Here is a 114864-nt window from a genome sequence, read left to right as displayed (position 1 = left end):
TGTACCTTCACAGACCGGAAAACAGTGGCAAGAAAGTTTCGCTTGAAATGTACCCAGAGCACACAAAGAGATGAATTGTCTCTAAGGCCAATCTGCACAAATTCCTCTTTATTTACAAGTTACTGTTTCTATATTCACTTCCCCTTTGTTACAATGGGATGGGCAGCAATCAGAGATGAGGTTGATGAGCCGATGTTGGAAGGGAAGAAAAGGCTACACAGTATGGTTGTGGGAAAGAACGGTTGTTTAACCAGCAGCAGCAAAAACGGTGGGCTTAGGACCTGTTGGTGTCTGATGCCTCCCTCACTATTTCCTTCCATCTTTCCCTATCTGGTGGAAGTGGCTTAGTTTCAGTGGACTAGCTCTGCACCAATCTACTGTATCATCTGCCCATTCTCTGTGGGGTTTGCCTCTCCTATTTGAACAGTCCATTATGCCGAATAACAGGGTCTTGATTTTTCATTCATTGTTCATTCTGCAGATATGCTGGAATAACTGTAACTTGCATTATATAACCTTCTACAGTAGGTGCTCTTTCAGTTGTAGCTTCCTATATAATTCCTCATTGGTGACCTTCTGAATCCATCCTATTCTCGGGATCTTTCTATAAAAACTCCTCTTGAATGCCAATATTCTTCTCGTTGAATCTGTCCTTATCACCCATGCCTCACATCCATACAACATGCTGCTGAATAAACATTTTCAAGATGCTCAGCTTCATTCCTAAGGTAATCACTTTGCTTTTCCAGATCTTACCCATCACCTCCAAACTCACTCTTGCTTTCACTATTCTAGTTGCTATTTCCTTCTTGTAGTCTAGATCATACATTATGTTGCTCCCCAGATACCTGAATGTCTCTGTATTCTCTAGTTTGATCCCCTCTACACCGATCTTCCTTCCTATTTCCTTATCTCCAAATACCATTAATTTTATCAATGTTCATAATCAGTCTGTACCACTCCCCTTCCTCGTTTAGCACCTGCACCGTTTTCACTAGCTTCTCTTTATCTTCCTCATTAATAGCTATATCATCCACGAACCTCAAATTGTTGATTCTCATCCCATGCACAGATATCCCTTCTACCTCCTCCTTGATCTTGTCCATCGCTCTTTCTAGGTGTGTGATGAAGATACTTGGGAATATTGGATCTCCTTTTCTCGTACCTCTACTTGTTCTATCTAAACCAACTTCCTAACTTTCCACACATTCTTACTGCTGCCTCCACATTGTGATTGATATCTTTCAACATCCATCTCAGTCTGCTATCCACTCTGTACGCCTCCAACACTGATCAAGTCAATTTCTAATCTATACTGTCAAATGCCTTCTGAAAATTGATGAAGCAATTGTAGACTTTTTTGTTGAGCTTTCTCCACTATCAATCTTAGTGCCAATATCTGCTATATAGTATGTCTATCTTTCCCGAATCCCACTTGCTTGTCCACTTGATGTTTTTGTTATTCATCAGCAAGTGAAGAACAGGCTGGGCCAGCTCTAAATACAATCAGCTTCCATGGGCTCTGGGAATATTTGCAAACTTATCTAACAAAGCTCACTGTGAAACCAAAAGTTGTAAAATTATTACCCATAATCAGAACCTCCTACACTTACCATATGGGATAGATTCCAAAGGCTCACAGGCAAATTTTACTGAGCCAAATATCTCATGGACTTGTTCCTATGGATTTGTACTCCTATACACAATATGCTGTGAGGGATGCAGGCCCAGGGATTCAGACACCTTACATAAGATAAGTGGACAAGTTGCTAGCCAATTGAACACTTTCCTTTCAAAGTGCGTTAGGGTCTGGATCCTACAGGTGGACTCCTCCATCCATGCAGAGTCTCACAGAAACCAAGAGGCACAAAGATCAGTCCACAGGGGATCAAATTATAGGATCAGGGTTACAGTTTAAGGTTGATGGTGTGAAAGCTTCTTGGGGATCCCTGGACATGGTCTGGCTCACCTGTCACCTCCACACAGAAGAGGTGAACCCAACAAGAAACGCTAAAAGAAATGGCTGTGCTCCAAGCATCACTCCTTCCTCAAACACAGGCAGCTGAGCCGAAGTCCTTGAAAAACAGGTGGAAGGTGTGGTTAATGTTTATATCACTTCCCAGGGACTCAGCACTGGCTTTGCAGAACAGACAATGATTACAGTTATAGCACTTGGGGATTCTGGTCTCCCTTACATCCATGGCTTTAGCCATTGTTATTATAGATTGTGGCTGGTTTTCTTAGACAAGTGAGAAGCACATCTAGTTTTGCAATTACCATTATTGTTTTTAACCACTTGATGACAGCTTGCAAAACTTCCTGCAGAATTCAGAAGAGAAATCTTCCCCTCCAATAGCTCATTTGAGATGCCAGCTGGAAAGCCACCAACAGAAAGGCTAGGGTGGGAACACATGGTATATTATTGATGTTTATGTAGCACCACATGTGCCTGGGTGGCATTTAACAGACAGCATGCTGGCAGATTTTTTCTTTTAGGAGTGTACAGTTATGTTGGACATACTCCTGCATGTGAGGATGAGCAGGGAAGAGGGAGCCAAGGATGAGAAGAGCAGTAATATCAGAAAGTATGACATGATTTTATTGCTATGTCTGGGTCTGTTATGTCACAACCAATAGCAGGGGTCAACAGTGAAGACTAAGCCTGGGACCTCCAACTGTAAAAGCAGCTCTGCCATTTCAGCTACAATCTTAATTCCTCCTGCAGATAGTGAGAGCACACACATCTGTAGACCAGTCACTAGAAGACCACAGACACTTCAGCCATTTGTTTGTTAGTGTAATATATTAAAATAGTGTCCTGTGTCGAGAATAAAGGACAGGATAGAGATTGGTGTAAGGAGAGTTACTCCATTCCTCACTCAGGAACCTTATGTTGAAACAACAACATGTATCTTTGTTCTTCCCAGAAGATAATTACATTTTACACACACACCACCACCACCACCCCTTGGCTGTGTCTATGCTACCTGGCTACTTCGAAGTAGCCAGCACAATGTCGAAATAGCACGTGTCATGTCTACATGCACCGTGTGCTATTTTGATGTTGAAATCGATATTAAGTGGCGAGACGTTGAAATCGCTATTCCCATCAGCTATTCCCATCAGAAGATGGGAGACATTGAAGATGGAGAGACATTGAAAAGAGAAGTTACTCACCATAGTAACGATGGTTCTTCAAGATGTGTCCCCGTGAGTGCTCCACAATAGGTGTCGGGCTTGCCCCGGCGCCGCAGGTCAGATCTTTTCAGCAGTTTCTGCCAGACCGCGCATGAACCAGCGTGCGCTGCGCCCTTGCGCGCTCCCGGCTGCATGCGCAATCAGGTCCCCGCCAGTTCCTTGACCAACCGCCTTGGATGCTCCTGAAAAATACTAAACAGAGATCCAAAGCGGGGAGGATGGGCGGGTGGTGGAGCACCCACAGGGACACATCTCGAAGAACCATCGTTACTACGGTGAGTAACTTCTCTTTCTTCCTTGAGTGTCCCCGTGGGTGCTCCATGATAGGTGACTACCCAGCAGTAACCCAAGATAGGAGGTGGGTAATCGGTTTATGTGCAGCTTGTCCCCGAGAGGACCGCTGTCGAGAGACGGGTATCCTCTTGGAATACCCTGTGAAGGGCATAATGCTTGGCGAAGGTGTCATAGGATGACCAGGTCGCCGCTCTGCAAATGTCTTTTAGCTCAATGCCCTTGAAAAAGGCTGTTGATGCCGCCACCGCCCTAGTGGAGTGAGCCCTAGGCAAGGCCAGTAAAGGAGTCTTTCTAAGTTCGTAGCACATTTTTATGCAGGATACAATGTGCTTCGAGATTCTGTACGAAGAGAGACCTTCTCCTTTTGATTTGGGAGCAAGAGAGACTAGGAGTCTATCCGTTTTCTGGAAGGACTTAGTCCTGTCTATATAGAAAGCCAGCGCCCTCCTCATGTCCAGGAGGTGTAGGCGCGCCTCTTTGTTGGAGTTATGAGGCTTTGGATAAACGAGGGTAAAACTATAGGTTCGTTAATATGAAACTCTAAAAAAACTTTGGGAACAAAGGCTGGATGCAGCCGTAAGGTTACCGCCTCCTTGGAAATTACTGTGCAGGGTGGCGTTGCCATAACTGCCGCAAGCTCGCTCACCCTGCGAACTGACGTGATTGCAAGAAGGAAGGTCGTCTTTATCGTAAGGAGACGGAGGGAAACCATAGCTAAGGGTTCAAACGGTGGTCCCGTTAGCGCATTAAGCACCAGGTCCAAGCTCCACGAAGGTGGAAGCGGTTTCTGAGGGGGGTATAGGTTTACCAGCCCTTTGAGGAACCTGGTAACCATGGGATGGGCAAACACCGTGTGCCCTTCCTCTTCATGTCTGGAAGTCGATATAGCAGCAAGGTGGACCTTCAACGAGGATAGGGAGAGTCCGCCTCTCTTGGGGTCCAGTAAATACTCTAGTATTACAGGTATAGGCACAGCAAGGGGGACTAATTGCTTGGTAGAACACCATGCAGTGAATCGAGTCCATTTTTGCTTATAGGGCTTCCTGGTGGAAGTCCTCCTGCTACTTTCTAGGACTTGTTGCACTCCCTCCGTACACGTGCTCTCTAGGGAGCTGAGCCATGGACTAACCATGCTTGCAGTCTCAGGCCTCGGGGGTGTGAATGCACTATGGACCCCTGGGCTTGCGTGAGCAGATCCGGCGCCACCAGGAGGGGCATCGGTGGACGGTCCGACATGTGCAGGAGTAAGGGGAACCATTGCTGTCGATCCCACCTTGGGACTACTGGGATCATTCGGGCTTTCTCTCTCCTGGCTTTCTGCAAGACTTTGTGGATAAGCACTGTGGCAGTAAAGGCGTAGAGCAGGGGGCCCCTCCACGAGATCGTGAATGCGTCCCCCAGGGACCTCCATCCCAGTCCTGCCCTGGAGCAGTATTGTGGGCACTTCTTGTTGTGTTGAGTGGCAAACAGGTCTACCTGGGGAAATCCCCATGCATGAAAAATCGGTCGTAGCAGATCGGAACAGATCTGCCACTCGTGTGTGAGTGCGAAGCGCCTGCTCAGCTGGTCTGCCTTCACATTGTGAGCGCCTGGTAAATACGAGGCTTTCAAGGTTATATTGTTGGCGATGCACCAGTTCCACAATCGGACTGCTTCCACACATAAGGCACGGGACCGAGCTCCTCCTTGCCAATTTATATAAAACATGGTGGAGGTATTGTCTGTACTGATCCCGACTACTTGCCTTGTATATGGTCTCGAAAGTGTTTGCAGGTGTTGAACACCGCTCTGAGCTCCGGTATATTTATGTGCAGTGGCTGTTCCGTGGAGGACCACAGTCCTTGCGTCACCTTTTCGCCCATGTGTGCTCCCCACCCTATGTGGGAGGCGTCGGTAGTGAGAAAAAACAGATATGTGTGGTTGGTGAAAGGGCACCCCTGTTAGCATGTTCTTGGGGTTCACCCACCATTGCAGGGATCTGCGCACCTCTGTCGTGGGCGACACCACCCTGTGGATGGTGTGTGCTGCCGGTTTGTAGACGCTCGCCAGCCAGTGCTGCATGCTGCTCATATGCAATCTGGCGTTCTGTACCACAAACGTTGCTGCTGCCATGTGGCCCAGCAGGTGTAAGCACGTCAGAACCGGCACCGTAGGGCTGAAGGTGATGACTTGCACGAGGGAACCAATGGCGCGAAAGCGGGCATCTGGTAGATAAACCCTTGCTGTGATGGAATTTATACGTGCCCCTATGAACTCTATGTCCTGTGCGGGGTCTATCTTTGATTTGACAGATTGATGACCAGGCCCAGCAAAGAGAACGTGTCTGCTGTGACGCGTATCATGCGAAGTACCTCCTCCTTCGAGGCCCCTTTCAATAGGCAGTCGTTTTTTTTTGTTTTTTTTTTTCAGATATGGGAATATAAACACCCCCTGTCTGAGCAGGTAGGCTGACACCACTGCCAAGGTCTTGGTGAAGACTCTGGGGGCCGAGGAGAGGCCGAACGGCAGAACCTTGTACTGAAAATGTTCTTTGCCTACCATAAACCGGAGAAAACGCCTGTGAGCCGGGTGAATAGTTGTGTGGAAATATGTGTCTTGTAAGTCGAGGGCTGCGAACCAATCTCCATCGTCCAGTGCCGTAAGTATAGAGGCGACTGTGATCATCCGAAAGCGTTGCTTGCGCAAGTACCGGTTGAGGCCTCGAAGATCTAGGATGGGCCTCCAGCCTCCTGTCTTTTTCTCTGTGAGGAAGTATCTTGAGTAGAACCCTTTCCCTCGGAGTTGCTCCGGCACTCTTTCCACTGCCCCTATAAGCATAAGATGGTCTACCTCCCGCTTGAGTCTCGCTTCGTGGGAGGCGTCCTTTAGGTGGGCTTTGGGTGGAGGTTGTGGGAGCGACTGGAAGGGAATCGCGTAACCTGTGGTTATGATCTCCAGTACCCATTTGTCTGTGGTGATCTTTTGCCACTGGTCGTAGAATGGTCGGAGGCGATGGTGGAATAGTAGCTTCGGATGACATTGCGCGATGGTAGTGATAGTGCAGCCCTCGATCTGTGTGTCAAACTTGTGGCCTTTGGCCCTGCCCCGAGGACGCATGGCTCTGTTGAGAACGTCGCCTGGGAGTTCTGTACTGTTGGTGCTGTTGATGTCGCCCTTGCTTGTAGCCCCTGTGGTACTGGGGATGCTGTGGTTGCTACTGCAAACAGCTTCTGCGTGTCGAAGGGGAGATCAACGATCTTCGCCTGCAGATCCCTCGGGATACCCGATGTCTGGAGCTAGGACTCCCTGCGCATGACCACTGCCGTAGCTGTTGAGCATGCTGCCATATCCGCTATGTCTAGGGCAATCTGAACTCCTCTCCTCGAGGCTGCATAGCCTTCCTGCACGATGGCCTTGACCACCGGCTTCATGTCCTCTGGAAGCGAGTCCATGAGGGAAGTCAGCCTGGAGTAGTTGTCGAAATTATGGTTCGCTAGATGCGCTGCGTAATTCGCCATTCTCAACAGTAGGGTAGAGGAAGAGTAGATCTTTCTGCCGAACAACTCTAGTTTCTTGGCATCTTGTCCGTTCCCCCTGTCTTGTACTGAGAAGTTTTTGACCTCTGTTGAGACGATTCCACCACCAGAGAATTTGGTTGCAGGTGGCTGAACAGGAACTCCATGCCCTTCGTCAGGACGAAGTACTTCTTATCTGCTCTCTTGTTTATAGGCGGAGGGGACGCAGGGGTCTGCCATATTGTGGTGGCGGACTCCATGATTGCTTCATCAGCGGAATAGCTATTTTGGAAGAGGCCGGAGGCATTTCTCCTGCACCTCTGCTGTTTGGATGCCTTGCATGAAGGCCACCCTTTTAAACAGCTCTGGGAACTGTTTGAGATCGTCCGGAGGATGTACGTCCCCTGGGGCCATGGCCTCGTCAGGGGAAGATAGCGAGGAACCGCTAGGGTAAACCTCTCTGGACCCCTCTGGGTCCTGTTGACGGTGATACATCCTCTCGCTAGATACTTGAGAGGGAAAATCTCGGGGTTCCAGAATCAACTCCCCCTGAGATAGCTGCGTTTCTGTCCCCGTCCGCGATTGCCCTCGGGGATATTGAACCATCTGGGGGGATCTGTCCCTGGGAGTATGCCAATGGTGTCTATGCCCCACGTGATAGGGGTGACCATGGCAACACGGGCACTGTTCTGGAGATGGAGACCTGGACCACTCTAGAGGCGCATACCCCCTGCGTCTGGGGGAGCGAGATCGTCTGGGTGATTGAGATAATGGAGAGACTGATTTGTGGCAGTACTCCAGGGGTTCAAAGCCCAGGAAGGGCGATGGTGGTCCGAGCCATGGTGATGCTGGCTGTAGGAATGGGGATGGGGGCTCAGCGTATACTGGAGGTGACCCCTGCCGCCTCGTTGGAGTCCGCAGCATAAGAGGAGGGCTTAGAGCGAGTAGCCCTGCAGCCCTGTCTGGAGAAGGGCTGCGGTGCCGGGTTTTCTGTGCTGCCTTTCCCCTCCCCTGTGGGGCTGGCTCTGCCCCTTTCCGCATCAGGGATCTCGGCCCCGCTGTCTGCGCCGTGCTCAGCACGCTCCGCTGCTGTGCCGCGCAGGTGGTCTCCCCCGGTGCCTGCAGGCCGCGTGCCTGCAAGCTCTGCACCGCCGGTTCCCCGGGGGTCGATGCTGCTAGCTGCGGTGCCGCCGGTTGCGGTGCTTGCCTGGCCGCCGCCCTGCCCTCGGTGCGGGGCGGCTGTTTGATTATCGGAGGCTCAGCCTCTGCCACATGCGTCTCCGCGCTGCCGCTGCTCAGCTGTGACTGCGGCTGGGAGCTATGCGCTCCACCTGTCCCACTCCCTGTGGCTGCTGGCAGGGATCGGGTCAGTGGAAGCTTCCTCCGTTTTTGCGCTGAGGGGGTTAGGGAAGCAGCTTTCCTTTTATGGGCCCCTGCGGGTCCCTCCTGCTGAGGCCGCTCCGGCGCGTCTGGCTGGAGGGTCTTGTCAAAGAGCAGCATTTTCAGCCGCATCTCCCTGTCCTTCCTTGCTCTGGCTGTGAGCTTTGCGCAGAAGGAGCATTTCTGTGCCCATCGGAGGCTAGCATCTCTTTGTGGCATGGCTCACACTTTTTGAATCCTGAAGAGGACATTGTGGTGAGTCTTTGAGTTGTTAATAGGGTACTTAGCACCTTCTCTGTGCCTGTTCCCCTCTTGGACTCAGCCTGCCATGGCAGGAGGCCTAATGGCCTTATGTCCCCGGGCCTCCACTGCTCCGCTTGCTACTAAAGCTGTAAAACTTTACTTTTTACTCTCTTTTCTTTTTTTTTTTTTTTGAAAACAATAACAAGCTAACTTAAGCTAAAGACTGAAAAAGAAGCTCTAAACACTTTAAAAACATTGAATACGCTAACTCTGGCCGTAGCCTGAGCGGATTCTGTCTGCAGCCGATGGCAGTTAAAGGGGAACTGGCGGGGACCGGATTGCGCACGCGGCCGGGAGCGCGCAAGGGAGTGGCGCGCGCCGGTGCATGCGTGGTCCGGCAGAAACTGCTGAAAAGATCCGACCTGCGGTGCCGGGGCAAGCCCAACATCTATCGTGGAGCACCCACGGGGACACTCGAGGAAGAATCACTATTCCCATAGCTATTCCCATCAGAAGACGGGAATAGCACCCTACTTCGACGTTGAACGTTGAAGTAGGGTGTGTGTAGACGATCCGTGTCCCACTACTTTGAAATAGCAGGGTCCGCCATGGCAGCAATCAGCTGAGGGGTTAAGACGTGCTGGCCAGCCCCTGTGGGGCTCTATGATCTCTGCGCCCAGCGGTTCTTAAAGCCACATGGACCTGGAAACCCCTTAGCAGGAAGCTGACAGCGTGCACGCAGCAGCCGTGCCACGAGGTGCCCCTGCACAGCCCAGAGGGACACCATGGCAGCCAGCCAGCCTCCTGAGCGCCCCAGAGCTCCCCCTCCAGGCCATCCCAGGGATCCTAGGCCTCCAGCCGGTGGGGTAGGAAGCGGGGCCCCTCCTGGACTGGCCCTGAGCTCCGTGACCTGCTGGGGCTCTGGGGTGAGGAGGAGGTGCTGCACATCATGGGGAGCAAGCGGCGGAATGCGGAGGTGTTCGCCTGGCTGACCAAGGGCCTGGCTGCCTGGGGTCACCCTGCCCTCACTCCTGACCATGTCAGGAGTAAGGCCAAGGAGTTGCAGCAGGGTTACGCCTGGGCCCGGGACTCAGCCATCCAGTCTGGGGCTGCCCCCGCCACTTATCCCTATTACTGGGAGCTCAGGGCTATCCTGGGCCCCCGGGGCACCTCCTCTATGCCAGCCACCCTTGACACCACAGCTGATGAGCCCCAGCCGGCCTCGGAGCCAGGGTCAGGTCCGGAGGCCAGCCCCGCCTCCCCCGGGGTAGAGCTGAGACCCTCCACCCCAGCCACCGAGTGGTCAAGCGAGGAGGGGGAGCTCATGCTGGACATCCCATCCTGCGGCTCCAGCTGGGTGTCCGCTAGATGGGCCTCTCCTGATCCCAGCAGTGCACCATCGGGTATGTACACCACAGGGCACAGACCCCCTGAGCATGGGGCAGGGGCACCACTTGACTGGGGGCCCCACACACCCCAGCCTGCCATGGCGCGGGCACACCACGGCACAGGAATGGTGCCACAGCCACCAGTGCCCAGCAGCACCTCCACCCATGGACAGTGCCGTGCCCCACCCCCGGTGGGAGGGGAGAACCACTGGAAGGGGCCACCCACAGGATCACTGCATGCACCAATGGGGGATGGATGGGGGGGACACAGGCCCTTGGGGGGATGTGGGGTGGGCCACGGGTCAAAGCTGGGTACTTACGGCCTCCCTTCCCCCTTTTCCCCTATCTCTGCAGCTGCACCATCTGTGGTGCCAGACAGCCCTCCGAGACCACTGGAACACCAACGCCCAGGGTCACAGCCTGCCCCAGGACTGGTCCCCCACTGCCAGGGCCACTGCCGCACCACATATGACCCCGAGGTGGCTGCGGCTCTCCAGCACCAGGTGGACCTCATGGAGCGGAGGCTTTAATTCGAGGAGTGGGAGGCCGCCTGGCGCCGGGAGGCCTGGCGGGAGTTTATGGCCACCTTCAGGAAAGATAGTAAATATGGGCAAAGACCGCCTTGGCTTAACAAGGAGATCCTGCATGATCTCAAACTAAAAAAGGAATCCTATAAAAAATGGAAACTGGGACAAATTACAAAGAATGAACACAGGCAAATAACACAGGAATGCAGGAGTAAAATTAGAAGGGCTAAGGCACAAAATGAGCTCCAACTAGCTACAGGCATAAAGGGTAACAAGAAATCCTTTTACAAATATATTAGAAACAAGAGGAAGACCAAGGACAGGGTAGCGCCATTGCTCAGTGAGGAGGGAGAAACAGTAATGGGGAACTTGGAAATGGCAGAGATGCTTAATGACTTCTTTGTTTCGGTCTTCACAGAGAAATCTGAAGGAATGCCTGACATAGTGAATGCTGGTGGAAAAGGGGTAGAGTTAGTTTTTGAAATAAAAAAGAACAAGTTAAAAACCATTTGGAAAAATTAGATGTCTGCAAGTCACCAGGGCCTGATGAAATGTATCCTGGAATCCTCAAGGAGCTGATAGAAGAGGTAGCTGAGCCGTTAGCTCTCATTTTTGGAAAGTCATGGGAGACAGGAGAGATTCCAGAAGACTGGAAGAGGGCAAATATAGTGCCCATCTACAAAAAGGGGAATAAGAACAACCCAGGAAATTACAGGCCAGTAAGCTTAGCTTCTGTGCCAGGAAAGATAATGGAGCAGGTAGTTAAGGAAGTCATCTGCAAGCACTTGGAAGGTAGTAAAGTGATAGGGAACAGCCAGCATGGTTTTGTAAAAAACAAATCTTGTCAAACCAACCTGATAGCTTTTTTTGACATGATAACGAGACTCGTAGATAAGGGAGAAGCAGTGGATGTGGTATACCTAGACTTTAGTAAAGCATTTGATACGGTCTCGCATAATATTCTTATCGACAAACTAGGCAAGTCCAACTTAAATCGCGCTGCAATAAGGTGGGTGCATAACTGGCTGGCTAATCGTACCCACAGAGTAGTTGTTAATGGTGCTTAATCCAGCTGGAAAAGCATAACAAGTGGGGTTCCGCAGGGGTCTGTTTTGGGACCAGTTCTGTTCAATATCTTCATTAATGATTTGGATATTGGCATAGAAAGTACGCTTATTAAGTTTGCAGATGATACCAAGCTGGGAGGGGTTGCAACTACCTTGGAGGATAGGGTCATAATTCAGAATGATCTAGATAAATTAGAGAAATGGTCTGAAGTAAACAGGATGAAGTTTAATAAAGATAAATGTAAGGTGCTGCACTTAGGAAGGAATAATCTGTTTCACACATACAGAATGGGAAAAGACTGTCTAGGAAGGAGTACAGCAGAAAGGGACCTAGGGGTTCTAGTAGATCACAAGTTAAATATGAGTCAACAGTGTGATGCTGTTGCAAAAAAAGCAAACATGATTCTGGGATGCATTAGCAGGTGTGTTGTGAACAAGACACAAGAAATCATTCTACCACTCTACTCTGCGCTGGTTAGACCTCAGCTGGAATATTGTGTCCAGTTCTGGGCACCCCAATTCAAGAAAGATGTGGAGAAATTAGAGAAGGTCCAGAGAAGAGCAACTAGAATGATAAAAGGTCTGGAGAACATGACTTATGAAGAAAGGCTGAAAGAATTGGGCTTGTTTAGCTTGGAAAAAAGAAGATTGAGGGGGGACATGATAGCGGTTTTCAGATATCTTAAAGGGTGTCATAAGGAGGAGGGAGAAAACTTGTTCTTCTTGGCCTCTGAGGAGAGAACAAGAGGCAATGGACTTAAACTGCAGCAAGGGAAGTTTAGGTTGGACATTAGGAAAAAGTTCCTAACTGTCAGGGTGGTCAAGTACTGGAATAAGTTGCCAAGGGAGGTTGTGGAATCTCCCTCGCTGGAGATATTTAAGAACAGATTAGATAGATGTCTATCAGGGATGGTGTAGATAGTGGTCGGTCCTGCCATCGGGGCAGGGGACTGGACTCGATGGCCTCTCGAGGCCCCTTCCGGTCCTATGATTCTATGATTCTATGATTCAACCAGGTGGCCGACACCTTTGAGGAGCTGGTGGCCTGTCTGCACCCCCCCAATGTCCTCCGTGCTGCCCTCCCCACCGCCCTGCCTGCTGATGTCCTGCCTGCTGCCCCGCCTGATGTCCCGCCTGCTGCCCCACCCACCAGTTCCTCAGGGCAGGAGCCACCCGGGGCCAAGGACCCACCTCGGCCATACCTCCCCATCCTCCTGGCCCCCAGCTGGCCTCGCCGGGGACCCTGGCTGAGAGGGAGACCAGCCAGCCGAACGTGGCGGGGCTCGTGCCCTTCCACCCCCACCCCAGAATGATGGGCTGATGTGTGGCCTGCCCACATTTCCCCCTGTACATAGTTGTCCCCACCCTGTATATAGTTATTTATAGTTGACCTCCACTGTACATAGTTTATTAGAGATGTCCCCACTTGTATATAGTTATTATTTTCATTGAATCTGTTTTATTTGCTAATATTATAAGCTGAAAAGAGGCAACTTTTTGTTACTGTAAATAATAATAGTTTTATTTTTCCAAAAACCTGTGTCCCGTGTGCTTTTGGTGAGGGGGGGTGTGGGTGCTGGGGTGGGGTGCAGGGATGGTCGGGGGGGTCACTCACTGGGCCCCCTGGCCAAAGTACTCCCTTAGGGCCTCCTGGACCCGGAGCCCGTCCTGGTGGGCCTGGCGACTCGGGGCGGCGGCTGGCTGGGGGTAGGCTGTTGTGGCCTCCTGTGCCCAGCCCTGCACGAAGGCCTCCCTCTTGCTTTCCACCAGGTTGTGGAGTGTGCAGCAGGCCCCCACAACCTGATGTTTGGGAGGCCCAGGTCTAGGCGTGCCAGGAGGCAACGCCAGCAGCCTTTCAGGCACCCAAAGGCTTGCTTGACCACTTGTCAGGCATGGTTGAGTCGGCCGTTGTAGTGCTCCTGGCTATCAGTGTGGTGGCCTGTATAGGGCCGCATAAGCCAGAGCTGGAGGGGGTATGCTGCATCCCCCACAAGGCAGAGGGGTACGGTGGTGGTATACCCCAGAGGGATCTCCCTCTGGGAGATGTAGGTCCCCACCTGCAGTCGGCGGCATAGTCTCGCATTCCGGAAAACACGGGCGTCCTGGGTAGAGCTTGGCCAGCCCACGTAGCTGTTCTGGAAGCAGTCACGGCTGTCGACCATGGCCTGCAGGACCACAGAGTGGTAGCCCTTCCTGTTGACGTAGCGGCCACAACTGTGGGCTGGGGCAGACAGGGAGCTGCAGACAGGGGAATTTAAGAGGGAGAGCAAGTGATCCTGCCACTGCAGAAGCTACCAGGTGAGAGCGCTGGCTTTTGGGGAGAGTGAGTGTGCTTAACTGTTTGAATCTGTTTGCATTTGAACTGCCATTTTGATTTCAGGTGGGTCAGTTTCAGTTTCAGTTTCTGTGGCAGCTGGGACTGCCTGCCTGACCTTTGTTCCTCCTGATTGGCCTTCCCCTGTGTGACTCACAGGGCGAGGATCTGACCCAGGCCAGGAGGCTTTAAAAGCCAGAGGCAAGGGCAACCAGGGGAGTGAAGCAGTCAGGGAGCTGAAGCGTATTGGAGTACCGGGGGAGTGGGCAAGTGTAGCCTGCCCACGACTAAAAGGTCCCTCTCACAATGAGGGGGGGCCCACTAAAAAAAGCCTGATCCCAAATTGATGCGGGGGACAACGAAGGAGAAAAACAGGGGCGGGAGTGGGGGTCAAAGGTTTAAAATAAGGGAGCCGGAGGGGGACACTGAGCAGAGGACCCCGGACAGCGCCCACCGCTTCTCAAAGGTGTCCAAGGAGTTGGTGGACGCCGCCCAGAGGAACTCTGCTCAGATTCGTGAATGGAGGGAGGAACGGAAGTAGGCCCCACAGTCGCAGGTCGCCCCCCCGCCAGCCTCCTCTCCCTGGTTTTGTAGATTGCCATTTTGGCCGTGGCCAGGAGGAGGCTGACAAGGAGGTCCCGCGACTTTGTGGGGCCATGGATAGGGTGTGACAGAATGAGGAGGTGTGGGGAAAAGTGCAGCCAGAACCTCAAGAGGAGGTTCTGGAGGAGCCGGAAGAGGGGCTGCAGGGGAGTTTAAGAGGGAGTGTGACAGAGGGAGGCCTACGATGGTTAGGAAGACGTGCAACACCTGTGCCAGCACTACTCCTGTCTCCTCCACCTGTGCCTGTAGCCAGACAGACTGCCTGACTATGGATGCCTCTACCCAGATCCTGGTGTGGCTTTGCAGGGACTGCAGCTTGCAATTCCCACTCACTGATATCCAGGCTGGGGGGACCATCCAGTGTGAAAGGTGCCTGCTGGTGGAATCTCTCGGGCGACAGGTGGAGGAGCTACAGGATGAGGTGGCCAGGTTGAGGAGTATCCAACTCCATGAGCAATTCCTGGACAGTATTTGTGTGGAGACAGCTGAGGTAACTGTCCCAGTATACAGGACAGCTGATAAACCACTGGTAGAGGAGGAGATAGGTCAAGGTGGACACTGGCAGCTTGTTACTTCTGGCAGCAGGCAGTGTTCCACCCCTGCTCAGAACCCTCCCACTGTGGTGCTAGGAAACCATTATGCTGTACTTGATACAGGAGACAAAGAATCGCCCCGTACAGCAGAGGAGAAGCCTCATACCCCCAAGGCTGGGAAGTCTGCTGCCACCACTGCGAGGAGGAAATGTAGAGTAGTGGTGGTCAGGGACTCTCTTCTGAGGGGGATGGAGGTGTCCATCTGTCACCCTGACATTTCATCTCAGGAGGTGTGCTGCATGCCTGGGGCCCATATCAAAGATGTTACGGAGGCATTGTCGAGGATCATCAGGCCCTCTGACTACTATCCCATGCTTTTCATCCATGTGGGCATGAATGATACTGTGAGGTATGATGCTGAGCAGGTCAAGAGTGACTTCAGGGCTCTGGGGGCACGGGTGAAGGAGTTTGGGGTGCAGGTGGTATTCTCCTCAATCCTGCCTGTCAGTGGTAGGGGCCCAGGCAGAGACAGGTGCATCCTAGAGGTGAATGCCTGGCTTCGAAGATGGTGTCGCCAGAAGGGCTTTGGCTTCCTTGACCACGGGATGCTATTCCAGGAAGGACTGCTGGGAAGGGATGGTGTTCACCTTTTGAGGAGGGGAAAGACCCTATTTGGACACAGACTGGCTAACCTAGTGAGGAGGGCTTTAAACTAGGTTCGATGGGGGCAGGGGAGCAAAGCCCACAGGTAAGTGGAGAGCATGGAAACCTGGGTGAAGGGTCAGAGATGGGAGGCAGCATGGGCAACAATGTCAGAGTAAAAAGAGAGTCAGGGCAAAACAGGGAGGCAAGATCAAATCAATATCTTAGATGCCTGTATACAAATGCAAGAAGTATGGGTAATAAGCAGGAAGTACTGGAAGTGCTAATAAATATAACTATGACATCATTGGCATCACAGAAACTTGGTGGGATAATACACATGATTGGAATGTTGGTATTGAAGGGTACAGCCTGCTTAGGAAGGATAGACGGAAGAAAGTGGGAAGGTGTTGCCTTATATATTAAAAATGTACACACTTGGACTGAGGTGGAGATGGATGTAGGAGATGGATGTTTTGAGAGTCTCTGGGTTAGACTAAGAGGGGTAAAAAACAAGGGTGATGTCCTGATAGGCTTCTACTACAGGCTGTCTAGCCAGGTGGAAGAGGTGGATGAGGCTTTTTTTAAACAACTAACAAAGTCAAGCAGGGCCCCAGATTTGGTGGTGATGGGGGACTTCAACTATCCAGATATATGTTGGGGAACTAATACAGCAGGGCACAGACTATCAAGTAAGTTCTTGAATTGTATTGGAGACAACTTTTTATTCCAAAAGGTTGAAAAAGCTACCGGGGGGAAGCTGTTTCAGATTTGATTTTAACAAATAGGGAGGAATTGATAGAGAACTTGAAGGTGGAAGGCAGCTTGGGTGAAAGTGATCATGAAATCATAGAGTTCACAATCCTAAGGAAGGGTAGAACAGAAAACAGCAAAATAGAGATAATGGATTTCAGGAGGGCAGATTTTGGTAAACTCAGAGAGCTGGTAGGTAAGGTCCCATGGGAAGCAAAATTGAGGGGAAAAACAGCTGAGGAGAGTTGGCAGTTTTTCAAAGGGACATTATTAAGGGTCCAAAAGCAAGCTATCCCGCTGTGTAGGAAAGATAGAAAATATGGAAAAAGACCGCGGTGGCTTAACCAGGAGATCTTGCACGATCTCAAAATAAAATAGGAATTGTATAGAAAATGGAAACAGGGAAAAATTACAAAGGATGAATATAGGCAAACAACACAAGAATGCAGGAGAAAGATTAGAAAGGCTAAGGCACAAAAAGACCTTAAACTAGCTACAGGCATAAAGGGAAACAAGAAGGCTTTTTATAAATATATTAGAAACAAGAGGAAGACCAGGGACAGGGTAGGGCTATTGCTCAGTAAGGAGGGAGAAACAGTAACAGGGAACTTGGAAATGGCAGAGATGCTTAATGACTTCTTTGTTTCGGTCTTCACTGAGAAGTCTGATGAAGGAATGCTCAACATAGTGAATGCTAGTGGGAAAGGGGTAGGGTTAGAAGTTGAAATAAAAAAAGAACAAGTTAAAAATCACTTAGGAAAATTAGATGTTTGCAAGTCACCAGGGCTTGATGAAATGCAACCTAGAATACTCGAGGAGAGGATAGAGGAGGTATCTGAGCCTTTATCTATCATCTTTGGAAAATCATGGGAGACAGGAGAGATTCCAGAAGACTGGAAAAGGGCAAATATAGTGCCCATCTATAAAAAGGGGAATAAGAATAACCAAGGAAATTACAGGCCAGTCAACTTAACTTCAGAGTCAGGAAAGATAATGGAGCATGTAATTAAAGAAATCATCTGCAAGCACTTGAAAGGTGGTCAGGTGATAGGAAACAGCCAGCATGGGTTTGTAAAGAATAAATCTTGTCAAACTAATCTGATAGCTTTCTTTGATAGGATAACGAGCCTTGTGTATAGGGGAGAAGCGATAGATGTGGTATACCTAGACTTTAGTAAAGCATTTCATACGGTCTCTCATGATCTTCTTATCAAAAAACTAGGCAAATAAAATTTATATGAGGCAACTATAATATGGGTGCATAACTGGCTGGATAACCATACCCAGACAGTAGTTCTTAATGGTTCTCAATCCTGCTGTAAAACTATAAAAAGTGGGGTTCCACAGGGGTCTGTGTTAGGACTAGTTCTGTTCAATGTCTTCATCAATGATTCAGATATTGGCATAGAAAGTACGCTTATTAAGTTTGCAGATGATACCAAGTTGGGAGGGGTTGCAACTTCTTTGGAGGATAGGGTCATAATTCAAAATGATCTGGATAAATTGGAGAAATGGTCTGAGGTAAACAGGATGAAGTTTAATAAGGACAAATGCAAAGTGCTCCACTTACGAAGGAACAATCAGTTTCACACATACAGAATGGGGAGAGACTGGCTAGGAATGACTACAGCAGAAAGGGATCTAGGGGTTATAGTGGACCACAAGCTAAATATGAGTCAACAGTGTGATGCTGTTGCAAAAAAAGCAAACATGATTCTGGGATGCATGAACAGGTGTGTTGTGAACAAGACACGAGAAGTCATTCTTCTGCTCTACTCTGCGCTGGTTAGGCCTCAGCTGGAGTATCGTGTCCAGTTCTGGGCACCACAGTTCAAAAAAGATGGGGAGAAACTAGAAAGGGTCCAGAGAAGAGTGACAAGAATGATTAATGGTCTCGAGAATGTGACCTATGAAAAAAGGTTGAAAGAATTGGGCTTGTTTAGTTTGGAAAAGAAAAGATTGAGAGGAGACATGATGGCGGTTTTCAGGCATCTAAAAGGGTATCATAAGAAGGAAGGAGAAAACTTGTTCTTCTTGGCCTCTGAAGCCGTGTCTACACGTGCACGCTACTTCGAAGTAGCGGCACTAACTTCGAAATAGCGCCCGTCACGGCTACATGTGTTGGGCGCTATTTCGGCCATCAGCTGAGGGGTTGAGAGACGCTCTCTCCAGCCCTTCAGCTCAATGGTGGCCACGTGGAGCGGCCCCTTAAAAGTTCCCACGCCCTCCCTTTTTCTGCAGGAAGCTGAGAGAGCGTGCAGGCAGCAGCAATAACACGCGGCTCGCCTGCACGCTCATCTTCAGCCACCCAGCCTCCCAAAGGACCTCATGGCCGCCCGGCAGCCCCCCCAGTGTCCTGAGGGAACCCCCCCGAAGGGGAGCCAGGGTAGCCAGGGCAGCCAGGGCAGGAGCCCAGCCAGGAAGCGGCAGCAGGGCCCCTCCTGGACGGAGGCCGAGCTTCGAGACCTACTGGGGCTCTGGAGCGAGGAGGAGGTGCTCCAGGTAATGGGGAGCAAGAGGCGGAACACAGATGCGTTCGCTCGGCTGACCGAGGGCCTGGCCGCCTGGGGTCACCCTGCCCGCACTCTGGACCATGTCCGGAGTAAAGTGAAGGAGCTGCGGCAGGGTTACGCCTGGGCCCGGGATGTGGCCATCCGATCTGGGGCCGCCCCCGTCACTTGCCCCTTTTACAGGGAGCTCAGGGACATCCTGGGCCCCCAGCACACCTCCTCCCCTCCGGCCACGCTTGACACCTTGGCTGAGGAGCCCCAGCAGGCCCCGGAGCCAGAGTCCGCCCCAGAGGCAAGCCTCGCACCCCGGGGGCCCCCCCTGGAGCCCACCCCCGGGGCACCGGAGCAGGAGGAGGAGGAGGAGGGGGACTGCTCCTCCACTGAGACAGGGCTGCAGATCCTCCTCCTGCCATCAAGAAGCAGCAGCCGGGCGTCCGCCCGCCAGGTGTCCCCTGACCGTGGGAGTGGACCTACAGGTATGTACCCCCCCAGTGTACACCTGCGGGGTTGAGGGGCAGGGGTAATAGATATGTGGCCAGGGCCCTCCACATGCCCAGATGACCATGGCCCCAAGGACAGCAGTGGCATGTCCCTCACAGGAGTGCATCAGCCCCTTCCCCCCTCAGCACGACAGTGCCATGCCCCATCCCTGGGGCAGAGGGGAGCGGAACCTCTAGGGTCCCCCGGGAGGAGGGGGTGGGACACCCAGCAGCAGCAGCAGCAGCATGTGATGGAGTGGGGGGAGTGCAAATGCGAGACTCAGGCTAGATATGAGAAACAAGCTGAATAGCTCCCAGGGGCTAAGGATGATCCTGGGGCTACACCTGGCAGGTTACACCTCTGCCCTGAACAAAGAGGAGGGAGGAGCCGAGCTGGGTTTTAATTGGGGGCCGCAGTTAGAGGCTAGGGGAAAGCAGAGCTAGAAGGCAGCCAGCCTGAGGAGGGGGAAAGCTACACCCCAGAGGGGCACCCCTCGGGGTCTTCTCCCCAGGACGGGTTGGAAGGACTGTCTCTGACTGCTGTCCTGTCACTTCTGGGAGAAACTGAGCATCTGTTGCCTAAGAAACCTCTCCTGTCAGACCTGCTGAGTGAAGTGAGAGTCACTCCCGCCAGGGGACGGGGTGCAGTGCAGGGGGACCCTTGAACCCCATCACAGCAGCATCTCCCGGGGACGGGGATGGGGAACCTGCAGCACAGGGGTGGGGGGACAAGGGCCACGGCTCGGGGCCCACACTAATGGCTGTCTCCATTCTTCTTCCCCCCCTCCTGTGTTCCGCAGCTGCACCATCAGAAGGACCGGAGAGTGCCGCCAAGGCGTCAGTGGTCCCGGAATCCCCTCCGGGGCCATCGCTCCAGGCCAGCCCCTCGGTGGAGGACCGACCGGCCCCACGGTGGGCAAGATGGCGGACCCAGCAGCAGCCGCCGGTGATGGACCCCCAGCTGCTGGCCCTCCACCGTCAGCAGGTGGAGGTCGCGGAGCAGCGGCTGTGGGTGGAGCAACGCCGGCTCCACCTGCAGGAGCGGGCGCTGGCCTGGCACCAAGAGGCATGGGGGGCCTACATGGAGACCTTCAACTGCATAGCGGATTACCTGGCCTCCCATGCTGCGCCAGCCGCCGCTGCGCCCGCCCTGCCTGCTCCACCTGCTGTGCCACCCACTGCTCCTGTCACCGCGCCGTCCGCCGTTGCCCCGCCACCCGCCACCGAGGGCCGTTCTGCCGAGGGAGACCTGGGGCCAGCTGACACTCGCCGGCCATATCTACTGTTCCGCCTAGCCCCCAGCCAGCCCCAGACAGGGCTGCGGCCGAGGCGGGGATCCCGGCCGCCCACCCCCAGTGCTGGACTATAGGGGCATGGGGCCCAGGATGTGCCCCCCCCTTGTATATATTCCCCCCACTGTTTTGTTTTCCAGGCTTGTATATAGTTTGTATTTATTTATTTGTGACCCCCGTTTGCACAGTCTGATCCTTCCCCCCCCATGTAAATAGTTCTCCCCTTCCTTGTTATCCCTGTTTTTTTTGTTAATATATACATACATATTTAATATTAAGTTAGTTAGAAGTTCCTATATATAGTTAGTATTAGTTAGAACAGAGTTCCAAGTAAACAAGTTTGATTTCACAAACAAGTGTCTGCTTTTATTTGTCCAGGAAAAGTGTGTGGGGGGTGCTGTTGGGTGCTCCGTGGTGTGGGCGTAGGGGCAGGGAGTGTTGTGGAGGATGCTGGGGGGCAGTGGGGGGCCTGGCAGCGTTCACCCCATGGCCTCATCGAAGTGGGCCTGCAGGGCCTCCTGGACCCGGGTCCCTTCGGAGTCCACCTGGCGACTGGGGGCAGCGGGTGGCTGCACATCGGCCCTGCTGGCCTCCACAGCCCAGCCCTGAAAGAAGGCCTCCCCCTGGCTCTCCACCAGATTGTGTAGGGCGCTGCACGCACCCACAATCTGGGGGATGTTGGTGGGGCCCGCATCCAGTCGGGTGAGGAGACACCTCCAGCGCCCTTTGAGGCGGCCAAATGAGCGCTCCACCACCTGGTGCGCATGGTTCAGGCACAGGTTGAAGCGCTCCTGGCTGGCAGACAGATGGCCTGTGTACGGGTGCATGAGCCAGGGCTGGAGGGGGTATGCCGCATCTGTGATGACGCAGAGGGGCATGGTGGTGTCCCCCACAGGGATCTCCTGCTGGGGGCTGTAGGTCCCCGCCTCCAGCCAGCGGCATAGGCCCAAGTTCTGGAATACCCGGGCATCATGGGTGCTGCCAGGCCAGCCCACATAAATGTCCTGGAAACAGCCCCGGCTGTCCACCAAGGCCTGGAGGACCACTGAGTGTAGCCCTTCCGGTTGATGTACCGTCCTCCACTGTGCTCCGGGGAGTGGATGGGGATGTGAGTCCCATCCAGAGCCCCGAAGCAATTGGGGAAGCCCAGGGTGGCAAAGCCTGTGATGGTGGCATCTGGGTCCCCCAGCCTCACGAGCCTGTGGAGGAGCATGGCGTTGATGGCGCGGACGACCTGCAGGGGAAGCACATGGGAGAGCACCAATGAGTGGTGAGCAGGGTGCGTGTGGCCCTTCCCTGCCAGGGCCCCCCTCCCCTCCCCTCCCCTGCCCTGCCCTGCCAGGGCTGCCTCCCCCCCGCCCCCCGTGGGTCCTCTTACCTCCATGAGGACAGCCCCGATGGTGGCCTTGCCGATGCCAAACTGCTGTCCCACGGATCGGTAGCTGTCTGGAGTGGCCAGCTTCCAGACAGCGATGCCGACCCATTTCTCCACGCTGAGGGCACGCTGCATGGCGGTGTCCTGGTGCCTGAGTGCGGGGGTGAGCCACTGGCATAGCTCCATAAATGTCTGCTGGCTCATCCGAAAGTTCCTGAGCCAGCGGTCGTCGTCCCACTCCCCAAGCACCAGCCGCTCCCACCAGTCAGTGCTGGTGGGTAGCTCCACAGCCGCCGGTGTATGAGGCGGCGGGGGGGTCGGGGTGCTGCAGGGTTGGGGGTTGCGTCCTCCTCCCCTGTGGGCATCTCCTCCTCTGTGGCAAGGAGGTGCTCAGCTGCCTCCTGCATGGCACAGAGCAGGGCGAGCACTGCTCCTGCAGGGGCGGCTGGGTGGACCTCTGGCTGCTGCTGCTGCTGCTGCTGCTGGGGGTGCATGACTGCGTCGCCCGAGGTGTGCGTGCCTATGGCTCTGCAAACTGCATGCTGTGCAGGCTGAGTGTGTCTGGGAGGGGCCCTTTAAGGGAGCGGCTAGCTGTTGCCCCGGAAGTGCTAGTCCGCCCTGTGACCCTGTCTGCAGCTGTGCCTGGCACCCTTATTTCGATGTGTGCTACTTTGGCGTGTAGACGTTCCCTCGCTGCGTCTATTTCGATGTGCTGCTGCGCAATGTCGATGTTGAACATCGACGTTGCCAGCCCTGGAGGACGTGTAGATGTTATTCATCGAAATAGCCTATTTTGATGTCTCCACATCGAAATAGGCTACTTTGATGTAGGCTTCACGTGTAGACGTAGCTTGAGGATGGAACAAGAGCCAATGGACTTAAACTGCAGCAAGTGAGGTTTAGGTTGGATATTAGGAAAAAGTTCCTAACTGTCAGGGTGGTCAAACAGTGGAATAAATTGCCAAGGGAGGTTGTGGAATCTCCATCACTGGAGATATTTAAGAACAGGTTTGATAGATGTCTATCAGGGATGGTTTAGACAGTACTTGGTCCTGCCATTGGGGCAGGGGGCTGGACTCGATGGCCTCTCGAGGTCCCTTCCAGTCCCAGTGTTCTATGATTCTATGTGGGTCCCATCAAGGGTTCCAAAGCAGTTGGGGAATCCCATGGCGGCGAATCCCTTGACAGCAGCGTCCAGGTCCCCAACTTGGACGACCCTCTTCAGCAGCAGGGCATTGAGTGCACGCACCACCTGTGGGGAGGGAACATGGGTACCTGTGAGGGTTTGCAGAGTGTGCCCCCCTCACCCAGGCCCCCCTCTTCCCAGGGGGTTCGGCCCCAGGCCTCCTTACCTCCATGATGACAGCCCCGACTGTGGCCTTTCTCACTCCAAACTGCTGTCCCACGGAACGGGAGCTGTCTGGAGTGGCCAGCTTCCAGAGAGCTATTGCGACCCTCTTCTCAACGGGGAGGACATGCCGCGTCCGGGTGTCATGGTGCCTGAGAGCGGGGGTGAGCCACTGGCAGAGCTCCATGAAGGTCTGCCGGCTCATGCGGAAGTTCCGCAGCCACTGGTCATCATTCCATTCCGCCATAACCAGGTGCTCGCATCACTTGGTGCTGGAGGGGTAGCTCCAGAGTCAGCGGGTCACCGAGTGGAGGGGGAGCAGGAGGGCCCGATGGTCGGGGGTGTCTGCTGGTGCTCCTGGGGAGGGCTCCCATTCCAGAAGCTGCTGGGCAGCTGCCCAGGCAGCATCTAGAAAGGTGCCTGCTCCGCGGGAGGCGGCTTGGAGGGCTTCCAGCTGCTGCTGGATGTCCATGTCTGTGGGCCCGAGGTCTGCGAGGCTTGTATCACCAACACAGGGCTGCTCGTGCGGTGCAGGCCGAGTGTGTCTGGGAGGGGCCCTTTAAGGGAGCGGCTTGCAGCTGCCCCAGAAGGGCTAGTGTGCTCTGTGACCTGGTCTGCGGGCTTTCCTGGCCCCTTATTTCGAAAGAGGGGGCTTGTGTGTGTGGACGCTCCGTGTTTCCTTGTGAAGGCTCTTTTGCCAGCCCTGGAAGACATGTAGAAGATAATCGTCGAAGTAGCCTATTTCGATGTTCTCACTTCAAAATAGGCTGCTTTGACGTCGTGTCCTAGTGTAGATGTAGCCCTTGTGTTGAAACAATGACACTCAGTCACCTTATTCTACCTATCTGTGTCATGGGGAAAGAAAAGACAACATATATAGGGCTTAGGAAAATCCTGGGGCAAAGATACATTTTAGTGAGGTGAGAGGGACTGAAAATGCTTCTATTTTTCTGGAGGGGAGGATGGAGAACAGCCACTGAAATACTCCGCTTCTTTAACAAGCTGGGAAGCGGAGAAGTTGCAGATGCCACATTTTTTTGCAAGGACAGATGGAGAATACATCTCCTAAACAAGGGAGAAAGGGCTCCTCCTTGTTCTCCTGTCTCAGCCTACAATGCTGTTCCTCTGTCTCATTTCGCTCCCTCTCGTATCCCCATCTCCTCAAAAGATTATTCATCTCAGGTATGCCAAAAGCCAATGTCGATGCATGATGAATAGCCCTCTGGGGAGACAGGAGTTCATGGTAACACTTGACAGCCTCCCATATCTCAATCATATTACGTAAATTAGTCTCTCCAATAAACGTTGTTTTTCTAATTCACCACCACATTCTTTAATATTACTGCTCAAAACAAAGGAAGCTCTGAACAATGTTACTTAAGACTTCCCCATAAGTGGTTAGATTTATACTTGGCTTGCTTCCCTTGTTTGGTATGTGCTGTAGAACACTAATTACATTTAAAATCATCAGCTGGTAACTGTGGATGTAGAACTCAAAGCCACAATTAACAAGCTTGTGTTTGTCACCAGGGATTTTGAGAGGAGCAAATGTGCAATGTTCAGCAGCACAGCACTGCGTATTCAGATCAATGGGAAGTGAGGGTACTCATTACCTGAAAGGATTGGGCCAAATATAATCAATTTTTTCTACTAGGTTCCTTGGTGGGTCTGGCCAAAGACAACTTAAATATTTAGATAGTTTCAACACTGATAATTATTAAGACATTGCTTTAATCTGTAACTTAACTCAGCTGTCCATCTTTGCTAATCAATCTGAGATGAACAACAGTTGCACTTCGACAACCATCGCCCTAATACATAGAGCCTGAGAGCATCTTAGAGAGAAATTCACCCGAGTGCAGAAGCCCAGCGAAAGACCTTTAGATTGTACAAGTGAAAGGTAATTAGTGCATAAAAATTACATTAGACCCACATACCAGGGTGAATTTCACCCTTAGGCCTGCATTCTGCAAACAGGTCCAGGTGGATGGATTCCTGCATCCACACAAATCCATTTTCAGGAACTATCCCTTAGAATAGGGGTGAGCAAACTTTTTACGTTGGGCCCCATTTTCATACCTACAATTAGTAGTCCCCCACCTCCAGTCTAATACAATCCAAACCAATGGAAATTTTGGTTATGTTCATATGAAAAAAAAAAAACAAACCCTTTTAGGATGTGTAAGTTAAGTTTGTAGAATGTAAAATCTTTATTGACCGGTATATAAATGGGAATACACATACATAAAAATATTAACATATTTTGACATATTCAGTGAGATGGATGAGTCTGAGACCCAGCAGCTGATTGTGTTGCACCCATCTTACGAAATTTCATGCCATCTTCCATTTTGCTCACCCTTGCCTTCGTAAACTGCCAGGAAAATCCATTTCAGCAGGATCCCTGCCTGGGTAATAAATCTCCCAGTGCTCTTGGTAGTCACGTTTTATAATAAAGACATCATAAATGCTACCGCTGATGTAAAGAAACTCACACACATTAACACAAAAGCTTTGGTAAGCGAGTGCTGATTATTCACCCTCCTTGCCTGGCTTGCTGTAACTAGATGGCTCCATTAAGTGGCACAAGTCAAACACTAAAACCTGCCTCATTTTCTCTTTGTTTATAAATGCCCGATGTTACCCTCATTCTTTCCATTTAGACAGCAGTGCTGGAAAAGCAGGCACAGTGCAGAAAGATATTCAGCATACTCACTACTCTTCCTTTTCCTTACCTTCCCACATCACCACCATCATGCAACAACGTGTGTAAAGGGGCTACCAAACCAAAGGCTGATTCAGGCAGCTAGGTGCCAGTTGGCTGTGAAGGGAAGTGGAGCCATTGCTCTGCCCTTGTGTGTCCAATAATGGTGCCCACACTAGCCTGGAGCAGTCACTGAAGGAAAGCAAGGACAATGTTGTGATTGTCCAGATTCTGTACGGCAATGGCAGCAAGATGGCATTTAGAAGGGGCCAGCTCTTTATATATTCTCCCCCCAAGTTCCCCTGGGAATCTTTGCAGGACTGGACACAATCTGACCTTTTACTTTCTAAAAATTTTGTTCAAGCGTATTGGACAGACCAAGGAGCACGCATTATTTTCTGGTGCTAGCACTGCTGGGGTGGAGCAGGGCAGAGGTCGGGGGACAGGAGGTAAATCCAATGTAGACAAAAAGAATGCTCAGTAAATCACAGCTTTAGGTAAAATTCAAATATAGAAAAATCTGAGAGCCAACTGGATGATATAATGTGTCAGACCTCTTCCATTATTTTTAGCTGCACTACTTGAGGGACTGATTTAAGAGGAAAGATTGAGAGCTAAATATACACAGCAGGGCCAAATAATGACTGGAGGCAGAAACAACTACCTCATAACTGAAGTGAGCAAATATGAAGGAGGGAAAGAAATAATTTATGGTGCACAAGGAATTTGGAGTTGGAGGGGGATGGCATCGTTATACAGTAAACTCTTTCGTATCTGGAAGCCCTGAGACCAGGAGGTTGCCAGATATTGAAATATTCTGGATAATACAGAGGTATAACTAGCAATGCATAACATTAAAGAAAAACAAGATTAGATATTGAGAAACAAAAATGTATGTAAAGTACTTTATTTACCTACAACAGTAGTATAGTACACTGTAAACTTATACTATATTTATTTGCATTTTCTTTCATTATACTGTACTTCCGGAAAATGTATCTAAATTTACTTATGGTTAAAATACCAGTTATTTGAGAGTTCCAGATGATAGAATGCCAGATATGAAAGAGTTTACTGTAGTGATATCTCCTGGAATAGGGAAGAACCTTCATCCAAGAAAACTGCTGGAAGCCTCATTTCTTGGGTTGTTTAAAATTGGCAGATCAAAACACAAGGAACTACATCATACGGAGCAGTCCAAGAGGCAGGCAATGGGTGAGGTGATCTAACTTTGAATTTTTTTTCTCCTTTGATTTGACTTGGCATAGAAACATTGGGTTGGAAGACACCTCAGCAGATCATTAAGTCCAACCCATTGCTAAAAGCAGGACAAATCCCAACTAAATCATCCCAGCCAGAGCTTTGTCAAGCCAGGATTTAAAGATGTGCTCACTAGAGCAGCTGCTGCTGTGTAAGTTGCATGCTAGACTCATAACTATCTATGGCCTTTTTTTGTCTCGAGAGACAGTGGTTAGCAGCGGCGGTGAGGATCTATGGGCAGTGTTTGAGTCTGCAGCTTCTCTCATGGCTTATCTGTCACATATTTGATTTGCATAGTCGATTGTAATAATCGCATGTCAGTCTACTTCCAAATTCTTGAATCTGAGAGTTTTTCCTTCTAAGATGAAGTTCTTTTGCATGGCTTGCACATATACTATTGAAGGATTATGTGTCCTGCCGTAGCAGTCGTCACCAGGTATTTTGATCTGATGATGTAGATTCCCAGGATTTCGAATCGATGTTGAATTTTTTCATGGTGTTTTTGCATGCAACCTTGAATCTTGGCTTTGGTCCTCTTGTTCTCAACCCACATGACAGTTCACCGAAGAGGATTTCTTTGGGAAGATTCTCACGTGACCAAGCTATCATGGTCTTCTGCTGTTGAGGATCGCCCTGAGGATGGATTCATACATGTTTAAATTTGTACTTTCTTCTTCAGATCACATGATTCTTCCTCCTCAAATTTCACAGTGGGCAAGAGTGCCATATTTATAGCAAAACTCAAAAGGAGAGTCTAAGGAAGACACTAATAGTTTGGCCTTTTCAAAGTCATCAGTGTCTCCTTTGCTTCTAACTGCTTGCACATGAGGAATATCTTGAAAAGTGCTGACAAATGCATTTAGGTAGGAATGCCTTTTGCAGAGATAGACAGATCATCATCCTCAGACTGAAACCTATTTTTGCTAGGTCATTTCATGGCTGACATATATTGCTCCCATCTACCTTTTTATTGATAGTCCCTGGGAGCTTGCTCTCTTAATCTTGTTTTTAAATGGCTTCCAGATACTAAGAGAAAAGTAACCTAAATGAGTCACCTGAGCTCTCTGCCCAAAACTCTCCATGATCACTACATTCCCCCATACTATCTATGACACCATTTTAAGAAGACAGTCCCATCAAGTTGTGTGACTCCTTGTGCAACTGTGGACCTCATGGGGCATCTCCTAGACATATTCATGCAACCCTACAAAAAAAACTAGAAAGTTAACTAATATGTTTGAAAATCTTGGAAATGAGGGTGACTGTTCTGTCACCAACAGATTACATGAATTACATTGCACAGCTGTGAGACTAAAACAATTGTGATTTCCACATTTTAACATGATAAGTGGGGAGGAAAGCAAGAGGTAGGGTGTGTGCATGTGTAGCTGTAAAGATGAGGTGGCTATTTGACATTAACTTAGTCTTTTAATTTAATAGTTCACTCCAACAACAATCTCAACTCCACTCTCTCCTAACAGAGTTTCAGAGGAATCATATATGATTAATATGGTTAAAGGTAATGGATGTGAATAAGGGAGACTGACTGGATGGTATTGTTTTCAAAGAACAAGGTTTTTTAACATAATCCCACTCATGTCTGCAAATGCTTTGTTTCTGATGGTTCCACAGCTGTCAGCTCCCAGTCTTTCACTTTTGAGTATGTTGCTGATAAGTTTATGGTACATCCTTCAGAGTCCCGGCTGCAGCCTGCACTGTGAAGGCTGCAATGGAGATCTGCCTCTTTACTTCTTCCCAGGCTTTGCGCTGATCTGCTTTGTTGTCAATGTCAAACATGGCATCATAGATCCCTGGGAATGACTGTCCAGCATACTTGTTGTGGCTGTTAGGAGCAAAAATAATGTGCCTATGGGAAAGAGAAAATATACTGCATATTATGAAAAAAGAACAAATGTTTATTTTCCGAATAAGTGCCCATCCAATGATTATATCAGCTGTCAAACAAAATCCTGGGTATCACAGATGCAAAGAAATGGGATCTTTGTAGCAATGATACCCATACTGTATAGAACAAGAACACAAAAATCTAAAATTCCCATTTCCTCCCTAGATAGCTTCTAAGTACATTTACAAACACATTAAACAGCCCATGTACATGCCAGTGACCTGGAGGAGTAGAGATACAGATTACAAATGATTTTTACTTCCCCAATGTTTTATTAAAGGAAGAAACAAACAAACCACCACAGTTTCTGGCAGCTCCAGGGTACTTTGAGTTAGGAAGGATGATGCGTGAAGTGTCAGTGGACTGGCCTTGACATATATTTATTCAGGATTTGTTACAAAGTACAAGAATAGTAAATCTTAATGTCTGTCCTCTCTTGCCAGACAGCTTTTTTCAGCAAGGTGAATGTTCTGCATCTTTTATCATTTAAAGATGTCAGCTTGGATGTTGCCCAGATAAACAAGATCGGCGACATCAGTTGAGCAATTGGGGTTGGGTCGATAAGTTGGCTACCGAAAGAAAATTGCAACTAACACATATACTATCAGTTGGAATGTGGAATATCCAAACACTGTGGGTGACTGGAAAATTAAAGCTGCTTCCAAGGAGATGAAGAGATATGGATGTGATATACTTGGACTGATGGGGATATGTGGGATGGCATCAGGAGAGATATGCGGCTGCAAAGTCATTTGGTCAAGGAATGAAACGGAGCATGAGGCAGGAGTTGGATTCCTTCTTAGCAAAAGGACTAGAGGAGCACTGTTAGGATACAAACTGGTGAGTACAAGAATGATGGTAGCAAGATTTGAAGCAAAATCGTTCAACATCTCAGTTATTCAGGTGTACACACCCATGTTGGACAGTAAGGAGGAAGAGTCTGAGCTATTCTATAAAGACTTGACAAAGACGCTGGAGGAGATACCGAGGAGAGTGTAACGCAAAGGTCAGAACAGATAATGAAGGTTGGGAGAGAGTCATGAGAAGGTTTGGATATGGAGAAAGAAATGAACAAGGCAAGAAACTACTAGAGTTTGCTACAGAGCATGAGATGGTGATCTGGAACACAAGATTCCAACAACAGGGCTGTAGGAAGTGGACATGGTGAATGAATGACGGAAAGTCCAAGAACACGATAGATATGATCTTGATAAGAAGATGGGTAACATCAGTACTGAATTTTCCAAGGAGTGGATACAGACTTGGACAGCAGTCTAGTGATCGCAAACATCAAGAAGAAACTCAAGAAAAAGTGTAAGACAGTTTAAGAAAAGAAAAGACATGGTGAGGCTAGGCGAGGAAGAAATGGGGAATGCATATAGAGCAGCACTCAAAGAAAAGATCAGAAATGCGGCTGCAGAGAAAGACCTAGATAAGACAGTCAAAGGGATAGCCACGGTGATAGAGGAGGGTAAAGAGGAAGTAGAAAGAGCAGTGAAATGACTAAAGAACAACAAGAGCCCTGGAGATGATAAGATCATGGGAGAAATGATCGAATATGGTGGAGAAAGTATGATTCAGGAAATACACCAACTAATATAGTATGGAAAGAAGGAAAGGCACCTAAGAAATGGACAAGATTCATGCTAGGAAAGGAAGTGCAGTGGAATGATAAAACTACAGAAGGGCTGCCCTAACGAGTCACCTAGGCAACATGCTGATGATGATACTGATGCAGAGACTAAGGTCACAGATAGAAGAACATCTAGCAGATGAGCAAGCGGGGTTCAGGAAAGATAGAAATACCATACAGAAGATATTGGCACTAAGACTGATAGTGGAGAAAGCTCGACAAAAGAACAAAACAGTATACACTTGTTTTGTCGATTTTCAAAAGGCATTTGACAGTATAGATCAGAAAGTGACTTGGGAGGTGTTGGAGTCATATGGAGTGGATACCAGACTGATATGGTTGTTGAAGGATATCAGTGACAATGCAGAGGCAGTGGTGAGAACGTGGAGAGTTGGAAAGTTGGTTTAGAATGAGCAGAGGTGTGAGACAAGGAGATCCGATATCACCAAGTTTTTTCATCACGCATAGAGAGTAATAGAAAAGATCAAGGAAGAGGTAGAAGGGATATCTATGCACGGGATAAGAGTTAACAACTTGAGGTTTGTGAATGATATAGTTATCATTGAAGAAGATGAGGACAAGCTAGCAAAAATGGTGCAGGTGATAAACAAGGAAGAGAAGCACTATGGACTGATTATGAACATCGATAAAACAAAAACAATGGTATTTGGAAATAAGGAAATAGAAAAGAAGATCAGTGTAGATGGGATTGAACTAGAGAACATAGAAGTTCACATATCTGGGGAGCAACATAACATATGATCTAGACTGTAAGAAGGAAATAGCGACTGGAATAATGAAAGCAAGAGCAAGTTTGAAGACGATGGTTATGATTTGAAGGCTAGGACTATAACAGAGTTAAAAAAAGAGCTAGATAAATCCATGGAGATTAGGTCCATAAAAGGCTATTAGCCAGGGGGTAGGAATGGTGTTCCTGGCCTTTGTTTGTCAAAGTCTGGACATGGATGGGAAGAGACAAGTCACTTGATCATTGTCTTTGGTCCACCCACTCTGGGGCATCTGGCACTGGCCACTGTCAGGAGATGGAATTCTGGGCTGGATGGACCTTTGGTGTGACGCAGTAATGGCCATTCTTTTGTCCTTATGTTCTCATCTGGAGAAGCAAAGTGATTAGTTTAGCAGCAAAGCTGAGCATCTTGAAAATGTGTATTCAGCAGCATGTGGTACTGATGTGAGGCATGGGTGATAACGAAAGATTCAAAGAGAAGAATATTGGTGTGCAAGAGAAGTTGTTACAGAAAGATCCTGAGAATAGGATGGATGCAGAAGGTCATCAACGACGAATTATATAGGAAGATACAGCTGAAAGAGAACCTACTGCAGAAGGTTCTACAATGCAAGTTACAGCTATTCTGGCATATTTGCAGAATGAACGACAAACAAAAAATCAAGACCTTGGTGTTCGGCGTAATGGATCGTTCAAACAGGAGAGGCAGACCCCACAGAGAATGGGCAGATGATACAGTAGAGTGGTGCGGAGCTAGTCTACAGAAATTAAGCTACTCTGCACTGGAAAGGGAAAGATAGAATAAAATAGCGAGACAGGAATCAGCTACCAACAGCCGCTGAGCCCATGGTTGTTTATAATGATGATGATGAATGTTCTGCACTCTGCCTGAGCAGGAGAAGGCTATAAAAGGTCAACAAGTCTGTCTACAAAACAAAATGCAGTGGTTATGTTAAAATGTTAGAGATAAGCACAGCTATTTTCCTACTCCTGGGCTACATCTACACGTGAAGCCAACATCGAAATAGCTTATTTCGATGTAGCAACATAGAAGTAGGCTATTTCGATGAGTAACGTCTACATGTCCTCCAGGGATGGCAATGTCGATGTTCAACTTCGACGTTGCGCGGCACCACATCGAAATAGGTGCTGCGAGGGTACGTCTACACGCCAAAGTAGCACACATCGAAATAAGGGTGCCAGGCACAGCTGCAGACAGGGTCACAGGGCGGACTCAACAGCAAGCCGCTCCCTTAAAGGGCCCCTCCCAGACACAGTTGCACTAAACAACACAAGATCCACAGAGCCGACAACTGGTTGCAAACCCTGTGCCTGCAGGGTTGCAGACCCTGTGCCGCAGCAGCAGCCAGAAGCCCTGGGCTAAGGGCTGCTGCCCACAGTGACCATAGAGCCCCACAGGGGCTGGAGAGAGAGCATCTCTCAACCCCCCAGCTGATGGCCGCCATGGAGGACCTGGCAATTTCGACGTTGCGGGACGCGGATCGTCTACATGGTCCCTACTTCGACGTTGAACGTCAAAGTAGGGCGCTATTCCGATCCCCTCATGAGGTTAGCGACTTCGACGTCTCGCCGCCTAACGTCGAAGTTAACTTCGAAATAGCGCCCGACGCATGTAGCCGCGACGGGCGCTATTTCGAAGTTAGTACCGCTACTTCGAAGTAGCGTGCACGTGTAGACACAGCTCTGCAGTGCTGTTCCTTCACTATAGTTTGTACTAATGAGAACTGTTCCAAGTGTTAGTCTCCTCCACCTTTTTATGAGCATGTTAGCACTTAATTCTACATTGCTTTGAAGTTTTGGATTGAACTTTAATGGGAGTGGGATCAAATGCTCAGGACCTCTTCCAAAACCCACTGAATCAGTGCAAGCACTCCTATTAACTTTAATGACCTTTGGGTCAGCCCCTATAAAGTGTGACTAAATTTTATCCTAATATTCAGATTAAATTTTTCCTTTTTTCATATCCTACTATTATTCCCTTTGTTAAATATACTATTCGCCCTTTTCATAGCTCTCATTTCTTGTTCTCTCTCTTTAGATAACTGTAAATCATAAATGTTGACATTTCTCAGAATTCTTATGCAAAAAACAAGTAAAGTTTGTTGTAGATAATGTTTTCCTACCTGTAGAATGGCCTGCCAGGTAAACCAAGAGGATCAATAAAGGCTCTTTCTAAAAACATGAGCTGATCATTCAACAGTCTTACAGTGATTGAGCTGAAAAGAAAGCAACAGACTGTCTTAACTCCCAAATACTTCATATATGCACAGCCTGTACTAAAACTTTCACAGCTTCAGATTTACAATCTACATTTAAGTACAGTTTGTAGACTTTAATGAGTGTTAAAACCTATGAAGTCAATCACAGGCAAGTCAAAGGACTTCCCTCGATTTACCCTGAGGATCTGAAAATAATGTGTAGGTGCTATTAGGCTGTTTTTAGGTGCTAAAGAATGTGTCGTCAGAAGGAACAGATAATGAAACGTTTTCTCTCAAGCTGCCCCTTTCACTTGAAACTCTCTCCCACGATCATGCTAAAGACAACCACACCCTTTCAATACAATTCCTCTTAAAAACTCATTTCTTGCATCAAGCCAGTCAAAATCAAGCAACATTTTTACACCCCCTGCCCCCCCAAACCCCAAACTTCTCAGTTAAAAAAAGCACTTTTCAGCATTATAATAATTTTTGGGTCAGCCCATGGATTGCATTGTCTGCAGTGTTCTGTGCATTTATTTAAAATGTAAGTTCCCTGTAGCAGAGACCAAGGGTATTTGTGTGTTTTTTTCAGCACCAAGCTCTCTACTGATGCTTAACAAACAATAAAAACAGGCTGAACCTCTCTAATCCAGCACCCTTGAGCCCTGACTGGTGTCAGACAAGAGAATTTGCCACACCACAGGAGGCCAATATTGTCTAGCACCATTACTAATACTTCCTTTGCTTACTTGTTTCTTAGAAGACAGTTGGGGTAAATTACAGCTAAACAATAGCACAGAACACTGAACGCCAGGACTGGTGGCTAGAGACAAACTTTCTGGGACCATGGGAAGCTTGGCCACACCCACGATAAGTGGTCATCCAGCTAACTAAAACCATGCTGAATTACAGATGTTGCCAGACGAGAAAGTTCTGGATTAGAGAGGTCAACCTGTAATGTATTTACCAATGGGACTGGAAACCAGTGTGCCATGTGACATACTGCTGAGCTTTGCAGTGGAATCTTTAGGCCAAAATTTCAGTTACATCAACATAAAGCTGGAGTGACCTCACTATAGCCAGCTCCAGATTTATCACTGGTATAACAAAAGCAGAATCTGCTCACTCCTGAAGTTCAATTCAAATTCTGTTAATGTAATTAATTGTTCTCGGACTGCGGTGTTCTATTTGATATGTGTTGCAACACTCAACAATGCACAGCAAACCTTTTGCCATATGGAATGTTTGAGGTTAATAGTTGATATGTTGATCTTAAAAAAAAAAGACACCAAATGCTTTTAAAAAAACCCACCGAAACATAGTTAAATTCCATTTGTTTTTACCACTCTATTTCAGAGGTTCAGGAAAAAAAAATCAAACATCCCGCTAAACACAAACAACCCAGCTCTTTAAAAATGATGATTCGTAAGTATAAGTCTTGTAACTGATAAGCAAAAGTACTTCACGTTCTTAGTGTCAGGAGGAAGTGTTGCAAAAATCAAAATAAATAAGAAAGGAGACAATGAAGGAAACAGCAACACTTATGTGCAAATGGGATATTTAACAAAAAAAAACCCAGCTGATCTAATGCACAGCCATCTTTAATAAATAACAAGCATTCCTGCAGCACCTTAAAGACTAACAAGTTTATTAGTTAATGAGCTTTCATGGGTAAGACCCACTTCTTCAGATTATTGGAGTAGACAGTTAGAATCTAGGATTCACAGGGTGGGGAGTGGGTGGGGAAAGGAAGGAGGAAAAAAGGGGTTATCTATCATTAGTAGGAGCAGTAGATGAAGCAATTTCATCAACGATTTAGATACTGGCATAGAGAGTATGCTTATTAAATCTGCACATGATACCAAGAGACTAGGGATTTCAATTGTATAGGGTCATAATTCAAAATGATCTGGACAAACTGGAGAAACGGTCTGAGGTAAACAGAATGAACTTTAATAAAGACAAATGCAAAGTGCTCCAGTTAGGAAGAAACAATCAATTTCACACATACAGAATGGGAAGCGACTGTCTAGGAAGGAGAACAGCAGAAAGGTATTTAGGGATTATAGTGGACCACAAGCTAACTATGAGTCAACAGTGTGATGCTGTTGCAAAAAAAACCAACATGATTCTGGGATGCATTAATAGGAGTGTTATGAGCAAGACAACTCTACTCTGTGCTGCTTAGGCCTCAATTGTGTCCAGTTTTGGGCACCACATTTCAAGAGGGATGCGAAGAAACTGGAGAAGGTCCACAGAGGAGCAACAAGAATGTTCAAAGGTCTAGAAAACAAGAGCATGAGGGATGACTGAAAGAACTGGGCCTGTTTAGTTTAGAAAAGAGTAGACTGAGAAGAGACATGATAAGTGGTTTACAAGCACTGTGGCTGGGTGAGGCCAGGGGAGGAAAGACAGGAGTAAAAACAGGGCAGATTTGGAGCTGACAGTCAGAGTGGGAGTAGCTGAGGAGTAGGCTACCTTTATAAACCCCTTCCCACACAGGGCAAGGGGGGGGTGTGAGAGGTGATTAAGGAGAGTTTAGGAGGTGAGTGAGGAGAGGGAAGGAGACTCACAGAACAGCAGAGACAGCAGAGGAGGAGAAGAGCCTCAGTAAGTTGGAGCTGGTCTGCACCCAGCCCAGGGGTCCTGGAGGCTCAAACAGAGACTGTGGAGAACTGGTCAGCTGGTGGAGATGATACAGGAGGTGGACTTGCTGTTGCAGCTGCCGCAACCTGAAGGAGGTACCGAGGGGGATTATCTGGGGAAGTGACCAAGGGAGAAGAGCTGCAGGAGCAACGATGAAGGGAGTCAGCCCTTGCCAGTAGCGGCCGTCCAGTGTCCCTGGGCCGCAGCCCGGAACAAGTGGGTGGGGACCCAGTTTCCCCCAGACCACCCCTCTGCCCCAGTAACGGGGCTCCTGTGATGGGGCCAGTAGGCTGAACAGAGGGCCTGGGGCCCAGGAACAAGACTGACCCTGCCACAGTATCTAAAAGACTGCTACAAGGTGGAAGGAGGAAAAATGTTGTCCTTGGCCTCTGGGGATAGGACAAGAAGCAATGGGCTTAAACTCAGCAAGGGACGTTAGGTTGGACATTAGGAAAAACTTCCTACCTGTCAGGGCGGATAAACACTGGACTAAATTGCCTAGGGAGGTTGTGGAATCTCCATCACTTGGGATATTTAAGAGCAGGTTAGAGAGACTTCTATCAGGGAGGGTCTAGAGCAGTGGTTCCCAAACTTTGCACCATCATGCCCCACTTTTGATTTTTGAGAAACCCTCACACCCCCCGACCTCTTCTTTACTGTCATCCAACCCCCCATTAACAAAAAATTCAATTCGTAATTTGAAATACACACAAAAGCTTGATTTAAAAATGTTATTTAAAATTAAAAACAAGCACAAATAATTTTTCTTGGCCCCTTGTGGTTGCCTGGTGCAGCCCCAGCTGACCAGTTGCCTGAGCCCCATGCCAGTCTCTGGAGCTGCCCACACCAGCTACCCACCCGCCTGAGGCCTGCGCTGCCAAAGCCACCCACCCGAGCCCCATGCTGCCGGGGACAGCCACCTGCTTATTTGCCAACTGCTGGGGCCAACTGTCCACCCACCCGCCGCCCGCCCGAGCCCTGTGCTGCCAGGACCAGCCACCCACCCAACAGCCACCTACTCCAGCCACGCAAGCTGCCCACCCAAGCCCCATGCTACCAGTGCCAGCCACCCACCCACCATCCCGAGCCACCTGCGTCCCGTGCTGCTGGGGACAGCCACCTGAGCCCTGTGCTGCTGGGGGCAGCCACCTGCCCACCAGCCCGAGCCACTCAAGCCCACGCTCCTGGGGCCAGCCACCCAAGTCCTGCTCTGCCAGGGCCAGCTGACTGAGCCCTACGCATCCCACAAGCTGGCTGGCTACCCGAGCCCTGCCTCGCAGCTCTCCCACAAAGCCAGGTACCCCCAGACCCACATCAAATCTCATCCTCCTCCTACCCAACCCACACACTCTCATTTGCAGCAGGCAGCCAGCTCTACATGGGTCTCTGCAGGCTGTCTGCTTTTTATAGCAGCTGCACGAGGTCACCCACCTGAAATGGCAGGAGCTGAGAGCCGGAAGCAAAGGCTGGATTTTTCTTCAGGTGGGGGGGATGACGTGGGGGGGGGGCTGGGTTGCCTCGTGCCCCCCTGGAATTTCTTCAAGCCCCCCAGTTTGGGAAACCATGGTTGAGGATGTTTGGTCCTGCTGAGAGGACAGGGGACTGGACTCACTGACCTCGTGAGGTCCCTTCCACTTCTAGTGTTCTGTGGTTCTATGATGACCTAATTATTATAAGCCTTAAAAAGACCCAATTGGTACTACTCTCTCTTCCATTAGTAAGCACTTGTCAATGAGAAAATTCATGTGAAGTGCTCACAGCATGAGTGAGGGCTGCTGGTCTGATGAATTTGTTTGTTTTGATGGCTAAGGAACCTGTAGAACTTACTTATTGATGTCTACTTGCTTCAGTCGCCTATGAAAGTCAGTGGCAGCTTGTGTAAAATTCTTCACAGCAGAAAAGAGAGAGTCTGCAGAGATAGGGAAGGAATAGCTTAATCTTGCGTTCTGTTTATCTTTTGCCAAAGAACCAACATGATCATGGTAATGTTCATAGAACAAAGGGCTAAATAAAGTATGCTTACAGTTCACACACTCCCCTGTCAAATAGCAGAAATGCCCTCACTATTGCGTGATTTAGATCCATGATGACAGCTGTCAGGGCTCATGTGAATATGTGGGACATAGTTTGTATTGTTTTGTTCTAAGTGATGGGTTGTTTGAAGAATTATTTAAATAATGAATAAGACCTAGTCTACACACACATCTTGTACCAGTATAACTATACTAGTACAAGAACTACTGCGGACACAATTGCTGGACCTCAGGGCAGCTGCCCTTTAAGCTCCCTTCCTGTTGGCAGCCCAGCTGGATTCTACTGTCAGGGCTGCTGACAGTGGGGAGCAAAAGGGGCAGCAACATGAAAGTGGTGCTGTGGCAGCGTTTCAATGTCCTCCAGGCATGGGCGAGTAACAGTGGCTGGTTCTTACTGGTATGTTGTAGAGGCCCATCCCAGCCCACTTTCAGCTCTGCATTTATGGAAAATAATGCTGCCCACTTCTTATTTACAAAGTCAACAGAAAGTGAGACCAGGCATTTGCATGGGACTTCTACAGCTGACACTGCAAGGTATTTACTTGCCAGATTTGCTATAAACACTCTCAATCTCCTTTATGCTTTGGCCACCACTCCATCCTTCCATGCTGCTGCTGCTTAAAAATAATGCATTAATTAAACTTGTGACTGTACTCCCTGAGGCAAAATTGAATGTCTCCAGCTTTGTTTGACCCACATTCTACTATATTTTCCATGTTATAGCAGTGTTGGGTGATGACTCAGCACATTTGTTTTAAGAACATTCACTGCAAATTAAACAAAACACAAAGAAGATACCAATGTGAGATTTCTGAAGATAGCAACAGTGCTTGACCCAAGGTTTAAGAATCTGCAGTGTCTTCCAATATTTGAGAAGGACGAGCTGTGGAGTATGCTTTTAGAAGTCTTAAAAGAGCAGTACGTCAATGCAGAAAATACAGAGCCCACACCACCAAAAAAGAAAATCAGCCTCCTACTGGTGGCATTTGGCTCAGATGATGAAAATGCACATGCATAGGTCTGCCTTGCTTGGGATCATAATGAAGCAGAACCTGTTATCCGTATGGATGCATGTCCTCTGGAATGGTGACTGAAACATGAAGGTATATATGAATCTTTAGGGCCTCTGGCAATGAAATACTTTCCAATGCTGGCTACAGAGTTGCCATGCAAACAGCTATTCTCACTTTTAGGAGGCATTATGAAAAGAAGTTGGGGGCAGCATTATCTTCTGCAATTTTAAACAAACTTATTGGTCTTAGTGATAGCCTAAACATGAAAGTTAAGGTTCCCCATTGTTACATAACTACAGCAAATGCAGCTTTGAGAAAAAAAAAACAAATATCATGAGATCTGTGATAAAAATCACAAGAGTTGGAAATCCAACTCTATAATTCATTCTCCCTTGTTTGTTGAGATTAGCCCATGACTGTTCACCTTCTGGGTCACAGTGCAAAGCTCTATTGGGTCTCCGTGGTGCAAGGGAAAGCATGTTGGTCTTCTAAACTGTGGTGTTAATCCCAATCATATGAAGTTTGCAGGTTCATATCTCAGCAGAGTCACTTTCGGGTGAAGGGATAGCTCAGTGGTTTGAGCATGGGCCTGCTAAACCCAGAGTTGTGAGTTCAATCCTTGAGGAGGCCACTTGGGGATCTGGGACAAATAAATCTAAACAAAACACAATGGCTATGTCTACACTAGCACTCTATGTCAAAGTAGCCTATTTCAACGTAAGAACATCAAAATAGGCTACTTCAGCGTGTATCGTCTACACATCTTCCAGGGCTGGTGCCATTGACATTCAGCATCAAAGTAGCGACGGAGAACGTCGAAAGGAGCTGCCCCGGAAGGAAATGTGGAGCGTGCACAAGCACCCCCTGTCAAAATAAGGGGCCAGCAAAGCCCCTAGCTACTCCATTAAAGGCCACCTCCCAGACACACTTGCCCTGCATAGCATGAGATCCCCAGAGCTGACAACCAGTTGCAGACCCCATGCACGCAGCATAGACCCGCAGCAGCAGCCAGAAGCCCTGGGCTAAGGGCTGCTGCATGCAGCGACCATAGAGCCCTGCAGGGGCTGGACAGAGCATCTCTCAACCCCTCAGCTGATGGCCTCCATGGAGGACCCCGCTATTTCAATGTAGCAGGACGCGGATCATCTGCACACACCCTACTTCGACACTGAATGTTGAAGTAGGGCGCTATTCCCATCTTCAGATAGGAATAGCGATTTTGCTGCCTAACGTCGATTTCAACATCGAAATAGCTCACAGCGTGTGTAGACGTGATGTGTACTATTTCAACATTGTGCCAGCTACTTCGAAGTAGCCAGCTAGTGTAGATGCACTCAATGTCAGGGATGGTGCTTGGTCCTGCCAAGAGGGCAGGGACTAGACTTGATGAACTCTGAACGTCCCCTCCAATTCTATGAGATAGGCATATCCCCATATTAAAAAATAAAATCTCTGGACATCTAGCTACAGGTAGTATTCTAGAGAGAATGGTGGCATTTGTTCTGAATGTACAGTTGCGTTTTGCAGTGAGGGCTGGTCATTCTGTATTACAAGAAGTTTGCATTAACTGATATCCAAGGGTTAAGTGCAATTTAGGCTCTTGGTTGCTTTTTTATATCAAACTATAATCATTATTTTAATTAGATTGTAATTTTCTTAGGGGGACAGAGACTGTTTTTGTTCTGTTTGTGTAGCACCTAGTACAGTGATGTCCTGATTCATGACTGGGGTTTCTACATGCAATCACAACGCAAGAAATAGATAATAAGAGAAGGCGTCTGGTGGAAGGTGGTACATACCAAATGATACACTGTACATCATCAGTTCAGTATGATGATTCATCGACAAATTATAGACAACTTCAGCATAGTTCCTTAAAGCCACTGCATAATCTCTGCAGTCAAAGGGAAGGACCACAGAGTTGGCCAGTTCAAACACCAGCCCCCCTCGCACCTGGGCCACTGTCAGGTGATTCTTAAAAGTTGGATCATAAAATTTCTCCACGATCTCATAGGTCTCATAGACACTATGGTAAACTGGGTAGCTACTGTATTTTTCCACTCTCTGGAAAAAAAGAATTAAAAGACTGTATTATTGATTATGCTGATCTGGACAGCTTCACAACATTTCTTCTTGTGCGCCTGGGTTACAGCAATCCCCTTTGTTCATATTTTCAATATTCCTCTTCACCGAGGACAAGCTTGCTTAACAGACTGCAACTTGTTTTATTATTTTGATTGAGCAATTGGACACACAAAGAATCAAAGCAGTTATGGTTGTGAAGAAACATCACCTCAGTATCCAAAGCTCTCTTAGGCCGTGTCTACACTAGCCCCAAACTTCGAAATGGCCACGCAAATGGCCATTTCGAAGTTTGCTAATGAAGCGCTGAAATGCATATTCAGCGCTTCATTAGCATGCGGGCGGCCGCGGCACTTCGAAATTGACGCGCCTTGCCACTGCGCGGCTCGTCAAGACGGGGCTCCTTTTCGAAAGGACCCCGCCTACTTCGAAGTCCCCTTATTCCCATCAGCTGATGGGACTTTGAAGTAGGTGGGGTCCTTTCGAAAAGGAGCGCCGTCGGGACGAGCTGCATGGCGGCGAGGCGCATCAATTTTGAAGTGCTGCAGCTGCCCGCATGCTAATGAAGCGGTGAATATGCATTTCAGCGCTTCATTAGTAAACTTCGAAATGGCCACTTGCGTGGCCATTTCAAAGTTTGGGGCTAGTGTAGACGTAGCCTTAGAGTGATTAGCCATAGAAAATTCTGTATCATTCCCCTGCCATTTATTTTGAACTAAATGCCTTTATGTTTTGGATGGCGGATGGCAAGTTCACAGTTATCAGAGGGGTAGCCGTGATAGTCTGTATCCACAAAAACAATTAATTTGTAACTTTGACATCATCAATCAAGGACTGAACAAAGCCTGGGAATGGCTGGCCAACTACAAAAGCAGTACAAACAAAGAACAGAAAAATAGTGCCCAGTCCAAAAAGCTTCCAGTCTCCATTGTTGACTCATAGCAGAGGGTAATGCAGTGGGTTATGGAGGACAGGGATGAGATGGGGTGATGACACACTTACCCAGTTTTTGCTGTAACGTGCTCTGCCTGAAGCAATGCCAAGCCGCTGAAAAAATACTTCAAAGTCATTGCCAGAACCCAGCTTATTTATTCTTTTGACAAGAAAAAGGAACAGATCTTGAGTAAAATATCTAAATACAATGTTTAGTATCTTTCCAAGCAATGTATTAATGAATTCACCACTCCCGTCTCTCACCTATTTTCTCCACTCCACCCAGCTCCAGAGCATTTCCCAAAACATTCTGCCTCCAAACATCTCCTTAACACAATCTCAGTCCCACCTGAGTCATCTGTCACAGATAATGTGCATCTCCTGTCATCACTGCTGTTCAAAGAGGGTCAGACTCACTGCATGGACCTTTGAGGGGTTAGCACTGGGAAGAATTTGGCTCACTATCCACCTTACTTATTCTTGCTCATTAGAAGCATCTTCAATATGGAATCTCTGCTAAATCCTGATCAAGTCCTACTCATCTGAGGGGAATAAAACAGCACTGGCAGGGCAGACAACTGGGGCAGCGGAGAGGACAAAGGGGGCCAGAGATTCCTTTAGATGCTGGCACGTCTAGGGGAATAGACCCATCTCCCATCACATCTTGGTCATGACTTAACAGGATCAACATTTTATGGTCTGATGGGCAATTTCTGTGGGTCTCAAGGGACACAGTGCTACAAAAAGCAGCCTTGCCCCTTTTTCAACTAGACAAGGCCTCTTCTTTGGGCTGCAGAAGCTAGGGCTTCCCTTATGATTGGAAGAAAGAGTTAGGGGCTGATGTTGTATTGACCAATCCATCTCCCGCTAATGTCTGCTTTTTCCATTTGAGAAAAGATTTCTATACCTACCCACCTAGCTGCAGAGACCTTTAGTGATATAATTATGGGGGACTATAGGGCTTGGGCCTTGTTTTTCAGAGAAGACATGATGAAGTGAGAGACAAGTTGACCAGACTGAAGAAAACAGCTTAAAAAAACCAAAACACGGGCTCCAAAAAATTTTGGCTAGTTTTACTTCCTCCAGGCACTGAATAAAATGCAGACTTCAAGAGCTGCTAAGCTTATAGCATTAAAGGTCACTGTTTCTTTTCTCGCACCAATTATGCTTTCTTGAAATAAGTCTAAAATGACAATAAAACGCTGCTTACTAAGTATAACCATAGAACGGGAAGACTTACGTCTAACCTGAAGCTCAGGTGGACTATGTTGTAATTGACAACAGACTCACAAATGTTTTGGAAGCAGATAATACCTTTTCAGCTGTGGTTTCCTAGGGAGTTATAAAAATCCTTACACCTATAAGGAACTGTGTGGCTAAAGCCCTGCTGTACTGACAATTTACTCTGTCTCCAATGCTGAGTACTGGGAACAGAGCCACAGTTGGTGTAAAAGTGTCATAAATCCATGGTTCTTTGACAATTATGCCAGTTTTGGGGCTCTGTCCCAGTCCTTTTTTTACGAGTTCAGCTTTCCAGGTTGCTATAAATACAAAGACAACCTATTCTGCAATCTGCAGTAACTTCGGCACACATCCTTTGTCACTTACCTGGGGACATCTTTATATTCTGTTGATGGGTTTTTTTCATACCAGCTCTCATAAAGAGATTTGCCTTCAAACCCCTCATCAGGACTTGGTATCTAGAGACATTCATGTAAAAAAAAAATTAAGTGTTATTAAGCAACAAATTCACAATCAGGTATGATTGAAGTCAACTAGTTAGACAATGACTAAGCCACTACTCACGTACCTTAGGGAAATCACACAAATTTGCTGCACTTCATTCTACTGATCTGAAAAATGGGTGTGATAAAAGTTACCTATCTCACAACAGTGCAGTGAGTCTTTACTATTCATGTGGTGATCTACAGTTCTCTGATGAAGGTTGCTACAAACACATATAAATATTAACAATAATTAAGGTCATGTCATGCTCTACTTCTAGTGTGTCTTCTAATTTAGCAGTTTCAATAGCTGGAGGTACAGTAGGGGATCAGCATTCACGAGGGTTCAGTGTAGGGAACCCTCATGAATGCTGAACTTCACAAATAGCACTTTACCTCACGGGGGAGACAGGAATCTTGACCGCTGAGCTGCTCCTTCCCTCCCCCTTGACAAGGGGATCACTTGGCCCTGCCACAGCAGTGGGGCTGGAGTTGATCCACTCCTTCCTCCCCACTTGACAAAGGGATCGCCCAGTTCCAGCAGCACCCCAGGGCTCAGGTGTGCCTGCTGACTGTGAATGAGCCAGCTCAGGAGCCAGGAGGAGGGCAGTGGTTTCCCGAGCCCAATGCACATGTGCAAGCACCCAGCACATGCTCGCTAGAGCCTCCTGGGCTTCTGAGCATGAGCAGAAGCAGGGCGGGTGCCTCAGACATCTTGAGATGCTCTGTGCAGGGAGCCTGAGTGCCAAGGCAGCCTCCCCTGACCCAGTCACCCCCGTCCCCTGGGTGGTGCTGCACCTGTCTGGGGCTGGAGGTTCTGCCACAGAGATGTGCATGCACACATCTTGAGGGTTTGCTGTGTCTGGACCATTCCCAAATTCAGGTGTCCCTAGCTGCTAGCATGTAACCCATAGCATCCTGCCAGACAGCATTCCAGCTCCACAAGACCTTGTCTTGCTGAAAAATGGCTCTCAAAACCTTGTATATGATTGGTGAAGAACCAATATTACCAGCCTGTAATTGCCAGGGTTGTCCCTTTAAAAAATTGGCACAACATTAGCTAACAGTCATCAAGTACACAGGCTGATTTATGTGATAGGTTACATACCACAGTTAGTAGTTGTGCACTTTCATATTTGAATTCCTTCAGAATCTTTGGTGAATACCACTTGGTCCTGATGAATTATTACTGTTTAATTCATCTATTTATTCTATAATCTCCCCTACTGACACCCCAATCTCTGACAGACTAAGATTATCACAGACTGGCCCTATGGATATATTTTATATGCAATCCATTTGCAAATTCGACACCATCAACCAAGGACTGAACAGAGACTGGGAGTGGCTGGCCCATTACAAAAGCAGTTTATACGCTCTTGATGTTCACACCTCCACAGTAGCAACTGACAATGGGCCACATCCCCACTGACTGAACTGACTTGATTTCTCCTCTGTTGAGGTTCACAACTCCACATTAACTGCTCATAATGGGCCACATCCACCCTGACCGAATAGACCTTGTCAGCTCTGGCCCTCCCCTTTACTAAGACTCTCCCTTTAAATCCTCCTCTGAAACCCCCCGACTCATGTATCTGACGAAGCGGGTCTTTGCCCATGAAAGCTTATGCTCCGAAATGTTTGCTGGTCTATAAGATGCCACAGGACTTCTTGTGGTTTTGAAGATACAGATTAATTCGGCTACCTCTCTGACACCATGGATATATGTTAGTTAAAATTAAAACTGGACAAAGACATGTAGGACTGGATGGGACCTCAATAGATCATCTAGCTCAGTCATTTTTGCTCAAGGCAGGATGACATAATAACTAAACTATTCTTGAGAAGTGTTTGTTGAATGTGTTTTTAAAAACCTTCAATGATTGCACAGCCCCAACCCCCATACAATCTGTTCCAGTACTTAACTACAGTGACAGGCAGGATTTTCTTTTAAGCGCCTACCCCTAAACGTCTCCAGTGGCATTTCAAGCCCAATGGTTCTTGTCCTATGCTCAGAAGCTAATGAGACGATTTTCCCCCTCCTCCTCTCAATGACCTTTTATGTACTTGAAAACTGTTATCAAACCCGTTCTCCCCAGTCTTTCCTCCAGACAAAATAACCACACATTTTTCAATCTTTTCCTCACAAATCTTGTTTTCTAGATCTTTACTGTTGGCTATATCTATCACACTGTATTTAATGCAGCAAGCTGGCATTCTATGAATGTCTTGGAAAGCCAGTGCTTAGGAAGAGTGCTAAAATAAACAGATTTCACAGCAGGCCTGGCTGTAAAAAATGATTGCTGCAACTTATCTGGCATGACTTTTTGCGGGGAGAAGAGGAACTTTTATATATATAAATATAGCTCAAAGGTGTATAAAAAACCTCGATTTACTCATTAGAGACTCAAAGGTCATTATACTAGTAGCATGGCACTGAAATCTGGAACTGTGCAGTTACTTCACAGAAGGGAAAACCTGCTCACATTAGCGTTTACTTCTGGAAACCATTCTAATAATTATATATTAGTCTAGGGGCTGAAGCTCTTCTAATAAAATTTCTCACAAAATACTGTGAGCTTGGAATTAAAGTTACCCAAAGGTATTTTTGTTTAATACAGACAATACATTTCAAGCAAATCTCCAATTCAGCCATCACTAACATCCACACCAAGTTTAATTCAAAAGCTTTACCTGTCAAACATCATAGGTCAACACACCCACATCCACAACAAACTCCCTTTTAGTTTTAGCAAATACCACCCAAATGTACACACCCAGTTCTTCACCAGTCACCTACAGGCTGAATTCAGCCAGTGAACTGCAGGACTTGAATCCCATTCTGATAGACTCTTCTGTGGCTGAGTGATCTCTTGGCTTAACTGCTGGCCTTTCAGTCTGTATGGTGGGGTGTAGGAGGACCCCCAGTTTCCCCCTCTACTGGATTCCAGCCCAGGGCTCTGTCTAAATCAACACCTACACATGGGAGATTGGGTCTCTCTCCCAGTGGAAAATCAAGACTCACTTTCCTGGGCTACTTCCTACAAGTCCCTTCATTTTGGGATATGTCCCAATAGTTCAGCTGCTCTGAGTGCTGGGGCTTATTTGCAGCCTCTCCTTGTCAGGAGAGACCTGGCTTAGCACGAGCGGCTGTGTTGGGTGGCAGGACATGGATCCACCCCTTCATGCTGGCAAAGAAAAGAGCTCATGCCAGGCCTGCTGACAGGGTGTGGCATCGGAGGGAAGGTGCACTGGGGTCCGGCATTTCAAAGGGGTTGGAGCTCCAGCTGCTGTTACTGCTAATTCAGCAGTGGTGGCAACCAGGGTTCCAGGCCCCTTTGAATTGCCACAGTAGCACTGCTGTGCATGGCTCAAGGGAGGGCCAGTGCCATAATCTGGACAGTGCTAAGGGTTGACTGTCCTAGGCCCCGCCACTGCCATCCTTGGCCCTTGCCCTTCCAGGGCATGAAGCCAGACCCCTCTCCACCCTGCCCTGGGGACTACTGTGGCCGTTGGCTCCACTGGCTCTGGCCTCCTCACCAGTCAGCCTCTCACCGAGCCAGGCTCTGTTCTTTTCTCTCCCTCCAGGCCTCACATGAGCTGTAGGTCTAGTGGGATTGGGCTACCTGAACACACAGGTTTTCTTTAGTCCCCTCTGTGCTGCATAGTAGTTTTTCTGCTTCCTCACACAAACTCTCAACACAATCTTAACGATAGAGTGACTAATTGATCCCTCCATAATACTACTATGCAAGAAATGTGACTGAACGTGTAACAATATTAAACTGAACACGTGATGGTCAAATCTCGTTACATCCACATAGGTGTTTGTGGTGAGAGTAGAATGTGGTCACTGAGGCCTAACTGTCTGATGATGCCAATGATAGATTTTACTACAGTCAACAGAAGTCCCCACAACAGCGCAGAATTTTGGCCTAACTCTCTTTGTAATAAGAACAGTTTCACATCCAGTATAATAACCAGCTCCTGTGGGCAGTTACTGTTGCTACATTAGTTGGTATTTTAGTGCATCGTTACCTCCTTGGTCAAGTTGTACACCAGGCTGTACATCAGCGGAGTACAATCAATTCTTAGAGTGTAGTTTCCTGAAAGAGAAGGTCCAGGTTTACAACAGAAAACCAAGTCTGTTCTGTGTCTTGGCAGAGGGAGGAGGCATGTCTGCAATGACAGAAGACATCAAGAGGAAAAAAGCAGGATCTCCAAAGTAAATAGGGCTGACAGTTGTAGGCTGCTTAGTACATTCACACTGACATAGGATTTGGGCTGAATTATGTTCCAGCTATCACAACAGGTTGAGATCCTGCCTTGTGCCCCCATGCCAGCTACCCATATCATGGATGGGGAAGATGACTCTACAGAGATGCTGGGTGGGTTGGATCATGGGCAGCTCACTGGTTCTAACCCCCATCTCTCCTTCCTCCCCTCACATCATGTATTATACAGGGTAATTACATGGCCAGCATAGCACACACACTCAGCAAAGTAGGAGAGTAATTGTAACTCTGGGCTACCATCTCCCTCCCAAGTGCTCCTGGGTCAACACAACAATAAAGTTTTCTCAAGGTTCATGGAAAAGCCAACATTGAGCTTCTAGAGCAGCTGTCTCAGTTTTATCAACCTCCCACCTGCCACTGCCACAGAAACACAATTATACACCTTCAACTGAGGAGTCTGCATTGATATACGCCACTGCACGGGTTTGTAACAGTTTAGCATTTTCCTGCAGTCGGAGGAAAAAAAAGTTGATTAACATTTCCCCTCAAAGTAACACAGTACATTTTAGCTAGAATCCTACAGGTTTCAGCGTCCAGTGTATATGGTACGGTTGGGTTCACATGTCAGTCTTGTCTCCCAAAACAAGTGGACTGACAGATACACAAATTGATTTTTTTCAGAGCAAGGTGAATTGCATACAAGAGTTTTTGGATAAGTATTTACAGGTGAGATTTAGGGCCCATTCCATCCAAACACAGGAATTTGTTTAGTAAAATGGAGCAGATTCTCTGAATTTCTATAGGGGGCACTGCATTCCAAACACATTAATGGGTCAAACTTCCTTGTTCAGAACTTCATCATCAACACTGGCCAGTAACAACTGTGTTAGAAAAAAGTGCAAGAAACACTGCAATGGACAGTTATGGGATAACCTGTCACCAAGGGAAATGCCCTACTAATTGCACTAGTCAGAAGTTTACTTATAAATTTGGCAGGAATTTAAATGCCTTTCAAAAATTTTTGTATCTTTAATATTCTTACAGCTCTGCATCTGAACTGCTAAACTTCTGGCCTCAGCACTTTCATGTTGCAATGAGTTCCATAAGTTAACAGTGTGCTGTATGAAAATATATCACTCTATGGCTACGTCTACACGTGCAGCCAACATCGAAATAGTCTATTTCGATGAATAACGTCTACACGTCCTCCAGGGCCGGCAACGTCGATGTTCAACTTCGACGTTGCTCAGCCCAACATTGAAATAGGCGCAGCGAGGGAACGTCTACACGTCAAAGTAGCACACTTCGAAATAGGGATGCCAGGCACAGCTGCAGACAGGGTCACAGGGCGGACTCAACAGCCAGCCGCTCCCTTAAAGGGCCCCTCCCAGACACACTTGCACTAAACAACACAAGATACACAGAGCTGACAACTGGTTGCAGACCCTGTGCCTGCAGCATAGATCCCCAGCTGCCGCAGAAGCAGCCAGAAGCCCTGGGCTAAGGGCTGCTGCCCACGGTGACCATAGAGCCCCGCAGGGGCTGGAGAGAGAGCATCTCTCAACCCCCCAGCTGATGGCCGCCATGGAGGACCCAGCAATTTCGACGTTGCAGGACGCGGATCGTCTACACGGTCCCTACTTCGACGTTGAACATCGAAGTAGGGCGCTATTCCTATCTCCTCATGAGGTTAGCGACTTCGACGTCTCGCCGCCTAACGTCGAAGTTAACTTCGAAATAGTGCCCGACGCATGTAGACGCGACGGGCACTATTTCGAAGTTGGTGCCGCTACTTCGAAGTAGCGTGCACGTGTAGACGCAGCTAATCAGTTTTGAATTTCCCATCTTTCCATTGCACCAAATGTCCCCTTGTTCCTGTGCTATGAAAACAGAAGTTCCCAATCTCCATTTTCTAGCTCAGTTATTATGTGAACTTTTGTGATTTATAATTATCATATCATCCAAGATGGAAGAGGAAGATTTTACAGCAAGCAAAGCTGTGGATGATAAAATAGCAAGCCTGTCATATTTCACAGACTTAAAAGGAGACGCAGGGCAAAATTTATATGCCTTTGAAGTGATTTGAGTTAGAATGGCCTTAGTTTGACCTTGTGGATACTTTTAAAGTCTCCCTCTAAGTGGCTGTGAAGAGACACACCATCCTTGATTCTGAATATTATTAATGCAGATGGATTTAGAACACTGGATATTTCCCTCCTCAGTATAGATCAGAAAGTACAGGGCAGAAGTCATTCTTCACAAGCAGCAATCAAAACAGCAGACCTCATTCTGATTTCGCTTACTGCAGTAAATCCCAAGCAGCTCTATGGAAGTCAGTGGACTTACACTTATTTAAAATTGGTATCACAGGAGAATCAAGCCCAGTACCTCCATGTGGCAGGGTCACTACCTATAGGCTGGTATATTCTCAGACATTTGTTTTGGAATTTAGAACAGTTATTTTGGTCAAACAGTAAATAGGACATGTGGTCTCTTTAGATGAAATTCACACTGAGGTTGCTCATTGCTAAAGCCCAGAATAATGTACTGTGCTCTGGGGAAGGGTTATTACTTGCACGTTGCTGGCAATATAACTTTGGACACTCTCGCTCATGTGTGTGTGTGTGTATATAAACACACTCCACTGGAGCAGGTTCCAAAAAGCAGGGGAAAGATCAGCCATTTTGCAGAACTTTCTGCGATCACTTATTCTTGCTTTACCTCAGCCCACTCTGTAGATCCGAGCAAGCCAAATTCCTCTGCATCCCAGCTTGCAAATACCATTGTTCTTCTAGGCCTCCATCCTACAAGAATATATGATGTAAAGCACCAGGAGAATTACTCCAGAGAAATACACTATGCTTACATACCAAACTAGAAATAAATCTTACAATGTGCAACAACACTTTGGCCTCATTTGCAAGAATGTGTGGTGCAAAAGCACAAGTGGGGAATTTACCAACAAATGCTTTTGTAATTTTACTTCTGGTTTGCAGCATTAAGCCTGATATAGATGTCTGTCTTTGCTGAATATCTGAGGTGATTGACATTTTCCTAAATTCTGCATTTTGGCAGACAACCGAGGAAGAAATTTTGCAGAAGTAGTTTGATTTTTTACAACCAGCTCCACTTCATACAGATATTAAATTATTGTCCTCTTTAATGAGAATGTACATTCCAGTACTTGTTCCATATCCAGTGCCAAAAGTGTCTTCCCCAACCCTTCTCCCAAACACCAACTCTCAAATATTGAGGAATCCCATGTGTGATTTTCATACAGCCACCTCTAAACAAAGCTCCAAAAAGCTTGGTATGTGACCTGGAGCCCTGGTAAACTGGAGCTGGGTATATTGCAATGTGTTTTTAGATGTATCTGCTTTATCAAAGCTCTCCTTCATGTCATTACTATTACTCCCCGTCCTGCTTGGCTTCACTAAACATTGTCTCCTAATATGTTCTGTAACTAGGCAATGAAGGAAACAAAATTAACCTTGAACAGGTTTTAAATGCTGTGGCTGGGCAAAGAAAGCTACAGTACCACAGTGTTCGGGTTATGTCAGGACTTCTGTCTCCAGGATTTCAGATGCAATAAAAGGAGACCCCATTTGTTCTGGTGGCTGACTTTCAATAGTGCTGATGTTCCTCACCATATCTGAGTATAACTAGGAACTTTGTAATTTTAAACTGATCTCCTACTAATTTTATCCCTGTATAAACTTTTAAACTCATCTCCTACTAATTTTATCTCTGTGTATCCCTGTATGTATTCCAGGTCCTATTCACATTGGTTTCACAGTAATGTACATTTAAAAGATTTGGAAGTTATAAACGTTGTCTTCTCACATGCTTGCTCAGTCTGTTATGGCATAATTCTGTAGATTTTTAAAGCCAGAAGATGATCTAATCTGACCTCTTGCGTATCAAAGACCATAGAATTTTAACCAGTTACCCGATAGGTCATATTATGACTACACCTATGCTACGGAGGGAATCAACACTTTGAGATCGATCCAACAGTAATTGGTTTAGAGGGTCTAATGAAGTCCTGCCAAATTGACTGGAGATTGCTCTCTGGTCACCCAGTTACTTTGCAGTGGATGAGAAGAGTAAGGAAAGTCAGTGGAAGAGTTTCTCCTGTCCAGGCCCTTGAGGTGTAGACGCCCGCAGTAACTTAGCCTAAGGTACATTGACTCACGCTATATTATTCACATAGCTGGAGTTGTGTACCTTAGGTTGATTTTCTATGGTAGTGTAGATGTAGCCTTATTTTCCCATATGTCCCACATTGCCTGATTTTCTTCCCCAGATGAAACCTCCCATACCCATCGTAATCTTGGAGACAAAGGGTGCCATAACATCAATGATTTTATTAACTAATTATAGTTAAGTTAATGGAGATTAAAAAGCACTGAAAAGATGAAAACTACTATGTAAAAGTTCAGTCATTTCTATATTTAGATGCTCTAATTCCTCACCAGATCAAATTTACCGCACTATAAAAGAGCAAGGCACATAGGCTAAGGTCCACAAAGAGACTCAGGTATGACAACATAGAGCATGTCTTTTAGCTCAGACTCCTGCACAACTTAGGCAGCTGAATGCCTGACCTCTCTGGTTTGTGACTCATTCTGAGGCTTAGGTAGGAGATAGGGACCCAGGTACAGGCTGCAGCGTGCATGCCAATAAGCAAAAACGTAGGCCCTGAGCAATTTCAGGCACCTACAGAGTAAAGTGGAAGCTGAGAACCAGTTTTGTGGATTGTAATGGGGCTGACATGCTATGGATGATACCTTTGGATACCATAAGGGCCTCTGAAGTATCTGTAATAGATAAGTGAAGAGATGACCACCAATTCCAAATATCAGGAACTAAAACCTTGATTTAGCACAGCACTTAAGCCTGTACTTAACTTTAAGTACAGGCTTAAGTCCCACTAAGACAGTAAGTGCATCTGAGTACAGAAATTTGACCCCTACTTTTAAATAGAATCAGTAAATGGTTTTGTTTGATTTATTCGTTAGTCACGTACCTTCCTTCTTCAATTGCCCATAACTTCGCACAATCTCATGAACCACAGCTGCCCCGCTTTGTGGATCAATTCCACCAAAGACCCAGGAGTCACGGTGGCCTCCCAGGATGACGTATCTGTCTGGAGAAATTAACTGGGGAGGAGTCTATTTAAAGGATCTCTTTCCTGCAGTAATAGTGTCAATGGAGAATAGCTACGAATTCTCTGTAGGTTTCCAGACAATGAACACATACCACTTTAACAGTTTACTTCACATGTGGCGTAATGGAAACAGCCACTATAAATCTCCAGAGAAAAAACCCAAGAGCTGTTTATAACAGATACTATAATTAGCTACAAATTAAGTCTTAAATGTTTTAAACTGTTGCCATTATAAATCCAAGTTTTCTGATGTGCACAGTTTTCCAAAATATTCTTCATTTGGGCTTTTGATTATCTGTGCCCCGTCTTTGCCTGAAGTTTAGTCAAATCACCTGAGCAAACTAACAAGAACTGTACAAACCACCACCATTTAAAATAAAACTGCACAAATTTAAAAGCCGTATCAAAACCCAAAACTTCTGGGTTTCTATTTGTTCTAATTATTCTCTTTCAAATCCCTCCTTAAATCCTTGACTATGAAGTTGTTCCATCATACATCTTATTAGTGTGCGTTTGCTGGTCAGAACTGGCCCAGTATCAGTGGTACAAGTAAACGAGAGCTCTTACCTGCTGGGGAGTAGGGAGGGCACTCTAGCTAAGAGCAGAGGCCACATGACTTCCCCATGGGACTCTGCCCCACCCCAAGGCTGAGACCCCCAAGTTCTCCTCCTTCCCTCCCTCCCTATCCAACTTTACCTGAGGGGAAGCAGGACTGGGTTGACATAGAATCTGGAAGAGCTGCTGGTAGTTCTACTCCTTTCCCCGGTGTCCCTCCTAGCAGGGAAAGGAGAACTCCCCAGCCTCACCTCCTGCCTCTGCACAGAGCTGCCATGTCTCTGTGTACAGGGCTGGGAGTAGGGGTGCAGAGCTGGCAGTTCTCGGCCTTTCCCTGTTAGGAAGGGAAGCAGCGAAGGGAACAGAACTGACAGCCCTGCCCCATGCTCCTCTATAGAACTGTTGTGTCTGTTTACAGGGCTGAGCACTGTGGCTGGTTGTTCTGTTCCTTCCCCTGTTGGGATGGACAGTGGAGAAAGACGCAGAATGCAGGCAGCTCCTCTGGCTGTTGTAGTCCTCCCAGTCCCACCCCACTCCCAGACCTCAGCCCTGGATAAAAGGGTGCAGCAGCTAATGGAGGGGTGGCCAGCACGGAGGCTTCCCAGTACGCCGTATCAAATAAAAATTATTTGCTGGTATGGCGTACCATGCCCTACTGGCCCACTTGCACCACGTTTGCATCATGAGTATTCTTAACTCGTGTTAAAGACAGTGAAGTAATATTTTCTTCCCCTAGGTGATGGTTACTCATTGCAAGGAGTCTAAGTCACTATGGAAGAGGTAGCTCACATGATATGGCATAACAAATATCCTGCTGTCTTTGCTGGATGTTGTTATAATTGTGATTCAGCCCAGAAATGTCTGTACGGTGGTTGCAGATGAAGTGATCTTAATTCCCAATAAATAGTTGTAAAACAGTTTAGGGACTTTCAGATCATGCTGGATAAAAGATGCCACAATATATAACATGTCGGTCATTAGGTGGTGAAGTGATTTCATGGCAAAAGCATGACTGTCTTTTCAGACTCAGAAAGATCAAAGCTACCATTAATTATTTCGCTTCCACAATTCTCCCATTAAAAAAATCCACAGAATGTACCTGCAGTATTCTTTGCCTGGAAGCAAATATTTATGTGTAGGTTATACTCCCTGTGGAAAATCAGTTTTAGACTGAAAGTGCTGACATAAGCTAAACTGTGCTGCTGCAGGGAATCCCCAATGTATATGAACAGGCGTGCTCACCTAGTAGACTATACAGAAAACTGTCTTTTTCATTCTTCCTTTGCAATTACTATGCTTTATGAGGTGCACCTGCAGTTCACTGCACCCACAGGTAATTTATAAGACAAATGGCTTTACCTGGTTCTATTGCTCCTCGGATGGTACCAATCACATTGTAAATTCTTGTCACTTTATTGCTACTATGAATGTGCATTTTCACCTTCCTAATGCATTGAAAAGCAAATTAAAAGAAACAACTCATCAGATTACTTAGTAAAACGTTATATGCTTAAAATTAGATGAGATGTGAAATACATTGTTTACAGCAAGAGGTGAGAGGCTGAATTTTGTTCTTAGTTCAACAAATCTGGAAGGAGTCCAGGGATGTTGCTTCAGATTTATAGTATTGAAATTCAAGACACAGTCTGGATCTAGAAAGTTATCTAATCCCACTGTTTGAGTCCTCTTGGTAACCTGATATTTGTACTGGTTGGCACTATGATCCATACTGGTAATAAATTAAAACGCTCTGAACTTAAAAGGATGTTCTGTTAGCAGGCATTTTAAAAGTTGGAAGGGAAAAAAGGAAAATAATGCGTTTTATAAATACTTTATTAAATACCCAGAGGCTGCAGGGGAACCAAGAGAATTGCCAGGCCCCTGAGCAAGGTATGGGGAACCTGGATCTACATTCGTGGAAGGGACGGGATTCAGGTGGAAGGGGTGAGACCTAGCCCCCACCCCCGCCTGCTCTTCTGCGCTGCCTGGAATGCGCCACATGTGGCTTCACTGTTGATATAAAGGGACCAGGAGCCCAGGCTCTTTTGATCACCAAGACCAGGGCAACTGCCCCCTTTGCTGGCCCTGTCCTGGACGCCCCAGTCCCTGGATCAGGTGACCTGTTGATTTCTCATTTAGCCAGTGTAACTCCAGGGTAACCCCTCTGTGCTCAACTGAACCTCAAAGGCAGGAGGTAGTGGGGCACCAGGTCCCAAAACAACAAGAGACATTTTAACTTATAACACAAAAATGTCTTTTGTTCACTCATTTACCAGGATTCATGTGGATTCTAGCTGTTGGCTGTAATTCACTAGATCACTTGGCCTCAGTCATAGCCATAGTCATGAGTTAATATCTTCCCTATTTTATATGATGCAGTAAGCTGTCCCAAAGCTGAAGACAGTTTAGCTCAAAGTAGACCTGAGTGGAACTTGCCTTGTGAGGACTTTGACTGAGCTTGGATTGATCAAAGAGTTTGCTAAGATCTGGAACCCTTTCAAATGAATTTGGGCCGCAATTTGCTTGGACCTTGAGCAATGTATGGATTTGCATCCAAATCAGGTGATAATCAGCTGATGTTTTGCTTTGAGTTCACTTTAGCCCAGAAACGAGGTCATACAGCTTGAGGCCAAGGAAAAACATGGAGAGCTTGAGTTCAAAGATTTCACCAACTGTTGTCATATTTCCCTAGCTATTAAAACTTGCATTACGTAATGAAAAACTGACCTTGTAGAGTAATTGTTTATGAAACCAGGCCCAATGTTGTAAGACACATTCAGGCTTCCTTTCCAGCTGCTGTCTGGTGGGGCAGTTCCTCCCATGTGACTGTTACAAAAATATTGTTTTTATTGTTTATTATATGCATAAGTGAGAGTGCCCAGGAACTCCAGTGATGAAGCAAGACACTCCTCCCCATCCCCCGATCCCTCACTTTGCCAAGAGTTGTATGAATGCTGGAGAATAAAGCAGCACTTTCTCAAAAACCTTACCAACTAAACTGTATCTGAAAGTGTATTGAATAGGTTTCTAAAATGGAAAGGAACTGAATTGGATGCTCCAAGGGATCTTTACTTGCACCTCTGCCTACAGTTTAGATCCTGTTCTCAGTTACTACTACTACTACTACTACTTATGCCTTGTACTCCAAGTGGAGCATAGGTCAACTACAAGTCTCCTCCTCTTCACTCTGCCTTGGGACAAAACTTCTAGCTGGCTCCAGATGTACCCCGGTTGTTGTCCTTCAATCTCGGTTGGCCTTCTCCATGTTGTCTGAGTTCTTCATTCTTGTTAGTCTTTGAAGTGCTACTGGACTGCTTTTTTGTTTTGTGTTTTCTGTGCAGGTTCCATATGAGAGCTTGACAGACTATGTTGGATGATGGTTTTCTGACAGTGTGGCCTAGCCATCCTTACTTTCTTCTCTTGATTTCAGTGGCAATTGGATCTTGTCCTGCTCTGTTCCAAAGCTCCTCATTTGGGCCAAAGTCTTGCCACTTGGTGTGAAGGATATACCTCAGGCATCACCACTGTAAATACACAGCTCTGTGTATTTGCATCAATGTTGGGTACACAAAGCTGACCCGTCAGCAATACAACTGAAATTTAAACCACATTTCAGTGATTAACACAGACTTGTGACAAATGGTAAGAGGTGGTTTTTTTAAAACTAAAACCTGCTAGGGTCTTGAAAATAAAAAACGTGGACTAATACCCATCATTCTAAATCGTGAACAAACTAAAGCCCTCAATTAAGTCAATAAAAATCAATGCCTGCATAGCAGTCTGTGTGAGAAAATGCCTTTGCAGAATCCAAACCTCATTTTTGTATTACTGGTATATTTTGTTAAGTGCAAATAAGAATTGGGATGATCGTCAGAGTCTATGAATGCCAGAAGGCAGCCCCAATTTTTGCATTCTGGCCCCAAATCAGCATAACACTTAAGTGTGTGCTTTATTGTAAACATCTGTATAAGTTCATCTATATTCAGCAAAGATATTAAGCATATGCTTTATGCCCAAGAGTGTGTTAAATGTGAAAATCTATAGAAAATGTGTTTGTTTTATAAATCAGCAGAACTAGGCATTCTAAACTTTCAAGATTTACATGAAAATAAGAACCAAGTGTCTGTGATGGCATATGTTTCCTTTATGTTTTCAAAACCAACCCTCAAGATATTTACAACTCATCATCATCAACCATGGGCTCAGTGCCGATTGGTGTCGGTTACCTCTCTCACTATTTCCTTCCATCTTTCCCTGCCTAGTGCAGAGTGGCTTAGTTTCTGTAGACCAGCTCCACACCAATCTACTATATTATCTACCAAATCTCTGTGGGGTCTGCCTCTCCTATTCAAACAGTCCATTATGCCGAATACCAGGGTCTTGATTTTCCATTCATCATTCATTCTGAGAATATGTCCAAATAGCTGTAATTTGCATTGTATAACCTTCTGCAGTAAGTTCTCTTTCGGCTGTATCTTCCTATATAATTCCTCGTTGGTGATATTCTGCATCCAACTTATTCTCAGGATCTTTCTCTAACAACTCCCCTCGAACACTAATATTCTTCTCTTTGTATCTTTCTTTATCATCCATGTCTCACATCTGTACAACATGCTGCTGAATACATGCAGTTTCAAAATGCTCAGCTTCATCCCTAAGCTAATCACTTTGCTTTTCCAGATCTTGTCCATCACCTTGAAACTTGCTCTTGCTTTTGCTATTCTAGTCACTATTTCCTTCTTACAGTCTAGATCGTATGTTATGTTGGCCCCCCAGATATGTGAACTTCTCTACGTTCTCTAGTTTGATCCCACCTACAATGATCTTCCTTTCTATTTCCTCATCTCCAAATAGCGTTGTTTTTGTTTTATCAATGTTCATAATCAGTCCATACCACTTCCCTTCTTAGTTTAGAAACTGCACCATTTTCACTAGCTTCTCCTCATTTTCTTCAATGATAACTATATCATCTATGAGTCTCAAGTTGTTAATTCTTATTCCGTGCACAGATATCCCTTCTACCTCTTCCTTGATTTTGTCCATCACTCTTTCTAGAGGCATGCTGAAGATACTGGGTGATATTGGATCTCCTTGTCTCAAACCTCCACTTACTCTACACCCACTTCCAAATTCTCTGCATGTTCTTCTTGCTGCCTCCACATTGTCCTGTCATTCAATCACCATCGCCACTTTCCACAGTCCTTATGTACGACTCAGACACAATTAAAAGCAAATGACTATTTATGTTACATTGGCAACTACTAACTGGGTCATCAATCATAAAAAGAAAGTTTCAAACCCAAATAATTTTTTCATAAACTAGGCATAACATTTTGTGAGAAAGTGATTTGGGAATACAGTATTCCTTAGGAGGTTGGCCTGAAACACATGCTTATACTAGGATCTTTTCAGTAAAAGCTAGGCAGTCTGAGTTCTAACTTCATCCAAAGAGGGCCTAACTGTACCCTCTTAGGCTGACAGACAGCTCCTATTTGCTTCAGAGAAATATATGCACATGTAGCTAGGGGCAGGAAGAATGCCTAAAATAAATGCAAAGACAAGTTATAAACAAATTATATGTAAACCTGAGATTGGCAATATCATGCCCATTACCTGGAATTGCCAAAAATTCTGGATTTTTGTAGCTTTTAACATTGTATAGCAGATGTAAAGATCAAATATGTAGCAGATTCCCTTTCAGGAGCCAGGAACTGTTTTACATGTTACTAGACAAAATAAACTATTATATCAACAAATTGATGTCCACCTGAGGTACAAAGTACAAAAGTGAAAAATAAAAGTGTGGGATTTTCAAAAGCAGTAATGTGACTTTGGAGCCTATATCCCATTGAAAGTCAATGCTCTGTTAGATACTTATTCAACAGAGAAGGCAATAAAAAGAGAAGTTTATGTTCCTGATTCAAAAAGTTTGTTTTTTTTTTAAAATGTGTTTTCATGCTTCCATTATGGTACACCACACACCCAAGGACTAGAGCTAAATGGGGCAGGGTGGGAGGGGAGGAGGAAGGGAGCATGCAACTTTACCTCCAGGGCTCCCTTACACTCTAATTTTTTCAAATACTCTTGCCAAGGTATTTGTCAATGTAATCTTTGACCTTCTTGTTCTCAAGACTGAACACAAGCTTATTCTGGCTTACATAAGGATTTCAGCAAGAAGGGGGAGGGAAGGGAAAGGGTGGAAAAAAACCTTTTGCAGAGCAGGGAAATAGAAGAAAGAAAAGACCAAAGAACTTGTACAAGCACAGAGTGTCCCTTTCGCTGCTGCTCACTTGAATGATCTCTGATGTACAACCATGTTGGAAGCTATTATACTAAAAGGACTGAGACCTACAGCTCACAAATTAATTTTCATAAAACTTGTAGGAAAGACAGGTACTCAGACTTATTATACATACAACATAAGCTCTTTGCAACATGGATTTTGTTGATCTTTATTGCTCTGATCCTAAATATGCTTGCAAATATGAGCCAGTTTATGTGAGTAAACAGGCTTCAACGGGGTTTTTAATGTACATAAAATTACTTGTGTGTGTTTGTGGCTTGGGGCTTGTTAGTACAATACACAGCACTATCAGACTCTGAGCATTATCATCACCAATATTAAATAATGTAACATTAAATAATAATAATACGGCACATCCTACCAAAATCTAAAAGTAAAAGCTGACAGTTAAACTCACCCTGGGACCTGGCCTCAGGGCAAATGAATGAATGTCCTGGAGAATTATTTGAATAAACAAGGAATTCAATTGCCACTAGCTCTGACTGTGTAAGTGCACACAGAGTACGATAGGTTCTGTCTGGAAACTAACAAGAGATGAGTCATTCCTTACAAAAAGGTGAGAATTTTGCTGAATGAAGGAGAAATGCTAGAAGAACACTGGGTTCACATTTTGGCTTGTTAGCACAATTTCATCTTCAGCTGATTTAATGCACTGTACAAGCATGCCTGCACCTAGCAATGTTTGGATGGTGCACAGATGCTTACCCATCCTCCAGACGCAAGTGGTAAATGTTTCAAAGGGAAAAGGTTGACTTAGGGATACCACCTTCCAAAAGCAGGTGACTTGACAGCTCTGCTAATTATTAAACTTTAATTACTTATTAAGGTACCTTTTACAGCTTTGATAAAACATTTATTTATATAGATTTATTTAAAATGCTCTGGGCACATATCCAACATACACTAAAAATCTAATAAAACAAAATAACACAAAATAAAACAAAAAAGCAGTCATGTAGCACTTTAAAGACAAAAAATAATTTATTTGGTGATGAGCTTTTGTGGGACAGACCCATGTCTTCAGATTAGATCAAGGAAGAGGTAGAAGGGATATCTGTGCACGGGAAAAGAATTAACAACTTGAGGTTCGCGGATGATACAGTTATCATTGAGGAAGATGAGGAGAAGCTAGCGAAAATGGTGCAGGTGTTAAACGAAGAAGGGAAGAGGTACGGACTGATTATGAATATCGATAAAACAAAAACAATGGTATTTGGAGATAAGGAAATAGGAAGGAAGATCAGTGTGGATGGTATTCAACTAGAAAATGTAGAGAAGTTCACATATCTGGGGAGCAACATAATGTACGATCTAGACTGTAAGAAGGAAATAGCGACTAGAATAGCAAAAGCAAGAGTGAGTTTGAAGGTGATGGATAAGATCTGGAAAAGCAAAGCAACGAGCTTAAGAACAAAGCTGGGCATCCTGAAAACGTGTGTATTCAGCAGCGTGTTGTACGGATGTGAGATATGGTGATAACGAAAGATTCTAAAAGAAGAATATTGGTGTTCGAAAGGAGTTGTTACAGAAAGATTCTGAGAATAGGATGGATGCAGAAGGTCACCAATGAGGAATTATATAGGAAGATACCGCTGAAAGAGAACCTGCTGCAGAAGGTTATAAAATGGAAGCTACAACTATTTGGACATATTTGCAAAATGAACGATGAATGAAAAATCAAGACCATAGTATTCGGCATAATGGATGGTTCGAATAGGAGAGGCAGACCTCACAGAGAATGGACAGATGATGTAGTAGGTTGGTGCAGAGGTAGTCTACAGAAACTTAGTCACTCCACACTGAACAGGGAAAGATGGAAGGAAATAGTGAGAGAGGCATCAGACACCAACAGGTGATGAGCCCACAGTTATTGATGACGATGAATGGGAATTTAATGGCAAGATGGAAAAAAATGAAATGAAAACTGACAAATCAGCTATGTAGGCCAAAAGGGAGGCTGAAGAGAGGGAAGAGGAAGAAGATTACTTACTGTAAGTGTCTATTAAGTGACGTGCCTGCGATCCCTACGAATATCAAAGATGGGGAAACTGTCCTTGTAATGTGTAAGGTAATTGCTGTCTCTATTGAGACCTAGGCACTAAATAACGACGTTGAGAATAAACTCAAGTTCAGATGTCTACCTTTGTAATCTGGTGTTAGTCTATTTGTTTTAAGATGCAGATTTTCAGGTCTTTAATGCTATGGCCTGCTCCCATGAAATGCTCACTGATGGGTTTCTGTGTATTCAGGTTTCTAATGTCTGATTCGTGTTAATTCATTCTTTGGTGAAGCGATTATGCAATTTGTCCAATATATGTAGCAGAGGGGCACTGATGGCACATGATGGTGTACATAATATTAGTGGATGTACAGGAATATGAGCCCCGATTGTGTAACTGACATGGTTAGGTCCAGTGATGGTGTCTCCAGAGTGCTTTAAGTGCTACAGCACTGCTTTTTCGTTTGTGAAGATACAGACTAACATGGCTACCTCAATGTGACTAATCTAATAAAAGGCTTTCTTATGTTTTTTTCTTTGATATTTCCATAATGTTCAACTCCGTTAGTAAATGTGCCAGAGGAATGGTGTGAATCATTTTATCTTTGTCTTTCAATTACCTCCATAGATTTCACAAGACATTCTAAGAAAGTTTCCCCTGGTCTTCCATTTACTTACCGTAATAATTTTTCAGCATCATTGTAGCCAATGGGATGGACTGGAAGCTTCGGAAGACCTACAGCGCTGGCTTCCTCGTATCGATAGGCATACTCTGGAGGTAGAAGACTGGTGTTTGTTTTTATATGTCTTTTACAACACATAGCACAGCTCTATACTGAAATAAAGAATAATTACTCTGATGTCCTAAAAACGAGGCAGACATTTCCACAAGAACACTGTGCTCCGCATGGAAAAAACACAGTTTCAGAGAGGCCTCAACTCACTCTCCTTGGGTGTCCACAACCTTGCATCCCCAATTTGTTGTGTGTGCAAAATTCCACATTTGTAAACCATTTCTGAACATGGTTCTTTTGTCAGATGGTGGAGAGAAGGATTTCCTTAACATAGGAGTAGGAGGGACCCTTGCCAGGAATAAAAGCAGACAGGGCTTTCATGCAGAAAGTATCATTGGATCTAGTGCTCAGATGGTGGCTAATCACCTACTTTCTCACCACCACTATCCTTTTCTACTGCTCTGAGAGGTGCAACAGTAGGGCCAAGAGGAGAAATGGCAACAAACAGCACTACAGAGTGCTGCACCATCAAAGGGCCCAGTGGCCAAAGGGGAAACAGACCAAGCTTTGCAGAGCTGACCCCCACCCCTATCCACCATGGGGATTATGCAGGTGAGCTAAGGCTGCCCCTAATGTGCAGAAATGAAGGGGAAGAGAGAGAACTTTTAATACATATATCTCTATCAGAGGTGGAAAAAGTACCCCAAAAGTTACTTGAGTAAAAGTACAGCTGCTTTCAGGGGTGGGGTGGGGGTGTACTTAAGTACAAGTCACCAGAGCCCCTCTGGAAAACTGCTAGAGTAAAAGTACACATAGCACATCTTTATTGTACTCAAGTACTCAGAAGTGACGGAAGCTGCACTTTTACTCAAGTAACTTTTGGGGTGCTTTTCCCACCTCTGATCTCTATAAACACATACATCACCCTCATAGAGCATGTGCACATTGCCCTCTGACAGCCAGCCTCAGTGAGCTTGGGGTTGTACCAGTGCACAATATGTCCCCTCCCAGTCCCGTGTCTGGGCCGCTGAACATTTGAGTTGTAGGCTCAGTGTTATCTCCCCACTGCAGACCGTTCTCTCCCAGTGAGACTACTTTGAGCTTCAACTGCACCATGCTGCCCACTCTGAATCCTCTGACATCATCTTGCTCCCTCGTGTGGCACCCATGCAGCTGCACTCTGTGAAGGAGGAGCCAAAAGCTGCTTCCTCCGTGCAATGGCCACAACAGGTGGGTTTGAGTACATCTGCTCCCAAGAAATGAGAAACATGCTGTCACCTTTTCCCACTCCTCCTAAGACCCTTCCCTTTGGGACCACCTGGATCTCATGAGAGCTAGGGACACAACAATGGCTTCTTACCAGTGTCGCTCACCTGTTGCTGGATACCCTGGCGTGAGAGGATCCCCTGCCCCATTCAGATTTAACACATTCCCACGCTGGGCTCCATCTCCAGGAAGGTTCCAGCCATTTGGAAAGGGATCTACTCCAGCGGCGCAGGAGTCAGCAGGGTCTGAATACAGAATTACTCCCTTGGCACCAGCCAGCTCAGCATTCTTCACCTAAAACACATATCCTGTTTCCTTAATTCAGTTCTTGACAGTTTGGTACCAGTGCCTGAATTCTCCAGGCCCCTGTCACAAGTGAGAGGAGATATCAAGCACTTCACAGCATAGACCCTTTGATTCTTTGCATTCAGGGAACTAGTTAAAGCACTGTCCCCTTTCAGACAACTCAACGGAGGGTAGAAAATGGTGACAAGTCCTAGGACCAGAATCTGATGTATTACTACTCAAACACAGTTAAGGGCTCTAAATTATATTAACGCCCACTTTAAGGCTCCTTGACCCCACCTGAGTGGTTTAGGTTTGGTATCCTGCTGAGAAACTGGATACACCATAGCAACAGAGAGAAAGCCCTGCTAGTCTATATACTATCAAAACAAAAAAGCAGTCAAGTAGCACTTTGAAGACTAACAAAATAATTTATTAGGTGGTGAGTTTTTGTGGGACAGACCCACTTCTTCAGACCATAGCCAGACCAGAACAGACTCAATATTTAAGGCACAGAGAAAGAAAAATAGTAATCAAGGTTGACGAATCAGAAAAAAATTATTGAGGTGAGCAAATCAGACAATAGAGGGGCAGAAGGTGGGGGGTGGGGAGTCAAGAATTAGATTAAGCCAAGTATGCAAAAGAGCCCCTATAGTGACCCAGAAAATTCCCATCCCAGTTCAAACCACGTGTTAATGTGTCGAATTTGAATATAAAAGAGAGTTTAGCAGCCTCTCTTTCAAGACTGTTGTGAAAATTCCTCTTCAGTAAGATGCAGACTTTTATGTCATTAACAGAATGGCCCACTCCACTAAAACGCTGGCTGACCAGTTTGTGGATCAGGCGTGTTTTTATGTCTGTTTTGTGCCCATTAACTCTTTGCCTCAGAGAGTGCACCCCACCATCAACTTATGCCTTGATTACTCCACACGAGAAATACATTTCCTGGACACTACAGTACAAATCAAGGATGGCCTGATTGGTACTACCCTCTACCAGAAACCCACTGATCGCTATACTTATCTAGTATCAGAGGGGTAGCCGTGTTAGTCTGGATCTGTAGCAGCAACGAAGGGTCCTGTGGCACCTTATAGACTAACAGAAAAGTTTAGAGCATGAGCTTTCGTGAGTTAACTCACTTCTTCAGATGAAGAAGTGAGTTAACTCACGAAACCTCATGCTCTAAACTTTTCTGTTAGTCTATAAGGTGCCACAGGACCCTTCGTTGCTGCTATACTTATCTACACACTTCTAGCTTCCATCCTGCACACATAACTAGATCCATCATTTGCAGTCAAGCCCTTACATACAATCACATTTGCTCTGATCCTACTCACAGAGACCAAAAACTACAAGATCTTTACCAAATATTCATAAGCCTGAATTACCCACCAGGAGAAATAAAAAAGCAAATTGACAGGGCCAGATGAATACCCAGAGACCAGCTACTCCAAGACAGGCCCAAAAAAGCCAATAACAGAACACCACTGGTCATTACCTACAGCCCCCAAATCAAACCACTGCAACGCATTATTAAAGACCTACAACCCATCCTTAATCCGAATGCCACACTCCAGAAGGCCCTAGGTGACAGACCTGTTCTCTCCTACAGACAACCTCCCAACCTTATTAGGATTCTCACCAACAACCACAGTCTATACCGCAGGAACACCAGTCCTGGAACTTTTCCTTGCAACAAAGCCCGCTGCCCGCTTTGTCAACATATCTATTCTGGAGATACCATCATTGGACCTAACCAGGTTATTCACAGAATCATGGGCACACTCTCACGTTCCTCAACTAACATCATATGTGCCATCATGTGCCAACAATGCCCAGATGCTTTGTATATTGGACAGACTTCAAACTCTCTTAGACAAAGAGTTAATGGGCACAAAACAGACATAAAAACACTTCTGATCCACAAACTGGTCAGCCAGCACTTTAATGGAGTGGGCCATTCTGTTAAAGACCTGAAAGTCTGCATCTTGCTGAAGAGGAATTTTCACACTACTTTGGAAAGAGAGGCTGCTGAACTCTCTTTTATATTCAAATTTGACACATTAACACGTGGTTTGAACCGGGATGGGAATTTTCTGGGTCACTATAGGGGCTCTTTTGCATATTTGGCTTAATCTAATTCTTGACTCCCCACCTCCACCCTTCTGCCCCTCTACTCCCTGATTTGCTCACCTTGATAATTATTTTCTGATTTGTCAACCTTGCTTTCTATTTTTGGTTCTCTGTGCCTTAAATATTGAGTCTGTTCTGGTCTGGCTATGGTCTGAAGAAGTGGGTCTGTCCCACGAAAGCTCACCTAATAAATCATTTTGTTTGTCTTTGAAGTGCTACTTGACTGCTTTCTTGTTTGGATACAGCATGTGCATGTGGGATTTGGTGCTACTTAGAAGCCTATGCAGGAAATACGTGCAATAGCACGGAAACGTTACTCCTGTAGTACTACAATACCAAACATAATTCTAGTTTGTATCCTGTCAGCAAAGCAGCTGATTATTAAACTATTTAGTGCACACTATAAAAGTCTTAGGAGTGTTAACGGAATCTGATATGTTAGCTGCCAAGTGAGAATTTTACACAGAAGATCTCCTGGGCAGGGAGGTCAGAACTGGAAATCATAAGAGAATGTATTACTGAATCTTCCATTTGTTTGAGCATATACATGAAGTCAAAGAACAACTGTTTATTTTAGGCTTATGGGGCAGCAGAAAAGCTCTGTGCTGTTTTGACAAAGGGAAGGATTTTCATGTCTGTGTTTCTGGAAAATAAAATCAGTGTTTAACTGTGGCCGATGGATAGTGCTTTGAAATACAACAGATTTCATTTTGCTGCAGGTAACATAGATCAGTATAGTAAGAGAGTGGCAAATAATCTTCAACTTAAGCTATGTCTACACTGGAGCAATCTTTCGACAGACGTTACTGTCAGAGGATACCTTCCAACAAAACTTCTGTCGACCAAGTGCGGCCAGACACGAAAGACGATTACTCTTTTGATCCACTCTGCTGACAGAGAGTGACCAGACAGCCTGGCTGCTCTCTTGATGGAAGGACCTCCAGAACCCTGCCAGACAGGGTTGCACAGCTGGCAAGCCCTTCTAGGAGCCTTGGCGAGGTGCTCCCTTAAAGGGTCTCTCCCAGACAACCCTTCCCTGCCCATACTGAGGCTTGCCTACCTCCACGAGGGACAGCACAGCTGCTACAGCAGGGCTCACACACTTGCTGAGAGAGATTTTGTGCTTTCGTGTTAGCCAAGGTACCAGAGCAGCCTCCGGGCTTGTGCTGGCCCCACACAGAGGTGCACCTCATCATTGCCATCCTCCTCTTCCTCTGGCAGAGCACGCCTGGCACCGACTTCGAGTGCACGCCCCTGCTGCTGAATGGGCCCAGTTGCTCTCACTTCCCGGGTGCTCAGGTGGGTCTGGAGGCACAGCACAAGTTCCAACTGGTGGGACCGGCTGGTCATGGGGCAGTGGGATGACCAGCAGTGGCTCCAGAACTTCTGCATGTGGAAGGACACCTTTCTGGAGCTCTGTGCCTGGCTCACCCCAACCCTCTGGAGGCAGGACACCTGGCTGCAGCCTGCCAGCCCCCTGGAGAAGCAGGTCATCATCGCTCTATGGAAGCTCGCCACCCCTGAGAGCTACCGCTCCACTGGGAACCAGTTTGGCATGGGGAACTCCACCGTTGGGGCTGTCCTCATGCAGGTAAGGTACTCTTGGGCTGAAGACCCTGAACAGGGGAGAAAGGGAGTTGTCCCATCCAAGGGGGCCTTCAGAAAGTGGGGTCAGCAATATGAGGGATGGTGGGGGAGCCTCGTGCCTGGGGGTCTGTAACTGTCTCATACTCACAAGCCCTGCTGCCATGGGGGCAGCCTCTCGGTGGGGCTCCCGGAGAGCTCGGGGTCGGGGAGAGGAGCGGAAGGAGGCAGGGGAGCCCACTGGGGCCTAGGGGCCCCCTACCTCAGTCCCTGACATCTGTGTTTGGTTTCCTCCCCTTGCAGGTCATGAACGCCATCAATACCATCCTGCTGCAGAGGGTCATCCATCTTGCAGACATGGATGTGGTCGTGGCTGGATTCGACACCCTGGGGTTCCCCAACTGCTTCAGGGCTGTTGACGGGACCCACATTCCCATCCACAGTCTGGACCACAGCACGGCCAGGGTCATCAACCAGAAGGATTATTACTCCATCATGCTGCAGGCCCTGGTCAACAACTGGGGACAGTTCATCTATGTGTATGTTGGGCGGTCAGGCCGAGCACATGACGCATGGGTGTTCCACAACTCTGAGCTGTGCTGGAGGACACAGCTGGGCGCCTTTGTCCCCTGCCGCGAACTGGCAGTTGGGGATGTGAACATACACTCTGCATTGTGGGGGACACCCCTCAGGAAGCCAGGAACTCTTTAATGCCCAGCTCAACTCGGAATGGATGCAGACCAAATGTGCCTTCAGCCCTCTGAAGGCATGCTTCAGGTGCCTCCTCACCTGTCTGGATGTGGGGGAGCCCAATGTCCCCCAAGTAAAGGTGGCATGTTGTGCCCTCCACAACATTGGGGAGGGAAAGTGGGGGCCTTCCTCTGGGGATAGGGTGCAGCCATGAGCTGTGTCTATGAGTGGCTGGACGCAGTTCCGGTCTGCCAAGCCCATAGGGACAGGCTGCAGATCAGGGAGGCCCTGAGGGAGAGCTTCTCCCGTGGCCCCCAATGACCCTCCTCAGGGCACCCCCAGTGGGGGCCTCAGACCTGCAGACCTACCCCATCCCCACCACGACCCGTCCCTTCACCCCATCACTGCTCTCTGAACCCCTCCCCAATGGGGAGGGACAGGGGGTTATGAGATGCCTGAGTCTCTGCCATCTCACTGGAATATGCTGCTAGGAGTGGGTATAGAATCACAGAATTCTAGGGCTGGAAGGGACCTTAGGAGGTCATCAGCCCGCTGCTTAAAGCAGGATCAACCCCAACTAAGTCATCCCAGCCATGACTATGTCAAGCCCAGACTTAAAAGCCTCTAGGGATGGAGATTCCACCACCTCTCTTGGCAACACATTCCAGTGTTTCACCACTCTTCTGGTGAAAGTTTTTCCTAATATCCAACCTATACCTCTCCCTCTGTAACTTCAGACAATTGTTCCTTGTTCTGCCATCTGTCATCACTGAGAACTGCCTCTCTCCATCCTCGTTAGAGCCCCCTTTCAGGAAGTTTGAAGGCTGCTATCAAATTCCCCCTCAGCCTTCTCTGATGCAAACTAAATGAGCCCAAATCTCTCAGCCGCTCCTCATAGGTCATGTGCTCCAGCCCCTTAATCATTTTCGTTGCCCTCTGCTGAACCCACTCCAATGTGTCTACATCCTTTCTACACTGAGGGGCCCAGAACTGGATGCAATACTCCAGATGTGGCCTCACCAGTGCTGAGTAGAGGGGAACAATAACTTCTCTAGATCTGCTGGAAATGCTTTTCCCAGTGCACCTCAATATGCCATTAGCCTTGGCTACAAGGGCACACTGTTGACTCATATCCAGCCTCTCATCCACTGTAATCCCCAGGTCCTTTTCCGCTGCACTGCTACTTAGCCAGTCAGTCCCCAGCTTGTAATAGTGCTTGGGATTCTTCCAGCCAAAGTGTAGGACCCTGCACTTCTCCTTGTTGAAGTGCATCAAATTTCTTTTAACCCAATGCTCTGATGGAGTTGAGCAGACAACATGCTGCTGGGCTGCCTCCATGATCTCAGCTTCCTGCCATGGGTTTTCCGGGGTTCCCTGCACCTTTAAGAATGGCTGGAGGCAGAGATCATAGAACTCTGCTTGCTGTGGACAGGGTGTCCCCCAGGGCAGCCACCCTGCATCATGGAGTATTTTCCTGTCAACAGAAGGCCCCCCAGAATGTCCAGACTGTCCTTCTGTCAATAGAGCTCTATTGAGAGTAGCATTCTGCCTCCTGGGGAAATGGCAGAATGCTGTTGATTTACTGTCAACAGAATGCCTGTGTAATGTGTATGCTTCACCAATTTTGTCATCAAAACTCTCTAGTGTAGACATAGCCTGAGGTTGTAAGGTCCAGACATTTTAGTCAAAATTTACCATAGTCATTCCCAGGACATACAATGATTGCCTTAATCCTATGTCCTAGGCATCTGTGTAAGCAAATTTAGCATAATCTACCAGATCTAGTCATGCAGCATTTCCAAATAGTACAACAAAAATAATTTGTTGTTTCTTTTAGTGAGAATAAGTCAATGTTACTCTCAGGCCTTAGTGGTGCTACATCCCAAAGGGGAATGCTACAAAAGAGGAGAATACTCTCTCATTTTCACGAGCCTTTCCCATCCAGGTGGTTTGTTGATCACTTGGTGTTCCAGAAATAATTCATCAACACTCATTATTACTTATATCTTTCATTTGTGAAAATGATACATATAAGTCAGATGTCACTGCAATGGGCAGAAAATATTCTTCAACAGAATATCACAAATCTAGGTATCTCTATTAAAAGGTTTGGCAAGGTCTAATCCGATTCAAATGGAAGTCTCTTGAATTTTTTAAAAGAAACAGGATCTCAGACATGTCCAGCCTTTCTATGGACCATGGACCTGACTGAGGAAAGAAAGCACTCAAGCATGTAGTTAAAATTAAGCATATGTTTATGTGCTTTCCTGAGTCAGGGTCTAAAGCATCTGAGGAAATCCATACACTTTTTTTTTAATGAAAGAATCCTCTGTTGGGCTAATCCTGGACTAATATGAGGAAATCAAAATGAAGCAACATGTTAGACACAATTTAAAGAACAGCTCACTCTGTAAAGAAGAGTAATTTGAAACAAGTGCACTGAATTATTTACTCTGCCACAGATGTGCTAGCATAGCTCCTACTAATAAAGTATCTTTACGTGTAGTTTGGTAAGCAACTCAATTATGCCAAGTCTGCCAAAAGACTCCCAATATGGCTGTCAGTAATATAGAAGGCCTATCGTAAGCACAAATTGAGACTATATATCAATTACAGAGTAGATGCATTACCTTATTTCCTCTGAAGATTTTCCCATATCTGGCAATGACAATCTTTCCAGTACAGTTAATTCCCATTTCTCTTTCCAGTTTGAAAAAATCTTCAGTACGTCCATAGTTGACATACACCAACTCACCCTAGCAGATGAGAGGCAGAGTGAGAGCAGGGATATCAGTGAACATAGGAAAAGAAATGTGTTCTCTTACTCGGACAACCTGAGAGCAAGGAATTCAAGTTATAATGCTGTTCTGATGGGGATTCCCTCTGTGGCCACAGGCAAGTGGCAGATAACGTTAACCTGTAAGGTTCTGAGCAGCTTCAACTTTCATTCAAGGCAACAGGAGGCACAGGTGCTGAAGCAGCATGCAGATTCAGGCTCCTTATCTTCCTGATCCTGTGCCCAGTGAAACCAATAGCAAAGCTTCCAAAGACGAAGCTTGAAACACCCACATTTCCCCATCTGTTAGGTAGGGACTGTACTAATTAGCTACTTCACAGGGGTGTTGGGAGTCTTAATTAATACGTGAGGACCAAAAAGACAGCATCAGCATTTCTCTGTATGTTTTTTACTAAATGAATTTTTGGTTTTGCTTTGGTAATTAAAACAGACTCTCGCAAAGTCTTTACAAGACCTTAGTGCTCTGGGTGGGTTGATAAAATGTTTGATGTCTTTGTCCCAAAGCTACTGGAACATTTAACCAAGTCCTCCTTGTCACTGAACTCTAGAATAACATAGATCTGACATGGACCTGTTACATAAGAACATAAGATCAGCCATACTGGGTCAGACCAAAGGTCAATCTAGCCCAGAATCTTGTCCTCCAAGAGAGGCCAATGCCTGATGCTCTGGAGGGCAGGAACGGAACAAATAATCACAAAAGTGATCCCTCTCCTGACATCCATTTCCAACCTCTGACGAACAGAGGCAAGGGACGCCATTCCTACCTATCTTGGCTAATAGCCACTGATGGCTTTAACCTCCACGAAAGATTAGGAGCAGATCCATATTATTTTATGCTCACAGTAAATGAGCGGTCGGTGTAAGGCTCTAATAGCTTTGAGGCCATTTCTAAGTGGATTTTTGGCTAAATAGATACAGTATTTTTTTTTCTGAATTGATTGCGAACCTTTACTTTGTCTTTTGGGCTTGGTCTACACTGAAAAGTTGTACAGGCACAGCCGTGTAGATCAGGGGTTGGAAGAAACCTTCCCTTCTAACTCAGGGGTTCTCAACCTTTTTCTCATTGAGCTCCCTCTGCCCCGCAACATGCTATAAAATCCATTGCCACAACTGTTTTTCTTCATATAAAAGCCAGGGCCAATGTCAGGAAGTAATAAGCAGTGCAGTTGCCTACGGCCAAATGCCACAGGATGCTTCGATGAAAGCTCCAGCTCAGGTGACAGACCTTGTGGCCCTGGGTTTCAGCTATGGATGGTGGGATTTTGGCTTTCTGTCCTGGACTCTAGCAAGCATAATGCCAGCCCTGCTGGGGTGGACCCCCTGAAATCTGTATGCATCCCCTCAGGGGCCCTGGACACGTGGTTAAGGATCATTGCTCTAACTAACAGACTCTGAGGCTGCGTCTACACTTGCATGCCTCTTTCGAAAGAGGCATGCAAATGAGGAAAATTGAAAATGCAAATGAGGCACAGATTTACATATCTGGTGCCTCATTTGCATATTCTTCTTTCAAAAGAGCTTCTTTTGAAAGAAGAAAAGCAGTATAGATGCAGCTCTTTCGAAAGTAAACCCCATCTTCGAAAGAACCCTTCTTCCCATTAAAAAGGGAAAGAAGGGCTCTTTCAAAGATGGGGTTTACTTTCAAAAGAGCTGCATTTGCACTGCTTTTCTTCTTTCGAAAGAAAAATATGCAATTGAGGCATCAGATATGTAAATCTGCACCTGAGTTGCTTTTTCAATTGCCCTCATTTGCATGCCTCTTTCAAAAGAGGAATGCAAGTGTAGATGCAGCCTGAGGGGTGGGCACATTAGTCTGTAGCTTCAGAAATAACAAGGGCTCTGTCTACACTGGAGAATTCTGTTGATACAAGTTCAGTGTAAACACTTTTGTCAACAGAGAGGGCTTCCGGTTGCCGGGCAGGCGTTTGCAGAGCTGCCATTCCGATTTCTGTCACCAGAGGGTAGTGCAGTCTGGCAGTAGTCCTCTGTCAACAGAGCAAGTTGTGTGGAGCAATCTGTTGACAAAGGTAACTAATTTCTATCAACAGATGCTTCTAGTGTAGGCATAGCCCAAGCAGTCCTGTAGCACCTTAACGACTAACAAATTTATTGATTAGGTAATGAGCTTTCGTGGGTAAGACCCGCTTCCTCAGATTACTCACAAAAGTTCATTACCTGCTAGCTAACAGAGTTATACTGACGAAACTCGAAAAGTGCAGAAGCAGTTATGGTGCTGAGAGAGAGCTTCTGTCAACGTAGCTAATGTACTTAGGGGAGGGGATATTCCTACACCAACAGCAAAACTCCTTCTGTTGGTGATGGCCGCATTGATGCGAGTGGACTGTACAGGCTCCAAAGTATAGACACTTGCTGAGTCAATTCAAGATTCCCTTTTATATATTCTGAAAAACTGAATAGCACATTAGTTTGCTATTATTATGTTCCAAGGCCCCAGGGTACTGCGCTATACACATGTGTGAGTGTTCACAATGTCTTCTCCAAACTGCTTACAACAAAGTAAGTGTGACAAACAACAGGTGGGAGGAATTAGAGAGGATACAGGTAACTGTTCTATATTACATCTGTAATTTCAATTGTGTGACAGGCATATTCCAGACAAGTAAGACAACACTGGGCTGGATCCTTGGTACATGTACATTGACATAACTCCAGTGAAGTCAGTTGAGCTATGAGTCCCCAGCTAACCACCTACTTCCTGATAACCTCCTGAAACGCATAGCTCAGAGGGACATCACACAAATATGGGAATAAAGAAAAGGAGATACCCCAATGATGGAAGACAGGGCTGCATGGGACACCAGGGTCACTGAGGCCAGGCCCCTTGCTTTCTCAGGCAAACCCATCACATAGTCCCATTCAGAAACTCATCTAGCTTCATCTGAAAGCCAGGTTAGTTTCTTGCCCACGTTACTCCTATTGGGAGGTTACTGCAGAACTTAACTCCTGAGGGTTAGAAACCCCCTTCATTTAAACTAAGATTGCCAACAGATTCTAAATATGGCCATCAGTTACAGAGAAGACATAGATTAAGCACAAACTAAGATCAGTTATAGAGTAAATACATTACCTTATTTCATATGAAGAAACTATCACCCCAAATTTACTCCTGCCAAGTTTATATCTTTGGCTGGGTCTACACTTTGAGATAAATTCGAATGTCAAGGCTTTAGCTCGATATTAAAACATGACTATCTTCACACATAATACTATTAACTCGATTTACTGAACCATAATGCTGATTACAGAATATTGACATTACGGGACATTATGGATATACTGTCTATCTTGAATTTAAAAACTCAAATCAAGGCTAGTGTGGAGGCACCATGTCCTTAATTTGAATTTGTTAGCCTCCAGAAATGTCCTGTATGTATCCCACAAAGCTACGCGGTGAGCCTCCAGGTATGGCTGCTTCGTTGTGCACTGCTGTCAGGTGTGTGGGAAGAAGGTCAAAGTTAGCCTAGGAAGTTTGGATTGAATTTGAATTTGAATTAAAATTTGAAATGGAATTTAGCGGCCCAGCCCTGCAAATAAAAAGGGCGCCCATTATGAAAAAATCCCTTTGCCCATCGCATCGCACCGCATTGGTAGCAATTATCAATAGTCCTGTAATGCAGTCATGAGCACTCAGGGTAGTGATCTGACTAACACTTCTTGGGCTCGCAAGAGAGCCCCAGCTTGGACCCACCAGGAGATTCTGGAGCTCACTGCCATTTGGGGAAACCAATCAGTGGCAAAGAGACTTCACGTGGCCAAAAGAAACATGGCCAACTATGATCAGATGGCGTGCAAGATGGCAGCTTGAGATTACTCCCAGGACTCTATGCAGTGCCAGGTGAAGGTTAAAGAAGTCTGTCAGTCATATCAAAAAGTCCAGGAAGCCAATCAGTGGTCAGGGATGGCTCCACGGACCTGCCACTATTATCAACAGCTCCACATGCTTATGGGGAGTGACCCCACAACGGAGCCTGGACTGAATTACAATACTTGTGGAAGCCCTGGTATGGATTCTAGAGTGAGCACAGAGGAACAGTGTGGCCTGGAGGAAGAAGGCAATGGAAAGGATGAAGGAGCAACGAGCAGGGGACAGAGGAAGTTGTTCCAGACAGCTTGGAGCTATTCATCATAGACCTGGAACTGTCCCCTCCATAGCGGGCCCCCCCCCCAGTGTTCCCCTCCATGCCAGGACCCTCCACAGCAGTCCCCTCCACGGCGGTCACCTCCACGCTGGTGTGTGAGCCCTCTGAAGCAAGTGGTTTGGGTGAGTCTTTATTCTGCATGCTATGTCTACACTAGCCCCCACCTTTCGAAAGGGGGATGCTAATGAGACACTTCGGCAGATGCTAATGAGGTGCATCCATAAATATGTAGAGCCTCATTAGCATAATGCTGGCTGCAGCAATTTAAAAGTGCCGCTTTTGAATCACGCACCGCCTGTGTAGATGGGGGCCTTTTGAAAGGACCCCCCAGTCTTCAAAAGTCCCTTATTCCTAAAACCAAATAGGAAGAAGGGGCTTTCGAAGACTGGGGGTGGGTCCTTTCAAAAGTCCCCCAACTACACGGGCGGAGCACAATTTAAAAGTGGCACTTTCGAATTTCCACAGATGGCATTATGCTAACAAGGTAATGCATATTCATGGCAGCACCTAATTAGCATCTGCTGAAGTATCTCATTAGCATCCCCCTTTCGAAAGTTGGGGGCTAGCGTAGACATAGCCAGAAAGACCCATCCATTGCACTTCAAAGCACATTATGTGAATTGTATCTTAATTTTGACATTCATTTTCTAGACCCAGTGTCCAGCATTGCAAAGAAAACCAGAAGATGCAGGAAATGCAAACAAGATATGATCCTGCAGCACTCATACAGAGCACAAGAATTGACAAAGGGCACTGCTCAGTGGCGTCACAGTACAGCTGAGCAGGGTCAGAGTCAAGTAAACTTAAACAAGAGAATGCTTGACCTGTAGCAGCAGCAATTGTCAAAGACGAATGAGGCTGTGGCAAAGCAGTTTGAGGTCACGGCAAAGCAGATGGAGGTTGCCTCAAAGCTCGTAACGGCTGTTACTGAGCAGACAGAGATCCCGCCCCCATCCTCGCGGCCCCCTGGACAAGTCCCCTTAGAGGAGGTCACCCACCCCCCATCATCGGGGTCCCCATGTGGAGAGGGAGGGCAAGGCCATCCTGCCGCTCCAGCCCCAAGGTCACTGCAAAAGGCTATTCAAGCACCCTTGAGAAGGCTTCTTTTCCTGCCCGCTTAAACCTCTCCTCCCCCGAAAACGAAACCATTCCTTTGAGCTCGGTGTGATTTCTTGTCCTGAAGGAGTTGTGGGGGGAGACACAAATCAAAATGGGCAGGTGGGGTGAGAGGGAGTGCCGCTGAAGGCACAGCTGGGCAGTGAAACTCCCTGGTCTGTAGCAGACGCACGGCTGAGGGAATGGGTGGTTGAAGGGAGGGGCAGTGTCGCTGAGGGCACAGGTGGGCAGTGAAACTCCTCTCTCTGCAGCAGACGTGCGGCTGAGGGAACCGGGTGGGGTGGGGCGGTGCTGAAGGCACAGCTCATTCCATTTACTACGTTAACCCCTCCCACCAAAAAGAGCATTTATTCATTACGGCACAGTTGATTTATTGGCATTATGGCAGAGACATATGTAGGTACTACGTGCATTACAGATCAGTCATAAAGCAGTTTTTTAAAGCATCCCTTATGGCTGCAGCCTGAGCGTGGCTGGTCGATGGCAGCATGGACAGTTGCAAGTAAGCCCTGCCTATTGCCTCCACTTCAGAATTCCAGGCAGACAGGAAAGTCTCCTGCCTTGATTCATGTCTGTTGTGCAAAACAGTGCACACTGTAATAACAGTGGGGACATTAGCTTCAGAAACATCCAAACGGGCCAATAAACATCTGACCCTCACGTTCAAAAGTCCAAAGGTGCATTCCACGATCATTCTGCACCTGCTCAATCTGTAATTAAAGTTTTCCTAGCTAGGGCCCAGGGCTCCTGTGTAGGGTTTCATCAGGCAGGGAAGCAGAGGATAAGTAGGGTCGTCCGATATAACAATGGGCATCTCCACGTCACCAATCTTGATTTTCCCATCAAGGAAAAAAGCCCCATCCAGGAGCTTTCGGTACAGTTCTGAATTTCAGAATATGTGCGCGTCATGAACTCTCCCTGATCAGCCAATGCTGATGTTGGTAAAACAGCCTTTGTGATCTACCAACCCTTGCATGGCCATGGAGAAGTACCCCTTTCGATTAATATGCTCTGAGGCCAAGTGAGATGGGGCCACAGTGGGAATGTGTGTGCCATCTATTGCCCGACCACAGTTAGGAAAGCCATGGGCAACAAAGCCATCCACTATGGCCTGTACCTCTCCTAGGGTCATGGTCTGCTTGAGGAGATGCCTACAGATTGCATGGGCCACCTCCATCACCATGGACCCCACTGTAGATCTGCCCACCCCAAACTGATTTGCCACTGACCAGTAACTGTCAGGGGTTGCAAACTTCCACAGTGCAATTGCCACTCATTTCTCTATCATTAAAGCTGGCCTCATTTTGGTGTTGCTGTGCTTCAGGGTGGGCACCAGCACATCGCAAAGTTCCATAAAGGTGGACTTGGGCATGGGAAAATTCTGCACCCACTGGTAGTCATCCCAGGACTCCAAAACGATGTGATCCAACCAGTGTGTGCTCGTCTCTCAAGTCCAAAAATGCCTCTCCACTGTCATCAATGCATTCATGGCAGCCACCAGCTCTGTGTTCTTGGACTGCAGTTGGCACAATTGCTGTTCCAAAACACCATTCTCATCCTCAGCAGCAGCAGCAGCACCAGGATAGACAAGTGTCATTGAGTTTTGGAACTGAAGGACAAATTGGGTGACAGCCACTTTAGTTGCTGAAACAATCTGTGCTATGAGTTGGAGCATTCGTGGATCCATGCTTGTGCTGGAATGCTGCAGCAGGAAATGGTGCGATCTCCAGTTTTTTTTTCACACGGTTACTGACGCACCGAATTCTAGGACAGTGCTCGGAATTCTGGGATTCCAACGTGAAACACACACAAGCAACCAGGACTAAGGCACTGTGGGATAGGTACCCACAATGCAGCGCATACGCTGTCAAACTTGCACAGGGCAATGGGGATGTGGAGATTTGACACAGAGAAAAGGGGGTTGAATTTCAAGAAGCTTTGTGGACACTATTCAAATTCATAATATCGAGATTAAGTATTCGAATTTACTATATATCGATTTTATCTCGTAGTGTAGACACAGCCTTTATGTTCTTATTCCAACATTGTCCTTTAACTGAAACAATTCCTCTCCCTCTTCGGTGATTAACACCAATATACCAATACCTAACAATTATAGCCCCTCTGAATTTTTGTTTTGCTAGACTAAAGTGTTTCTTTTTTTCAAAAAATAATGAGGATTATGAATACTTCACTGAGGAATGGACCAGAGTTTGCAAGTCTACTGGGAGAGATGAACATATTTAAGGAATGGGGAAGCTCTGAAGACTCTTTGAAGAGGTTCGTTGCATAAGAGGCAGTTGGAGGCAAGAGTGGGAGAACATGAGGGGGATATCAAGTTGGAAGCTTGGTTGGAACAAATTGGGTGGGCCGGGGAATCAAAGGAGGACAGAGTGGACAGGAAATAACCAAAGTGAAATTGGTTATGCAGAGCCTTTACAGCAAGGACATGGTACCCGAATTCTACGTAGAGGGTGAGGAGAAGCCAGTTAAGAGACTGGGTGTTGTTGCAGACATGACTAAGGAAAAGGATTTGTGTGACAACTTTTGGCGTAGACTGAAGGGGACAATCAGGAAGCCCAAAGAGTTGGTCACAGTAACTGAGAACCAAAGTTTACTGCACAAGAGTTTTGCTGATGGGAATAAAGAGGAACAGGTAGATCTGGAGGATGTTGCGCTCTACCTCAGTTGCCTTTTCACCAGGTAAGGACCATTAGACAGGAGAAAAGAAACTCTAAATGAAGCAACAGTAGCAGCTGCAAGAATAGCTGACTGGAATGTTACCAGTTTGTGATGAAAAAAAATTAAACAATCGTACACTCTCTCTCTCTCTCTCTCTCACACACACACACACAAAAGTGGGAGGGTGCTGAACCAGTGAGAAAGCGCGATGCAATTCTTTGATTTTTCTACTAACTTTAACCCTATTTTAAGAAAATGTTCATGATTATTTTGTGTTTGTGATTATTTTTACAATCTTTTCAAACAACATTTACAGATACATCCCACCAATTCAGTTGCTCACAAGCTGGTATCCTACCCTTGGATATAAAAGTAATCTTTTGCATTTACTTTTCTTCCAATACCTAAATCACTTTACTGGATCAGAATCATGTGGGACTTGGTTGAACCCGAAAGTTTGGGAAAAGAGTCTCCTATTTGCTACTCTGTACAGTTGTTTTCAAAGTATGGAATAATGGTACAGGTTGCACCTCCCTCATCCAGCACCCTTGGGACCTGACCAGTCCCAGATGAGAGATTTTGTAGGACCGGGGTGGTCAATGCCCTTGGGACTCCTATCCTGCCCCACCAGCCCCAGCCCCTTTCCAGACTTCACACAGGTTTCTCAGCTCCATGATCCCCAGTCGCTCCCCAGCTTGTGGCTTCGCAGTCCTGCAGCTTCCCACCTGGCTCCCTGCCTCCTCTCCTCACAGTTCCCTGGCAGCTCCTGGCCCTGCAGCTCCCCAGCTCATTCCCTGGCAGCTCCCTGGCTCACAGCTTCCCAGCTCTGCAGCTCCCCAGCTGGTTCTGGGCCCGCGGATCCCTGGCCTGCTTCCTGCTGGATCTCTGGCTTCCCAGCTCCGCTGCTCACCGACCAGTTCCCCAGCCACCGGGGCCCCAGTGCTCATCGCTGGCTTGCAAGTCATTGGGCCTTGGTGGCTTCTGCTCCCCACCTTCCCTCTTCCTCCTTTCGCAAGGGCTTTGTGGGGGGCTCCAGCAGGGGCTCTAACCCCAGCCCCACGCTCCAGAAGGGGCTCTACACCGCTCCCCACTATAGCTGGGACAGTGGGGGCTCCAGCTCTAACCAAGGCCAGGCTGCCGTCCACTGCTATGGATCCAGCCCCAGCTCCACTGATGCAGGTCTGCCCCAGCCCTGGGACCCTCTGGTCCTGCAACATCCGTGATCGTGCCTGACCACTGATGTTGTCAGACATCGGATTTGAGAAGTCGAACCTGTATCTATTTTGAAGCAGTTGCCATCTAAGCAGCAAAAATAAATACACCCACACACAGAATGGCAGATTTTTCTAGTCTTTCACATTCTAAAAGACTCTTGGGTTTTAATTGCACTATTTATGTACTGGAAGAATATACATAATCATCAGTGCAGGAAGCAGAGGTGTGGGAGGTGCTGCAGATAGCGTAAGCCATGAGCACAAGCCACGAGCACAAACCACGTGCACAAGCTATGAGTCCCACAACTCTGCTGCTCAGGGTATCAGCCATGGGTCCTGGTGTGCCACAGGCCCCACACACAGGGGCTCTTTTGCTGGCCTAGGGTCCCACTTAGCACCCAGCCCTGTGGGTTCTATTGCTCTCCCTATTGACCCAGCAGCTGGACACATATGCAGGGTCCCAACTGCTGGCCAGGAGTCCCACCTGGCTGCCAACCTCAAGGTCCCAGCCACTTGGCTCCTGGGGGCTGCCAGTCCCATGTGCAGGGTCCTGGCTGACAACCCACACCCCAGGCTATGCACCTGTGACAACTGGGACAAAACAATTCCTAGGTGCCCCTCTACCCTCTCTTCCTTTTGCCAAAGAAGGCCTAATCACCTGTTCTTAAAGGAGTTCACAGGGCTAGCTGGCTGGTCCCAGGCCTTCTGCCCCTTTGAGTGGCAGATCATCCTGTTACAAATACATTTGGGCTCGTGTTATGGCAGCTGCCACACTCCACAAGCACATGGTTTAAAAGATTTACAAAACAATGACTTCAGTTTCACACCATGAAAAGAATGGACTCTACTTAAGCCAGACATGAGGGGCCTGACTTTCAGCTGGTGTAAACAGGTGGCCCTCCATTTGAGTCAGTGAAGTTGACTTACGTCTGCTTGAGGTTGTGGCCTGGTTTGCTCAGAACAAGCCATATGTCCCAGCTAAGATGATTTTCTGAAACAGCCTGAGTTTCAACAGTTGTAAATGAACAGGAATTCCACTGACTTCAACAGTGTAACACCAGAATCAAACCACTGTACATAAGAGGAGAATCTGGCCCATTCTCTCATCATTATTTCTACTGAATGTGTCAACCAATACAAAAATGCTGACTTGTGTGCACTCCTAATTGGAGTGCCACAATTATAGCAATTAATGGCACCCTGCTGGGCTTCCAGAATCAGAGAAATTGTTCCACAGTGAAAGGAGAAGCCAAACCACCATATGAGTTAAAATGTATTGTAAAAGCCTTTCCATATTTTCTATAGCTTTTCTGAATTCCTTGATTAAGCCGAGGTAGTCACTGCAACATGTAGGCACAATCCCACTTCTTAACAAATATGATCAGGATAATTAAATGTGATAAAAGAGAGTCAAGTATCTGGATGCTCAGGCCTCTCTGATACATTACTCTGATTCTGCCTGCCTTTCCTGAAGGGTATTATTTATATAATATAATATAATTTATATAATATTGTATTACTCAAAGTCTACTTCTAAACTTCAGGCTTCTGTGGCATGACCAGAGGTCTCTCAGCAGAAGTCTGCCACATCGGAGCCTTCTATCGACATCTCTGTGCACCTCGTTCCATGAAGAAGAAGAGATGTCTTGACAAAGGGGGTTTTCCTGACACTTGGGCCTGTACAGATGGACCAAATGTCAGGTAAGCATCTCTGGACACAGCAGTCATCAAGAGATATGCAAATGTGGTGCACATTTCACGTATCTTTTGCCGACAGGTATCGGCAATCTAGACACAGCCAAAGTGAATAGAGGTGGCAGAATTGGACCATCTGTGATGCTGATGGAGGTCCTCTGGATTTACACCCATGTAATTAAGTGCAGAATTTGGCCCAATGGGTCCTCACATCTCTCATTTGACTGTTTCCAGGGCAGTGTCTGGCCACACGATTTCTAATTCAGGATATAAATGTATTCCAAAAGAGAAACAATAGTCTTCCTGTTTGCAAATTCTGACATCCTTTCCTGATCTGGATTGGGATTCCCCCTGCCCCCACACCCCAATAACTGCATCTACATAAAGGCTTTTGCCAGCATAGCTATTTCTGTGAGAGTATAATCTCCTCAGCTTCTCCATCCTCCGCCAACTTCTAATTGCCACAGCTGTGAGGGCAAAACTGTTAAGCATGGACCAATCTTAGCAGTGAATACTGAGGTAGACCCAATTCTGATATCCTGCTGAGGTGGGGCACTACCTTGCTCCATGAATAATCCTACTGATGAAAGATTAATTATTGGTAGCCTCTACTGCCCCAGGGAGAAAAATGACCTATTATAGCATCTAATCATCTCCTGACTAGTATACATCACAGCAGTGGTCCCCAACCATTTTATGCCCACCATCACTTTCTGAATTGAAGGGTAACTTAAGATCAACTCTGCCCTTCCCTGAGGCTCCATCCATCTGTATCTTGGTCACTCAATTTTCTACACCCTCACTTTTTCCAGGCTGGGGCAATGGTTTGAGGTTTCAGACGTGGATTGGGGAGCAGGGGGTCTCAGGGATAGGGCAGAGGGTTCAAGTACAGGAGGAGGTTTGGGCGGGGTGCTGACTTTTGGAGGTGGCTCAGGGCTGGGGATTGGGATGCAGGAGAGGGTATGCGTTGCTAACTCTGATGGGGTGGGGCGCGTGCTTGGGATACAGGAGGGGATTTAGGATGTAGAAGTGGATATGGGGTGCTGGCTCTCAGAGGGAGGTCAGTGCTGTAGCAGGTGTTTGAGGTACACAAGGGGGTCTGGGGTACTGGCTTTGAGAAGCGGATCAGGGGGTTGAAATGCAGGAGGGGGTATGGTGTGCCCGCTCTGAAATGAGGGTCAGGGTAAGGGAGGTGCTTGGGATACAGAATAAGGGTTGGGTGCAAGAAGGGGTGCACAGTGTTGGCTCAGGGAGAGGGGGTGAGAGCTGGCATACAGGTTTGGGATTCATAAGGAGACTGGGGTGCTGGCTCTAAGTTGCGGCTGCATCAGGGGTGCAGCATAGGATATGGGGTGCTGTGATTGATTGTGATCAATCAGTTGGTGACTACCGCTTCACAGCATATTTTTCAGTGTGTTAAATAGCCATTGGAGGTCATTCAGTTTTAAACAGCCACTGGAGATTGTTCCACAATCCCAACTAGATCTGTGTGTTAGGAATTTGTTTCCTGATATTCATGCTCAAGTTATCTTTTCTTAATTTCAACCCATTACTCTTAGTTATTCTGCTTTGTAGCAATCTGCATAACATTGTCCAAGGGGTCAGTTTTACATCCTTTCAAATGTTTGTCAACTATTATCACTTAGGAGATCTTTCAAGGTTTTTCTAATGTGTCTTTCATTGTGGATCTAAGCCTTAGCATTTAGAGCCAGCATGATGTGTTTGCAAACGAAAGGTTCTTCTATGCTGGAAAACTAAGTCATAGTTTAAAATGTGTTAACATGCTCATAGATATATACATTTCAAGGCCAGAAGAGAGCTACCACATCAACTAATTTGACCTGCATGATGCAGCCATGGGATTCACCAAGCCACTTGAACATCAAGTCCACATATTTAATTAGTATTGCCAGTCTGTGTGAATTTTATCTTGGTTCTCGGGATAGCTGGTGTGTTACTTAATGCACCAAGTTATAATTGTGGAGAAAAGCTGATAATGTGACTTAAGTCCATTTAATAAGCTGAGACACCAGAAGCCAAACAAAAATAACCCCAATTAAAAATATTTATGATTTTTAAACCAATCTCAACTTTCTTCTTGGCACCAGACTCTTTTGTTGTTGGTAATTAGAAATGAGTGAATAACTGATCTGGGGGAGGGGGAAAGCTGGTTTGATTTGAGCCAAATGATTTTTTTTTTAAAAATTCATTGAATTGAAACAATTTGAAGTAAAAAAAGAACTGTTCTGAAATATTCAAAATATTTCACTGTTGCTTTTTAGAACACAAGTATGGCCACATTGGGTCTGACCAAAGGTCCATTTACCACCCCCCGCATCATGGAAGGACAGAGTGACCAACACCGCCATCCTCGAGCAAGCTGGAATCCCAACCATGCACACCCTCCTCAGGCAGCGTCAGCTCTGCTGGCTTGGCCACGTCCACAGGATGAATGACGGAAGGATTCCAAAAGACATCCTGTATGGTGAGCTAGCCTCTGGCAAAAGACCTCCCGGACGCCCCCAATTGCACTACAAAGATGTTTGCAAGAGAGACCTCAGAGAGGCAGACATCGAGCTGGACAACTGGGAAGAACTAGCAGACGACCGCAGCAGATGGAGGCAGGGGTTACACAAGGGCCTTCAGAAGGGCGAGATGAGGATCAGACAGCTAGCAGAGGAGAAGCGAGCGCACAGAAAGCACAGTAAGGACTTGCCAGACTTGTCTTCCAACAGTGGCCAGAGCCAGGTGCTCCAGAGGGAAAGAACAGAACAGAGAAAAGACAGGTTACTCACCGTAGTAACGGTGGTTCTTCGAGATGTGTCCCCGTGGGTGCTCCACAATAGGTGACTACCCAGCAGTAACCCAAGATAGGAGGTGGGTAATCGGATTATGTGCAGCTTGTCCCCGAGAGGACCGCTGTCGAGAGACGGGTATCCTCTTGGAATACCCTGTGAAGGGCGTAATGTTTGGCGAAGGTGTCATAGCATGACCAGGTCGCCACTCTGCAAATGTCTTTTAGCGCAACGCCCTTGAAAAAGGCTGTTGATGCCGCCACCGCCCTAGTGGAATGAGCCCTGGGCGTGGCCAGTAAAGGAGTCTTTTTGAGTTCGTAGCACATTTTTATGCAGGATACAATGTGCTTCGAGATTCTCTGCGAAGAGAGACCTTCTCCTTTCGATTTGGGAGCAAGAGAGACTAGGAGTCTATCCGTTTTCCGGAAGGACTTGGTCCTGTCTACATAGAAGGCTAGCGCCCTCCTCACGTCCAGGAGGTGTAGGCGCGCCTCTTTGTTAGAGTTATGAGGCTTTGGATAAAACGAGGGTAAAACAATACGTTCGTTAATGTGAAACTCAGAGGAAACCTTGGGAACAAAGGCTGGATGCAGCCGTATGATTACCGCCTCCTTGGAAAAAACAGTGCAGGGTGGCGTTGCCATAACTGCCGCAAGCTCGCTCACCCTGCGAGCTGACGTAATTGCGAGAAGAAAGGTCGTCTTTATCGTAAGGAGGCGGAGGGAAACCGTGGCCAAGGGCTCGAACGGTGGTCCCGTTAGCCCGTTAAGCACCAGGTCCAAGTTCCACGAAGGTGGAAGCGGTTTCCGAGGGGGGTATAGGTTTACCAACCCTTTGAGGAACCTGGTAACCATGGGATGGGCGAACACCGTGTGCCCTTCCTCCTCGTGTCTGAACGCCGAAATGGCGGCAAGGTGGACCTTTAACGAGGATAGTGAGAGTCCTCCTCTCTTGAGGTCCAGTAAATACTCTAATATTACAGGTATAGGCACCGAAAGGGGGGCCAGCTGTTTGGTAGAACACCATGCCGTGAAGTGAGTCCACTTCTGCTTGTAGGCCTTCCTGGTGGAAGTCCTCCTGCTACTTTCTAGGACTTGCTGCACTTCCTCCGTGCATGTGCTCTCTAGGGAGCTGAGCCATGGATTAACCACACTTGTAGTCGCAGGCCTTGGGGGTGCGGATGCACTATGGACCCCTGGGCTTGCGTGAGCAGATCCGGCGCCACTGGAAGGGGCATCGGTGGACGGTCCGACATGCGCAGGAGTAAGGGGAACCATTGCTGTCGATCCCACGTTGGGACGATCAGGATCATTCGGGCTCCTTCCCTCCTGGCTTTCTGCAAGACTTTGAGAATCAGCACTGTGGGAGGAAAAGTGTAAATCAGGGGGCCCCTCCACGAGATCGCGAATGCGTCCCCCAGGGACCCCCGTCCCAGTCCTGCCCTGGAGCAGAATCGTGGGCACTTCTTGTTGTGTTGAGTGGCAAACAGGTCTATCTGGGGAAAACCCCATGCGTGGAAAATCGGTCGTAGCAGATCGGGACGGATCTGCCACTCGTGCGTGAGTGCAAAACGCCTGCTCAGCTGGTCTGCCTTCACATTGTGAGCGCCTGGTAAGTACGAGGCTTTCAAGATTGTATTGTTGGCGATGCACCAGTTCCATAACCGGACTGCTTCCGCACATAAGGCATGGGACCGAGCTCCTCCTTGCCAGTTTATATAAAACATGGTGGAGGTATTGTCTGTACTGATCCCGACAACTTTGCCTTGTATATGGTCTCGAAAGTGTCTGCAGGCGCTGAACACTGCTCTGAGCTCCAGTATATTTATGTGCAGTGACTGCTCCGTGGAGGACCACAGCCCTTGAGTCACCTCTTCGCCCGTGTGCGCTCCCCACCCTATGAGGGAGGCATCTGTAGTAAGAAAAACCGATATTTGTGGTTGGTGGAAGGGTACCCCTGTTAGCAAGTTCTTGGGGTTTACCCGCCATTGCAGGGATTTGCGCACCTCTGCTGTGGGCGACACCACCCTGTGAACGGTGTGTGCTGCCGGTTTGTATACGCTCGCCAGCCAGTGCTGCATGCTGCGCATGTGTAACCTGGCGTTCTGTACTATGAACGTCACCGCTGCCATGTGGCCCAGCAGCTGTAAGCACGTCAGGACCAGCACCGTAGGGCTGAAGGTGATGACCTGCACGAGGGAGCCGATGGCCCTGAAGCGAGTCTCTGGTAGATATACTCTCGCTGTAATAGAATTTATGCGTGCCCCTATGAAATCTATGTCCTGTGTGGGGTCCATCTTTGATTTTGCCAGATTAATAACCAGGCCGAGCGAAGAGAACGTGCCTGTTGTGATGTGTATCATGCGTAGTACCTTCTCCTTCAAGGCCCCTTTGAGTAGGCAGTCATCTAGATATGGGAATATAAATACCCCCTGTCTGTGCAGGTAGGCTGACACCACTGCCAAGGTCTTGGTGAAGACTCTGGGGGCCGAGGATAGGCCAAACGGTAGGACCTTGTATTGAAAATGTTCTTTGCCTACCATGAACCGGAGGAATCGCCGGTGAGCCGGATGGATAGTTATGTGAAAATATGCGTCTTGCAAATCGAGGGCTGCAAACCAATCTCCATCGTCCAGTGCCGTAAGGATGGAGGCGATTGTGATCATCCGAAAACGTTGCTTGTGCAGGTACCGGTTGAGGCCTTGAAGATCTAAGATGGGCCTCCAGCCTCCTGTCTTTTTCTCCGTGAGGAAGTACCTCGAGTAGAACCCTTTTCCTTGCAGTTGCTCCGGCACTCTTTCCACTGCCCCTATGAGCATGAGATGGTCTACCTCCTGCTTGAGCCTCGCTACGTGGGAGGCCTCCTGGAGGTGGGGCCTGGGTGGAGGTCGTGGCGGTGGGAGCGACTGGAAGGGGATGGCGTACCCCGTGGCTATGATCTCCAACACCCATTTGTCTGTGGTGATCCTTTGCCACTGGTCGAAGAATGGTCGGAGGCGATGGTGGAATAGCCGTTTCGGATGACCTTGTGCGATGGTAGTGATGGCGCAGCCCTGGATCTGTGTGTCAAACTTGTGGCCTTTGGCCCTGCCCCGAGGACGCACGGCTCTGTTGTGAACGTCGCCTGGGAGTTCTGTACTGCTGGTGCTGTTGATGTCACCCTTGCTCGTAACCCCTGTGGTACTGGGGACGCTGTTGCTGGTACTGGTACCGTCTTTGTTGAGGGTAGTACTTTTTCTTTCTGTATGGAGGGGTGTAAATCCCCAGGGTCCTATGTGTGGCTCTTGAATCTTTACTGGAATGAAGGACCGAGTCAGTTGATTCAGCAAACAGCTTCTGCGAGTCGAAGGGAAGATTGACTATCTTTGCCTGCAGATCCCTCGGTATACCCGAAGTCTGGAGCCAGGACTCCCTTCGCATCACCACTGCCGTAGCTGTGGAACGTGCTGCTGTGTCCGCAACGTCCAGGGTGATCTGAACTCCCGTGCTTGAGGCCGCGTAGCCTTCTTGCACGATGGCCTTGAGCACCGGTTTCTTGTCCTCTGGAAGTGAGTCCATGAGGGAGGTTAACCTAGTGTAGTTGTCAAAATTATGGTTCGCTAAATGAGCTGCGTAATTTGCCATTCGCAACAGTAGAGTGGAGGAGGAGTAGACCTTTCTGCCGAACAGCTCTAGCTTCTTGGCATCTTTGTCTGTTCCCCCTGTCTTAAATTGAGATGTCTTTGATCTTTGTTGCGACAACTCCACCACCAAGGAATTTGGTTGTGGGTGGCTGAACAGGAACTCCATGCCCTTCGCCGGCACGAAGTATTTCTTATCCGCTCTCTTGTGGACAGGCGGAATAGTCGCAGGGGTCTGCCATATCGTAGTGGCGGACTCCAAGATTGCTTCATCAAGCGGTATTGCTATTTTGGAGGAGGCCGGAGGTCTCAGATTTTTGAGGAGCTTATGGTGTTTCTCTTGCACCTCTGCTGTCTGGATGCCTTGCATGAAGGCCACCCTCTTAAACAGCTCTTGAAACTGTTTGAGATCGTCCGGAGGATGGACATCCCCCGGGGCCGTAGCCTCGTCCGGGGAGGAGAGCGAGGAACCACTGGGGTACGCCCCTCTGGATCCTTCCGGTTCCTGTTGGTGATGGCACACCCTCTCGCTGGAGGCTTGCGAGGGAAAATCTCGGGGTTCCATAACCAGTCCCCCCTGAGATACTTGAGTCTCTGTCCCCGTTCGCGATTGCCCTCGGGGATACGAGATCGTCTGTGGAGATCTTTCCCTGGTAGATTGCCGGTGGTGTCTATGCCCCGCGTGATAGGGGCGACCATGGCAGTATAGGCACTGTTCTTGGGAAGGTGACCTAGACCACCCCCTTGGTGCATACCCTCTGCGTCTGGGGGAGCGAGATCGTCGAGAGATCTGGGACACTGGAGAGAGCGATTTTGGATAGTATTCCAGCAGCTCAAACCCCAGGAAGGGTGAAGGTGGTCCCAGCCAGGGCGAGGCTGGTTGTAAAAATGGAGACGGGGGCTCCGGGTAGGCTAGGGGGGACCCCTGCCTTCTGGTTGGAGTCTGCAGCATAAGTGGAGGGCTGAAAGAAAGCAACTCCGCAGCCCTGTCTGGAGAGGGGCTGCGGTGCCTCGTTTTGTGTGCAGCCTTCCCCCTCCCTTGAGGAGGTAACTCCGCCCCCTGATGTGTAGGGGATCTCGGCCCCGTCCGCGTCGTGCTCGGCACGCTCATGGGCAGTGCCGCATGGGCGGCGTCCTCCAGTGCCTGCAGGCTGCGTGCCTGCGCGCTCTGCACCGCCGGTTCCCCGGGGGTCGGTGCCGCTGCTTGCGGTGCCGCCGGTACCGGCGCTTGTTTAGCCGCCGCCCTGCCTGCTGTGCAGGGCGGCTGTTTGATTATCGGAGGCTGAGCCGCCTCCACGTGGCTCTCCGTGCCACCGCCGATCAGCTGTTGCTGCGGCTGGGGGCTGCGCGCTCCTCCCGTCCCGCTCGCTGTTGCTGCCGGCAGGGATCGGGCTGGGGAGGCTTTCCTCCGTTTTTGTGCTGATGGGGTGAGGGAGGCGGCTTTCCTTTTATGGGCCCCGGAGGGTCCCTCCTGCTGCGGCCGCTCCAGCACGTCTGGCTGGAGGGCCTTGTCGAAGAGCAGCATGTTAAGCCGCATCTCCCTGTCCTTCCTTGCTCTGGCTGTTAGTTTTGCACAGAAGGAGCATTTCTCCGTGACATGGGACTCCCCCAGGCACCTTATGCAGAGACTGTGCCCATCAGACGCTGGCATTGCCTCTCGGCAGGACTCACATTTCTTAAATCCTGAAGAGGACATTGTTGGTGAGTCTTTCAGTTGTTAATGGGTACTTAGCACCTTCTCTGTGCTGTTTTTCCCCTTCTCCGATAGCCTGCCGCGGCAAGAGGGCTGATGGCCCTAGGCTCCTGGCCTCCAGTGTTCCGCTTGTTACTGGGACTGGACTGAATGCCGTCCCGCTTGTTGTTTTTTTTTTTTTTTTGAAAAATAACAACTGGCTAACTTGCAGTAGCCTAAGAACTTGAAAACTTTAAAGAAAAAACAGTTAAAACCATTGACTACGCTAACTTGGCCTTAGCCTAGTTCGGATTTCGTCTGCAGCCGACGGCGGTTAAGAGGAACTGGAGGGGACCGGATCGCGCACGTGGCCAGGAGCCCGCAAGGGAGCGGCGCGCGCCGGCACATGTGCGGTCCAGCAGAAACTGCTTGGAAGATCCGATCTGCGGCGCCAGGCGAGCCCGACACCTATTGTGGAGCACCCACGGGGACACTCGAAGAAGAACAAGTGATCCATCCACAGCTGCCCACTTCCATCTTCTGGCAAAGTCTGGGGTTACATTCCTGCCCACCTTGTTTAACAACCAGTGATGGAGCTATCCTCCATGAATTGATCTAGCTCTTTTTGAAAAATTGTTACAGTCTTGGACTTCACAATATCCTCTGGCAACAAGTTCCACAGGTTGGTTGTGTGGTATGTGAAGGTGCGCTTCCTTTTGTTTGTTTTAAACCTACCCACTATCAATTTCAATGGGTGACCCCTAATTCTTGCATTAGGAGAAGGAGTAAATAAATCTTTATTCACATTTTCCACTCGTCATGCTTTTATAGACCTCTGTCATATCACCCTTACTTGTCTCTTTTCCAAGCTGAAAAGTCCCAGTCTTATTAATCTTTCCTTGAATTGCAGCTGTTCCATTTCCTAACCATTTTCATTACCCTTTTCTGAAGTTTTTCCAATGCCAAGATATCTTTTTGAGATGAAGTGACCACATCTGTACGCGGTATTCAAGAGGTGGCATACCATGCATTTATATAGAAGCAATAAGATTTCATCTGTCTTTTCTATCCCTTTCTTCAGGATGCCTAACTATCTGTTTGCTTTTTTGACTTCTGCTGAGCATTGAGTGGATGTTTTCAGAGAACTAGCAAATGACTCCAAGAGGTCTCTCAAGTGATAACTTCAGTTCCCATCATTTTATATGCATAGCTGGGATTATGTTTTCCAATATGCATTACTTTGCATTTATTAACATCAGCAGGCAGTTTATTGTGTCTATAATGAATGGTCCAGAGAAGGGATAATGGGAACTTTTGTATTTCTTGGAACACAAGAAGAAGGGGACATTCAATAATATTAAAAAGTGGGAAACACAAGAAATATTTTTACACACAATGGTCGTGTCTACACTAGCCCGTATCTTCAAAATGGCCATGCAAATGGCCATTTCGAAGATTACTAATGAGGCGCTCAAATGCCTATTCAGGGCCTCATTAGCATGCTGCTGGCCGCGGATCATAGAAATTGCTGCTTTTCGCTGCCGTGCGGCTTGTCGAGATGGGGGTCCCTTTCAAAAGGACCCTGGGAACTTCAAAATCCCCTTATTCCTGTCTACTGATAGGAATAAGGGGATTTTGAAGCTGGCGGGGTCCTTTTGAAATGGAGCCCCATCTGGATGAGCCATGTGGCAGCAAAAAACAGCAATGTCTAAGAGCTGCAGCCGGCAGCATGAGTAATCATACAGAGTTATGATTGCTAAATAAAATTATGAAAAGGCTATTAAACCTAAAGTTTTCTGAGCATAATTATCCAAAAAAGGATGAGATTTACACAGGGGCAGATTATCCCACACCGGCCTATTGAAGAGTTCTTGCACCAGTTTCTGAAAGGTCTAGCACTGGCCCTTGCCAGAGACAGGACACTGGAATAGGGGGACTTAGGTCTGATCCCATATGACAATTCCCATGATGTCTTCTGTTCCATAGCTGCAGTCTTGGTACTGAACCCTGCTTTGTCTGCACACAAAAGCCCTATTGTGTGCAATCTATTTGTATTGTCCTTGTAAAACACAGCTCTCTTAGAGATCATGAATGTGGCAGCTTGTACTCATCCTGTGAAGAGCCTTGTGGACCAGGATCTTAGTCACTCCCTACAACCAACAGGCTGGCAGTCAAGGTCTCAGCACAGTGCTAGTTTGTCCTGGCCTGTGTTTGTTGACCAGCAGAAATGCTGCATCAAGCTGCATGAGCTTCTGCTTATCACTGGAGGTTACACTTCTACCTACAAAGGGAAAGGTTCCATCTCTCCATTGGCTGAGAGTACAGGGCCAAATTCACTGCTAGCATAAACTTCTGCATCAGAAATATTTTTGTGTGTGCTAGGTATGCATCAGCTCTGATGGGGGTGGTAATACTGTACCAAAGAAGGGAGAATTCTAGCAGAAACAAGGCTGTCACCCCAAGCGTTCCTTCAGCTCAGTAACAGGATTTGAACGCACTCCCAAAAACATGTCAAGGAAGAACAGCAACCAGGATTTGGCCCAGAAGTATAATACGTCAATAATAGGGTGGGGAATCCCTGCGACTCTATACCTTGTGCAGTTGTATCTATCACACCTTACATTGCCCCTCCTAAAGGGGGGCCCACATAATGTTCCATGGCTGATACAAAGCCTATTAGAGACAGTATTCATAGTAATGGGAAGCCCACTTGCTTTGGCAAGGATAGTCTTTGGTTGGGGCACTGTACTGGGTCTTGCCAAATCTAGGTTTTAATTCCTGATGGTCTAAGACTCCCTCAGGCAAGTCACTCCCCTCTGTGTATTAGTTTTCCATCTGTGAATGGGGTTAATACTTCTTTCTCCCACCATCTGCCTTGTGTTCTCAGATTGTAAGGTCATTGGAACTGGGACTGTCTCTTACTAGGTGTCTGGCACTATGTAGCCCTGACAGTATTTTAGATTCCCTACGTCATATGATTATACAAATAATAATATCAGGGTCTGGCAGTTTTCACTGATGACAATTGTGCTGTATCTGATGTACCGAGAAACTAGAGATTTCCAGCTTTCAGGCCTGCTAACCTGGGACTTCTCACAAGTGCTAAAACTAACTGTGAAGGGGGGTCGGGGTATAAACATACTGTATAGCTTGTATTAAAAGAAAACCCATCATCCGGAAATCTCTGATACATAATGGAGTAGCCCATTGCAATATTTTATTGTTGACAGCACAAGCTAAATGTATGAAGCTTTTGCCACCATGGTGACCAAAAGTAAGGAACAATTAACATCTTATTCTGTGAAGAGACAGTTTGGCCTCTCTCAGGCATCATTATTTTTTTTCCTCAGATAGCATTCAAGTATTTAGTTTTAATTAGTTTTTTAAAAAGGAGGCATCAGCCTTTCAGATCTATTAGTGTTAGTCCCCTATTTCCTATCATGTGGCTTCCCAGAAAACATAAAATGGCAATGGCACAGTCAGTGTTCTTCTCAGGATACTATTTTACAACCAATCATAATCCATGAGCGCTCCTATGCATCATGCTCCAAATGGCCTGCTGTAGTCCTACAAAATCTCGTTAACTGAAAATACCCTGCTGAATAGAGATTGTCTGGTCTGATTTTCCAGCTTGAATATTAAACCAAACTGTGAGCAGGGTACCTTTAGTTTTCTAGGCCTGTGCAGCCTATTATTAAACCACAACAATTAACAGCCTGAATTAAATAGTCAAGGAAGATATTGTCCACAGATTAATCTTTTCTAATCTTACAACTGCTGACTAAATCTAATTATGAGCCATAAGGACGGAACACAGGAAATCTCCTGCTACACAGGCCAGTTTTACAAGGAACCCTCTGTCCTTTGGAACCCTCTGCAAAAGAGGAGGTACCAAAAATAATACTTCATGGAATGTTCTGAAGGACAAACGTCTATTAATACAGGAGCATTAGGTTTTAACAAGAGCCGGACATGAGCAACCCAACTTTTTGGATGCAAAGGGCAGCATGATACGCTGTCCTAAAAGGTGGTGATGTATGCACATTCCTCCATACACAATTACTTCCAAAGCCTTTTGGCATGCTCAGTGCCTTCAAGAAACACTCACCCTGAAACAAGAGCATTTTGCCTAGAATTTTTGCAACCAAAACTTCCAACACAAAACGGGGGTCTGAGCCAGCATTCCTTACATTCCATCCATGGTCAACAGGATTTCGGGACGCATAGGAAATGAAGGAGCCAGATTTTGCTGCATGCCAAATACCTTCTCATCATTCCTGGAAATGTAGTGCTTTCAAGGTATGACATGACAGTGACACAAGATATAGCTGGGCTGGCACTGGTGTGGCAGGTTTCACAGAAAACTGGCACTTTCAGAAGCAACAAAGCAATAAGACACCCACCAATGGTCCACAGACTGTGTGGCTAGTTAAAGCATAACCGCACAGACACCCATGAGTACCAAGCATTTATCACCAGCTAATGCTTCATAAATGTGTATTTAAAAGAACCTGAGGTAAGAACTAAATGCTCATTGGTCAGAATAAGGCTTGTCTCTACTGGGAAAATGCATCATGTTAGAAAAGATATTAAATTCATATCGTTTAGCTAATGTTAGGTTAACCTTCCCCCCCACAGAGGCCATGGGGTAGATTTTTAGTGGCATAAAGAGCACTTAACTCTTACTGAATTTCACTGGGAGATAGAAACCTATGTGACACTTGAACCTTTGAAAATATACCCACCATGTCTACCTTAGGAAAGTGTGTATTTTAACATTTACTAGATAACACAGGGGTCAGCAACACCTGGCATGGGTGCCAAGAGTGGCACGTGAGCTGATTTTCATTGACACACAACGTGGGAGATCAGCCCTGCACCTCCTCTCCTATGCAGCTGGGAGCTTGCTCAAAGCCATGTTGCCTGTAGATTAACAAAAGATCAGCTAATGCTACCAATCACTTCCTACATGGTAAAGCTCTGCATCTTAATTTGTTTATTAATGAAGCTGTTGTAAGTAGGACTATTAGTAAGTTTAAAAGGAATCACCAGCACTAGGCCTGTACACAGAGGTCAAAAGGTCAAATTTCAGCACTCTGCCTTGGGAAGGCTGCTGATCCCTCAGCTAGCACATTATATTTTAATACGTATTAGTCAACTGTGCTTGATGGTTAAGCTAATGTGTTTTGAAAGTAACAGTCCTTGTCTACATTAAAGGGAAAAGTAGCATTTAACAGTGTGTTAGTTAAAACTTCATTGGGGCCAGGATCCCTAATGTTTATAGGGCACATTTAGATGGCCATGTTCTGAGATACTGAAGCTCAGATTTTGTACCAATGTCAGCAGCAGCTGAGGATTCGTAACACCTTTGAAAATATTATTTAGATACCTGAATATGAATGTAGGATTCTGATTCATTACCCAAGATTGAAAACACTGAACTAAGTTTAGGAAAAGAGGCAAAACAGAAAAAATCTCCAACTGAAGCTGTAGGGGGAAATTTAAAAGAGCAAATATAATTCCCTAAGTCAAATTTTTCCTAATACACAAGGCTAACACTTTCTAGGGATGATGTGGTTTCATGGTAGAGGCTGAACCACCCTGGTCCAGCACCCTCCAGATGCAAGTGGTCCTGAATGAAGGAATTTGCTGGTCCAGGGTAAGACAGGCCTCTGGGCTCACCCAGGAGGCTGCCAGCTTTCTGGCTGGATTCCTCTCCTATCCACTGCCCACTCCCTGCCCCCAGTCTCCCTGGGGGGCTCTGCTCCTGCTGAAGCTCTATGCTGTCTGGCTGCTGGCAGAGATCCCCTGCCTGGGCAGCTCCCTGCCACCACGGGCTGACTGTGGGGCTCCCCGGCCCAGGCCACTACCCGTACTATGGAGGAAACAGCAGGACTCCCTGGCCGGGGCTGGGCTCCCCAGCCCCAACCCAGCTCCCCACAGTGAGGCTGCCAACAGGGCTCCCTGCCAGCAGTAGGGCTCTGCTCTGCCAGTCAGACTAGGCAGTTGGGCCTCTCTGGTCCAGCAGCATCCATGGGGTCCTGCTGGACCACGGATGTTGCTGGACGTGAGAGTGCCAGATAAAAGAGTTTCAACCTGTCTGAGCATACGGTAGGATTGCGAACCTACCAGGTTTGTTCAGGAATCTCCAGAAATTTATGATTAATCTCTTAAGGTTATGTCACATGACGAAACCTTCATGAACACATCCAGCCCAAAGTGGCATCCCTAGCATAGGCCTAAAAGCCTGAAATTAAAGCTTTCTAGCCTCTTTACCTCTGGTACCCCTTGAGCTGAGTAGGCATTGTATGGTGGCACAACATCTGTAACCGTTTCATATCCTGGAGGGGGAGGTTCAGATAATGATGTATTGAAGACCTAGTTTTAAAGAAGAAAAAAGAGACACAATATTAGGAAGAGGCACAGCCCAAATGGGCACATCTCAGATGGTTATGGTTTTGAATCAAATCTAGTTCCATTGTCTAAACCAGACTCTCTCCCAACCAGCTACAGGTCATGCACTTCATGTTCCAGAGTTAGGCCCTATCTTGTAAAGAGAACTGTGTAGGTGGACCCAACACCTGAATCAGCGTGGACCTCCAATAAAATATGCATGTGCCCACGTGGCTCTCTTTGATTGATATATAGCCCATGGTTGGACAACACAGTGGTGAAAATGCCTGAGTATGATATAAACTGCAGTTTTTAACACCAGTGAAGCTCCTTTGCCTGTCAACTACACGTTCAGTTTTTGCTTGTGTGGACACAGCCTTAGTCCCATGTTTTAGCCCAGATACGTGATGCAATTCGAAAAACTGGTAAGTTTGAACACCATACAATTACCCGTACTGTGAATAATGAAGCTGAATGCATTTTTTCTCCTGATACTTGGCAGGGCAGTTTAAAAATGAAATAAAAATAGTAAGAATTCATGTAGTACTTCTTCTATCCATGGACCTCAACACAGTCAACAAATATGGGTAAGTGTCATCATCAGCAATACACAGTGGGGAAAATTAAGGTACAAAAAGACTAAGGTCCCAGTCTTTGCCCAAAGCATGCTGAAGTCAGTGACCATCTCTTACTACTGACTTCAATGAGCTTTGGATTGAACCCGATGTGATTTTCATACAGAAAATCATTAGTGGATTGGAGTACGGATTCTCCCTCCAAACACCCAGTTTGTTATCCCAAGGTATCTGAAGGTGAGTTAGGGTTTGTCTACATGGGGAGCTAATCCTGATTAATTTTCTATGTTGACTCTCTTGTTCTGAATTATGTAAATATTATTATCTTAATCTACTTACTCCTTCAAAGGATTAAGATAATCCAGAATAAAATACTCCTAACCCAGAATAAGAGCATCTACAGACTGAGGCTATGTCTACACTGGGCAAAGTAAGTCAACTGCAGATACACAATTCTAGCTACAGCAATTGCATAGCTGGAATCGACCTACTGCACTTGGCTTACTTAGCCATCCCTACTGAACACGGTCATTGGGAGAGTTTCTCCCATTGACTTCCCTTACTCCTCGAGACACGAGGAATACAAGGGTAGAATGTGACTCCTGAGCGGTTCATCTTGCGCACCCTTACTAGACGTGTGAAATCGACTGGAGCAGGTGGATCTTCCAGACTAGCGTAGACGTAGCCTGAGTTAATAAAGATCAACTATTCCACTTTAGTTTCATATCCTACTCTAATCCAAATAAACTTCCCCTGGTAGGAAAACCCTGAGTTGTGAAACTTGATGTCTTCTTTACCTCATTCCCATACTCATCAATAATTGAGATATAGTTGGGATTCGTTTCATTAGGGTAGGATAACAGGACATCATAGTGAGCTAGCTCCACGGAATCCAGTCCAAATTCCTTCCACTGGGCTTGGATTTGCTGTGCAAGGTTCAGGTTCTCATCTGTGCCTGCGAGATGAGGACGCTGTGTAAAATTACTGGGAAAAAGAAATGGGTATGTATTAGCAGTCAATACTAGAAACTAGAGTTTGCAATTAGAACTGACCTTTTTGACGTAGCTGACCTGCTGGCTGAGTCCTTTCTCTGTGACTCAGTTTCCACATCTCTAAAATGGCACAATGATAACTACCTCCTTTGCAAAGCACTTAGACATCTACTAATAAGAATTAGATGTAATAATTATTCCCCTGTACTACAGCCAAACACACCCTGCAGAACCTGATTTACAAATTTAATGAAAATCTCATCGCTAAATTTGATTTGCTACTCTTCACGTGGCTCTGTTATAGGCAACATCCACCATGGGTGCCCCAAGTCTTCATGAATTCTAGCACAAATGATTATTTGTCCAAAAAACTCACACTGCAAATTGACTATGGCTCTGTGCCTCTTTAAAAAGATTCAGTCATGCAATCAGAGATCAAAAGCAATACCGTGTGACTTAGCTGACGCATCACGTATTACGAATAATGAACAGTGAATCGATGGAGTGAACAGTCTGCAGAAAGACTGTGGGCAACCATTGTTTAAAAACCCTATTTAAAGAGACTAATGAGGAAGGATAGCTATGTGATCAGGGCACTGTGCTACAAACTTCCTATATGAGTTTGGGCATGTCACTCAACCTTAGGTTTCTTTCTGTATAATGGTGAAAGCACCTCACAAAGGCACTGTGGGTACAAACTCATCTACTGTTTGTGATGCACACAGATATTATGGTGACAGGGACAAGAGATGTATCCAGATCTTAATTTGGCCGGTATTTGTAAAAAATCCAATTGAAGAAATCACTATCTGCTTGATAGTGATTCACAAAAAGAAAGAATTAATGACAAAAGTTTCTAAAACATCTGTGCCAGGCTCCTAAATTCCACTTTCAAATAACTGAAGCCAAACTATTGAAAATATTCAGGCACCTGAAGAGCCACATAGGTGCCTAATGGGATTTTTCAGAACCGCCTAGATGCCTACTCCAAATTGATTTCACTGGAAGTGAGGTGCTAAGCACTTCTGAAAATCTTGTCTGGATCATTAGAGGCTTAGAAATATTTTAAAAAATTAGACTTAGGGGCCTAATTCTGATTAACTTTCAGTGAGACACAGGGACCTTAGGAACCTCACTTTTGACAATGGGACTCTAAGTGCCTACCTGACTTAGGCACTTCTCAAATTTTTGCCTTAAGTAACCAATTCAAACAGCTCCACTCCTCTTACCACTTCTGCAGACTGTTTCGTGCTGCCTACCTTACCCATTCTTTGGGTACACACAAATGACATGAGACTTCAGATAAGTCCACTAAACTGAAAGGACTGTAGCTTTGCCTCCTGTCTTGAAAATGTAAAACGCTGCTGATGTCACATCTGAATTAAATGTAGATTTTTATTTAACCTCTACAAAAAGACAATAGCCAAGTTATCTACTGAACTGCATATGTATCTAGTGTTTCCTTTGTTTTACATTACTTGATTAAATACTTATTTGTAATTACACTGACATTGCCTTTTGAAAATACTAGATAAAGCACTTGTAAACACACTTCGTCTGCCACCCTTCTGTGCAGTGGCACATGAGCTCTAACCTGGGGAGAATTCTAGCACTACTGTATAGTGAAAAATATGTAATTCAACTGTTACAGAAACCAGTTACTAGCTAAGCCCTGGAGTTTCTATATTAGCCAGCTGTGCAATAGTCTGTGAACTACAGAGATACGATTGAGAACAACTTTGACCCTTGCTTGCTAGACCACTGAGAAGACCAGTGTTACTCTACATTTCAAAGAATACTCCTGAGTTAACACTAAGCCATTGTCCTAACATAGTGTTGGGGTGACTGTTCTGATGGGGGCGTCAACTCCTGGATGACATGTAGGATTGAGACCCTGACCATTTATCTTCACTTAAGATTCAATGGCACTTTTCATTAAAGTTTGGAATGTTTAACTCTGGGATCTTGGCTAGGGTCCATTTCAAACAATTGCATCCCTCCATCTTTACATTCCCTTTGTTATTATAATTGGATGTTGTGTTTAATTTTCCACCTCATTCGGCTGCTCAGTATTACTGTTGTGTAAATAACCTATTCCACCCTAGAGCTGCCTGCTTTCACAGGCTGAGGCAGCCATTCTTTGCTGTGGGCACAGAGATGAGGGTCTGACCTAAGCACAATCTTGTGTTTTTTTAAAAGGTTGGTAGTTAAAGCAAATGAGAATCCTTTAATTACTTCCAAATCACTGATACTTTTTACACTGAAAGTTAATTACTGGCAATAAACAGAGGTCTTGGATCTGTTCCAAACTGGAATTAACAAACAAATGCTTGATTCCATCATGATAATTTACCCAACCACCTCACATAAATTACTAGGGCTACAGCCACACTACAACAAAAGATCAACCCACATGAGGGGAGGCGAGGAATAAGGAAGGTTGAAGGAGAAACACTCCCATCAATCTTCTGCCATGTGGACAGACAAGGAAGTCTACCGTGGATAAATCCATTTTAGCTACGTAATTGGCGAAGCTAAAATTGTACGTTGGCAGTCGATTTCTATGTCTAGTGTAGACATAACCTAAGTGGGTCTCAACTTTGCTTTAGTTAAAGTTTCGGGAATAAATTATGAAAATGAAGAACTATTATAATTATTTTTAAAAATCTATGTTCCTCCTTTTTACCATTATCTGAATTTTCAGGAGATTCACACAGCCTTCTAGTTAGGGCTTTAACACAAGGAAAAGATTATTTTAAAAAATTTTGGACCAGACTCTCAAACCCTGAAATCAGTGGGAGCTTGGTGCTAAATCCATAGAGGACCTAGGCCTACCATGCTAGTTAACATGCTTTGGAATAGATATGTGGAATACTTTTCTCTTTTGAATTAAGTGTATCCTTAAGAAGGATCTTAAAGGCATAAGAACCACAGATTTTATTTTTTACTTCATTGCTAAGATTTTAAATTGACCAGCTAGTATCTACCCCATCTTCATATGCCCATACAAATAATTCTCATAACAATGGACTAGAGCCTGTAGGATGTGGTCCACATAGGAGTTTCCAGGTGAAAATGAAAAGGCCGTGTTATTTGGACCTAATATATGGGAATAGGAGATAAAAGTAGAAAGGAATTAACCTGCAAATAGTCTAGAAAGCTGCTGAGTTCTCCTTTCATTTACACTGGTGTAACTCCACTAACTTCAGTGGAGTCACTCCAGATTTAGGACCCTGATCCACTCTAATCTCCCTTTGAAATCAGAGCATGGCCTGAAAACTGATGCAAGGTAAACACTCCCATGCAACAGAGAGAAAGCCCTGCTACTCTATATACTATCAAAACAAAAAAGCAGTAAAGTAGCACTTTAAAGACTAACAAAATAATTCATTAGGTGCTCAGGGGTCGCATAACTCCCATGCAAATGGACCTGGCTGCAAGGGGGTAGGCTGGGCTCTGACAGTGTGGTAGCATTAACCTTCTAGGCCTCTGAAACAGTTCAGAGCCCCAGGGAAGCACAGTGAGAGTATGATCACACTGAAATCACTGAACCTTGCTCATTACAGAGCCACTACTGTTTCTACAAGTTAAGAAGTGACAGAAGGAGCTGTGACAGACTTCACTATCCATCATAGCTCATGTGACTATTTTCAACACAGGCTAGCACCCAAAGTCTGTTCACAAACCTAGCCATTGTGCCATATGATCACAGATTAATTTTGTGAACAGATAAATACAAACTTCACTTACTACAGAAATTGTTTAATGTTTTCAGCTTTCAGTTCAGTCATAAATGCCTTCTTCACCTTTTCATGAGAACTAGTAGCTGTTGCCTCAGCAGTAGGCTTTGTAAACCAGCCTGCAAAATACAATAACAAGAACACTAGGAAAGTATTATTTCTATAGCCCATGACAATATCCTTCAGTATCACTTCAAGATTTTATCATGCCTTTTATTAGAGGTTTTATTACACTAGTGTTTAGAGGCCCCAGCAAGATCAAAGTCTGATGCAGGAGGCACTGAACCAACAGAAGTAAGAGAGTTTGTAGCCTGGGCAGATAAAACAGACAGTGAGTAGGGGAAAAGGAAATATTATCCCTATTCATTAGGACAATCCTAGCTGACTGTGGATTTTGAAGAGTTCCAGCCACCTTCCCATAGGCCCTGGGCCACCAAATTACTGTTCCCTCCGTGTCTGCTGGTTCAGTTCTTCTCAGAAGAAAGATGCACAGAAACAAGGAAGGAGGTGGGTTGCAAGTACACAGAGTGACAGGTAAATCTCTGTGACTTTGGGATCTGCATGCTCCGGAATTTTCTCCTATGAAACATCTAGGCTACGTCTACACGTGAAGGCTACATCAAAGTAGCCTATTTCGATGTTGCGACATCGAAATAGGCTATTTCGATGAATAACGTCTACACGTCCTCCAGGGCTGGCAACGTCGATGTTCAACTTCGACGTTGCTCAGCCCAACATCGAAATAGGCACAGCGAGGGAACGTCTACACGCCAAAGTAGCACACATCGAAATAAGGGAGCCAGGCACAGCTGCAGACAGGGTCACGGGGCGGACTCAACAGCAAGTCGCTCCCTTAAAGGGCCCCTCCCAGACACACTTTCATTAAACAGTGCAAGATCCACAGAGCCAACAACTAGTTGCAGACCCTGTATATGCAGCACGGACCCCCAGCTGCAGCAGCAGCAGCCAGAAGCCCTGGGCTAAGGGCTGCTGCCCACGGTGACCACAGAGCCCCGCAAGGGCTGGAGAGAGAGTATCTCTCAACCCCCCAGCTGATGGCCGCCATGGAGGACCCCGCTATTTCGATGTTGCGGGACGCGGATCGTCTACACGTCCCTACTTCGATGTTGAACGTCGAAGTAGGGCGCTATTCCCATCCCCTCATGGGGTTAGCGACTTCGACGTCTCGCCGCCTAACGTCGATTTCAACTTCGAAATAGCGCCCAACACGTGTAGACGTGACGGGCGCTATTTCGAAGTTACTGCCGCTACTTCGAAGTAGCGTGCACGTGTAGACGCAGCTCTATTGTTATAATGTCTCCTTAAGCAAAAGGTAATTGTTGCAGGGATTGCTTTGTTTCCGATATTTACTGAGCAAGGATTTGTAAACTTATTCTAACTTCTTTAATAAATGTTATGGGGAAAAAACAGTTAAAACAGTAAAGACAGAGGTTGTGCGCCATCAGGAACACCTGGTTGTAGAAAATAAAACCACTGGAATTGTGAGTTAAATTTTTAAATGACACCCCCCCCCAAAGTTATCTGTGTGACTAAAGCACAGATTATGTCCCTAACTTCAACATTTAGAAAGGGGAACATATAGCAGATAGGGAGGCGAGCCACCAGCCCAACCTAACACATATTTCCATCGCTGTGAGCAGAAAACAAACCAGTCAAGACTTTTTGGCAGCACATCCCAAGATTAAAAACTCGACCTGACGTTGGGGTTCTCTTCCGCTTTTCCCCACCGCTGCTCTCTCGCAAACTGGGCGGGGGGCGGGGAGAAGGGAGGGAAATGTCCTGTTGAAAATGCCCAGTGCAGCGGTGGGGAAGGTGAGTTCCAATGGCCACAGCAGGTGCTGTCTGCCTGCGGCTCCCGGGCTCTTCAAACGAGGCTCTTCTGTTCAGTGTGTTTCCCCAGCGTGGGTGTCTCTGCCCGTCCCTGCCCCGCGGCGAACCTCGCCGTTTCAAACACCGACCCAGCCCCGCGTTCCTTCCCAGGCCGGCCGCGGGGCAGGGGCGCTTTCTGCGAGCGGAGCGGGCTTGACCCCAGGAGGCGCACAACCCGCCCCCCGCTCCGGAGTGCCCCTCCCCCTTGCAGGCCCGTAGGAAGCCCTGGACGCCCCCCACTCCCCTTACTCCAGGTCCCCCCCACCCCCAGCCCAGCCCCAGGCTCGCCGCGGAGCAGCACAGGCCGGCGAGCCCGCGGCTTAGCACTGTACCGATGAGGAACCCGAGGAGCAGCAGCGCGGCCGCGGCCGCCACGCGCGGGGCCCAGCCGCAGGCCCCGCGGCTCGTCGGGGAACTCCGCTCCGCGCCGCTCCGGAGCACCGTCCACATGCTGGCCCGGGCGGGCTGCTCCCCGCTGCCCGGCGATCCGGGCGCTGACTCTGCCGGCAGCTGCTCCCGCGGGCAGGGGACGAAGATCACGGCTACGGCGCCTCCCTGGCCCAGCCCGGGTCCTGCACGCGCCCGGGGCTTCCCTGGAGGCAGCTCCGAAGTCCCCGGCCTCTGAGCCAAGCAGGAGTCTGCAACGTGTCTCACTTAGAGGCGGGCTCAGGCCCAAACGCCCCGGGAAGGGCCGGCTCCCGAGCCAGGCTGTGCGAAGTGAAAAGAGCTGGGGCTGCTTGTCTGCTGGGAGAGGCGTGGGGCATTTCCTTGCAGGGTATCAGCTGCTTATGTCTGGGTGGCTGCAGTAAGCAGTTCTGTGTAGGTCCAGGGTATGGCCCCTGGCAAACAACGGGGAATAAAAACAACAAGTCTTGTGGCACCTTAAGCTTTTGTGGGCAAAGACCCACTTCGTCAGATGCATGAGTAGCGGGGGGGTTCGTGGGGCTTTGCCCACGAAAGTTTATGCTCCAAAATATCTGTTCGTCTATAAGGTGCTACAGGACTTCTTGTTTTTGAAGATAGACTTAACTCGGCTACCTCTCTGATACTTAAAGGGGAATAAGCTGGGAGTCAAAGGCCGCATCTACATGGACAGCATCTGGTGACAGAACAGGACTTTTGGTGACAAAACTCACAGAGCATCTACATTGCTGTCTTGCTCTGTCCGGAGTTTGTCTGCAAAGCTCAGCTGAGTCTGCAAAATTATTCCTGTTCCCGATCAGGTATAACACCTCTGTTGACAGTGTTTTGCAACAATGTGCCCACGTGAACACTTACGTTGACAGAGAGGGCTTCCAGTTTCCCGGGTAACCCTGTTTGCAGAGCTTCAGATCAGCCATTCTGTTAAGAGTGGACAGGGCACTCTGGCTGCTCTCTGTCGACAGAGCAGATTGCATTTTCAGTGTAGATGTAATCTGTCGGCAGAAGTACTGCCGAGTTTCCTCTGCCGACAGTGACTTCTGTTGACAGATGCTGACTGTGTAGACGTAGCCGGGGCTCTTTCAAAAAATCCCACCACATGTTTACATACAAAATGCATTCTTTCAGTATTAAATCACAGCAGTATTTCTGGCCACCCTCTTCTGCTCACGGATGAGGAAGAGTGCCTTTTGCCAAAAGATTCTTTTGGAAACAAAATTGTGTAGGTGCCCTAGGGGATCTCTTTTCCAAAGAGCAGTCCTCATGTGCTGGGTTTTTCGATCCTGGGTGTTTCCTGGCCTGTTCTTTTGAAAAAGTGGCTTGGGTGCGGCCACTCTCTATGGAAAGAGCAGATCCACTTTTCAATCTGCTCTTTTGTGTGTGGTCACGATCTTTCGAACAGACACTTTTCAAAAGAGATCTTCCAAAAGAACATTTGAAGGACTGCGGTAGTATAGATATAGCCAAACTGTGTGGGAACCTGGGTAGTTGCAGCTGTGTTCTTAAACTCCTCATGACTGGGGAGCTTGCTTTCGTGTATCAGACATTCTTACCCTCATGCCTCTAGTTCAGTGGTTCTCAACCTTTTCACTAGTGCACACCTCCAGTCACCCTCAAAATGTTTGCAGACCCCCATCAAAGCAGATTCTAGCTGCTACATGCGCTTCATTAAATGAAAAACAAAAGCACAACACAGATTTTCAAAGAGCCGTTAACATTACTGGAAGATAATTCATTGCAATTTACTTAAAACTTATTTTCTATGATCATTTTTATTTACCCTTCCCCACCCCCACGGCTCCCTTGCAATACCCTCACAGACCCCCAGGGGTCTACAGAGCTCAAGTTGGGAACCATTGCTCTAGTTTATTCTGGTTTAGAAGTATCCTCCACCGTCTGGTTGCAGAGCTCTAACCCTCGTGAAGAAGATAGCTGTTTAATGCTGGAACTGTCGCAGTTCAGTGGACTGAAGACATCTGAGAGACAGCGCTGCTGTGTTCTCTTCACAGTTCCTAAAATCAAATATTGTTTAAAAATGAATCTTCCTCATTCAGGTCCATCAGTTTGAGATGAGAGACGCAGCCGAGGGTATCTGGCAGCCAGTGGTTTGGGAAATTTCAGGAAGGAACAGTTTCAGGGCTGTTGCCTGTCCCAGCACAAAATATTAATGTTTCACTTGAGGTGATATTGCAAGGTTCTCTCAGGACCTCTGCTGTCAGAGTTTGGTCCAGTTCCCAGTGGGATCAGGTCCTCTCTGCACAACAGCCACAGTGAAGCAAGGGTTTTAAATGCTACCTTTACGGAGACCAGGGTGTTCCAATGGTTTAACCCAGGGATCGGCAACCTGTGGCTCACGAGCCATGTGCGACTCTTTGAGGAGTCACTTGTGGCTCCGAGTGCTGACTCCTCTGTGTCTCTGGATGCTGGAATTAGTCTCACCATACGTTCGGTTAACTTTCTGTCTGGCCGGGTTTTTACAAAATCAGAAAATGTCCAGGTTTTGCTCAACTTCTGCTAACTCTTTCTGCAGCTCCAGAGTTCCCCCCAACCCCACCTCAGAAACAGAGTGGGCAGGAGTGGAGCTGTGCTAGGAGATAGTGGCAGGGCTCCCCCATCCCTTTTGGTTTAGGGAAATAAGATCTGTGGGGGCAGGTTCAGGCTGGGAGTTAAGCCCCTCCAGCCGTCAGTGTGTATGCAGCCAGCCAGCCCAGGCATTGCCACTTACTGGCTACGTCTACACGTGAAGCCAACATCGAAGTAGCTTATTTCGATGTAGCAACACGTTCTCCAGGGCTGGCAACGTCGATGTTCAACTTCGACGTTGCGCGGCACCACATCGAAATAGGCGCTGCGAGGGAACGTCTACACACCAAAGTAGCACACATCAAAATAAGGGTGCCAGGCACAGCTGCAGACAGAGTCACAGGGCGGACTCAACAGCAAGCCGCTCCCTTAAAGGGCCCCTCCCAGACACAGTTGCACTAAACAACACAAGATCCACAGAGCCGACAACTGGTTGCAGACCCTGTGCCTGCAGCATGGATCCCCAGCTGCCGCAGCAGCAGCCAGAAGCCCTGGGCTAAGGGCTGCTGCCCACGGTGAGCATAGAGCCCCGCAGGGGCTGGAGAGAGAGCATCTCTCAACCCCCCAGCTGATGGCCGCCATGGAGGACCCGGCAATTTCGACGTTGCGGGACGCGGATCGTCTACACGGTCCCTACTTCGACATTGAACGTCGAAGTAGGGCGCTATGCCGATCCCCTCATGAGGTTAGCGACTTCGACGTCTCGCCGCCTAACGTCGAAGTTAACTTCGAAATAGCGCCTGACGCGTGTAGCCGCGACGGGCGCTATTTCGAAGTTAGTGCCGCTACTTCGAAGTAGCGTGCACGTGTAGACGCAGCTACTGGCAAGGTAAGCACTCTCCTTGTGGGGGCTGGTTCAGGCCGGGAGCACAGCCCAGCGGCAGAGTGCTTGCAGCCCAGCTGTGAATGGAGCCAGCAGCTCCCAGGAAGGCTGCATTGCAACAGTTACCACATGGAGCTGCCTTGACCTGACTGCTGTACAGTCACCATCAGGGTTTTGGACATTGTGCTCAAATTAATTAATACTGAGATTTTCCCAAGCTCTGGACTCAGGGGAGCGGGAGGGAAGAAAAAAAGTGTTCAATGTGGATAGCAAAAGGGTGCTCAAGTTCACTGTGGGCTGCTGGATTCTCTTTTACATACTTCCCTAGGTCTGTGATGATCTAAGGCTCAGGACCTGCCCACAACTGATGGGGTTTCAGCTTCCTTTCTTGCTCTGGGCTGTAGGTCCCAACAACTAAGATGCTTCAAGAGCAAGTGTGCCATAGGCTGCTCATGGGGATCGACCAGAAGTTTTGGTTCATCCTTCCAATATATCTGTGAGACAGGAATTATTATTAAACCTATTTCACAGCTGGGACAACTAAGGCTGATTGCGAGCCAGGCCTCACAGCTGCTGCACACCTGTGTCTGAAAAACAGGCCTCGGCTAATTCTGTTTTGCTGCCAGTGTGCTTTGAAAGCCACTCTCAGCCTTGGTTGCCATTTATGGACTACTACTTAAGTTGAACCAAAGAAATGCTGGAAAAAGAATTCATTTCCAGACGCCTCAGCTTCTGCTCTAAGCACTAGGCAGGGGGCTTGAAATTTCATAACGGGGACACAGCGCAAACACCCTCCCTCTGCTGCCTCTGCTGGCTCCCCTCCGCCATTGCAAATAAAGCATAGTGCTTAACTTATGGGAGACTGACGCTCGCTTATGGGGCATTGGACAAGCTGGGGAAGAGACTCTACTAATTGCAGCAACAAAAAGTGGGGCCCAGCGTAAAAAAGTTTGCTGGGCACTGCTATACTGTATGCTCCTAAAATGACCCCCTTTGGATCACCAATTAATTTCTGGTAGTCATTGCCACTAGATAGGGCTGCTCTTGGAGCCTACTAGGACTAAGAAAGGGGTTAAATATTTATATGGGTCACATTACAAATTGTGTGTGTGTTGGTCTTAAAATAGGGGTTACAAAAAGTACAGTTTGATGTTATTTAGTAATGACTCTCTCATATTCACATGCATTGCAGCTCCTGAAGTATAGATTTTGTAATCAAATGTGAAAAAATGGCTCTTCTCACTATTTTGCTTGCAGACCCCTGGTCTAGCCAAACAATTCCAGGTCATATAGGCCATGTCTACACTAGCCAAAAATGGCCATGCCAGACAGGGCTCCTTTTCAAAAGGACCCCGGCTACTTTGAAGTCCCGTTATTCCTATGAGCAGATAGGAATAAGGGGACTTCGAAGTAGCCAGGGTCCTTTCAAAAAGGAGCCCCATCTGGACGAGCCGCGGGGTGTCGAGCCGCATCAATTTCGAAGTGCCGCGGCCGCCCGCATGCTAATGAGGCACTGAATATGTGTTTCAGCGTTTCATTAGTAAACTTCAAAATGGCCATTTGCATGGCCATTTCGAAGTTTTTGGCTAGTGTAGACGTAGCATAAAGTGCAGCATTTTGATAGAGGAGAAGCTACATTTTGTTTGGGTTGGGAGGGTTATCAGTGCACATCTGTGTGTTTGACGTACAGACTGTTTAGGGGTCCTGTACTCATATTGCACTGAAACTGTTTTATATCCAATTTTGTGATGGGTCTAGATCCATAGACAAGTGCAGTGAACAAGTCTGAATAAAAAGAGTAAGTAGACTATAGGGGCATTATGACTTTAATTCAGTTATATTTGTCTAGCATTTTGAAGGAGCAGAAGGTGTTATGTAAGGGCAAAGTATCTATTACACAGGGTTATATTGTTCACATGTGAACAAACACAGATAATTTGGATATATGCAAATGACACAAGTAAGAATGAGGGAGGTTAATATTTATTTCTTCTCCACCTGAGATCTAGTGGAGAACATGTTGCCAAAGTCTTTACCAGCTATTCTGATTTGTTAGTGAAATATTGGGGTGGAGGCAGAATGACTTTTTTCCTTTATTTTTTTTCCAACTTGATTTGTTTGAAAGGCAGAAAACCTGCTGTCTATTAAGATGAAGGACATGGATTTTCACTTAGGTGGGATCATTCAGTCTGGCATCATCTGGCATGATAAAGTTTTCCTGGATGAAAATAAAATTACCTCTGGTTAATTTTGTTATTTGTATTGCAGTAGCACCTCAGAGCCTTATCATAGACTGGGACCACCGTTCCATTAGGTGCCCATAATATTATATTATATAACACAATTAGTTGTTTGTAAGAATGCAATTTTCCTTTTCAGCAGCCACAAAATTTCTAATTCAGTCTCTGGTAGCGTAACCTATGGGCATGTCTGCATTAATTTACTCTGCATAAAGATCACAAGTCTGCTCGATGCGGCTCTCAGATGGAGTATAGCTAAACTGGTGATGATAACTAATGCAAGATGGTCTTGAATTCCTTCACAGAAGGACCAAGGTTAAAAGATGGGCCTGAGAAACAGCTGAAGCTGATTCACTTGCCTGCAGCCTGTGTGAGGAAGAATGAGTGTAATGCCTGACAGACAGAACAAAACTGGAATCTCTGGAGGTTAGTGCATGAACCTCTACTATTTGAGCTGAAAACCAGCTGCCCATTAGCCAATTATGTAAAGAAGACTCAATATTATCAAGCTGTCTCAGTGTCACTTCGTGGGACTGCACACCATGCCCTGAAGGTATGTGAGTTACATAAGAGTACGACTACAGTACACTTAAACAGTCCCTAGCCTGAGCCCTGCAAGCCTGAGCCAGCTGTCACGTGCCAACCCTGTTGTCTAATGATGGTGCATGCATTGCTTGGCTGCTGGGTGTGGACACAAAAGGTTTTAGAAGCCCAGAAAGGCTTATTCTGCAGGAGCAAACAAGTCACCTGAAGCGGCTGTGGAGTTTTTGTTGTTTATGTCTCATTTGTAGTTTCCCAAGTAGTTCCATTTGCTTCTGTGAGGCAGCTTATGGGGTTATCCCTAAATATAAAAAGAGAAGTATTTTCACTGCCTTTCTCCCAGGGGTGTTGTGAAGATTAAATTTACTTTGCATATGTAAAGCACTGTAAGTGACAGCTATTATCCTAAAGAGTCCTTTAATTACACCTGGCAATTTCTCTGGGAGATAGGTATCAGAGAGGTAGCCGTGTTAGTCTGTAGCTTCAAGGACAACAAAAAGTCTTGTGGCACCACTTGATCAGATGGTCTTTGCCCACAAAAGCTTATGCTCCAAAATAGCTGTTAGTCTGTAAGGTGCCACAAGACTTTTTGTTATTCTGGGATACAGGTTATTATTACATGTTTTACAGATGAATTTGGTATATAGAGATTGTGTCAATAGGGAACCAGGAAATGAAACATAGGGGCTACATTCTGCTATCCTCCCTCAACTAAATTTGAACCATACACCTCCCATTTTGTACCAGTCCAACACAAGGTACTGAAGCAGCCTGTGACTTGTATTTGAGGGGAGGAATAGCTCACTGGTTTCAGCATTAGCCTGCTAAACCCAGCACTGTGAGCTCAGCTCTTGAGGGGGCCATTTAGGGGTCTGGGGCAAATAGATTTAAAAAAAAATCCATCAGGGATGGTGATTGGCCCTGCCAAGAGAAGGGTTTGTGTCTTCACCTCTTGGGGTACAGTAAGGTTGTGTGTACGTGGCAAAGTTATCTCAAAATTACAGCAATTGTTTTGAAATAACTTTGGCAGCGTCTAAACTTCATTCCATATGCCGTGTCTACGCTAGCCCTGACATGGAGCTTGGAATATCAATGAGGCACTGCCATGTGTGTAGAGCACGTTATTAGCATAATGGCAGCCACGCAAATTTCAAAGCTGCTCACTTTGAAGTGCTGACAGGCAGCCTAGCTGTGGGCGCTTCAAAATATGCACCTGATTTTGAAATTCCCTTACTCCCAATTCGTGTCCTTATCCCTGCGTCCAAGAGTAGGTCAATACTAACTAGTGACAGCAGAGAGTCCTACTTTCCTTCTGTGGTTTGCAAGGCAGGCGCAATGGCTCAGAGCTGCCATCCTATTTCGCTTTTGAGTCTGAAATGCCTGCCAAAGGAGTCATTTCCAGTTGCTGCTGCTGCTATTGCTATGCAAGAGACATAAGGCTTGATTCAACACCTATTGAAGTCAATGACTGGACTGATGCTATGATCAGTGACTGAACCCCAGTGACAAGCATACATAGACAGACGAAACTTGGCTGGCTACCACGGGTGAAGGGGGAGTCAATGGGAACGGACACGTTTAGGGATCGTTGGAGTGAAACAATTAGGAAGCTCCTTAGAGAAACAAATGACTATTAGCAGCCTGAAAACAGACGTGGTGTCTAGACAAGTCTCTCAAAAAAGAACATGAAGGTTTCTCTGAAACAGCCATGTCCTTATTGGAGGAGTGCAGAAGAATCTGAGGAGTATAGCAACTGAAACAAATTTCAGTGACTTGGTTTGAGTGCTTGGAAGAGCTACCCCAGTGCTGGCCCTGCTACATAGCCTCTGCAAAACAAACATTTTTCAGCATCCCCAAAGGCACAAGTAAAGCTGTTCTGTGGATACATGGAAATTCTTCTTTTTGAAGTTTCAAAATGAATCAATGTAAGCAATTACAGTTCTCTTTGTAGGAAATGCTATAGCTTAAAGGTGACAGTCCAAATTTTTGCAAGGATTATACTAGTTTTAGAATTTATAGGGAATTTTTTCATATTTTTTGTACATTGCTTCTTGCGTATCATTCATTTTACTCATGGCAGGAATTCTATGGCTAAATATTAAAAATTGTGCACACAATATTTTAAAATTCTGCATGTTTTACTTGGTAGAATAATACAATATAATTACATCACTTTCAATTATTTGTTAATTTATATCAAAATACTTGTAAGCATCTACGTCTGTGACAATATAGATAACAAAAAAAAATAAGGAAATGTTTTTTGACAAAGAGATTCCTTGCTAGGCATAACACTATAGAACTCTGAGAAATAATTCATTTAACCTACACTACAAAACTGTAATTCCTGCACCCCTCAGAAGCAGTATGACTTGGAAGGATTTGGGATAATGGAGGAGCTGAGGAAGAGTAAAGTAATTGCTTTGTAGGAGCCTGGGTGTGAACTTGGAAGTTATTGGGGGTGGGTGGAAAAACAATGGTTTTTTGTGGGGATAGAATTGTTGGGAAGCTATGCAGAGCCTGGCTGACCTCTTGCCCCTCTCAGACAGGCACATCTGCCTCTGCCTCATGTTAACCCATATCTACATGTGTCCCTGTAGCCTTCCCCCACCACCCCGATGTGTTCCTGCACCCCTTTCCCATGCGTGTCTGTGTTCCTACTCATCCTCCCCACATTGTATGTGTTCCTGAATCCCCTGTCCACGTGTCTCTAGGTGCTCACTCAGCCATCCCTGCATCCCCTCAACCAGTCCGCTCCCCTCATTTCCATGTGTCCCTGAATCCCCTGTCCACGTGTGTCTTTGTCCCCACTTGGCCACCCCATTCACCAATGAGGCACTGCACTCCCCTCACTTGTCCCCAGGTGGCACTGCACTCCCATGGCCCTGCGCCCACACCTCCATTCAGCCCTGTCCCAGTCTGTCCTCCAGCAGTAGACCTTATTAATCCCTGTCTGTGCTCCCCCCTCCCACCCCCACCCCAGCAGCTCCTTGTGCCCGGCACTGTCTGTCTCCACATTTCCCCCTATCTCCTGACCTGGCAGGACAGGTTCTATGGTGAAGGCTCTGGGGCTGGTGGGGAGTAGCTGCTGGGTTCTAGTTCCACAGCATCCTCTGGTGGGCAAAAGTCAGAATTTCAGCAACCTTCCAGCAGAACAAACAACAGTCATGTAGCGCTTTAAAGACTAACCAAATAATGTATTAGGTGGTGAGCTTCCATGGGGCAGACCTACTTCTCCAGATCTGGAGATATTTGCCGCTTAATATATACACACAAAACATGTTTTCTGCTTAATATATATGAACAACACATGACTTTTGCAAGTGCACAGTGATACAGAATTCTCCCAGCAGTATAATTTGTATTACAATATTGCCCTAGCTGCCTCAACTGAAAATTACAATTTTATTGTATTTGGTGCTCTAAAACAGATGATAAGAATGTCCCTGCCCCAAGGAGCTTACTGTTCAGCCATGAAGAGAAGTCATTAGCGTGTGTGCTGAGACGCCACTCAGGTCTTTTGAGAAGGTCCATGAGAACAGTTTGCCTATGGCTGTGTTCCGTACTCCAGTGTTAGCAGTGCAAGTTAAGGCTGAATATGTGTTTGACAAGGAAGCTC

At 46.8% G+C, this 114864-nt stretch overlaps 1 protein-coding gene across 2 annotated transcripts; it reads right to left on the bottom strand.

Annotated features, from left to right (window-relative positions):
- Nucleotides 1-25628: 25628 nt before the first annotated feature.
- LOC142007335 (putative N-acetylated-alpha-linked acidic dipeptidase) lies at nucleotides 25629-105154 on the bottom strand. Of its 2 annotated transcripts, XM_074983950.1 has the most exons (19): nucleotides 104972-105154; nucleotides 102760-102868; nucleotides 98815-99001; nucleotides 97326-97427; nucleotides 71927-72052; nucleotides 64712-64898; nucleotides 63283-63376; nucleotides 57029-57127; nucleotides 55661-55746; nucleotides 53606-53725; nucleotides 51298-51380; nucleotides 49019-49082; nucleotides 48380-48447; nucleotides 44226-44317; nucleotides 42687-42777; nucleotides 41402-41666; nucleotides 38384-38465; nucleotides 33836-33928; nucleotides 25629-29271 (listed from the first exon to the last, which is right to left on the bottom strand). In XM_074983950.1, the coding sequence occupies exons 1-19, from the start codon at nucleotides 105087-105089 to the stop codon at nucleotides 29082-29084; spliced, it is 2256 nt and encodes a 751-aa protein (XP_074840051.1). In that variant the 5' UTR covers nucleotides 105090-105154; the 3' UTR covers nucleotides 25629-29081. The 2 variants fall into 2 exon arrangements, with proteins under 2 accessions (XP_074840051.1, XP_074840059.1); XM_074983958.1 differs by lacking the exon at nucleotides 33836-33928.
- Nucleotides 105155-114864: the final 9710 nt, after the last annotated feature.

The sequence above is a fragment of the Carettochelys insculpta genome, chromosome 1, assembly GCF_033958435.1.
Source record: "Carettochelys insculpta isolate YL-2023 chromosome 1, ASM3395843v1, whole genome shotgun sequence".
NCBI lineage: Eukaryota > Metazoa > Chordata > Testudines > Carettochelyidae > Carettochelys > Carettochelys insculpta.
Note: the sequence above shows the minus strand (reverse complement) of the source record. Positions and strands in the feature narration are given on the sequence as shown.

Excerpts from the sequence above, each read along its gene's own strand:
- LOC142007335 (XM_074983950.1), bottom strand. The coding sequence starts at position 105,089 with ATGTGGACGGTGCTCCGGAGCGGCGCGGAGCGGAGTTCCCCGACGAGC. Across the intron at positions 42,778-44,225 it reads GAATATAAAGATGTCCCCAG|AATAAATAAGCTGGGTTCTG; the intron begins GTAAGTGACAAA and ends TCTTGTCAAAAG. Across the intron at positions 41,667-42,686 it reads CACGTTACAGCAAAAACTGG|AGAGTGGAAAAATACAGTAG; the intron begins GTAAGTGTGTCA and ends CTTTTTTTCCAG.